Source organism: Oncorhynchus masou, chromosome 3 (genome assembly GCF_036934945.1).
Source record: "Oncorhynchus masou masou isolate Uvic2021 chromosome 3, UVic_Omas_1.1, whole genome shotgun sequence".
NCBI classification, from domain to species: Eukaryota; Metazoa; Chordata; class Actinopteri; order Salmoniformes; family Salmonidae; genus Oncorhynchus; species Oncorhynchus masou.
The window spans coordinates 12,177,057-12,321,235 of NC_088214.1; the positions used below are offsets into that span (position 1 = coordinate 12,177,057).

General features: G+C 45.9%; 3 protein-coding genes across 5 annotated transcripts; 2 read left to right on the forward strand and 1 right to left on the reverse strand.

Annotated features, from left to right (window-relative positions):
• The first annotated feature begins 301 nt into the window (after positions 1 to 301).
• LOC135510440 (WD repeat-containing protein 47-like) lies at positions 302 to 32,039 on the forward strand. Its single transcript, XM_064931359.1, has 19 exons — positions 302 to 474; positions 2,015 to 2,184; positions 3,035 to 3,118; positions 3,339 to 3,423; positions 4,849 to 4,980; positions 7,446 to 7,622; positions 7,797 to 8,299; positions 8,699 to 8,807; positions 16,246 to 16,439; positions 18,760 to 19,029; positions 23,400 to 23,473; positions 24,398 to 24,406; positions 26,403 to 26,550; positions 26,693 to 26,865; positions 27,081 to 27,251; positions 27,397 to 27,528; positions 27,607 to 27,825; positions 31,439 to 31,509; positions 31,719 to 32,039. Exons 2-19 carry the CDS (start codon positions 2,027 to 2,029, stop codon positions 31,788 to 31,790), a joined length of 2,781 nt encoding a protein of 926 aa, XP_064787431.1. The 5' UTR covers positions 302 to 474; positions 2,015 to 2,026; the 3' UTR covers positions 31,791 to 32,039.
• A 1,872-nt stretch (positions 32,040 to 33,911) lies between these two features.
• LOC135510252 (G-protein-signaling modulator 2-like) lies at positions 33,912 to 62,439 on the reverse strand. 3 transcript variants are annotated; one of them, XM_064931066.1, is made up of 12 exons: positions 62,237 to 62,439; positions 50,941 to 51,162; positions 50,257 to 50,392; positions 50,008 to 50,147; positions 49,652 to 49,775; positions 49,121 to 49,236; positions 48,554 to 48,818; positions 36,592 to 36,804; positions 36,242 to 36,421; positions 35,448 to 35,586; positions 35,138 to 35,337; positions 33,912 to 34,993 (listed from the first exon to the last, which is right to left on the reverse strand). In XM_064931066.1, the coding sequence occupies exons 2-12, from the start codon at positions 51,159 to 51,161 to the stop codon at positions 34,835 to 34,837; spliced, it is 1,893 nt and encodes a 630-aa protein (XP_064787138.1). In that variant the 5' UTR covers position 51,162; positions 62,237 to 62,439; the 3' UTR covers positions 33,912 to 34,834. The 3 variants fall into 3 exon arrangements, with proteins under 3 accessions (XP_064787138.1, XP_064787125.1, XP_064787132.1); XM_064931053.1 differs by lacking the exon at positions 62,237 to 62,439 and adding an exon at positions 53,862 to 54,127; XM_064931060.1 differs by lacking the exon at positions 62,237 to 62,439 and adding an exon at positions 52,244 to 53,691.
• Positions 62,440 to 99,123: 36,684 nt separating this feature from the next.
• fndc7a (fibronectin type III domain containing 7a) lies at positions 99,124 to 111,930 on the forward strand. The gene is made up of 13 exons (XM_064931044.1): positions 99,124 to 99,180; positions 99,676 to 99,694; positions 99,869 to 100,126; positions 100,561 to 100,821; positions 103,329 to 103,586; positions 104,006 to 104,257; positions 105,194 to 105,448; positions 105,522 to 105,779; positions 106,355 to 106,615; positions 106,999 to 107,253; positions 107,539 to 107,796; positions 109,954 to 109,983; positions 111,899 to 111,930. The coding sequence occupies exons 1-13, from the start codon at positions 99,124 to 99,126 to the stop codon at positions 111,928 to 111,930; spliced, it is 2,454 nt and encodes an 817-aa protein (XP_064787116.1).
• Positions 111,931 to 144,179: the final 32,249 nt, after the last annotated feature.

Here is a 144,179-nt window from a genome sequence, read left to right on the forward strand (position 1 = left end):
GGTGAAGGCATTGGATTATCCACCCAACATCCTGTCCTCTCTTGGGTTTGGAAGTGACACACACCTGACAAGTAATTATCTCATTGCAAGTGGCATAATTGGACGTTGATTACATTACATTACGTTGATTTATTTGATGATCATGTTCAATGGATGGTAGGGATTTCGATCGTTATCGCAAGGGCTATGCGGGTTTTATTTTGCAAGAGAAGAGACGCTTGGGGCGCCTCTATGAAAATACTGGGGTTTGATTGGTAGACAGACGAAGCGTTGCGCTTGACAACCGAAGGGGCTGGGTAGCAGGCGACTACCAGCAGCAGAAATCGATCCGAGAAGACAACAGAAAGGGAGAGACAAACAACAAAAGAGACTGACGAACAAAACGAAGAAGAATCGCTCGGACAGCTACGATTTTTAACAACAGAAACAAATCTAAGGAGCGTGTCTTTTCAGCCCATGTATTTTTAGACCAAGGTGAGCTTTAAATCGCATTGAAAGCGTGTTTGTTAATGCGTGGGGAGCCTCGCCACCCACCCCGTCTGTGCTGCTAGCGGATGATGCTTGTCTCTCGCTTGGCCTGGCTAGCCATTCTTCTGGTCATGGTCTGAATCTGTCATAGCGGTTTTCGGTGTGCGTTCCTGACAACAGTACTTAACATATACTCATGTTAGGTAGTTAGTTAGTATTTCGGAGAAATGTGTGCTTTTCTTGTCGTTTATTTCATAACATCAGACAAGAACAGGTTGGGGTGAAGCAGCTAGCTAACTAACGTTACTTAGCTAATGTTAGTACCTAGCTAGCTAATTGTATGTGTTGAACCCCACCCATAGCTGCAGTGCCTAGCTACATTGTTAGCTAGTTCTAGATTGTAAATAGATGTTGATTTATTGGAACCCTATATAACGTTATAAGTTTTATAATTAACTAGTTAGCTAGTTCAACCTATTTTTAGGTGATGCGCTGCGCATAGTTTCCTTGCTGCTGCTGCAAGTGTCACCAGCAATGAATCTTTGCATGCAGTTTGGTTGTTCATTTTCTTTTCTGAATGTTTTGTTGATTGCCAGATATCCAACCTTGCTTTTTGTTGATTGCACCTATTCTTATACTAAATGTAAAAGCAGAATGTTGTGACATGTATCAGTATGTTTTAAGCAACCACTAGCTTGGACATATTTGTTAATAACAATGCAGATTGCAGTGCAACACCAAGATAGCAGGACTATTGACCTACTGTAACTATCTAAATCCTTACTCAGCATTCAGACTGCGTTATCCCCTGTGCAACTGTAGCCTAAGCAGTAAATCAATTCAATCGGCGGCAATATAACTTGTTTGCACTTGTAGGGTTGATGGCAATTGTCATAATTTGTGGCTCAAATCCTAATTATCATGACAGTAACCTAAATCAATGGTATTTCTTCTATTTTTATCCCCTGGGGAACCCTTGAACAAAAGTGACATTAAATATGATAGGTTACAGTTCACGTCTGTTAGCCATCCTGGCATGGGGTTTCCAAATGTGGTCAATTTTCCATTAATGCGATCCTAATCCATAATGTGTTACTGTTATTACTACATAATTAATAGCACAGCTGTGATTTGATTAACTCTCTGCTGCAGACTTTTTACTGACGCTGATCTGCTAATCACAGTGGTCAGATTTGGGGCTTGATTCCATTATGTTGAATTGAGGATTTCGTCATGTTGTTGACATTGAGCAGGCTTGGGTTTCCCTTAGCTTGTTTTCTGGGAGGAATGGAAATATATTAAGCTAGACTTCTTGAAAGTCTATTCAAAAGTACACAAGGTCAGTTGTAACAGTTGTTGGCCAAGTGAAAATATCAGGAGCAACAAAGACTGTTGAACACAGTGTGGCAATAAAGAGACATTGCCTTACATTAAGAATGTATTGTTAAGCAGCCGGTTACTAGGCTGCCTTTCTACAATCAACATGAGAGCCTCCATTTATGGTGTGTTTACTTACCCTGAGTTTTGGTGTTGGTGTGTGTGTCAGCCTGTCGTCACCATGACAGCGGAGGAGATCATCAATGTGAAGGAGGTGGAGATCATCAAGGTGATCCTAGACTTCCTCAACTCCAGGAAGCTCCACATTAGCATGCTGGCCCTGGAGAAGGAGAGTGGAGTCATCAACGGACTCTACTCTGACGACATGCTCTTCCTCAGGTACACAAAGGCCTGGGTCATATTCATTAGGCAGCAAACGGCAAAAAAACTAAAACAGAGAGAGACTACTTGGGCTATCCAATAAGGAATGTCCATTTTCGTTTTCTGTTGCAAAATGTTTTGTTACGTGTGCCCTAATGAATATGTCCCTGACATTACTGTTTGGGTCTCACTACGTGGATAGTGTTAGAAATACAAAGGGTTTGGGGCTCTCCCATAGCATATCAGGACACCTCCATAAGCGATTGCTGCAAAAGAACAGTTGACAGATTAATTAGAGTTAATTATAATTATTTGGAAGTGCCATTTTTCAGGCTCATATTAATAGGTCACTGGTTGCTGAACTAAGTGCTGAAACACAATGTTCAGAAAGTGTATTATAAATTCCTTTGTTCATGCAATAATGATCCAGACCACCTCTATGCTAGACTGGATTGGAGTGCCCCTTTTAAATGTCAGCCAACAGTGTACTGTTACACCACTTTGGTGTTCCACTCAGCTGAGTTTGTGAAATGACTGGAGTGGGACTCCATTTCACACAGAGGGCCCCACTACCAGGTGACCATTCACTGCCTGTCTTATCTGCCCCTGTATGACTCTGACCAATCAAGACAATCTGTTTCCGTAGATGGCAAGCAGGGAAGTGAATTGGAGAATCCCTTGTTTACATGTTTGGTTGGTTTTTGTTCTGTGGTTTTGTTTCTGTATTATGAAGTTTACTGAAATGATCAAGCGAGTGTGAATAGCCTCAGAGCACGTAACAGGGACTGCATTAGCTGTCACTAACACAGAGTATTTTACACACGATTTATTGTCTCGCTTTTTTGTTGAATTGTTTATCTCTGTCCAGGCAACTGGTGCTAGATGGGCAGTGGGACGAGGTGCTTCAGTTTATTCAGCCACTGGAGTGCATGGACAAGTTTGACAGGAAAAGGTGAGACTTCATTAATATGACACTAGTTCTGTGGTCAGAAATGAATGTATTTAGTCTGACTGTACCTGACTATTTCTACACTTAGCAATGCGACATTATTGCCTTTTCAAACAACTACACGTTAGCAACCTGACACCCAGGCTTGACTGTACAAGCAGATGCTGGGTTTGAATTACTTTTCAGAGACATGTTCTTGGGCCATAATATTTTGTTGTCGTAGGTTCCGTTACATCGTCCTGAAGCAGAAGTTTCTAGAGGCCCTGTGTGTGAACAACGCTATGTCTGCTGAGGACGAGCCACAGCATGTGAGTCAACAGACAAAGAATAGCCTCTCTCTCTCAATTCATTTGAAAGGGGGCTTTATTGGCATTAAAAACGTGTTTACATTACGAGTGAAATAAACAAAAATGAGAAGACAAACTATTTGAATTTAACATTAAATATTGCACTCAAATGTTTAAAGAAAATATTGACATTTCAAGTGTCATGTCAGCTATGTACAGGGTTTTACATTGACTATATAAAGGGATTTACATCAGCTATGTACAGGGTTTTACATCTGCTATGTACTGGGTTTTACATCTGCTATGTACTGGGTTTTACATCTGCTATGTACAGGGTTTTACATCTGCTATGTACAGGGTTTTACATCTGCTATGTACAGGGTTTTACATCTGCTATGTACAGGGTTTTACATCTGCTATGTACAGGGTTTTACATCAGCTATGTACAGGGTTTTACATCAGCTATGTACAGGGTTTTAGATCAGCTATGTACAGGGTTTTACATCAGCTATGTACAGGGTTTTACATCAGCTATGTACAGGGTTTTACATCAGCTATGTACAGGGTTTTACATCTGCTATGTACAGGGTTTTAGCAATGTGCTGATGGCTGTAGTACGAATAGGGTCTCCGCCTCTCTCTCTCGCCCTCTTCCTTCCTTGCCGGACCTTGTTCTAGTTGTCTGTCTCTGGCATTACATATTCCATCTTCCTGTCTTTGTTTACCTGTCTCCTCGGTCTCCCTCTGAATGAGCAAACAAATGAGCCACAAATCACGAAACAGCCCTCCTTTCTCCATCTGTCACTGCCTCTTTTTGTGTTCCTCGTAAACACACAACCTCTGAGCTTTCTCTACTCATTGTCCTATATCAGAGAATGCAGATCTGAAACCAGCTTGTGTCTCCTGACTGGATTAGTGTGGGCTCCTCCTGTGTTTGTGTACAAGGTTGCGTTCACACAGGCAGCCCAATTCTGATCTTTTGCCCAGCATGAGTTAGTGTGTGTGACACGTGAGTCTGATTTCACAAGTTTCAATGTGTTTGTGTTAGGTCTAGATTTGTTTCTCGTGAAAATCTGTTTTACACATTTATTCGAAGCAGTTCAAAGCAACGCTGCCATTTTTTTCCTTGGACATGATGGCAATCTGGGCCCTTCTACCTTGGCAGTTATAACCTAGGCCTCAGAAACCGATAACATGTAGCTACTCTTCTACAGAATCTACAGACATTCTGGGTTTGGATGTTCAAAACCCTTATGTTTCATCCCCCCCCTTCTCTCTGTCTCTGAGGGAATGTTGAGTCTTGAGGGATGCCACATTGCCTCTAGAAATGAATAAATATGCATAAAAGGCCTTTTTTGTGTGTGTGAACACTTTACACTGCTACATGTGAGGGAAACATGAGTCAATGTGAGGTGGCTCAAAATCTAAACTCTCTCTTCTCTCTCAGTTGGAGTTCACCATGCAGGAGTCGGTGAAGTGTCTTCATGCCCTGGAGGAGTTCTGTCCATCTAAAGATGACTACAGCAAACTATGTCTGCTCCTCACTCTGCCTCGTCTCACCAACCACGCTGAGTTCAAGGCATGACACGTTTTATAGTTATGGCATCTGATCTTATGAATGGTATCTGTTCATTTCAAATAATAATAATGCATATATATATATAATAATAATTTTATTCTAGCACTGTGATTGATGATACTATTTACTTTGAAGAAATGTGGGTAATGGTTTACTTAAGCAGGTATCAAAGGGCAGTATTACATTGTTCTAAGTATGTGTGAGCGCTTATGATATAGCTATAGATTAATAACAAACATACAGTACCAGTCAAAAGTTTGGATACACCTGCTCATTCAAGGGTTTTTCTTTCATTTTTACTATTTTCTACATTGTAGAATAATAGAAGTCATCAAAACTATGAAATATCACATATGGAGTCATGTAGTTACCCAAAAAGTGCTGAACAAATCAAAATATATTTTAGATTCTTCAAAGTAGCCATCCTTTGACTTGATGACAGCTTTGCACACTCTTAGGATTCTCTCAACCAGCTTCATGAGGAATGCTTTTCCAACAGTCTTGAAAGAGTTTCCACATGCTGAGTGTAACAGTATAACTTTAGTCCGTCCCCTCGCCGGGCTCGAACCAGGGACCCTCCTCTGCACACATCGACAACTGACACCCACGAAACATCGTTACCCATCGCTCCGCAAAAGCCGCGGCCCTTGTAGAGCAAGGGGAACCACTACTTCAAAGTCTCAAAGCGAGTGACGTCACCGATTGAACGGCTATTAGCGCGCACCACCGCTTACATGAGCACGTGTTGACTGCTTTTCCTTCACTCTGTGGTCCAACTCATCCCAAACCATCTCAATTGGGTTGAGGTCGGGTGATTGTGGAGGCCAGGTCATCTGATGCAGCACTCTATCACTCTCCTTCTTGGTCAAATAGCCTTTACACAGCCTGAAGGTGTGTTAGGTCATTGTCCTGTTAATAAACAAATGATAGTTCCACTAAGCGCAAACCAGATGGGATGGCGTATCGCTGCAGAATGCTGTGGTAGCCATGCTGGTTAAGTGTGCCTTGAATTCTAAATAAATCACAGACAGTGTCACCAGCAAAGCACCATCACACCACCTCATCCATGCTTCATGATGTGAACCACACATGCGTAGATCATCCGTTCACTTACAGTGTCTCACAAAGACATGGAACCAAAAATCTCAAATTTGTACTCATCAGACCAAAATAAAGATTTCCACCGGTCTAATGTCTATTGCTCGTGTTTCTTGGCCCAAGCAAGTCTCTTCTTACTGGTGTCCTTTTAGTAGAGGTTCCCCTTTGCAGCAATTCGACCATGAAGGCCTGACTCACACAGTTTCCCCTGAACAGTTGATGTTGTGATGTGTCCGTTACTTGAACTCTGAAGCATTTATTTGGGCTGCAATCTGAGGCTGGTAACTCTAATGAACTTATCTTTAGCAGTGGTAACTCTGGGTCTTCCTTTCCTGTGGTGGTCCTCATGAGAGCCAGGTAACTCTAATGAACTTATCTTTAGTAGTGGTAACTCTGTGTCTTCCTTTCCTGTGGTGGTCCTCATGAGAGCCAGGTAACTCTAATGAACTTATCTTTAGTAGTGGTAACTCTGGGTCTTCCTTTCCTGTGGTGGTCCTCATGAGAGCCAGGTAACTCTAATGAACTTATCTTTAGTAGTGGTAACTCTGGGTCTTCCTTTCCTGTGGTGGTCCTCATGAGAGCCAGGTAACTCTAATGAACTTATCTTTAGTAGTGGTAACTCTGGGTCTTCCTTTCCTGTGGTGGTCCTCATGAGAGCCAGGTAACTCTAATGAACTTATCTTTAGCAGTGGTAACTCTGGGTCTTCCTTTCCTGTGGTGGTCCTCATGAGAGCCAGGTAACTCTAATGAACTTTTCTTTAGCAGTGGTAACTCTGTGTCTTCCTTTCCTGTGGTGGTCCTCATGAGAGCCAGTTTCATCATAGCGCTTGATGGTTTTTGCGGCTGCACTTGGATGATTGACTGTCGTTTCTCTTTGCTTATTTTAGCTGTTCTTGACATAATATGGACTTGGTCTTTTACCAAATAGAGCTGTCTTTTGTATACTACCTCTACCTGGTCACAACACAACTGACTGGCTCAGATGCATTAAGAAGGAAAGAAATTCCACAAATTAACTTTTAACAAGGCACACATGTTAATTGAAATGTGTTCCAGGTGACTACATCATGATGGTTATTTCATAGTTTTGATGTCTTCACTATTATACAATGTAGAAAATAGTAAAAAATAAAGTAACCCTTGTATGAGTAGGGGTATCCAATCTTTTGACTGGTACTGTATGTTTAGATTATTTATCCATAACTCAATAGCATGTTTTATTATTCATCTATAGCTAGATCTTGTTTTTTCAATGTGGAAGTTTTCCAACTGTCTCCAAATGTATTGTTATGCGACAACCCTGGTGCCATGGGTGGGGTTTTATCTAAATGACTAAAGTATGAATTGTATAAATGTTTCCCCTCCAGGACTGGAACCCCAGCACGGCACGGGTGCACTGTTTTGAGGAGGCATGCACCATGGTGGCAGAGTTCATCCCTGCAGACAGGAAGCTGAGTGAGGCGGGGTTCACTGCCTCAGGGAACCGCCTCTTCCAGCTCCTCATTAAAGGAGTTCTGTATGAGTGCTGCGTAGAGTTCTGTCAGGTGGGGGGATCCAAGTGTTCTGTTACAAAGCATTGTACAAATGACATGCATTTTAGATCATATATGATATTCATGCTTGGTGAATAGGATGGATGGATGGATGGATTGGTTGATTTAGTTAGTTTAATGATTGATTGATTGACTAACTAATATATTGTGTGCCTCTGTCTCCAGAGCAAGGCGACAGGCGAGGAGATCACGGAGGGCGAGGTGCTCCTAGGGGTGGACATGCTGTGTGGGAACGGCTGTGACGACCTGGACCTGTCCTTACTGTCCTGGATGCAGAACCTGTCCCACAGTGTCTTTTCCTGTGCCTTCGAGCAGAAGTTGCTTCAGATCCATGTGGACCGCCTGGCCAAGCCTGCCAAGGCCAGCTATGCAGACCTCCTCACCCCTCTCATCAGCAAACTATCCCCCTACCCCTCCTCGCCCCTCCGCCGCCCCCAGTCCGCAGACACCTACATGTCCCGGTCTCTGAACCCGGCCCTGGATGGCCTGTCATATGGGCTGTCTGGCCAGGAGAAGAGGGGCCCAGGGGGGGACACGGCAGGGAGGAAGGGGATGTCCCCCATGTCTCATTCCTTCGCTAACTTCCACACGGGGGGTCAGAGTCTGAGCAGGAGTCTGATGCTGGACAGCTATGACTGCCACAGCATCTTTGAGGAGTCTCCTGAGAGGTGCGGAAGATGAGGATACTTTAGATTGATGTTGCACTTTTTCCAAAACATATTTTTGTTATGTAGTACGGGCATGACAAGTCATTATAGTTTTCCTGTAGAAGAATGGCCGAGCATCGTCTAGGGTAGGCTAAGCATTGACATGATTTCACCTGTTGGATTCAGCCTGGAGTAGACGGAGGACTGAGCTCTGTAGTAGGAAGCACTAGAGAGCCTCTACCTTCAACGACTGTTGAAGAAGACGCTCAGTGACGCTCAATCAACACCCACTTATTAAGGAGTAGCAGAGTGACAGTAGTGATTATCTGAGGAGTGTCTGGACATTACAGCAGTCGTTAATGCAGTAACATGCACATTACGTAGTCCGTTAATGTGGTCTCTCTGGGTCTGTCTCTGTAGCTCCAGGACGGACACGCCCGTGGATAAGATGATGAGTTCAGGAACCCTGCGCCCCGACTCCGCCCCTGGAGAGGACGCCCCGTCACCAGGCTCTGCAGAGAGGAACGAGGTAAACACCTGATGAGGAGGATTTACCATGTCTCTTTTGCTAAATATACACGTTGGCCTTTTGAACCGGTTCAGACAAACCCTACAGAGTCATCTTCCCTACTGATGTGTGATGATTGGTGTTGTGGAGAGAGTTACTTTCAAAGATGGTGGCGTCCCTCACTCTAAATATAGGCCTGAGATGAATCTGTCTGAGAGACTCACTGAGTCATTGACCGTCTGTGTCTTACAGAGCCTGGCTTACACCCAAGACCTGTTGCCTGCCCTATTCTCTTTCTCCCTTTCCTCATCCCTCTCTCTCTTTCACTCTGTCTTACAGAGCCTGGCTTACACCCAAGACCTGTCGCCTGCCCTATTCTCTTTCTCCCTTTCCTCATCCCTCTCTCTCTTTCACTCTGTCTTACAGAGCCTGGCTTACACCCAAGACCTGCTGCCTGCCCTATTCTCTTTCACTCTGTCTTACAGAGCCTGGCTTACACCCAAGACCTGTTGCCTGCCCTATTCTCTTTCTCCCTTTCCTCATCCCTCTCTCTCTTTCACTCTGTCTTACAGAGCCTGGCTTACACCCAAGACCTGCCGCCTGCCCTATTCTCTTTCTCCCTTTCCTCATCCCTCTCTCTTTCACTCTGTCTTACAGAACAGTACAGCCCAAAGGACACTAGTTGCCTGACTTCCCTCTAATTATGGCCTAGCCTTAGAGGAGAGCAGACTGTTCTCTGCTCTACCCTGACACAGCTCTCCTGTCTAGCCTATAGCCAGACTGAATGTAAAGCCCTGCTCTGCCCTGCCACAGCTCTCCTGTCTAGCCTATAGCCAGACTGAATGTAAAGCCCTGCTCTGCCCTGAGCCAGCTGTCCTGTCTAGCCTATAGCCAGACTGAATGTAAAGCCCTGCTCTGCCCCTGCACAGCTCTCCTGTCTAGCCTATAGCCAGACTGAATGTAAAGCCCTGTCTGCCCTGACACAGCTCTCCTGTCTAGCCTATAGCCAGACTGAATGTAAAGCCCTGCTCTGCCCTGCCACAGCTGTCCTGTCTAGCCTATAGCCAGACTGAATGTAAAGCCCTGCTCTGCCCTGCCACAGCTGTCCTGTCTAGCCTATAGCCAGACTGAATGTAAAGCCCTGCTCTGCCCTGCCACAGCTGTCCTGTCTAGCCTATAGCCAGACAATGCTGTCCTGTCCTGTCTAGCCTATAGCCAGACTGAATGTAAAGCCCTGCTCTGCCCTGACACAGCTGTCCTGTCTAGCCTATAGCCAGACTGAATGTAAAGCCCTGCTCTGCCCTGACACAGCTGTCCTGTCTAGCCTATAGCCAGACTGAATGTAAAGCCCTGCTCTGCCCTGACACAGCTGTCCTGTCTAGCCTATAGCCAGACTGAATGTAAAGCCCTGCTCTGCCCTGACACAGCTGTCCTGTCTAGCCTATAGCCAGACTGAATGTAAAGCCCTGCTCTGCCCTGCCACAGCTGTCCTGTCTAGCCTATAGCCAGACTGAATGTAAAGCCCTGCTCTGCCCTGCCACAGCTGTCCTGTCTAGCCTATAGCCAGACTGAATGTAAAGCCCTGCTCTGCCCTGCCACAGCTGTCCTGTCTACATAGCCAGACTGAATGTAAAGCCCTGCTCCTGTCCTGTCTAGCCTATAGCCTGAATGTAAAGCCCTGCTCTGCCCTGCCACTGTCCTGTCTAGCCTATAGCCAGACTGAATGTAAAGCCCTGCTCTGCCCTGCCACAGCTGTCCTGTCTAGCCTATAGCCAGACTGAATGTAAAGCCCTGCTCTGCCCTGCCACAGCTGTCCTGTCTAGCCTATAGCCAGACTGTGAGTGTAATCCCTGCTTAGGCTGATAAACAGACCAGTAACAGAGTGGGACATCTGTCTATTACCCTCCGCCTCTCTCTGTCTATTACCCTCCACCTCTCTCTGTCTATTACCCTCCACCTCTCTCTGTCTATTACCCTCCACCTTTCTCTGTCTATTACCCTCCGCCTCTCTCCGTCTATTACCCTCCGCCTCTCTCTGTCTATTACCCCCCACCTCTCTGTCTATTACCCTCCACCTCTCTCTGTCTATTACCCTCCACCTCTCTCTGTCTATTACCCTCCACCTCTCTATTACCCTCCACCTCTCTCTGTCTATTACCCTCCACCTCTCTCTGTCTATTACCCTCCACCTCTCTCTGTCTATTACCCTCCACCTCTCTCTGTCTATTACCCTCCACCTCTCTCTGTCTATTACCCTCCACCTCTCTCTGTCTATTACCCTCCACCTCTGTCTATTACCCTCTATTACCCTCCACCTCTCTCTGTCTATTACCCTCCACCTCTCTCTGTCTATTACCCCACCTCCTGTCTATTACCCTCCACCCCTCTCTGTCTATTACCCTCCACCTCTCTCTGTCTATTACCCTCCACCTCTCTCTGTCTATTACCCTCCACCTCTCTCTGTCTATTACCCTCTCATTACCCCCCACCTCTCTCTGTCTATTACCCCCACCTCTCTCTGTCTATTACCCTCCACCTCCATTACCCTCCACCTCTCTGTCTATTACCCTCCACCTTCTCTCTCCCTCCACCTGTCTATTACCCTCCACCTCTCTCTGTCTATTACCCTCCACCTCTCTCTGTTACCCTCCACCTCTCTCTGTCTATTACCCTCCACCTCTCTCTGTCTATTACCCTCCACCCCTCCACCTCTGTCTATTACCCTCCACCTCTCTCTGTCTATTACCCTCCACCTCTCTCTGTCTATTACCCTCCACCTCTCTCTGTCTATTACCCTCCACCTCTCTGTCTATTACCCTCCACCTCTCTCTGTCTATTACCCTCCATTACCTCTCTCTGTCTATTACCCTCCACCTCTCTCTGTCTATTACCCTCCGCCTCTCTCTGTCTATTACCCTCCACCTCTCTATTACCCTCCGCCTCTCTCTGTCTATTACCCTCCGCCTCTCTATTACCCTCCACCTCTCTCTGTCTATTACCCTCCACCTCTCTCTGTCTATTACCCTCCGCCTCTCTCTGTCTATTACCCTCCGCCTCTCTCTGTCTATTACCCTCCACCTCTGTCTATTACCCACCACTATTACCCTCCACCTCTCTCTGTCTATTACCCTCCACCTCTCTCTGTCTATTACCCTCCACCTCTCTCTGTCTATTACCCTCCACCTCTCTCTGTCTATTACCCTCCACCTCTCTCTGTCTATTACCCTCCACCTCTCTCTGTCTATTACCCTCCACCTCTCTCTGTCTATTACCCTCCACCTCTCTCTGTCTATTACCCTCCACCTCTCTGTCTATTACCCTCCACCCTCTCTCTGTCTATTACCCTCCACCTCTCTGTCTATTACCGCCACCTCTCTGTCTATTACCCTCCACCTCTCTCTGTCTATTACCCTCCACCTCTCTCTGTCTATTACCCCCCGCCTCTCTCTGTCTATTACCCTCCACCTCTCTGTCTATTACCCTCCACCTCTCTCTGTCTATTACCCTCCACCTCTCTCTGTCTATTACCCTCCACCTCTCTCTGTCTATTACCCTCCACCTCTCTCTGTCTATTACCCTCCACCCTCTCTGTCTATTACCCTCCACCTCTCTCTGTCTATTACCCTCCGCCTCTCTCTGTCTATTACCCTCCGCCTCTCTCTGTCTATTACCCTCCGCCTCTCTCTGTCTATTACCCTCCGCCTCTCTGTCTATTACCCTCCGCCTCTCTCTGTCTATTACCCTCCGCCTCTCTCTGTCTATTACCCTCCGCCTCTCTCTGTCTATTACCCTCCTGTCTATTACCCTCCACCTCTCTGTCTATTACCCTCCACCTCTCTCTGTCTATTACCCCCCCCCTCTCTCTGTCTATTACCCTCCGCCTCTCTCTGTCTATTACCCTCCACCTCTCTCTGTCTATTACCCTCCACCTCTCTCTGTCTATTACCCTCCACCTCTCTCTGTCTATTACCCTCCACCTCTCTCTGTCTATTACCCTCCACCTCTCTCTGTCTATTACCCTCCACCTCTCTCTGTCTATTACCCTCCACCTCTCTCTGTCTATTACCCTCCACCTCTCTCTGTCTATTACCCTCCACCTCTCTCTGTCTATTACCCTCCACCTCTCTCTGTCTATTACCCTCCACCTCTTCTGTCTATTACCCTGTCTCTTATTACCCTCCACCTCTCTCTCCACCTCTATTACCCTCCACCTCTCTCTGTCTATTACCCTCCACCTCTCTCTGTCTATTACCCTCCACCTCTCTCTGTCTATTACCCTCCACCTCTCTCTGTCTATTACCCTCCACCTCTCTCTGTCTATTACCCTCCACCTCTCTCTGTCTATTACCCTCCACCTCTCTGTCTATTACCCTCCACCTCTCTCTGTCTATTACTCTCTCTCTGTCTATTACCCTCCACCTCTCTCTGTCTATTACCCTCCACCTCTCTCTGTCTATTACCCTCCACCTCTCTCTGTCTATTACCCTCCACCTCTCTCTGTCTATTACCCTCCACCTCTCTGTCTATTACCCTCCACCTCTCTCTGTCTATTACCCCTCTGTCTATTACCTCCACCTCTCTGTCTATTACCCCCCACCTCTCTCTGTCTATTACACCCCCCACCTCTCTCTGTCTATTACCCCCCACCTCTCTCTGTCTATTACCCTCCACCTCTCTCTGTCTATTACCCTCCACCTCTCTGTCTATTACCCTCCACCCTCTGTCTATTACCCCCACCTCCTCTGTCTATTACCCCCACCTCTCTGTCTATTACCCTCGCCTCTCTCTGTCTATTACCCCCCCACCTCTGTCTATTACCCCCCACCTCTCTCTGTCTATTACCCCCACCTCTCTGTCTATTACCCTCCACCTCTCTGTCTATTACCTCTGTCTATTACCCCCCCCTCTCTCTGTCTATTACCCTCCACCTCTCTGTCTATTACCCTCCACCTCTCTCTGTCTATTACCCCCCTCCACCTCTCTGTCTATTACCCCCCGCCTCTCTCTGTCTATTACCCCCCCCCTCTCTGTCTATTACCCCCACCTCTCTCTGTCTATTACCCTCCACCTCTCTCTGTCTATTACCCCCCACCTCTCTCTGTCTATTACCCCCCCGCCTCTCTGTCTATTACCCCCCCCTCTCTGTCTATTACCCCACCTCTCCTATTACCTCCACCTCTGTCTATTACCCCCCACCTCTCTGTCTATTACCCCACCACCTCTCTCTGTCTATTACCCCCACCTCTGTCTATTACCCCCACCCGCCTCTGTCTATTACCCCCCCCTCTCTCTGTCTATTACCCCCCACCTCTGTCTATTACCCCCACCTGTCTATTACCCTCCACCTCTGTCTATTACCCCCCCGCCTCCTCTGTCTATTACCCCCGCCTCTCTCTGTCTATTACCCCCACCTCTCTCTGTCTATTACCCTCCACCTCTCTGTCTATTACCCTCCACCTCTCTCTGTCTATTACCCTCCACCTCTCTCTGTCTATTACCCCACCTCCTGTCTATTACCCTCCACCTGTCTATTACCCTCCACCTCTCTCTGTCTATTACCCTCCACCTCTCTCTGTCTATTACCCTCCACCTCTCTCTGTCTATTACCCCCACCTCTCTGTCTATTACCCCCACCCTCTCTGTCTATTACCCCCCCGCCTCTCTCTCTGTCTATTACCCCCCCGCCTCTCTGTCTATTACCCTCCACCTCTCTCTGTCTATTACCCTCCACCCTCCTGTCTATTACCCTCCACCTCTCTCTGTCTATTACCCTCCACCCTCTCTCTGTCTATTACCCCCACCTCTCTCTGTCTATTACCCCCACCTCTCTCTGTCTATTACCCCCACCTCTGTCTATTACCCCCCCTCTCTCTGTCTATTACCCCCCACCTCTCTGTCTATTACCCCCCACCTCTCTCTGTCTATTACCCCCCCTCCTCTGTCTCTCTGTCTATTACCCCCCCGCCTCCTCTGTCTATTACCCTCCACCTCTCTCTATTACCTCCACCTTACCCCCACCTCTCTCTGTCTATTACCCCCCACCTCTCTCTGTCTATTACCCCCACCTCCTCTGTCTATTACCCCCCGCCTCTCTCTGTCTATTACCCTCCACCTCTCTATTACCCTCTCTCTGTCTATTACCCCCACCTCTCTGTCTATTACCCCCGCCTCTCTATTACCCCCGCCTCTCTCTGTCTATTACCCCCGCCCTCTCTCTGTCTATTACCCTCCACCTCTCTGTCTATTACCCCCCCTCTCTATTACCCCCGCCTCTCTGTCTATTACCCTCCACCTCTGTCTATTACCCCGCCCCCCCCCGCCTCTCTGTCTATTACCCTCCACCTCTCTCTGTCTATTACCCCCCCCCTCCCCCGCCTCTCTGTCTATTACCCCCCGTCTATTACTCTCTGTCTATTACCCCCCGCCTCTCTCTGTCTATTACCCCCCCTTTCTCTGTCTATTACCCTCCACCTCTCTCTGTCTATTACCCCCCGCCTCTCTCTGTCTATTACCCCCCCTCTGTCTATCTCTCTGTCTATTACCCCCCGCCTCTCTCTGTCTATTACCCCCCGCCCTCCCCCCCCGCCTCTCTGTCTATTACCCCCCCCGCCTCTCTCTGTCTATTACCCTCCACCTCTCTCTGTCTATTACCCCCCCGCCTCTCTCTGTCTATTACCCCCACCTCTCTCTGTCTATTACCCCCCCCTCTCTGTCTATTACCCTCCACCTCTCTCTGTCTATTACCCCCCACCTCTCTCTGTCTATTACCCTCCACCTCTCTCTGTCTATTACCCTCCACCTCTCTCTGTCTATTACCCTCCACCTCTCTCTGTCTATTACCCTCCACCTCTCTCTGTCTATTACCCTCCACCTCTCTCTGTCTATTACCCCCCACCTCTCTCTGTCTATTACCCTCCACCTCTCTCTGTCTATTACCCCCCACCTCTCTGTCTCTGTCTATTACCCTCCACCTCTCTCTGTCTATTACCCCCCACCTCTCTCTGTCTATTACCCCCACCTCTCTCTGTCTATTACCCTCCACCTCTCTCTCTGTCTATTACCCCCCCCCCTCTCTCTGTCTATTACCCCCGCCTCTCTCTGTCTATTACCCTCCACGCTCTCTCTGTCTATTACCCCCCCGCCTCTCTCTGTCTATACCCCCCGCCTCTCTCTGTCTATTACCCTCCACCTCTCTCTGTCTATTACCCCCCCCGCCTCTCTCTGTCTATACCCCCCGCCTCTCTCCCTCCTCCTGGTTGTGCTGCTAGCGTGTTAAGTGAATGCCCATCTGAAAGCAGAGGGTACAGTAGAGGAAGTTCTGACATCCTTTTCCGCTCTCTGAAGGGGTGTGCCGTCACTTCTGGCTTTGAATGTGAATGGCACTATGTAAGAAGTTGGCTGTACTTCCAACAGTTCAGAATTTGGTTTGTTGTTTAATAAATGTGTTTTACCACCTTAGTTGCGTGACTCGACAGAGAAGTTTGAAGAGTTCTACCGCCAGCGTTTGAGGGTCCAGCAGCACCTGGAACAGAAGCAGCAGCAGAGACAACTCTACCAGCAGATGCTGCTGGAGGGAGGGGTACAACACAGTGACCAGCCAGCCCCCGGGACAGACGCCATGCAGCACAGCCTCACGGAGAAGTTCCTCAACAGGTTAGATGTACACACAACACAGGACTTCAGTTTCCTAATAGGTCAGGTATTCATTCACCCACCACAGTTCTGCCTGATAATGTTTTGATGAGTTGATTTCCATTTTGACTCTCCTTGTCTTGGACTGTTCCCTCTGCTACAGACCTCAGATGTTACATTATGTAATGTACTAGTTCTTCCTGCACCTAATGGATGGAAAAAGGGGTTCTCTGTTGTTGAACATTTCGTTTAAATCAAGCACTCCTCACTCTTTGGAAAAGAAAAACAAACTACACCTGTCAGACTTAGATGGTACAGCCTTCCCTGTACAACTCATGGAGAGACACTGACCTTATCTAAACATTCAGGACAGGCTGCGTTCAGCATGATTTAAAACATATGGGAACATTTTGAGTCTATTAGAAGAACAGAAAGGAAAGAACTAAGAAAGGCCCCAAAGAATTCTAATGATGTCATTATGCCCTGCCCTTCTAAATAATACATGGGGAGGGATGGAGGGGAAGGGGGGGGGGGTGGAGGGGAAGGGTTGAAGGGGGAGGGATGGAGGAGAGGGATCAAAAGCTCTTTGTCCAACTGATGCACACCACAGTCTAGAAGGGAGAGTGTGGCCTGACCCTATGATGTCATGTCTAGCAAAGACTATATACAGTATCAGTAGACAGATTCTATTTCCTGTGGCTGATGTCATAGAGCCCCTATCTAGGGTTCTATATCTATGGTAAAAATAAAATATTAATAATGAGAGTCCAGCCTGGAGGATGGTCCCCCGTTGGACTGTTGTATTGTCCTGTTCCACGACATGTTTCCTGCTGCTTAGAGAGTGTTAGTGTTCTTCCACTAACAGGGTCTGAAAGGGGAGGTTGGATTGTGTGTGTGGGGAAGATGGTCTCAGGGGTGTTGTTGCGGGTGGTTGTCTATGGGTAGGTGGTTGTCTATGGGTAGTTGGTTCTCTATGGGTAGGTGGATGTCTATGGGTGGTTGTCTATGGGTAGTTAGTTCTCTATGGGTAGGTGGATGTCTATGGGTGGTTGTCTATGGGTAGTTGGTTCTCTATGGGTAGGTGGATGTCTATGGGTGGATGTCTATGGGCTGCGTATAATGGAACTTACTACGGAGCCCCAGATGGGGCAGGGAGTGCCTGGGAGTTGTGCTGGGGAGAGGTGGGGGGGGGGTTGCTTGTGGCTACAACCACCTGCAACAACACCCCTGAGACCACCTTCCACACACACATACATTAACACTAATGCTCCCCTGTTCTTTATGAAGTATCTTTAATACCCTGAGCACCAGCTGCTCCTGTGGTGCCTAGAACCAACCAAACAATCATTATCTAACTATCCTCTCTGTCTGTGTGTCTGGAGCCAGACTGTCATTATCTAACTATGCTCTCTGTCTGTGTGTCTGGAGCCAGACTGTCATTATCTAACTCTGCTCTCTGTCTGTGTGTCTGGAGCCAGACTGTCATTATCTAACTATCCTCTCTGTCTGTGTGTCTGGAGCCAGACTGTCATTATCTAACTATCCTCTCTGTCTGTGGACTGTCATTATCTAACTATGCTCTCTGTCTGTGTGTCTGGAGCCAGACTGTCATTATCTAACTACGCACTCTGTCTGTGTGTCTGGAGCCAGACTGTCATTATCTAACTATGCTCTCTGTCTGTGTGTCTGGAGCCAGACTGTCATTATCTAACTATGCTCTCTGTCTGTGTGTCTGGAGCCAGACTGTCATTATCTAACTATGCTCTCTGTCTGTGTGTCTGGAGCCAGACTGTCATTATCTAACTATGCTCTCTGTCTGTGTGTCTGGAGCCAGACTGTCATTATCTAACTATGCTCTCTGTCTGTGTGTCTGGAGCCAGACAGATAGATAATGACAAACTATCCTCTCTGTCTGTGTGTCTGGAGCCAGACTGTCATTATCTAACTATGCTCTCTGTCTGTGTGTCTGGAGCCAGACTGTCATTATCTAACTATGCTCTCTGTCTGTGTGTCTGGAGCCAGACTGTCATTATCTAACTATGCTCTCTGTCTGTGTGTCTGGAGCCAGACTGTCATTATCTAACTCTGCTCTCTGTCTGTGTGTCTGGAGCCAGACTGTCATTATCTAACTATGCTCTCTGTCTGTGTGTCTGGAGCCAGACTGTCATTATCTAACTAAGCTCTCTGTCTGTGTGTCTGGAGCCAGACTGTCATTATCTAACTATGCTGACATCAGAGAGTGACATTTACATGAATTACATTAGTAAAGAGACATGACACAAGACCAGCAGAGATTATACCTGTGTGTGTGTGTGTTACCCGGTGTGTTCTGTCTACCCAGGTCTATTCAGAAGCTGGAGGAGTTGAATTTAGGGATGGAGAGTCTAGGGGAGGAGGTCCAGTCTCTGTCCCAGCAGTGTAACGGCACGGGCCCGACCAACGAGAACAACAACAATGGTGACCCTGCAGGCCTGACCCCTGACCCCACTGTGACGCTGACCCCCGAGCAGGGCCGCCCTCAGGGAGGAGGGGTGGTCAGCAGCACCCCACAACGCACCGCAGGGGGACGGGAGGTGCCCCCACCTAATGAATCCCCCGTGGTCTCCCAGAGGTGAGATACGTGTGTGTGTGTGAGGGGCGGTGGAGTGTGTCTGTGGGTGGGGTGTCTATATGGCGAGTGTGTATACATGTGTTTTTCTTTGTGTACATGGCAGGGTTTCTATTAGGAAAATTTGGCACTGGACCCCGTGACCGGCAAGATTTTTATTTGCCAGACATTTGAGAAATTCATATGCATTGGCTGAGTAACGCATTAGAGTCCACCCACTGTAAACTCAATCACATTATTATTATTATTATAATTCATCTGAACAGAATATAAATTGGCCTGTAAAGTTGTAATAAAACAATGTTCTTATACCAACGACAGGTTTTATTGAAAAGCATAACACTGCCTGTTGTATCTTCATCCCTGCTGGAAATCAGAAATGAATATCATGAAGAAAAACAATTCAGCCTAGAAGGACAAGTCGCCTTAACATTAATTAAACACTATATGTACTATTGCATATCATTTGTGAACGACCTGTCCTATAGGCTGTTTGTATGAACATTTTAATTAATAAATAACAAAGCACAGCTGTTTTCAAATAAAATCGAGGTTTCTCTAATTTAATTTAGCCTAGGCATGAGCATTTGAAATAGGCCTAATAAATAACAACTGGGGAGAGGTGTTGGAGGAACACCAGGGTCTGCCCCAGTCCCACTGCCATTCAGCACCACAGCAGGGGAAAGAGGCCTAATAAATAACAACTGGGGAGAGGTGTTGGAGGAACACCAGGGTCTGCCCCAGTCCCACTGCCATTCAGCACCACAGCAGGGGAAAGAGGCCTAATAAATAACAACTGGGGAGAGGTGTTGGAGGAACACCAGGGTCTGCCCCAGTCCCACTGCCATTCAGCACCACAGCAGGGGAAAGAAGCCTAATAAATAACAACTGGGGAGAGGTGTTGGAGGAACACCAGGGTCTGCCCCAGTCCCACTGCCATTCAGCACCACAGCAGGGGAAAGAGGCCTAATAAATAACAACTGGGGAGAGGTGTTGGAGGAACACCAGGGTCTGCCCCAGTCCCACTGCCATTCAGCACCACAGCAGGGGAAAGAGGCCTAATAAATAACAACTGGGGAGAGGTGTTGGAGGAACACCAGGGTCTGCCCCAGTCCCACTGCCATTCAGCACCACAGCAGGGGAAAGAGGCCTAATAAATAACAACTGGGGAGAGGTGTTGGAGGAACACCAGGGGAGAGGTGTTGAGGAACACCAGGTCTGCCCCAGTCCCACTGCCATTCAGCACCACAGCAGGGGAAAGAGGCCTAATAAATAACAACTGGGGAGAGGTGTTGGAGGAACACCAGGGTCTGCCCCAGTCCCACTGCCATTCAGCACCACAGCAGGGGAAAGAGGCCTAATAAATAACAACTGGGGAGAGGTGTTGGAGGAACACCAGGGTCTGCCCCAGTCCCACTGCCATTCAGCACCACAGCAAGGAAAGAGGCCTAATAAATAACAACTGGGGAGAGGTGTTGGAGGAACACCAGGGTCTGCCCCAGTCCCACTGCCATTCAGCACCACAGCAGGGGAAAGAGGCCTAATAAATAACAACTGGGGAGAGGTGTTGGAGGAACACCAGGGTCTGCCCCAGTCCCACTGCCATTCAGCACCACAGCAGGGGAAAGAGGCCTAATAAATAACAACTGGGGAGAGGTGTTGGAGGAACACCAGGGTCTGGGGAGAGGTGTTGGGAACCCAGTCCCACTGCCATTCAGCACCACAGCAGGGGAAAGAGGCCTAATAAATAACAACTGGGGAGAGGTGTTGGAGGAACACCAGGGTCTGCCCCAGTCCCACTGCCATTCAGCACCACAGCAGGGGAAAGAGGCCTAATAAATAACAACTGGGGAGAGGTGTTGGAGGAACACCAGGGTCTGCCCCAGTCCCACTGCCATTCAGCACCACAGCAGGGGAAAGAGGCCTAATAAATAACAACTGGGGAGAGGTGTTGGAGGAACACCAGGGTCTGCCCCAGTCCCACTGCCATTCAGCACCACAGCAGGGGAAAGAGGCCTAATAAATAACAACTGGGGAGAGGTGTTGGAGGAACACCAGGGTCTGCCCCAGTCCCACTGCCATTCAGCACCACAGCAGGGGAAAGAGGCCTAATAAATAACAACTGGGGAGAGGTGTTGGAGGAACACCAGGGTCTGCCCCAGTCCCACTGCCATTCAGCACCACAGCAGGGGAAAGAGGCCTAATAAATAACAACTGGGGAGAGGTGTTGGAGGAACACCAGGGTCTGCCCCAGTCCCACTGCCATTCAGCACCACAGCAGGGGAAAGAGGCCTAATAAATAACAACTGGGGAGAGGTGTTGGAGGAACACCAGGGTCTGCCCCAGTCCCACTGCCATTCAGCACCACAGCAGGGGAAAGAGGCCTAATAAATAACAACTGGGGAGAGGTGTTGGAGGAACACCAGGGTCTGCCCCAGTCCCACTGCCATTCAGCACCACAGCAGGGGAAAGAGGCCTAATAAATAACAACTGGGGAGAGGTGTTGGAGGAACACCAGGGTCTGCCCCAGTCCCACTGCCATTCAGCACCACAGCAGGGGAAAGAGGCCTAATAAATAACAACTGGGGAGAGGTGTTGGAGGAACACCAGGGTCTGCCCCAGTCCCACTGCCATTCAGCACCACAGCAGGGGAAAGAGGCCTAATAAATAACAACTGGGGAGAGGTGTGGAGGAACACCAGGGTCTGCCCCAGTCCCACTGCCATTCAGCACCACAGCAAGGAAAGAGGCCTAATAAATAACAACTGGGGAGAGGTGTTGGAGGAACACCAGGGTCTGCCCCAGTCCCACTGCCATTCAGCACCACAGCAGGGGAAAGAAGCCTAATAAATAACAACTGGGGAGAGGTGTTGGAGGAACACCAGGGTCTGCCCCAGTCCCACTGCCATTCAGCACCACAGCAGGGGAAAGAGGCCTAATAAATAACAACTGGGGAGAGGTGTTGGAGGAACACCAGGGTCTGCCCCAGTCCCACTGCCATTCAGCACCACAGCAGGGGAAAGAGGCCTGGGGAGAGGTGTTGGAGGAACACCAGGGTCTGCCCCAGTCCCACTGCCATTCAGCACCACAGCAAGGAAAGAGGCCTAATAAATAACAACTGGGGAGAGGTGTTGGAGGAACACCAGGGTCTGCCCCAGTCCCACTGCCATTCAGCACCACAGCAGGGGAAAGAGGCCTAATAAATAACAACTGGGGAGAGGTGTTGGAGGAACACCAGGGTCTGCCCCAGTCCCACTGCCACAAAAGGAGGAAGGTATTAAACTAATGTTGGACAATCACATTTCATATGTAAATAAATTAATTAAGGCTGGTTCATTGATGGCATTGTAAAATGAGAATAATGTGAAACGAGGCCCGCGTCATGCATTTATGAAAGCGCTTATTTCCTAAGATCAAATGATATCTCTTTTTACAGTTCTACTGGATGATAGTAAATGATAGTTCAAATTATAATAAACATCTTGGGGTCGTGACTCACGTCATGTGTGATATACGTGGCTTATTGATGACTACTCTGTTTCCTACTATAGACAGTTGGCTGCATAGTGATTGCAACATTTTAACTGATGTGAATAGTTGTCAACGATGTTTAGTTTAAGTGTTACTGAAAACTCAACTGAAATGCACAGTCCTCATCATTACTCTCGTCTATCAATCCATTCCAAGTCGTTATACTATACATGACAGAGGGGTGTCAGCAGGCGTGCTATAGGACAGGCCTGACCAACACAATAATATGCCTCTAACTTAGTTGGGTGTGCGGTGGACCTTGGCCTGCTGCTGTTGGAAAGTCAAACTTGTCCAACTCCTTGGAGCAGCTTGATGCACATCAGCCTCATTACTTTGTCCTCAAGAAGGCGGCCATCTTTACTCTGTTTCTGGAGAAAGAATCCCCTCTCTGCAGGAACACTGGAACTGGGGATAATCTACACCATCAGTCCAGGGACACTTAGCTGAAGTCTCTTATGAGGACCTTGTGTCTTTTAAAGTGAGTAACAAAAGAAACACACGTCTACACTGTCCCAGCAGCTTCAGGATTTCAACATTTTTATTGTTCTCCAATGACAACCACTTTTCTGGTAGGCCAACTGCCTTGTTCAGGGGCAGAACGACAGATCAGGGACTCAATCCAGCGACCTTTCGATTACCTGCCTCCCACTGATTTATTATCCTATGAAGTATATTTGAATTTGGAGCACATCCACCGGTATTGAATGAAAACATTATTTTGCAATGGCCCGGCAACAAGTTCTACACTTATCAGCCAAAGGCAGGCATTTGCCTGCTCACGGAAACCCTGGTACAGGGTATGCACAGAGCAATGTACTCATGCTATATCTGTGTGTGTTCTAGTCCCCAGAAAGTAGCTGGACAGACCTCTGGATTAGATGACTCGCCAGGAGCCCTCACCCGGAGTAAAGAGGTAGGTTCTCTTTCTCTCACATACAGTCTGTCTACACTCCCACTGTAGGCTTGGCAGGACATGAATCTCTCTCTGGGATGGGACAGGGTGGGGTGGGAGAGGAATCCTGTATCCACTATGATGTCATGCACAGTGACCCTGGATTATACCCTGTGAGGAGATTTAATCCATTAGATTCCTGTTAAATCAGCAGTGATAAAGGCTGTTGGCTCTATTTCAGAATCATGAATAGCATAAGGCCTAGAAGATCAACACAGATTATACTGGTAATTACAGTGCCTTCAGAAAGTATTCACACCCCTTGACCTTTTCCACGTTTGGTTGTTACAGCCTGAATTTAAAATGGATTAAATGTAGATTGTTTTGGTTCACTGGTTTACACACAATACCCCAAAAAGTCAGTGGAATTAGATTTTTTTTAGAAATTGATTACAAATGCAAAGCTTAATTGTTTTGAGTCTAAGTATTCAACCCCTTTTATGGCAAGCCTAAATAAATTCAGGAGTAACAATTTGATCAACATGATTTTTAAATGACTACCTCATCGCTGTACCCCACACATATAATTATCTGTAAGGTCCCTCAGTTGAGCAGTGAATTTCAAACACAGATTCAACCACAAAGACCAGGGAGGGTTTCCAATGCTTCACAAGGAAGGGCACCTATTGGTAGATGGGTAAAAAAAAAAAAACAGACATCGAATATCCGTTTGAGGTTACTGTTACGGGAATTTCATAATTCCTATGTGTGTTCATTAACCAATTCAATTTGAAATCACTCTGTTTCTAAAGATTTGTAAGATCCTTAATTTGCATAAAATAGACAAGAGACCAGTCTTATTAAAATTTGATAATAGTATTTATTCTACAACAGTTATACAAAATATGACGTCATTGGTTATAGAATGAATCTCCTCCTCTCGACCAAGACAAAGCAGGTTCAAAAGTTTATTCCAACCCACTAGCGCACACTCCAGACACACACGATATAGCAAGATTATCTTCTGAAGTCTCACCATTCTCTATCAGACAGTTCCAGATAACGGAAAACCTCGGGAGGCTCTCGCTGTCTTATCTAAACACCCCAGAGTTAAAGTTGAGTCGGTTCAAACATAGGTTAATGATCCTTTTTGCTTACTTAAAACACACAACCCATTTCCTCCAACCTAGTCGGAATGGTGTTTATTATGTTTAATTACTCCTTGTTCATGCTACATAATCCCTTATGAATTAACATTATTAAATCAGATATAATAAAACAGGGTAGAGTTTAATTATAGTTCTGTTTAAATGTAGATATTGTTTATTCATAAAATTCAGTTAATTTACAGCCTTATTCTAAAATGGATTAAATAAAACTATTTCCTCAGCATTCTACAAACAATACCCCATAATAACAAAGCGAAAACAGGTTTAGAAATCTTTGCAAATTTATTCAAATCAAAAAACATACCTTATTTACATAAGTATTCAGACGCTTTGCTATGAGACTCAACTGAGCTCAGGTGCATCCTGTTTCCATTGATCATCCTTGATTTTTCTGCAACTTGGAGTCCACCTGTGGTAAATTTAAATTGATTGGACATGATTTAGAAAGGCACCTATCTATATAAGGTCCCACAGTTAACAGTGCATGTCAGTGCAAAAACCAAGTTATGAGGTCGAAGAAATTGTCCGTAGAGCCCCGAGACTGGATTGTGTCCAGGCACAGATCTGGGAAAGGATACCAAAACATTTCTGCAGCATTGAACGTCCCCATCATTCTTAAATGGAAGACGTTTGGAACCACCTGAGCAATCAGGGGAGAAGGGCCTTGGTCTGGAAGGTGACCAAGAACCAGATGGTCACACTGACAGAGCTCTAGAGTTCCTCTGTGGAGATGGGAGAACCTTCCAGAAGGACAACCATCTCTGCAGCTCTCTACCATAAAGGCCTTTATGGTAGAGTGGCCAGATAGAAGCCACTCCTCAGTAAAAGGCACATGACAGCTGCTTGGAGTTTGCCAAAAGGCACCTTAAGACTGACCATGAGAAACAAGATTCTCTGGTCTAATGAAAACCAAGATTGAACTCTTTGGCCTGAATGCCAAGCGTCACGTCTGGAGGAAACCTGGCACCATCCCTACGGTGAAGCATGTTGGTGGCAGCATCATGCTGTGGGGATGTTTTTTTTTCAGCGGCAGGGACTGGGAGACTAGTCAGGAATGAGGAAAAGATGAACGGAGCAAAGTATAGGGATCCTTGATGAAAACCTGCTCCAGAGTGCTCAGGACCTCAGACTGGGGGCAAAGGTTAACCTAACAGGACAACAACCCTATGCAAACAGCCAAGACAACGCAGGAGTGGCTTCGGGACAAGTCTCTGAATGTCCTTGAGTGGCCCAGCCAGAGCCCGGACTTGAATCCGGTCTAACATCTCTGGAGACCTGAAAATAGCTGTGCTGCGACGCTCCCCATCCAACCTGACAAGAGCTTGACAGGAACTGCAGAGAAGAATGGGAGAAACTCCCCAAATACAGGTGTGCCAAGCTTATGGCGTCATAGCCATGAAGACTCAAGGCTGTAATCGTTGCCAAAAGGTGCTTCAAAAAAGTACTGAGTAAAGGGTCTGAATACTTATGTAAATGTTTCAGTATTTCATAATTCATCAAAAATGTCAAGCATTTTTTGCTTTGCCATTATGGGTTAATGTGTGTAGCTTAATGAGGAGGGGGGGGGGACTATTGAATCCATTTTAGAATAAGGTCTGAATGCTTTCTGAAGGCACTGTATCTGTGGGCAGGTCTGTTTGTGTGAGACTGAGACCTAAGAGTTCTTAAGTCTGCTGGCGGGCTACTTTGGCATATTTTCTACTAGCTCGGTACCTGAGGATAGAGGGCTATTTTAAATCTGGTCTCTGATGTTCATTTTGTGTGTTGCAGGGGGACAAGGCCAAGCCCCCCTGTTTGTAGCTGTGAATACCCTGGAAGACACTCAGGCAGTGCGCGCTGTAGCCTTCCACCCCACGGGAGCGCTATACGCCGTGGGCTCCAACTCTAAGACGCTACGCGTGTGTGCCTACCCAAACACACCACTGGACACCAGGTAATACACACACACACAGTGAGGGACAGACACACAGCCTAATCATTCCTGATATGATTTATCTACTGTTCAACTACTTTGAGCTATTCTGCTGTTAAGAGACTACGATTTAGCCCTCTCTCTCTCCCCTCCCCTCCCTCAGTGGGGTTTCTGGTATGACCAAGCAGCCGGAGGTTCGCTTTAAGAGGAATAAGCACCATAAGGGTTCTATCTACTGTGTGGCCTGGAGTCACTGTGGACAGCTGCTAGCCACTGGCTCCAACGACAAATATGTCAAAGTCCTGCCCTTCAGCTCAGAGACCTGCAACGCCACAGGTAAACTCAATACAAGGGTTGGGAGGCTATTCCATCTCACATACACTCTATACACAGATTAGGATCAATTCCATTTAATTCATCCCTGAAATGACTGACTATTGAGTAAAATCCAATGTACAACTGACAATGAAACTTGCAGTTGTCTTATTTTCTCTTCAACTCTTTTAGTTTGTTTTTGTCTTACTCCCACTCTGTTTCTGTCCCTCTCTCAGGTCCAGACCTGGAGTTCAGTATGCACGACGGTACCATCCGAGACCTGGCGTTCATGGAGGGACCAGAAAGTGGAGGGGCCATTCTGATCAGCGCCGGAGCTGGAGACTGTAACATCTACACCACTGACTGTCAGAGAGGACAGGGCTTACACGCTCTCAGTGGACACACAGGTACACACACAATAATTTGCTCCACAGTACTCATTTACACACACTCATGTACTACTTACTTAATCATATCATATTTCCTATATGGAAAATAAAGGCCTCCACGAGAGAGCGACGTGAGACTGATGATCTGTGCCTTCATCCTCAGGTCATATCCTGTCTCTGTATACGTGGGGAGGGTGGATGATAGCGTCAGGCTCTCAGGACAAGACTGTGAGGTTCTGGGACCTGAGAGTACCAAGCTGCGTTAGAGTGGTGGGCACTGCCTTTCATGGATCAGGTGAGTACTGCTACCTCACACACACACGCGCGTGTGTGTTTCTTTGACTCGCTTACATATGTCTCTCTCTCCTCTCAGGCAGTCCTGTTGCCTCGGTAGCGGTGGACCCTAGCGGTCGTCTCCTAGCGACGGGCCAGGAGGACAGCGGCTGTATGCTTTATGACATCAGAGGGGGACGCATGGTGCAGACATACCGGCCCCACTCCAGTGATGTGCGCTCCGTTAGGTTCTCCCCCGGGGCACATTACCTGCTCACTGGTTCCTACGACACCAAGGTCATGATCAGCAACCTGCAAGGTAAGGAAGACATCTAGTGGCTACGGCTGAAATGGATTCTATTTTCTATGCACAGTTCGAAACACACTTTTTCCTCATTCTGGTACGTCACTGCCTTATTCTAAAATGTATTAAATCGGAGGGGGTTTCTATCATCAAGCTACACACAATGACAAAGCAAAAAAAAAAAAAATGGAAATCTCATTTACATAAGTATTCAGACCATTTACTCAGTACTTTGATGAAGCACCTTTGGCAGCGATTACAGCCTCTTCTTTGGTATAACGCTACAAGCTTGACATACCTGTATTTGGGGAGTTTTTCCCCATTCTTCTCAAGCTCTGTCAGGTTGGATGGTGAGTGTTGCTGCACAGCTGGTTTCAGGTCTCTCCAGAGATGTTCGATCGGGTTCAAGTCCGGGCTCTGGCTGGGCCACTCAAGAACATTCAAAGATTTGACCCGAGGCCACTCCTGCATTGTCATGGCTGTGTGCTTAGTGTCGTTGTCCTGTTGGAAGGTGAACCTTCGCCCCAGTCGTAGGTCCTGAGTGCTCTGGAGCAGGTTTTCATCAAGGATCTCTGTATTTTGCTCTGTTCATCTTTCCCTCGATCCTGACTAGTCTCCCAGTCCCTGAAAAACATCCCCCCACATGATGCTGCCACCACCATGCTTCACCGTAAGGATGGTGCCAGGTTTCCTCCAGATGTGATGCTTGGTATTCAGGCCAAAGAGTTCAATCTTGGTTTCATCAGATCAGAGAATCTTGTTTCTCATGGTCTGACAGTCTTTAGGTGCCTTTTGGCAAACTCCAAGCGGGCTGTCATGTGCCTTTTGCAGAGGAGTGGCTTCCGTCTTGCCACTCTACCATAAAGGCCTGATTGGTGGACTGCTGCAGAGGTGGTTGTCTTTCTGGAAGGTTCTACCATCTCCACAGAGGAACTCTACAGTCATGGCTAAAGGTTTTGAGAATGACACAAATATTAATTTTCACAACGTCTGCTGCCTCAGTTTGTATATACTCTAGAATGTTATGAAGAGTGATCAGGTGAATTGCAATTAATTGCAAAGTCCCTCTTTGCCATGCAAATGAACTAAATCACACAAAAAAACATTTCCACTGCATTACAGCCCTGCCACAACAGGACCAGCTGACATGTCAGTGATTCTCTTGTTAACACAGGTGTGAGTGTTGACGAGGACAAGGCTGGAGATCACTCTGTCATGCTGATTGAGTTCGAATAACAGACTGGAAGCTTCAAAAGGAGGGTGGTGCTTGCAATCATTGTTCTTCCTCTGTCAATCATGGTTACCTGCACGGAAACATGTGCGTTATCATTGCTTTGCACAAAAAGGGCTTCACAGGCAAGGATATTGCTGCCAGTAAGATTGCACCTAAATAAACCATTCATCGGATCATCAAGAACTTCCAGGATAGCGGTTCAATTGTTGTGAAGAATGCTTCAAGTCCAGCAAGCGCCAGGACCGTCTCCTAAAGTTGATTCAGCTGCGGGATCGGGGCACCACCAGTACAGAGCTTGCTCAGTAATGGCAGCAGGCAGGTGTGAGTGCATCTGCACGCACAGTGAGGAGAAGTCTTTGAGGATGGCCTGGTGTCTTGAAGTGCAGCAAAGAAGCCACTTCTCTCCAGGAAAAACATCAGGGACAGACAGATATTCTGCAAAAGATACAGGTATTGGACTGCTGAGGACTGGGGTAAAGTCATTTTCTCTGAATCCCCTTTCCAATTGTTTTGGGCATCCGGAAAAAAAGCTTGTCCGGAGAAGACAAGGTGAGCGCTACCATCAGTCCTGTGTCATGCCAACAGTAAAGCATCCTGAGACCATTCATGTGTGGTGTTCCTTCTCAGCCAAGGGACTGGGCTCACTCACAATTTTGCCTAAGAACACAGCCATGAATAAAGAATGGTGCCAACACATCCTCTGAGAGCAACTTCTCCCAACCATCCAGGAACAGTTTGGTGAGGAACATTGCCTTTTCCAGTATGATGGAGCACCTTGCCATAAGGCAAAAGTGATAACTAAGTGGCTCGGGGAACAAAACATTGATATTTTGGGTCCATGGCCAGGAAACTCCCCAGACCTTAATCCCATTGAGAACTTGTGGTCAATCCTCAAGAGGCGGGTGGACAAACAAAACCCCACAAATTCTGACAAACTCCAAGCATTGATTATGCAAGAATGGCTGCCATCAATCAGGATGTGGCCCAGAAGTTAATTGACAACATCCCAGGGTGGATTGCAGAGGTCTTGAAAAAGGGTCAACACTGCAAATATTGACTCTTTGCATCAACTTCATGTAATTGTCAATAAAAGACTGACACTTATGAAATGCTTGTAATTATACTTCAGTATTCCAGAGTAACATCTGACAAAAATATCTAAAGACACTGAAGCAACAAACGTTGTGGAAATTAATGTGTCATTCTCAAAACTTTTGGCCACAACTGTAGAGCTCTGTCAGAGTGACCATTGGGTTCTTGGTCACCTCCCGGAGCAAGGCCCTTCTCCCCCGATTGCTCAGTGTGGCCGGCCGGCCAGCTCTAGGAATAGACTTGGTGTTTCCAAACTTTTTCCATTTAGCAATGATGGTCACTGTGTTCTTGGGGACCAACAATGTACCTTTCCCCAGATCTGTGCCTCGACACAGTCCTGTCGCGCTACCGACAAAACTCTTCGACCTCATGACTTGGTTTTGCTCTGACATTCACTGTCAACTGTTGGACCTTATATAGACAGGTGTGTGCCAGTTGTGCCTTTCCAAATCATGTCCAATCAATTGAATTTACCACCGGTGGACTCTAATCAAGTTGTGTAAACATCATGGATGATCAATGGAAACAGAATTTCTAGTGTCATAACAAATGGTCTTAGGCCACTGCTACTCGATCTATGCATAGTCACATTCACTCTATATGTACATATTACCTCAATTACCTCCACACTGGTGCCCCGCACATTGACTCTAACGGTACCCCCTGTATATAGTCTCGCTATTGTTGTTTTACTGCTGCTCTTTAACTACATTGTTGGTTAGGGGCTTGTAAGTAAGCATTTCACTGTAAGGTCGACTATTGTATTCGGCGCATATGGCTAATAACAATTGATTTGAATACTTATGTAAATAAGGTATTTTTTTATTTTTAATCCATTTCTAAAAAACCTGTTTTCGCTTTGTCATTATAGGGTATTGTGTGTAGATTTGATGAAAACATTTTTTTATCCATTTTGAATTCAGGCTGTAACACCACAAAATGAGGAGTATGAATACTTTCTGAAGGCACCGAAGTGCACTACTTTCAACCAGGGCCCATAGATCTCTGGTTAAAAGCAATGCACTATGTAGGGACTAGGATGGCATTTCAGACCGTCGCTAAATAGTCTGATGGTTGTTGTTCAACTGTTGTGTGTTGGCAGTCTGACAGTGTTGGTCTAATAATAAAGCAAAAAAAAACTAGACGTATTTATTTGGTTTAGCTGCTTTCATTGACTTATGAGGAATCACTATCCAGGATGGAAAGCTAGCCAGTGGCCAGAATGCCTGAGTTCCATCCCTGCTCACAAGCACATGTATTTAGGCTCTTTGTACACACAATAATGTGTTTTTGTCTGTGCAGGTGACTTGACGAAGCCGTTGCCCCTGACTCTGGTAGGGGAGCACGGTGACAAGGTGATTCAGTGCAGGTGGCACACACACGACCTGTCCTTCCTCTCCTCCTCCGCTGACCTGTCCTTGGACCACAACCCCTCTCCTTCCTCCCTGCTCACACAACCCCTAACACACACACGACCTGTCCTTCCTCTCCTCCTCTGCTGACCGTCACACTCTGGACACACAACCCCTAACACACACGACCTGTCCTTCCTCTCCTGACCGTACCGTCACACAACCCCTAACACACACACGACCTGTCCTTCCTCTCCTCCTCTGCTGACCGTACCGTCACACTCTGGACACACAACCCCTAACACACACGACCGGTCCTTCCTCTCCTGACCGTACCGTCACACAACCCCTAACACACACACGACCTGTCCTTCCTCTCCTCCTCTGCTGACCGTACCGTCACACTCTGGACACACAACCCCTAACACACACGTCCGGTCCTTCGACCGTACCGTCACACTCTGGACACACAACCCCTAACACACACGACCGGTCCTTCCTCTCCTGACCGTACCGTCACACTCTGGACACACAACCCCTAACACACACACCTGTCCTTCCTCTCCTCCTCTGCTGACCGTCACACTCTGGACACACAACCCCTACACACACACACACACACACACAACACACACGACCTCCTTCCTCTCCTGTCCTTCCACACACACGACCTCTCCTCCTCTGCTGACCGTACCGTCTGGACACTCTGGACACACACACAACCCCTAACACACACACACACACACACACGACTCACCGTACCACAACCCAACCCCTAGTACACACGCAGTGGACATGAATAACCTATAATACACAACCTGGATGCACCCTACACTCCCTCACCAGTTGCAACCAACAGGACAGTTTAACCCTCTGGAGTGAAGTCAGTGGTTGTATCAAGGTTTGATTTCATGCTCAGCTCCCCTCACATCAACTGCTTCTGGGAACAACTCTCACTCTGGCAACTGCATCCTGTACTTAGTGGTTCAACGAGTGTGTCTGGGGGGGGGGTACAATGGGGGAAGTGCACCAACTGGAGATGTTTTGCTACAGTACATTGTTTCATATGGTGCCTTGAGTTATCTAGTTTTCACAAGAGCTTTATCAATACAGAAATCCACGTGGGTCCTCTCCATTTCGGGGTCAAAGTTATGTGACATCATTCCAGAAACAAAATGTACATTCATTAGTTTGCACAGTCAGTGTGTTTGTTACAACTTGTTACCATGCTGCTATTATTTGAGAAGAAACCAATGTTGTGATCTAAACTGCTGACTGTGTGGTTCATTACATCAGGTGATCAGTGTGGGATATCAACTTTCGAGTTGAATATGTTGCTTCGATCAATTAGCTGTTGTCAATACTACTAGTATACCCCTAATGTGGAACTTTCCAATGTCTAACGCTACTGTGCAAGTTTGCCTATCGCGTCGCTGGCTTTGTAAAAATAAAATACTTTTTTTGGGGGGGGACTTGTACGTTGTCATGTTTAGTGCAAAATGCTATCTTCGGGCAGATATGGTGTTTTGGTGTTTCTTGCATTGGCTAGCTTTCAAATGGAAAAATACAATACTGGTTTTATCAACATGGAAGGGAATTGCAGATCTACTTTTTGGCTTGGCCAGATGCAGCGTACAGTTAAGTTGTAAGCAACAATCACTTGTATAGCTTTACTTAGTTCTGCAATGTTACTGGTTGTTACCTAGATGGCAGTCTTTGACCATATAAAGGGATTCTTATGCACAATGAAATCTTAGAAAAAGCTCTACATTTATGAACCTGTATTGAGGGCCATGTTTAGTTTCTGTATCTTGTGTTTGCACCAGACACTTATCAAGATGCAGGCTTGAGTTTTAGGCTTTGTTCATCAATTTTAAAATAAGGCCAAACTAATAGATGTATTTATTTATAATTTGTTATTGTCTAGTCATGATTTTCTGTTGATATGAAATAAGATGTTGGTTCTTGTATTTAGCTTTTATAAAAACTTGTTTTAAGTGACTAAGAGAAATGAAAGTGTTGGCTGCAGTGGTATGTAAATAAAAGCCTCTGACCCTTGACTGAACTAGTGTGATTTGATGGGATATACTACGCATTGGCATAGGACTGTAGGTAGTACACACTAAAAGGTCTGAAGTTTGAGATGTATCATTCAAGAATAAGATGTAAGCATACTTCCGGCGCCGACAGATGGCCACCTCACATTCCTAGGAATTGTTTGTCAGAAGCACTTCACTACCCTCGCATTAACTTCTGCTAACCATGTGTGTGACAAATAAATAACATTTTATGGTTCAATTACACACCTCGCCTCACGGTTTGGTAGTTGCCTTGTGGAAAGCTGTGCTTTGACACCTCCAGCTAACGCAACTTTGGGTTTGGTGAACCATTAAGACAAAACAATTTCTATACTAAATAAATGTAGCTTTATTCCTCTGTCATAGAAAATATAGGAAGTACAGAAGAGCATCAGGGACTGTACACATCCACAGGTAAATTCATTATTTTATCAATGATTATTAAGCCTGAGAGCATTTTCTTTTTTTAAATCCTTACCTAAATGAGGTATCCCATCCCCCCCCATTCATAACAACTTCTAACAGACAATTAAATACATTTAGACGCAATTAGGGTTAAGTGTCTTGTTCAAGAGCACATCGGCAGATTTTTTTTTTTTTTACCTGGTCGGCTCAGGATTCGAACCAGCGACCTTTAGGTTACTGGCCCAACATTCTACCTGCTGGAAAGAGTGCTGTAACAGTCTAGTCTACGTCAGAAAAATCTGGTGCAAAATCATATCAACCACAAGGGTAGGTGTAACGGCAGTATGCAAGAGCTTAGAAATAAATGGTAGTAAAATTCTATGGGGTACATAATTGTTAACATAAGACGAGTAGGTTCAGGGCATCATGTTTGTCTGTGCAATTTCACAACATGTCCGGTACAGTTCCAGATCGTAGAGTGCAACGTCGAGTATTCCCCATAAGGAAAGATGGTTCCATAGTCTAGAACCCTTCAGTGGGTTTCTTTTAGAGTTCCTGACTGTTCCCTATAGGCACCTACATTAATGCTAGCAGTGCTTTCAACTGGGAAACATGAGACTTCTGAATCCCACCATGGGCAGGATTATCAACAAACATTATTATTGGAAGCAACACACTCTGCTACAGAGAGAAAAGACCATAGACTAACTTTTCAATGTAAAATAGCCCCATCCACTTGAGTACAGCATCAATGTCATGGACAACTACAAAACACCCTTCCTCTTCCACACTGTTCACCTCCAGAGAGACCCACTCTCCTGGGTTTTCACCCCGCCATCAGGGGCCCTCTCCTCGGGCAAGACTCAGTTGGAGCATGGCCGTGCTGCAGAGGGCAGGGTGACCCGCTGCTCGTCCATGCGTTTGGCCTGGGACCTCATGATGAGGCTGAAGAAGTCCTCGTCTGGAACAGTGGGGCCACGTGCCGGGGGAGGGGCGCAGCGCTGGTCATCCAGACGGGAACCCTGAGGGAGGGATATGAGAAAGTGGAACTTACCTATATGAAAAGGATCCCTTTCAATGTAAAACACAGATGTAACTTTTGCGACAATGTGCCCTGACCTACGAAACACCACCTTAATGAAAAGTGGACTCTATTTAATACACACCTGGCACTTGACGAGCATGTTGAAGAAGTCATCGTCAGGCTCAGAGTTATCTGCATTGGCCATCAGGTGGCTGAGGACAGCCTGGCTTCTGTTCTGGTGGACCCTAAGGACGGGCAAACTACCACCAGCACCTCCACCGTCCTCTAACCGGCAACCAGACCCAGAACCCAGGCCTGTTACAGCCGCTGACTCTGACACAGCTGGAGGAGAGAGGGAGGGAGGGATCAAAGGCACATTTTGCCATGGATTTTGTTGGAAACGGATATAAACAGTCATTCAAGGTCATATAACAGTGTGTGTTTACTCTTACATTTCCTCATGGCTCTGGCTGGAGAGTCAGAAGAGCTCTTGTCCTGTATGGAACAGCGCTGGTCGTCCATCCTGTTGCTCTGGAAACGACTCAGCAGGTCAAAGAAGCCCTCGTCCCCGAGCATGTCTGGACTGGCTCTCTGAGTGAGAATTAAATACTTCATTTTGATCCACAATGAAACATGGGTGTAAGCATAATAGCCACACTTTAATAAGCTATAATTAGTAGTAGTAGTGTTATTGGTAGTAGAGTACTAGTAGCATGGTAGAGTAGTGATAGTAGTGTAGTAGTAGCGGATCAGTATAGTAGTAGTCAGAGTATATAGTAGTAGAGTATCAGTAGTAGAAGTAGTCAGTAGAAGTAGTCAGTAGTAGAAGTAGTTAGAAGAGTATCAGTAGTGCATAATACTCTTCTGCTATCAGTAGTAGAGTAGTCAGTAGAGTATAGTAGAGTATCAGTAGTATAGTAGAAGTAGTCAGAGTATAGTAGTAGAGCATAGTAGCAGAAGAGTATCAGTAGTAGAGTAGTAGTCAGTAGAGTGTAGTAGAGTATCAGTAGTAGAAGAGTATCGTAGTAGAACATAGTAGCAGAAGAGTATGAGTAGTAGAAGAGTAGTTGTAGAAGAGTATCAGTAGTAGAGTACAGTACGAATAGTAGAGTATAGTAGTAGAAGTAGTCTGTAGAGTATCAATAGTAAAAGAGTATCAGTAGTAGAGTATAGTAGTAGAAGAGTATCAGAACTAGGAGAATGGTTAATGGCTTTAGGACTAGATACATCATGTTTTTCCTCTAACCTTCTGTGGTCCCTGTGCGGGGGTTTGTGAGGTGTTACTGGTGTCTTGCAGGACTTTACTGGAGCCCCCAGCCTTGTGCTTCTTGCCCCGCAGACGGCTGACAAAGAACAGCTTAGAGGAGCTCTTAGCCAGGGTGGGTTTAGACTGCTTGGTCAGGATGTCACTGTTCCACTTCTGAGCCTGGAGAGAGGAGAGACACACTTTGAGTACACATCAAACACCTCAAATAGAGAATTGACTCTATACATTCAAAACATTTGAAAGATGCAATGTGTAATTTCACTCATTTCAGGCCACTAAGCCTAGGGAATAGAAAGTTACAGATTGCACCTTTAAACCCAGTAACTTACGTTGATCTTGTCTGGGGTGAGTTTCATGAGCTCCAGGTTTTCCATGCTGTGCCGTCTGCCGTTCCTGGGCCTGGCCCCGTGCAGGTTGTAGTCCATGTCCTTGATGGGGTTCTCAGACAGGGTGGAGTCGTTGGTTCTATAGCTCAGCCCCAGGACCATCTGCAAGTCTGACACGTTCATACGGGCTGTGAGTTCTCCACTCCGGTCCCCAGTCTGAAACACACAGCAAATTAGGATCGACCTTGCTGTAATCAGATACTTTTTTTATATGGACAGGGTTTCTACGACCATGAGTTTTAGCTGACCACAAATGTAGGATTCAGTATAAAATTGTGGTCCTACTCACAAGGTGGGTTTCATGATTAGGGCTGTGGCGGTCACACAATTTCATCCGCCGGTGATTGTCAAGCAAATAACTGTCAGTCTCATGGTAACTGACCATAATTAACAAACACATTTAGCATCTCCTTGCTTCCTACATACAAGCCACGGATGCAGACCTTTGGAACATCTACATTTAAAAATAAAATAATATATAGACTTCACAATCAATCCATTATTTATTTTAGACAGGGCTAAAGAAACATGAAATTAAGAAAATGTAGTCTGGTTCAGAAGAGCAGAACAGCATACTCTGAGTTGTCCTTGTGTTAGGCCCTGATCTGGCTATGCCATATGGCTGTGGGCTACACTAGTTCATTTAGCAGACAAGATTTGCTTAGAATTCCGTGCCATTATTTTATAGTATGAAGAATACAATTGAACAAAGCTGAATATAATAGAAAGATAGAAAGAGAAGGGCTGCTAAGGTACACAATAGTAGATGTTGGTAGATGCTCTTTGGTAAAAAGGGTAAATTGTTCATCAAAAAGAAAGGAGGACCCAGGAACTCTTCATATAATTAATTACAATGCCTTTATTGGTATGGCATGTTAGATGGAAACAAAGTTTAAAAACTGCCACGTTTCAGCTGCTTGGCCTTTGTATTATCATTTCTTTGTACTCCCTGACAATGTCCTCTCTTGAACAGCTTTTTCCAATCAGCCCTGATTTGAATAGGGAGTGATTACAAAATGAATTGGACAACACAGAGTAAGCAATACTAAAACATACCTACAGTCTTAATGTGTAATCAAAAAAGTCAACTCAAAGCATCAGAACACCTAAAAAGGTAGTTCTAACCTTAAATATGACTGGGCAAAGTACCAGGAAGAGGAAAGCCATCTATTCCATAGTACACTAGAACACAGCAAACACGGACAACAACAGTCAAAACATAGCTCAGGGCAATAGAGCAAAAATGTACCCTAAAACACCTAGTGGACGATGGAATAGATGGCTCTCATATTCGAGGTTGAACTACCTTTCTAGGGGTTCTGATGCTTCCAACTTGGAGTTGCATTTTTGATAACATATCTACAGTATTTCATACCTCTTCAAATCAGGGACGATTGGAAAAAGCTGCTTAAGAGGACATTGTATTATCATTTCTTTGTACTCTCTGATGCAGGCCATGCAGCGATAATTATATGAAGAGTGGCTGCGTCCTTTCTTTTTTAAATAGAAAGTGTTTTCTCTTTGAGGAAGTGCGCACATGCAGCTAATCTGTGTTGAGCGGTTAACAAAAATTGGTACTCCTATATGATTAATTTAGAGTTATTAATGTAAATGTAGTTCTACAAAATTTGAGTTATACGTTTAGATTTTTAATACATTCTAAGCCTGCATGATGAGACTAGTGATGACTTGAGCTCAGCTTAGTTTTTTTCAGCTTAGTTTTTTGAACCCCGGCGATTTTTTTGTGCACTTCATCAGTCTCTCATTCACAATTTGACAAGCACTTGATAATGCTTTGAATTTCACGGTGGCATCCCCTTTGTGGCTGTAATGCACCCGAAAAAATGCCATGCCTTTTGCGGCCAGTGGCCGTTGTCCCAGAATGCTGCGTTGTGCCCTTCTCCCTGACACAGAACCCAAACCGGCTGCGCGTGTGCGCCATCGTGCATAAATTAATTTTGTCCCCCACACCAAACGCAATCACGACACGCAGGTTCAAATATCAAAACAAACTCTGAACCAATTATATTCATTTAGTGACAGGTCAAAAAGCATTAAACATTTTGGCAATTTAGCTAGTACTTGCTAGCTAATTTGTCCTGGGATATAAACATTGAGTTGTTATTTTACCTGAAATGCAGAAGGTCCTCTACTCTGCCAATTAATTCACACATAAAACGGTCAACCCGAATCGTTTCTAGTCATCTCTTCCTTCCAAGCTTTTTCTCGTCTTAACTTTCATAAATTATGTGCATTGCCGACACTGACATCGTCACCCACGTGGGTATAACCAACGAGGAGATGGCACGTGGGTATCCACTTCTAATAAACCAATGAGATGGGAGAGGCAGGACTTGCGGTGCTATCTGCGTCAGAAATAGAACTGATTTCAATTTTAGCCCTTGGCAACACAGACGCTCGTTGGCACAATAATTGAAAAACATAATTTATTTTTGCAACACTCGTGCACGTGACATGAGCGGTGCGGTCAGCCTGTGAGTGCTGCACATTACAAAGGACCTCTCACTCACATGGCTCTTCATCACGTGATCGGGTATTTCTCACAGGCTACAAGTGAAGACCGACACATCAGGGACGCAACTGTGCACGTCCTTATCCAATTCTGAGGTGCATATTAAAAGATAATTGAGGAACTGTTCACATTTACTTTAAAATCAGCCATCAAGATATGTATGCCTAACAAACAGCAAAAGCACTATGTCAATCTACTATCCCCCTTTATAATCCAAGATGGCGTAGCAGTCAGACGTCTTTGTCCTGTCTTTTTATTCGCATATCTTTTTTAAATATATTCCTAAACCTCTAAATACTCTCCTGCAACCAGCCTCACACAATGCGGCGTGGATCTATATTTTTCTAAAGTATTTCTGTTTAATTTGGATCAGGAATCCCTCAACTGAAGCTAGCCAGATAACTACCTACCAGCTATCAGTCAAGAAACCATTCCTAGCGGTCATCAGCTAACCTTTAGCTCGGCAAGCTCTCCCCAGTTTCGTACAATGTGACTCAAACCAGAGCAAAAAGGACCTATTTTTTTCCCCTCGCCATATCCCCGGATTCCTACCACAAACTGAACATTTTCATCTGGATTTTTGCAACTAGCTAACCGCAATCCCGGGTGACTACTCCTGGCCAGCGTTTCCATCCCGGAGCAAGCACCAATTAGCCTGAAGCTAGCCTGGCTAGGGCTCTTGGGCTACAATATCCGGTCCCCTTCTACTGCCGGTACGGTGCACGGAACCCCGCCGATCCTCTACGACTGGAATACTGACATAATCTGCTCGAAGATTCCAACAGGCCGACATCCGCTGAAGGCCCATTCTGCTAACCATGGCCTGCTAGCTACCTAGAGCTACTTGGAACCCTACTAATCCACGACTGGTCTAGCGACGTTACTTCACGAAGAGGCAAAAACAGACTTACCTCCATCGCGACGTCCCCCCAAGGCCCTTCTGCTTTCTTGATAGCCCCGGTCGACTACCTGCTAGCTTGCCTGCTAACCCGGTCTGCTCACTTGCTTGCCCGGTCTGCTAACTGTCTGAATCGCCATGTCCCCAGCCAGCCCAACCACTCTAGGACTCATATGTTCACTTGGCTACGCATGCCTCTCTCTATCAATATGCCTTGTCCATTAATATAAAGGTTAGTGATTAGTCTTATTTCACTGTAGAGCCTCTAGCCTTGCTCAATATGCCTTAACCAACCATGTTGTTCCACCTCCTACATATGCAATGATATCACCGGGTTTAAACGTCTCTAGAGACAATATCGCTCTCATCATTACTCAATGCCTAGGTTTACCTCCAATGTACTCACATCCTACCTTACCTTCGTCTGTACACTATGCCTTGAATCTATGCTATCGTTCCCAGAAACCTGCTTCTTTAACTCTGTTCCGAACCTGCTAGGTGACCAGTTCGTATAGCCTTTAGCCGTACCCTTATCCTACTCCTCCTCTGGTGATGTAGAGGTTCATCCAGGATCTGCAGTGCCTAGCTCATCTCCCACTCTCCAGGTGCTCTCATTTGTTGACTTCTGTAACTGTAAAAGCCTTGGTTTCATGCATGTTAACATTATAAGCCTACTCCCTAAGTTTGTTTTACTCACTGCTTTAGCACACTCTGCAAACCCGGATGTCTTAGCCGTGTCTGAATCCTGGCTGAGGAAAACCACCAAAAACCCTTAAATCTCCATCCCTAACTAGCATTTTCCGCCAAAATAGAACTGCCAAAGGGGGCGGTGTTGCAATCTACTGCAAAGATAGCCTGCAGAGTCCTGTCTTAATATCCAGGTCTGTACCCAAACAATTCGATATTCAACTTCTAAAAATGCACCTTTCCAGAAACAAGTCTCTCACTGTTGCCGCTTGCTATAGACCACCCTCTACCCCCAGCTGTGCCCTCGACACCATATGTGAACTGATTGCCTGCCCCCCCCCATCTATCTTCTGAGCTCGTGCTACTAGGTGACCTAAACTGGGACATGCATAACACCCCTGCCATCCTACAATCTAAGCTTGATGCCCTCAATCTCACAAAAATGATCAATGAACCTACCAGGTACAACCCCAAATCCGTAAACACGGGCACCCTCATAGATATCATTCTAACTAACTCCCCCTCCAAATACACCTCTGCTGTTTTCAATCAAGATCTCAGCGATCACTGCCTCATTGCCTGCATCCGTAATGGGTCTGCGACCAAACGATCACCCCTCATCACTGTCAAACGCTCTCTAAAACACTTCTGCGAGCAGGCCTTTCTAATCGACCTGGCCGGGGTATCCTGGAATGACAATGACCTCATCCCATCAGTAGAGGATGCCTGGTTATTCTTTAAAAGTACCTTCCTCACCATCTTAAATAAGCATGCCCCGTTCAAAAAATGTAGAAATAGAAATAGTCCTTGGTTCATTCCAGACCAGTCTGCCCTTGACCAGCACAAAAACATCCTGTGGCGTTCTGCATTAGCATCGAATAGCCCCCCGTGATATGCAACTTTTCAGGGAAGTTAGGAACAAATATACACAGGCAGTTAGCTGGCCTTAGCTCTCCTTTTTTAGCTCTCCTTTTTTGCACACAAATGTGCATCCTGTAGCTCCAACTCAAAAAAGTTCTGGGACACTGTAAAGTCCATGGAGAATAAGAGCACCTCCTCCCAGCTGCCACTGCTCTGAGGCTAGGAAACACTTACCACCGATAAACCCACTATAATTGAGAATTTCAATAAGCATTTTTCTTCGCTGGCCATGCTTTCCACCTGGCTACCCCTAACCCAGTCTACTGCCCGGCACCCTCCACAGCAACCCGCCAAAGCCCCCACCATTTCTCCTTCACCCAAATTCAGATAGCTGATGTTCTGAAAGAGCTGAAAAATCTGGAACCCTACAAATCAGCCAGGCTAGACAATCTGGACCCTCTTTCTAAAATGATCTGCCAAAATTGTTGTAACCCCTATTACTAGCCTGTTCAACCTCTTTCATATCGTCTGAGATTCCCAAAGATTGAAAAGCTGCTGCGGTCATCCCCCCTCTTCAAAGGGGGTGACACTCTAGACCCAAACTGCTACAGACCAATATCTATCCTACCCTGTCTAAGGTCTTTGAAAGCCAAGTTAAACAGATTACCAACCATTTCGAATTGCAGCGTACCTTCTCCGCTATGCAATCTGGTTTCAGAGCTGGTCATGTGTGCACCTCAGCCACGCACAAGGTCCTAAATGACATCATAACCGCCATCGAAAAGAGGCATTACTGTGCAGCAGTATTCATCGACCTCGCCAAGGCTTGACTCCGTCAATCACCACATTCTTATTGGCAGACTCGACAGCCTTGGTTTCTCAAATGATTGCCTCGCCTGGTTTACCAACTACTTCTCTGATAGAGTTCAGTGTGTCAAATCGGAGGGCCTGTTGTCCGGACCTCTGGCAGTCTCTATGGGGGTGCCACAGGGTTCAATTCTCGGGCCGACTCTCTTCTCTGTATACATCAATGATGTCGCTCTTGCTGCTGGTGATTCTCTGATCCACCTCTACGCAGACGACACCATTCTGTATACCTCTGGTACTTCTTTGGACAATGTGTTAACTAACCTCCAGACGAGCTTCAATGTAATACAACTCTCCTTCCGTGGCCTCCAACTGCTCTTAAATGCAAGTAAAACTAAATGCATGCTATTCAATCGATCACTGCCCGCACCTGCCTGCCCATCCAGCATCACTACTCTGGACGGCTTTAACTTAGAATACGTGGACAACTACAAATACCTAGGTGTCTGGTTAGACTAAACTCTCCTTCCAGACTCAGATTAAGCATCTCCAATCCAAAATTAAATATAGAATCGGCGTCCTATATCGCAACAAAGCCTCCTTCACTCATGCTGCCAAACATAGCTTCGTAAAACTGACCATCCTCGACTTCGGCGATGTCATCTATAAAATAGCATCCAACACCCTACTCAACAAATTGGATGCAGTCTATCACAGTGCCATCCGTTTTGTCACCAAAGCCCCATACACTACCCACCACTGTGACCTTTACGCTCTCGTTGGTTGGTCGTCGCGTCATACTTGTCACCAACCCACTGGCTCCATGTCATCTACAAGTCTCTGCTAGGTAAAGCCCGCCTTATCTCAGCTCACTGGTCACCATAGCAGCACCCACTCCAGCTGGTATATCTCACTGGTCACCCCCAAAGCCAATTCCTCATTTGGTCGCCTTTCCTTCCAGTTCTCTGCTGCTAATGACTGGAATGAACTGCAAAAATCACTGTTATTGACTATGTTTTGTTTAATCCATGTGTAACTCTGTGTTGTTCTATGTGTCAAATTGATATGCTTTATCTTGGCCAGGTCGCAGTTGCAAATGAAAACTTGTTCTCAACTAGCCTACCTGGCTAAATAAAGGTGAAATAAAAATAAAACACATTTGATTTGATATTTTCAGCAAACTTAACATGTGCAAATATTTGTATGAACATAACATATAACAACTGAGAAATAAACAGGACCAGTTCCACAGACATGTGACGAACAGAAATTGAATAATGTGTCCCTGAACAAAGGGGGGGGGGTCAAAATCAAAAGTAACAGTCAGTATCTGGTGTGGCCACAAGAATCATTAAATGCTGCAGTGCATCTACTCCTCATGGACTGCACCGGATTTGCCAGTTCTTGCTGTGAGATATTACCCCACTCTTCCACCAAATCACCTGCAAGTTCCCAGGCATTTCTGGGGGGAATGGACCTAATCCCTCACCCTCCGAGCCAACAGGTCCTAGACGTGCTCAATCGGATTGAGATCCGGGCTTTTCACTAGCCATGGCAGAACACTGACATTTCTGTCTTGAAGGAAATCGCACACAGAACAAGCAGTATGGCTGGTGGCATTGTCATGCTGGAGGGTCATGTCAGGATGAGCCTGCAGGAAAGGTTACCACATGAGGGAGGAGGATGTCTTCCCTGTAACGCACAGCATTGAGATTGCCTGCAATGACAACAAGCTCAGTCCGATGATGCTGTGACACCGCCCCAGACCATGACGGACCCTCCACCTCCAAACGATCCCGCTCCAGAGTACAGGCTTCTGTGTAACGCTCATTCCTTTGACGATAAACGCAAATCCGACCATCACCCCTGGTGAGACAAAACCACAACTCGTCAGTGAAGATCACTTTTTGCCAGTCCTGTCTGATCTAGCAACAGTAGGTTTGTGCAACTGTGATGTCTGGTGAGGACCTGCCTTACAACAGGCCCTCAGTCCAGCCTCTCTCAGCCTATTGCGGACAGTCTGAGCACTGATGGAGGGATTATGGTTTCCTGGTGTAACTTGGGCAGTTGTTGTGCCATCCTGTACCTGTCCCGCAGGTGTGATGTTCGGATGTATCGATCCTGTGCAGGTGTTGTTACAAGTGGTCTGCCACTGCGAAGACGATCAGCTGTCCGTCCTGTAGCTCGGTCTTAGGCATCTCACAGTACAGACGTCGCAATTGATTGCCCTGGCCACATGTGCAGTCCTCATGCCTCCTTGCAGCATGCCTAGGGCATGTTCACGCAGATGAGCAGGGACCCTGGGCATCTTTCTTTTAGTGTTTTTCAGAGTCAGTAGAAAGGCCTCTTTAGTGTCCTAAGTTTTCATAACCATGACCGTAAGCTGTTAGTGTCTTAATAACCGTTCCACAGGTGCATGTTCATTAATTGTTTATGGTTACTGAACAAGCACAGGAAACAGCGTTTAACCTCTTGATGCTATCCGGGGTGACTATTTCAGGCTTTAGCATGAAAAACGTTCCCGTTTCTAAACAAGATATTTTGTCAAAATAATGCGACTTGCATATAATTGATAGCTTTTCTTAACAACACTGTCATCTCAGATTTTCAAAATATTTTTTGAACCATAGAAATTGACTAATTTGATGTAAGAGTATCCAGGAAATGAGCAGGATTTTGTGTAGGCTGTGTTTTCAACATTTCTCCTTATATGGCCAGATAACCAAATAAATAAAATCATTTACCTTTGAAGAGCATTGTGATGTTTTCATATCATTGGAAGATTGACCAGCCACATTTACCAAATGCGCAGTGTGTCCTGCGCGTCTGAAATGGTGGTAAAAGTCAGCTGCATTGCGTATTTTTCCATGGAATTTAGAGAAAATGCAGTCACCTACAACGTGAAACTTTTTCCGGATTAACAATGAAGATGTGAAAAAACACCTTGTTTGATTCAATCAACGTTTTTTCCATGTTTTCATTGATATTATGGAGTTAATTCGGAAAAAGTTTCTGACCCATGGAAAAATACTGGCAGGTGACTGAATTTCGGTTCGTTTCGGTAGCCAGATGCGATGTACAAAACGGACACGTTTCTCCTAAATGTGGTCTTTCAGGAAAATCTTCCATTTGGTATGTAACTGAGAGTCTCAATGCTGCAAACACCTTGGGGAAACTCTTCAAAGGTAAATGATTTTATTTATTATCTGGTTTTTGTAAAAGATCATGAAAGACAGAGCTCAAAATGCTTGTCATTTCCTGGATGCCAAGTCATCTTGGTTTTGCACAAATTAGTCAATTTCTATTGTTCAAAAAGATAATTTGAAAATCTGAGATGACAGTGTTGTTTTCGAACAGTAGCTAAGCTTGAGAGCAGAGCATTATTTTGACAAAATATCTTGTTTTCAAAATCGGGAACGTTTTATTCCAAAAAGCCTGAAATTTAGCGATCCCGGATCCGGGATGGGGAAGTGTAAGAGGTTAAACCCTTTACAATGAAGAACTATGAAGTGATTTAGATTTTTACAAATTATCTTTGAAAGTCAGGGTCCTGAAAAAGGGACGTTTCTTTTTTTGTTGAGTTTATATGTGACATTTTGTTTTGATTTAGAATAGACCATTATCATGTACCTGTCTCAAAACAGGAACAGTGGGAGAAAATACATGTCATCTATGCACTTAAATAGTTCATTTTCATGCCAGCCAGGTAGGCTCCTGTTGTAAAGAGAAGCAATGTGCTTAAATTCTTGCGTCGAGCAATCCCGGATCCGGGATTCTATTTATAGCCTCAAGCTCATTAGCATAATGCAACGTTAAACTATTCATGAAAATCGCAAATGAAATAAATATATTTGCTCTCAAGCTTAGACACTGTCATCTCAGATTTTCAAAATATGCTTTTGAACCATAGCAAAACAAGCATTTGTGTAAGAGTATTGATAGCTATTTAGCGTAGCATTTAGCGGGCAACATTTGCACAAAAACCAGAAAAGGATTCAAATAAAATCATTTACCTTTGAAGAACTTCGGATGTTTTCAATGAGGAGACTCAGTTACATAGCAAATGTTCAGTTTTTCCTGAAAGATTCTTTGTGTAGGAGAAATCGCTCCGTTTTGTACATCACGTTCGGGTACCAAAAAAACCACGAAAATTTTGTCATCAAAACGGTGAACTGTTTTCCAAATTAACTCCATAATATCGACTGAAACACGGCAAACGCTGTTTGGAATCAATCCTCAATGTGTTTTTCACATATCTCTTCATTGATATATCGTTCATGGTAGTCTCCTTTCTCCGGTGAATCGCTTGGAAAAAGGACGTGCAGTTGAAGATGATGCACCAATTTCGACGGAGGACACCGGGCGGACACCTGGCAAATGTAGTCTCTTATGGTCAATCTTCCAATGATATGCCTACAAATACGTCACAATGCTGCAGACACCTTGGGGAAACGATAGATAGGGCAGGCTCATTCCTTGCGCATTGACAGCCATATAAGGAGACAATGAAGAACAGAGCCTCAAAAATCATGCTCATTTCCTGGTTGAAGTTTCATCTTGGTTTTGCCTGTAGCATCTGTTCTGGGGCACTCACAGACAATATCTTTGCAGTTCTGGAAACGTCAGAGTGTTTTCTTTCCAAAGCTATCAATTATATGCATAGTCGAGCATCTTTTTGTGACAAAATATCTTGTTTAAAACGGGCACGTCTTTTTATCCAACAATGAAATAGCGCCCCCATAGCATCAAAAGGTTAACCTCTTGAAACTCTGGGGGCAGTAATTCATTTTTGGATGCAAAACGTTCCCGTTTTAAAAAATATATTTTGTCGCGAAAATATGCTCGACTATGCATATAATTGACAGCTTTGGAAAGAAAACACTCTGACGTTTCCAAAACTGCAAAGATATTGTCTGTGAGTGCCCCAGAACTAATGCTACAGGCGAAACCAAGATGCAATTTCATACAGGAAGTGAGCCAGATTTGAGGCGCTGTGTTCCAATGTCTCCTTATATGGCTGTGAATGCGCAAGGAATGAGCCTGCACTTTGTCATTTCCCCAAGGTGTTTGCAGCATTGTGACGTATTTGTAGGCATATCATTGGAAAATTGACCATAAAAGACTACATTTACCAGGTGTCTGCTCGGTGTCCTCCATCGAAACTATTGCGTAATCTCCAGGTGCGTGCATTTTTCCATTTTGAAGAGAGGAGAAACCAAACTGCAAAGAACCTTGAGGATTGATTCTAAAGAACGTTTTCCATGTTTCTGTCGATATTATGGAGTTAATTTGGAAAAAAGTTTGTGTTGTAATGACTGAATTTTCTGGGGGGTTTCTTAGCCAAACGTGATGAACAAAACGGAGCGCGATTTCTCCTACACAAACTGTGACAGAGTCTCCTCATTGAAAGCATCCAAAGTTCTAAAAGATAAATTATTTTATTTGAATGCTTTTCTTGTTTTTGTGAAAATGTTGCCTGCTGAATGCTAGGCTTAATGCTATGCTAGCTATCAATACTCTTACACAAATACTTGTGTAGCTATGGTTGAAAAGCATTTTTTGAAAATCTGAGATGACAGTGTTGTTAACAAAAGGCTAAGCTTGTGAGCCAATATTTATTTATTTCATTTGCGATTTTCATGAATAGTTGACGTTGTGTTATGGTAATGAGCTTGAGGCTATAATTACGCTCCCGGATACGGGATTGCTCGTCGCAACAGGTTAATATTAGGAAAGTTGAGAAGTAAATAGTAGGTCTAGCCTATAGAAAGTTGATGGGATCCTCCTCTTCTTAGTGGAGGCCATTACTCTGTTTTCTTGCCAATTGCATAGCCTATAGAAATGTTTCGCAACCTGAGCCCATGGACTCTCAATTTAGTGTTTTATTTGATTTTTGAAAACATTTGCATTGATGTCAGAGTGATTAGAGGGACAATAGAGTGCTGAGTACCAGGCAGTTAGCAAGTTTGGTAGGCTACTAATGACCATCAGCAGCATCAGAGCTTGGAGAAGCCTAATGACCTTGACTAAACGATCACGTGGACTTTGAATGCCGGTGTGGTGGTCATACGGTCACCGCAAAAGCCCTACTCATGATACTTTATGATTATGTAGTCTACCTCTTTGGAGATCTCCAGGTGTTTCTCAGCAAAGTGCATGGCCTGGTCATGGTTCCCCAGGGCTGTGTGAGCGTTCCCTAAACTCCAGCACGCCCGGCCCTCACCGATCCTGTCGTTGAGGTCCTGTGCGATGATGAGGTGTTTGAGGTGGTAGTCTATAGCCCTATCGTAGTCCTGGAGCAATGTGTAGGTGTTTCCCAGACTGTAACAGGCCTGAGCCTCTACAGCCCGGTCCTTCAGCAGTCTGGCCAGCTGCAGAGTCCTCCTGACAACCACAACAGATCACTGGCTCTCATTCATAGTGACACACACCCCAAAAGCTACTCTGTTCCTGAAATTAAGTTTAGTATATGAATGCACACATGCAGACACACACACACAAACTAATCTGTTTCCTGTCTCTCTTGACATTGTGTCCTTTGAGGCATGGCTGCTGCCATCTCTCTCCTGAAACCCTACTGCGTTCTAACAGTGTTACACCCTCCAGACTGAGAAAACAACACTTCTTTCAAGGGGAGTGAACTTCATTAAGAGAAGATAAATGGCTGGGCTGGGCGTTTGGCTCACTTGTAATGCTCAGCTGCCACTTCAAATTCCCCCAGAAAGATATAGGCGTTCCCCAGGTTGCAGTAGGCCCTTCTCTCTGCCGAGCGGTCGCCAAACTCCTTGGCAATCTGGAGGCGCTGGGAAAGAAATGGACGAACACACAGACACATTACAACACTTTGGTCTCGGTACAGCCAGCGACTAGTCTTCCATTGTGTCATATGTTTACCTCCAGTCTTTCTGGATTGAAATGAGCCATACAGGACATAATGAACTGCAGAGCACCATTGAAAACAGAAATATATCTGACAAAAGACTAATGGCTGGACTTAATCAAAACTGCCTTAGAAATCTAGAGTTCCTTTGTGTACAAACTACTGCTCATCTTCCAGTGAAAAGAGTCTGACTGGTATTTCTACTACAGTATGTAAAACCACACGATTCTGTTTGGCCATAGGGTAAAAGTGTGTGTTTTATATGCTACAGCAGTACAGCTTTGATTGAATCCAGCACTTAATAATAGGTTATAAACTTTGATCAGATTTTAATTACCTGTTCATGTGAGGCCACTGCATTCTGGAAGTCTCCTAATAGGTAGTGTGTGTTGCCAAGGTTACCATATGTTCGGCCCTGGGCGGCACAATCTCCAAGCTCCTTCACTATGGATAAGTTTGCTCTGACAATACAGAAAAATAGTTGAAAATAAAACATTGTTTAAAATACAGTACCATTCAAAAGTTGACACACCAACTCATTCAAGGGTTTTTCTTTATTTTGACTATTTTCTACATCGTAAAATAGTGATAGCATACCTGTCAATTGAAATGTGTGTATAATATATATGACAATATGCCCTTTATTTCTACTCCACAGTACTAGACGTAAGGCACATGAACACACTAACTCACTCATAGTATTCCGCTGCTTTCCTAAGTGCAGTCATGACCTCCTCAGGGAACTCTCCAGGCTCCGCTCCGCTCCAACAGATGGTCTTGCCTTTGGCATGATACACGTTCCCAAAGTTATATAGCGCCCTCGCCTGCCCCACCTAACGAAGTGACAGAAGAATAGAGGCAATGTCAATTCCAAAACCATTTAAAAAAAAGTAAAACGCTGAATTTAAACACCGGGAAAAAACACAAATGAGTTCATTTCACCTTGTCGTGCAGGTCCACGGCGATGTCTAAGTGCCTCTGACAGCAGACCAAAGCCTCATCAAACCTACCCAACACCTTTAGCGTGTTGCCTAGGTTACCACTGGCTTTCGCTTCTCCTTGCTGGTCCCTGATGGTCCTGAGAATGGGATTGTAAAATGTCATCATGGGAAGGAAAAGCTCATCTACTTTAAATTGCAAAATGCTTACTTCCAAACAGCGGAATTATGTGGCGAGGTCATGCTGATAAGAGGGAACAATGGCCTGGTCCTACTCCGAGAAGCTTTATTAATACGGCCCTGGTGATAGGGGGTATTCTTTCCTGCCTGGTGATAGGGGGTATTCTTTCCTGCCTGGTGATAGGGGGTATTCTTTCCTGCCTGGTGATAGGGCTGCCTGGTGATAGGGGCCTGGTGATTCTTTCCTGGTGATAGGGCGTATTCTTTCCTGCCTGGTGATAGGGCGTATTCTTTCCTGCCTGGTGATAGGGCGTATTCTTTCCTGCCTGGTGATAGGGCGTATTCTTTCCTGCCTGGTGATAGGGCGTATTCTTTCCTGCCTGGTGATAGGGGGTATTCTTTCCTGCCTGGTGATAGGGGTATTCTTTCCTGCTTGGTGATAGGGGTATTCTTTCCTGCCTGGTGATAGGGGGTATTCTTTCCTGCCTGGTGATAGGGGTGTTCCTACCTGGTCAAGGTGAGGTCATGATGGTGGAACTCCAAGGCCTTGCCGTAATCATGCAGGTGGAAGTAGGCGTTGCCCAGCTGGCTATAGATGGCACTCAGCACCTGCAGGTCCTCAGTTCCAACCTGGATGGCCGCCTCGAAGAAGGATACCCCTGCGCTGTAGTCGTCCACCTTACAGAGCCGCTCCCCCTCCAGGGCCAGCTCCAGACAAGACGCCTCCATCCTACAGGGGGCAGCAGAAACGGTTTAGGTAGAAGATAGGATTAGAGGTCCACGGAGCTGGTGGAGTTCAGTAGGCACAGATGGGAGAAAATATTGTCTGGTCCAAAACCCAAGTTTATTGAGCCCAAACGTCCCAAAGTGGCCACAGTTCAAATGAACCAGAAACCAAAGCCCCCCATTAGCCTAAGTGTTCAAGTTCTAGAAGCAGAAAAAAAAAAAAAAATACGACATGCATCCCTCTCACTCTCCATCAGACTGGAGTTTGTTTGGCTACTTCCTCCTTAGTCCGCAGGACAATAGCCTTGGTTTATCAGGGTTTGTCTGTTATGGTTAGGGCTGACTTCCTCTCTACGTGGTCCCTATAGTACAATATGCAGCAATATGGCAGACAGCACCACTGAGGACTGGGCTATTCAGTGGGCTCAATGTTTACAGAACATTCAGACAGAAGTGTATTGTCTACAGGCATGGTTCTCTGCTGTGTAGAATAGGGATTGAGCAAGACATTGGATCTGCAACGCTCAGGGTGCTGTAACATTCTGGGTGTTTCGGTCACTTTAACCCCAGACAGGGTCAGAGAGGAGCATCCACAGAGGCAGGTGGATTAACAGATTAGGAGCAGATTAGTGATATTCATGCAGCCTGGCTTCAATTGTTACACAGTCTCTTTACCATATTGTGTGTTCTACTGCAAAAGCGCCCATCACTTTGTTAGAAGAGACGAACTGTATTCATGCATGTTTTTTACTTCCAGTTTTCACTCTTGTATCAGGTGCTCCCCACCCACCCAGTGTTCCTTTTAGAAAGCTCTCACAGAATACTGACTGACATTACACCTGACCTACTAAACACATTTTATGCATTATGAAACTTTAAAGGGTTATAACATTGATACTGAAGGGAAAACATCTATAGTTTTGTTTACTGTATTTAAATCAAGTGTTTTACTGTCTACAGACTGAACAATGTTACAATGAGCCGGTGTCAGTCTTGCAGATAAAATGACAAATGATTGTACTGTACAGTGACAGATACTGGATTTAACTTCATTTGGTTATTTGAACCACACACTACAACCATACCTGGGTTTCTTTCTCCTACAACAGCACATGGTACATCTGAGTGGCATCTAATGAGGCGTCCACTGGGTTTAAAGATGGCGTCCACTGGGTTTAAAGATGATTCCTGTCCAACGGTCGAGAGCTAAACACATTCCGGACCAGGGCCGAGGTAGGACCAGGGCCGAGGTAGGACCAGGGCCGAGGTAGGACCAGGGCTGAGGTACGCTCTTCAATATCTCACTGAGATTATTTTACCAAAACATTGAGAAGATCTCCTTCCATTCCCACAAGTCACCAACGACCATATGTTTTGCATACCACACACTATGGTTGCAATAAAGTAGGCTAACCCCAAGGATAAAAGGGGAAAATATACTGTCAGCGTTACTACATGAGGTAATCTACTTGTCTCTCTCTGGCCTTGTCACCTGGCTGGATTTACTGCAGTGGGTCCTACAGTGATTATACAGGCCCTGTGTACAAAGCTGCTGGGCAGCATCAGAGAGCTTTGTTAAAAGTCTCTGTCTGAGATTCAGCTGGCTATATAGCGATCATTTGCTTGAATTGATGCGATAACCATAAATAGAACAATACGTTTATAACAAATATTTCCTTTAAAACTGCTACTTCTGGTTTTATGGTTGTAGCCATCAATTGTCCCATTAACTATCACCCATATTAGCAACCATATTTCATTTCACATTTCTCTAGTATAGGCTCCTTATCATAATGAACAATATCAGCAAAATGCCTGCGATAAGTGCTCAGTACGGTCGTTAGCAATCATTTTCAGATTATCGTGCCAGCTCTACTAGGAGGTTTAAGTTATTGAATTAAAACGTACAGGGTTTGACTAGGAGCTAGGCCTACCTTCAACACTAACATTGAAGCGTTTGAGAACATATGCCATAATTGTCACCTCCGCGTTAATGCTCAAATGCATTTTAAATGGTTGACCAGGAAAATGCCTATAAATCCGAAGCGGAGATGAACATGGTTGAACATACAACCATGGTGCCTTCTACCACTCCTTTCAAAAGAAGTTGAATCATCTCATTTGGAAATTTGAAATACAGAGCAAATAATCAATGTTTCAGAGGCTTGTTAAATATTGATTGAGAAGCCTGGCAGTTTTTGCCCCCCAGGTCACACCTGCCGGTGCTCTTTACTTTGGGCCAGGTGCTGGGTGACACCTATGAAAGTCAGTGACCTGCCAGCCTGCCATAAACATGGGAACAGGAACCACTCAACTAGTCAGTCTACAGTCCAACCATCCCTCAACTCCACTTACATGGAACTTCCTCTCACAACTCCACTTAAAATGGAAGAAGAGGGAAATGTAGCCTACCAATTGACACCTGAAAGCTCAGGAAAATCTGATCTCATCCCATGCAGACTTTTGAGACATCAGGATGAAATCTAGACTACATGGTCTACTGTGTCAAATCCTACAATGATCATTGTTGTTAAATTGTTCCAATTCTCTCTTCTTTAAAAAAAAAAAAAACTCTTCACTACTATGAAGGGGAGTTTAAAGCACCCAATCTAGGCCATATATGAAACAAAATATGTTGACCAACGATTGAGACAATGACAGTATAAAGCTGGGGGGGGGGGGTATGAGGAGGGTTTTGCCTACCTGTATCGGACACGATAGGACTGGTCCTCATCTTGAATGCTAACCAAAGAGTCAACGGAATCCATTTGAGAGCATAAGTGGGACGATCCCAGTTAATCCGAAAAATTGTGATAATGAAAAAAAAAAACATCTGATGGACCTAGGAGAAGTGGTCTGAACCGTCACAAGAGTTGTTGGAAAATCCTAATATTTCCATTTTTTGGTAAGGTTGTTTGTCCTTCAAATATTAGTCTGTCTAGAGACATTACCACAGCCCCAGACAGATCCGCAGATCCCCGTCAGTCCAGGAGGCTGCATTTCTCCTAGTGTTTGAGTTTGGCTTGCCTTGTCAGTGCCACCACAGCTCTCCTCAGCAGTCTTCTGTGAAGAGAACACAAGATGCTGTGTGTGAAGCTTCATTCTGGCCACGCGACAACACCCACTAAACAGCGTGCACACGCAGCGCAGGACAGGAGTGGATATGTTCACCACTCACCACACGCAAGCTGTCAATCAATGACTCAATCATCAGTGCTCAGGGTCTACCTAAGTGGGAGGATACAGCTAGCCTAGGCAAGCAGACAAACAGGAGAGGATCTTTCCCAATCACCACAGATACATGTAATATACTGTATGTAAATTATTGCTAGGCTAAAGAGAACATGTTTCCACCACAGAAATTATAATTGCAAATTGATTAAACGTGTATTACTTAGCAAGAAGTAGGTAAAGTAGCCTGGCTGACAAAAGAAGTTTGAAAAAAGACCTGCACAGTTACGACTGTGTGGAAAATCCATTGTTAGTACAGTGATAAGAAAGCCTAGTAGTCGTAGATAAGGAACGCCACCAGTGCAAGACGAAACGCTGCCTCCTTCCCACATGATAAAGTAGGCCGCCTCTTTCCAGATGCACCTTTTAGTAGTGAGGAGTAGGCCTAATTAACAGGTCACCTTTTAGTAGTGAGGAGTAGGCCTAATTAACAGGTCACCTTTTAGTAGTGAGGAGTAGGCCTAATTAACAGGTCACCTTTTACCAGTGCAAGTGAGCCTCCTTCCCACATGATAAAGTAGGCCTAATTAACAGGTCACCTTTTAGTAGTGAGGAGTAGGCCTAATTAACAGGTCACCTTTTAGTAGTGAGGAGTAGGCCTAATTAACAGGTCACCTTTTAGTAGTGAGGAGTAGGCCTAATTAACAGGTCACCTTTTAGTAGTGAGGAGTAGGCCTAATTAACAGGTCACCTTTTAGTAGTGAGGAGTAGGCCTAATTAACAGGTCACCTTTTAGTAGTGAGGAGTAGGCCTAATTAACATGTCACCTTTTAGTAGTGAGGAGTAGGCCTAATTAACAGGTCACCTTTTAGTAGTGGGGAGTAGGCCTAATTAACAGGTCACCTTTTAGTAGTGGGGAGTAGGCCTAATTAACAGGTCACCTTTTAGTAGTGGGGAGTAGGCCTAATTAACAGGTCACCTTTTAGTAGTGGGGAGTAGGCCTAATTAACAGGTCACCTTTTAGTAGTGGGGAGTAGGCCTAATTAACAGGTCACCTTTTAGTAGTGGGGTAGGCCTAGGTAGTGGGGAGTAGGCCTAATTAACAGGTCACCTTTTAGTAGTGGGGAGTAGGCCTAATTAACAGGTCACCTTTTAGTAGTGAGGAGTAGGCCTAATTAACAGGTCACCTTTTAGTAGTGAGGCCTAGGTCACCTTTTAGTAGTGGGGAGTAGGCCTAATTAACAGGTCACCTTTTAGTAGTGAGGAGTAGGCCTAATTAACAGGTCACCTTTTAGTAGTGGGAGAGTAGGCACTAGTATGGGAGTAGGCCTAATTAACAGGTCACCTTTTAGTAGTGAGGAGTAGGCCTAATTAACAGGTCACCTTTTAGTAGTGGGGAGTAGGCCTAATTAACAGGTCACCTTTTAGTAGTGGGGTAGTAGGCCACCTAATTAACAGGTCACCTTTTAGTAGTGGGGAGTAGGCCTAATTAACAGGTCACCTTTTAGTAGTGAGGAGTAGGCCTAATTAACAGGTCACCTTTTAGTAGTGAGGAGTAGGCCTAATTAACAGGTCACCTTTTAGTAGTGGGGTCACCTTTTAGTAGTGGGGAGGGCCTAATTAACAGGTCACCTTTTAGTAGTGGGGAGTAGGCCTAATTAACAGGTCACCTTTTAGTAGTGAGGAGTAGGCCTAATTAACAGGTCACCTTTTAGTAGTGAGGAGTAGGCCTAATTAACAGGTCACCTTTTAGTAGTGAGGAGTAGGCCTAATTAACAGGTCACCTTTTAGTAGTGGGGAGTAGGCCTAATTAACAGGTCACCTTTTAGTAGGCCTGGGTAGTGAGTAGGCCTAATTAACAGGTCACCTTTTAGTAGTGAGGAGTAGGCCTAATTAACAGGTCACCTTTTAGTAGTGAGGAGTAGGCCTAATTAACAGGTCACCTTTTAGTAGTGGGGAGTAGGCCTAATTAACAGGTCACCTTTTAGTAGTGAGGAGTAGGCCTAATTAACAGGTTATTCCTGAAACCAAATTAGACTATCAGCTAAGTGTCAAGAGCACAATTATTACAAATATAAAAAACAGTAAGCGGTATTCAAATGTATGCTGCAGGTGCATATTGATATTCATTGTTGGATAATAGAAAGAGGCATATTCTGATAGTAGATAGTATCGCAACAGCCTGTAACTAAATGACATTCACAAAGATTATTCAAAGACTTGTTGTTGTGAATCATCACTTTTCTAATCCAGGAGTAATCTACTTTCAACCTGGGGATGGTTCACCACAGACCTCTTTGTCGAGCTGCTTGTTACGTTGTGAATACAGCATGATACCATACCCTTTGTTGGTATAATTGATCTCTTTCAGGCAGAGAGTACACCTGGCATAGCCCTTTTTATCCACTGTATTGAAAGTGAGAAAGAGGTTTTTCCCTTCTGCACATTTGGTATACTCCTTGTCCTAAGGGTAAAATAATGACCCGCCTTCACTAAACCCCTAAAATAAAGCAGCTTAATTTTAAACCCAAAATCTATTTTGCATTTAGAAACAACCTGTCAGTCATCAAACTTTGAATATCTTGGTTTTCCCTCTTCACAATGCAGAAAGACTGCATTTAAATCAGTGGACACTAGTTATTACAACACACCTGTCAATTGTTTTCCTTACTAAAGTAGAGGATTTTTATTTCTAAAAGGTACTGCATAGGTGTAAAAAAAAAAAAATGTTTTGCAAGAGCACTTGTATAGCCTAAGAAAGTAGCAGAAATGTGCAGAGTAGTTTTGAATGCATTTTATTGAAGGGAAACAATAACCATTTTTTGGCAACATAGTGATATATTCTTATAGACTGTACAATGAGGAATTCTACTACAAAATACTAGTCTTCTCCCATTTTTTAACCATAGCCCCCACCCACAAGGTGTGTAAACATATAAGAAACTAAACCAAAATGTGAAATACATAAATCAATCAACTCTAATTAGTATGCAAGTGTGTGTGCATGGACTTTGCAGATGTATTTCTCACATGTGCAGCACATAGTATTTGTTTTCCAGTCCTTCTTTGGGAGGCAGAATTGGCATCTCCTCTCGTCTGCCCCAGCTGCAGCCTCAGATGGCTCAGGGCAAGATTCCGCCCCCTGAACAGCTTTCACAAGCGCTGCAAAGGCGCTCCCTTCTTTGAATATGTGGGGTTACAAGTGCCTTTCCCAGCTGCCCCAGGAACACCCTCCTCTTGTTCTGCTTATCGGGCATCCAGGTAGGGTTGATCTTGTTCCATACCACGAAGGCATTGTATAAGGACACTTCAATTATGTTATGGAAGATGACCAGGGGCCAGTCATCATGCAGCTGTAAGTTCCAATCACCTTCTCCAGGTTGACCATGCCTCCTTTGTTGTGGCTGTAGTCCAGGATGATGGCTGGCTTCCTGTCCTCACGATCACTGATCTCAGCCGTTTTGTGCAGTATGCTCAGGAGGACCACATTCTTGTTCCTCTTTGGGAGGTAAGAAACTAGAGTGGTGGTGGGGGTGAAGGCAAACTTTGATGAGAAGGCCTCCCCCTTGTTGCGAAGAGTGCAGGGGGGAGCTCAGGCTTGTTCTTTCTAACTGTGCCAACCATGGCACATGGTTCAGGAGCTGCTGGCTGAGTTAAATCAGTAGAACACAATCTCAATTTCTCATTATAACTGCGGGTCAAAAATGTATTTGTAAGCTGGTGGTGTACAGCTTTCATGGAAATATGAACAAATGCGATGTTTCACTTTTTCAAAATGCTGAGGTCACTCTAGGAAGTCATTAAATTTCAAGTTGAAAAAATATAATTTAGGCGGTTCTCTGCTGTTAAACATTGTGGCGGGTCATTTTTTACCCTTAAGACAAGAAGGGTTAAGCCAGCTCCAGCTACACTTGAGCCCTGAATCCACTTGTTTAACAAGCAACGCCACATTTTGAAAATTAACCACATACTGTTGAGGGAAAACATTACTTCACAGATACTGTAGTTAGTTTAACATTTCACACAGATTGCCAGGATCCAGTAAGCAACTAACGTGTTATAACGGCAAGGAGTCGTATACCAGTTAATACTATAGCGAATGGTTAGGTTACTAACGTTAGCTCATCTGATGTTGTAACGTTAGCTAGCTAACATTAGCTGTCTGACCTTATTAGCCAGCTAATTTTCACACTATAAACTCAATTATTTGATCAGTTAAATTGGATATTTTTGCACAACATTTCTCTGGCTAGCTAATAGAGAATTCGACACCCAACTACTGTAGCAAGATACTTAACTATGCTAACAATACTTGTTCCACCACACTTTCTCCCTCACCTCAAACTTTCCAAATGCCAGTTGTTTTTTGGTTACAGCTCATGAAGTACACTTCATCAACTTCTCACCCTCATCGCCGTGGTCAGGCTTCTCACCTACCTCTTCGTTATTGTCCAGGGGATGCGCTGCTGTAGCTAGTAAATTTCCATTCCACTCTCCGCTCTTTCAGCACATGCTGATGCTGAAACTAGCACATTGGTGTCTCTTCTCTCTTCAGGCGCGTGCTGCATTCTGTTATGCGACCGATTGGCTGAGCCTTGGATACAGCCAGTATTGCTCCAAACACACATCACTCATTCGCATACAGCCAGTAGTGATCCAAAGTCCCCCCCACCCTCACTTCTCACAGGTCACCCATTTTGGATTCAAAATGGCAAATTTCACCGAAAGTAGACTAGTTTCATTAGAGGTCGACCGGTTAATTAGGACCGATATCAAGTTTAATAACAATCTGTATTTTTGGACGTCGATTACATTGCAATCCACGAGGAGACTGCGTGGCAGGCTGAACACCTGTTACGTGAGTGCAGCAAGGAGCCAAGGTAAGTTGCTAGCTAGCATTAAACTTATCTCATTAAAAAAACAATCTTAACTACACATGGTTGATGATATTACTAGTTTAACTAGCTTGTACTGCGTTGCATATAATCAATGCGGTGCCTGTTAATTTATCATCAAATTACAGCCTACTTCGCCAAACGGGTGATGATTTATCAAAAGCGCAGTTGCGCCAGGGTATATGCAGCAGTTTGGGCCACCTGGCTCGTTACAAACTGTGTGAAGACCATTTCTTCCTAACAAAGACCATAATTCATTTTCCAGAATTTTACATAATTATGACATAACATTGAAGGTTGTGCAATGTAACAGCATTATTTAGACTTAAGGGTTGCCATCCGTTCGATAAAATATGTAACGGTTCTGTATTTCAGTGAAAGAATAAACATTTAGTTTTTGAAATGATCGTTTCCAGGATTTGACCATATAAATAGACAAAGGCTCGTATTTGTGTGTTTATTATATTATAATTAAGTCTATGATTTGATATTTGATAGAGCTGTCTGACTGAGCGGTGGTCGGCAGCAGCAGGCTCGTAAGCATTCATTCAAACAGCACTTTACTGAGTTTGCCAGCAGCTCTTCGCAATGCTTGAAGCACAGTGCTGTTTATGACTTGAAGCCTATCAACTCCCGAGATTAGACTGGCAATACTACAGTGCCTATAAGAACATCCAATAGTCAAAGGTATATGAAATACAAATGGTATAGGGAGAAATAATCCTATAATAACTACAACCTAAATCTTCTTAACTGGGAATATTGAAGACTCATGTTAAAAGGAACCACCAGCTTTCATATGTTCTCATGTTCTGAGCAAGGAACTTAAACATTAGCTTTCTTACGTAGCATATATTGCACTTCTACATTCTTCTCCAACACTTTGTTTTTGCATTATTTAAACCAAATTGAATATGTTTCATTATTTATTTGAGGCTAAATTGATTTGATTGATGTATTATATTACGTTAAAATAAGTATTCATTCAGTACTGTTGTAATTGTCATTATAAATAAATAAACACAAATAAATAAAAAATAAAGAAATTGTCCAATTAATCGGTATTGGCGTTAAAATCATAATCAGTCAACCTCTAGAGGAAACCAGTACAAAAGTTTCTATATCCACAGTAAAAACAAGTCCTATATCGACATAACCTGAAAGGCCGCTCAGCAAGGAAGAAGCCACTGCCTCAAAACTTCCATAAAAAAGCCAGACTATGGTTTGCAACTGCCCACAGGGACAAAGATTGTACTTATTGTCCTCTGGTCTGATGAAACAAAAATAGAACTATTTGGCCATAATGACTATCGCCATGTTTGGAGGAAAAAGGGGGAGGCTTGCAAGCCAAAGAACACCATCCCAACCGTGAAGCACAGGGGTGGCAGCATCATGTTGTGGGTGTGCTTTGCTGCCGGAGAGACTGGTGCACTTCACAAAATAGATAGCACCATGAGGAAGTAAAATGATGTGGTTATATTGAAGCAACATCTCAAGACATCAGTCAGGAAGCTTGGTTACAAATGAGTCTTCCAAATGGACAATGACCCCAAGCATATTTCCAAAGTTGTGGCAAAATGGCTTAAGGACAACAAAGTCAAGGTATTGGAGTAGCCATCACAAAGCCCTGACCTCAATCCTATAGAATATTTGTGGGCAGAACTGAAAAAGCGTGTGCGAGCAAGGAGGCCTAGAGACCTGACTCAGTTACACCAGCTCGGTCAAGATGAATTGGCCACAATTGACGCAACTTATTGTGGGAAGCTTGTGGATGGCTACCTGGAACGTTTGACCCAAGTTACACAATTTAAAGGCAATGCTACAGAATTCTAATTGAGTGTATGCAAACTTCTGACCCACTGGGAATGTGATGAAAGAAATAAAAGCTGAAATCATTCTCTACTATTATTCTGACATTTCACATTCTTAAAATAAAGTGGTGATCCTAACTGACCTAGACAGGGAATTTTTACTAGGATTAAATGTCAGGAATTGTGAAAAACTGAGTTAAATGTATTTGGCCAAGGTGTATGTAAACTGCCGACTTCAACTGTATGTGTCTGAGCCGGTGACAAAGCTGTCTGTGTGCGACTATGACGTAGTGGTTAATAGGACAAGTGATGTACGACTACAGTGCAGCTGTGGCAACAAAAACAGTCATTTGAAAGAATAGCTTGACAGGAGGCTGGCTCCCACATCTCACACACAACTGTTATCATGAGCTCATCTTTAATGTACTCACAGGGTGGTCTACTCACTCTGTTTCCACAGCCTCTCATTAACCAGTCCACATCCTCTCATTAATCAAGCAAACCCGGAAACACCAAAGGATAATAATGCATGAGAGCAGTAATGCAGCCAGCAAATCACCATCAAAACAGAGGGGACAGATCTAGAAAGAGGCACCCCTCACCTGAAATTATTCAGTGTGGGGATTGGCTAGCTCGCGGGGATTGGGACTCTGAGAAGTCCGGAAAAAAATTAATAGATTACTATCAATAGTTGAATGTCCTTCTAGAGGTCTTTCACATTTTGTTGCCTAGTTCTCTTATTCATTTCCCAGAAGAGATTAAGTCATACCATGATTTCCCAGAAAAATACACTGGAACTTGTTTAAGGCTAGGGAAAAAAGACAATTTAACACAGCAATTTTACAGTAGCAAGCCAACTAAGTTAGTAAACAACTGTAGATATTGTGCACACAGGAGACATAGCTATAGGCCAAAAACATACTGTATTTGATTAGCAAATTATATTTATTGTGACGAATATAGCTAAGGCGTTCCCCAAATAGTGAACTGAGAGATTTGATCAGCCAATCAACTGAGAAAAATAACTAAGTAGCCAACAAGCCAGTTCTAACAAACGTGCAAGCTACAACCACAACCATATAGCTATTTATTTAGCTTATAGCTAGAGGGCTACGCTATGGGTACACAAACAGAGAGCCTTTGCAACCTGTAACCGTAGCTAACATTAGCTCAAATGGCTAACGTTAGCTAGTCCACTTACGTTAGGCGGTCCAGTTCGAACAATGCGTTTTACTCCCCGTTTCGATACTTCGACTCGGACGGTAAATACAATTTCACTTTTATTCTCCAACTTTATAATACAACTTTATATTTATTGCCATATGTGCTTATAAATTCGCCAATTCGCTAACATTACTAGCAATAAACTTTTGTGAAACTTCGATGAGTCGACTCTGTTTTGTTAGTCCAGTAGCCAATCAGCGGAACAGGTTCAAAGATAGCCACGCCCATTATAGCCGTCTGTGGACCAATGACATTTCAATAATGAATTTTAACTGCAGGATGAGAGAGTAAATCACGTTATCCTCATGCAGTTTCAAGGTGTCAAATGTGTCAGCAAAATATGCAATAATCAGAAGAATAAAACAAAGTCATTCTCGACTATAATGACATTTACTAATGCAAACATCTCAGTTTGGGGGGTTGAGAAACTGTAAATAAACGGACTGCCTGAAAAAGTAGGAGCCTGTCTAGTTGCACTTCTACTGTTGCAGAACGTTAGGCACTAGCTAGCTGTTAACAAAATGTAGATAGCTGCTAGCAAACTGACAGGCTAAGTTAGTATTGTTTGCATAAATTGAGAAGTTGGCCAAAACACACAAGTGCTTTCAAAAGCTCGGCGTTTGTCAGCAGCAGGGAAGGAAGAGAGTGAAGTTGGCTCGCTGCTCCCCCATACTTTTTTCGGGAGTTTACTGAAGCGATCAAACTCCTCCTCTCGCACATCATGTTCAGACGTGATACAATGTACATTATTGATGAAGCCACATACATTCGACTGCCTTAGATCTTGAAATAATGTGATAGACGTAACTGGTGGGTTATGTCAGAACTTGAAGATCCCATGAGAAACAATGCTGTGTAGCATATAACACATTATAAATAGATGAGATTAGGGCCAGGTCAGGTGAGTTTCATTGGGTTCAACAGGTATACGCCAGCAGGTCTTGTGGTTGATTGTTTTGAGAGGTTGCACAGACTTCTCAGCAAGATAGAGATTTTTTTTATTTTATATAACCTTTATTTTATAAATTTAGTTGTCCAAATAGAATTGCACTTATACCGACTGCATACAGCTTAGTCTGCCATGCTTTTGAACTTCTAACACTGGATTGTCAAATACTCATTATGCTGAAGAGCAAGTTGATCAAGTCTCTCACCACTCATACACACATCACTCATACACACACCCACATACTGTAGGCGATGCTACACACACACTCACACACACACACACACACACACACACACACACACACACACACACACAGCGCTTGACTTGGACTGAAATAGGTGCCGGTGCTCTTTTTGTGTGACGGTACTGTTTATATTCAGGTGCAGGAACTACTGACTGCAATAGTTTAAGCCAATATTCTGTAAGAGGTGCAGGAACTCAAGTAGTAGAACCTGTTAGGTGCCGGTACTCAGCTCCGGTGAGCTCCTGCCCCTGTCAAGCACTGCTCACACACAAACCTACCATTATACTCACATTACTCACGCCCACACATCGCAAAAATTACTGCATTGTTAGTTAGGGCTTGTAGGTAAGCATAAAAGCAAATAAAATTAGATTTGAGGTCCACTACCTGCTCCCTGACTTCTCCAAGGTGAAAATCTCAAAGAGTACCAGCAGTCCAGTGAGACCCATCAGCCAGTCACCCATCTTCTCCAGGCCTGAGTCCTCACTGGGTAGGTCCTCTGCTTTGGAGGTGATCAATAGGGTGATGGAAGACTCTATTCAGCCCTCAGAGAGTCTCAACAATAGAGTGATGGAGGACTCTATTCAGCCCTCATAGAGGCTCCACAACAGAGTAAATGAGGACTCTATTTAGCCCTCATAGATGCTCTACGTGTTCAGAGACCAGGACAAACAGACAGAGACCATCCCAGGACTGGTGCATCATTTACAGGTGGGTTCAGAGGGCCAGTTTAGTCTGCCATGTAAACCACTCTACAAATGAGTCACACATCTCTCTCATATCTCTCTTTGAGGCTAAATATGATAAACTGCTGACTATGCAGAAAACTTAATTGATCAGATGAGACTCTACAATGGTCTCGTCTTTGCTCTGTTAAATAGACTTAAATGACCTTCATAGTATTATCACTTTTTAAACAATCAAAAAAAGTCTCAATGGAAATGTTGTACAACTTGTAACCATTTCTTTCAACAGACACAAGCGCTATCTAATCTTACCCTGTAGTTTGACTGTGGTGACCAAGAAGACCTCCCCAACACCTTATCTCCATCAGGCAAGATGCTGTCTCTGACATCTGATATTATGACTCGTCCTCGCTCTATAACAAATTACCTGGCCAAGAGCCACCTGTTTCCTTAGTGACAAATGGGGTCAGATGACATATGATTCTGGTTACACGCACAGTCACAATCTAAGAGTGAGGGTTCACCCCTAAAAAAAATTCAAGGACAAAGTATTGAGAGAAAAAGATGACAAATGTATTACACAACCAGCTTACATGAGATGATGCAACTTGAGGAATGAAATGAGTAATTTCTCATTATATTATATTTTTTCACATTAAATCATCATCAATTACAAATAAGATACTTTCCATTTTCAATTATGTAGGATTTAGGCCATAACATAAACTGGATCTGCACCGTCTCAGCTTTTGTGTTTGCAGGACAATTCACTGAGGAGCCAAACCAACAAAACCACTCTAAACAGCCCAACACTTCTCAAACCCACTCTGACCAACCGAGTCTGAGTGAAGGGGAAAGGATGGCTAGGGAGTTGATGGATATTGTCAGTCGGTTTATGCAGAAGGTAACCTGTAAAGCAAACTAAAGCTTTATAGTGGTGCATTACCACACTTAATTTAAATTATACAGAATTGTACAGGTGGATGAATTCAAAATGTGTTGAACACCATGTCAATTACTATTGAAGAGCAACAAATGGGTCATTGATTTTAATTTACTTAAAAAGTATATTTCTGTTCAGGACTGTGTTCTAAAGTTTATAAATTGCCTGGCTGGGCTGATGAGACAGTGGATTGCACAGTCGGATGGAACAGAGTAAATAGGCATTTTAACATCAGCGGCTGGAATAGACAACGCCTCGAATGCAGTTTTAACCAATCAGCATTCAAGATTAGACCCACCCATTGTATAATAACAGTTGATTCTCATATCCTTGATTCTGTAAGCAGAGTATATTGTTGTGTCATAATGCTATATCAAACCATGGCCATTGTCCTGTGTCCAGGTTTTTAAAAGTATGATGGATCCCCAGGACCAGCTGGAGAGGAGGTGCATCTGTATGAAAGAGCACAGAGCTCTGGAGATGCAGAACTACATGGGCCATGCCAGGAACACAGGCCAGTTCGACCCGAGAGTTTAGAGGTCAACTGATGTACAGTGTCTTATTGTGTGTGAGAAGGTTGAGTTATACAGTACATGTCTGCCTGACTCACACTAGGGCCAACCAGAACCGTACAGTGCTGGCTCAGCTGTGTTATTTTAACATAGATATTTCCGGCGCTTTTCCAACAAAAATGGTAGATGTGTAACCAGGTCAGTACAGTCCAGAGCCTCCAGCGAGGGTTCCCAGTCCAGAGCCTCTGGCGACGATCTACGGTCCGGAGGTCCCGGCGACAATCCCACTTCGGTCAACGAAGTGGGGGGAGCCTCAAGGGGAGCGGGGTCGGCGTCCCTCACCGGAGCCTCCACCGAGAGTAGATGCCCACCCGGACCCTCCCCTATATGTTCAGGTTTGCGGCCGGAGTCCGCACCTTTGGGGGGAGGGGGGGACTGTCACGCCCTGACCTTAGAGATCCTTATTATTCTCTATGTTTGGTTAGGTCAAGGTGTGACTCGGTGGGAAAATCTGTTTTCTATTTCTTTGTGGTTTTGGCTGAGTATGGTTCACAATCAGAGGCAGCTGTCTATCGTTGTCTCTGATTGGGGATCATATATAAGTTGTCATTTTCATTTTGGATTTTGTGGGATCTTGTTTTCCGTATAGTTTATTTTGCCTTACAGAACTGTGCGCTTTCGTTTTTTGTCGTTGTTATTTTGCTTTTGGTGTCATCAATAAAAAGAACGATGTACGCTTATCACGCTGCACCTTGGTCTAGTCATTCCACAAACGATTAGAGTAGGGAGGTAAGGCAATAAATAGGCCATAGAGTCGAAAATAATTATGATTTAGCATTAACACTGGAGTGATAGATGTGCAGATGATGATGTGCAAGGAGATAGACAGGGGTGCAAAAGAGCAAGAGGATAAATAACAATATGGGGATGAGGTAGTTGGGTGTGCTATTTACAGATTGGCTGTGTACAGGTACAGTAATCGGTAAGCTGCTCTGACAGCTGATGCTTAAAGTTAGAGAGGGAGATATAAGATTATAAGATATAGTGATTTTTGCAGTTCGTTCCAGTCATTGTCAGCAGAGAACTGGAAGGAAAGGCAGCCAAAGTAAGTGCTGGCTTTGGGGATGACCAGTGAAATATACCTGCTGCTATGGGTGGGTGTTACGATGGTGACCAGTGAGCTGAGATAAGGCGGGGCTTTACCGAACAAAGACTTATAGATGACCTGGAGCCAGTGGGTTTGGTGACAAATATGTAGTGAGGGCCAGCCAATGAGAGCATACAGGTCGCAGTGATGCATATTATGCATATTATCGGTTATTTTGCGTGTGGAGGGAGATATATTCAGGATAGAGATGCACCTAGAGGACATTAAAGGGCTGATTGACAGGAACGTGTGTGAGCAGCAGCTCTCCCCTCCCCACTCATCATCCCCCACACCCCTGTCACTTTGTGGGGAGCCCAGTCCCCCTCCCCAATCATCCTTCACACCCTTGTCACTGTGTGGGGAGCCCAGTCCCCCTCCCCAATCATCCTTCACACCCCTGTCACTGTGTGGGGAGCCCAGTCCCCCTCTCCAATCATCCTTCACACCCTTGTCACTGTGTGGGGAGCCCAGTCCTCCGGGTCTGCTCACCTCCTCACCACCCCTGTCACTGTGTGGGGAGCCCAGTCCCCCTCCCCAATCATCCTCCACACCCCTGTCACTGTGTGGGGAGCCCAGTCCTCCGGGTCTGCTCACCCCCTCACCACCCCTGTCACTGTCTGGGGAGCCCAGTCCTCCGGGTCTGCTCACCCCCTCACCACCCCTGTCACTGTGTGGGTAGCCCAGTCCTCTGGGTCTGCTCACCCCCTCACCTCCCCTGTCACTGTGTGGGGAGCCCAGTCCTCCGGGTCTGCTCACCCCCTTTCACTGTGTGGGGAGCCCAGTCCTCCGTTGCTCTACCACCCCTGTCACTGTGTGGGGAGCCCAGTCCTCCGGGTCTGCTCACCCCCTCACCACCCCTGTCACTGTGTGGGGAGCCCAGTCCTCCGGGTCTGCTCACCCCCTCACCACCCCTGCATGAGGTAACTGTGAGCGGGCCAAGTATTTTGTCTGTTGCTCTAAAGCGGAAAGGTGGAATAAACAAGTCCGGAGCAGGTTTTGACCGAGAACAAAGTTCTCTATGGAGGTATTTTCTCTTCCATAACATAAATCACGGGTGTGTCACCATCTTAACTATACGTTGGTGGAGAGCTAATTTCTGGTGGTGGTGAGAATCCGTGTTTGCCATTCCCAAGAGATGGTCCTTTCCTTTCTTCTATCGCCTGTCAGGTAAGTCCTCCGTTTGGAGAATCAACACGTCTCTTTTCCACCGAGCTCTCCCCACTACTGGTTCTCCCGTATCTTATGTAGGAGGAAGAGAATATGTGATTAGTGCCACCAGGTGTGCTTAGCTGCCTCGGATCCTCTGCACTCACACGCCGGGCTGGGCTTCTCACCGTGGGCACAGCCTGCCCCCTGGTGGTCCTTTCACATAATGTAACACACTCATTTACTCATAGCATAGCTGTTCATTCTTTGTTTTGCCATGTATTTGCTTACTCACTCTTTCACTCATTCACTCTCTCACTCAAATATCTTACTGTTTACTGCATGTACGTACAAGCTTTTTACAGAGTAGTTACATAGATTATTGCTCTCTTATTTACACTGGTATAAGCCTCTGTAATGTTAAGTGTGATCAGGGAAACCTAAAGGGACCAATTACACCATCTGTGTTTCCTTTATTGTACATGCATCAACACCAGTGAATGCTGGTGACCCTGAAACATTGAGGAGGATGGGAGACCCACGGTACAGATACGGAACGCACGGAGACCACAAAGTGTGTTTCAAAAACCATGAAAGACTAATTATTTTAACCTAAAGCATTTAATAAAGACATTTAAAGTACAACATTATGGGGAATGGGAATGAGAGGGCTACTTACAGTGTTGGAAAGGGATCACAGCAGTGATTGAATGAGGGTATGAGGCATGAGTTGAGGTGTTCAGAGGCTTGACCAGTGTAGGACAGGATTTGACTGGGAAGAGAAAAAACAATAACACAAGACACTACACAGACAAAAGAGCTAAGAATGAGATGGTCTAAGCAAGGAGTAAAATATTTGATGTGTAATAATGTGATTGTTTATGTGATTGAGTCTACATAACGTAATGAGGGAAAATTGATAGGGGTACTCACAGTGTTTGGAAGGGGAACATTCAATGTGCCAGTGGATGAGCGGGCACATGAGACGTGGCTTCAGTTCATGTCAAGAGGAGGTTGACAACGGTAGTGGAGTGGTCATCACCTCTTAATCAGGGAGCAGGAGGGGACTTAGCTGTAAATACAAATAGCAGATACATTACAGCTGCGCCATCGTAGGTTTGGACAACGAGTTTCTCTATGAAGTTAAACTCAGACATTTCAAAATTCATAAAGTCAAACACAGACTGCACATCTCGCCCACTTGACACATCAAAGTAGCCCAAGAAATGTTCCTGAATAAAGCTCTAATCATCCACATACCTGACGATAACTGACAACTGCAAGCAGACTGGTGCCACCATAGGTCCCAGAGTGGTCAGACTGGTGCCACCATAAGTCCCAGAGTGGTCAGACTGGTGCCACCATAGGTCCCAGAGTGGTCAGACTGGTGCCACCATAGGTCCCAGAGTGGTCAGACTGGTGCCACCATAGGTCCCAGAGTGGTCAGACTGGTGCCACCATAGGTCCCAGAGGGGTCAGACTGGTGCCACCATAGGTCCCAGAGCGGTCAGACTGGTGCCACCATAGGTCCCAGAGTGGTCAGACTGGTGCCACCATAGGTCCCAAAGTGGTCAGACTGGTGCCACCATAGGTCCCAGAGTGGTCAGACTGGTGCTACCATTACATAGGTCCCAGAGTGGTCAGACTGGTGCCACCATAGGTCCCAGAGTGGTCAGACTGGTGCCACCATAGGTCCCAGAGTGGTCAGACTGGTGCCACCATAGGTCCCAGAGTGGTCAGACTGGTGCCACCATAGGTCCCAGAGTGGTCAGACTGGTGCCACCATAGGTCCCAGAGTGGTCAGACTGGTGCCACCATAGGTCCCAGATTGGTCAGACTGGTGCCACCATAGGTCCCAGAGTGGTCAGACTGGTGCCACCATAGGTCCCAGAGCGGTCAGACTGGTGCCACCATAGGTCCCAGAGCGGTCAGACTGGTTCCACCATAGGTCCCAGAGTGGTCAGACTGGTGCCACCATAGGTCCCAGAGTGGTCAGACTGGTGCCACCATAGGTCCCAGAGCGGTCAGACTGGTGCCACCATAGGTCCCAGAGGGGTCAGACTGGTGCCACCATAGGTCCCAGAGCGGTCAGACTGGTGCCACCATAGGTCCCAGAGTGGTCAGACTGGTGCCACCATAGGTCCCAGAGCGGTCAGACTGGTGCCACCATAGGTCCCAGAGCGGTCAGACTGGTGCCACCATAGGTCCCAGAGTGGTCAGACTGGTGCCACCATAGGTCCCAGAGCGGTCAGACTGGTGCCACCATAGGTCTCAGAGCGATGGGGCAATTTTTACCACCTGGGGCCTGGAGTTTTTCCTTATATGTTAACCTAACTAGGAAAACTCTGGACCCTATATGATGGTTTAGACCAGAGCTGTGATCTTACTCCTGCTGACTAGACATCCCCAACACAGAGGAAGAGGAGGAGGAGGAAGAGGACAGGAGCTCGGGTCTATTTGAGGGGACAGTTCATGATATGGTTCTAGAGTATTTGGCTTGCCAGTACCCGATATCTTGAGATAGACTGTGGATGCCTGACAAGTTAGTGTTTTGGTATTTCAGTGTACTGGATTAGCTACGTAAACAAGTTAACCAACTCCCTATTCACCTCAACACTTCCCTCTTTTGTCTATAATGTAGCAAGTGTGCATAATGAACAGGCCACCTAACTAACCCCCCACTCTTTAGTAAAAGTGACACAGATGTGGTTATATGGAGTGGTTATTTCATCAGTACAATAGTAAGACAGGATGCACTGTCTCTATCTAAGTCATATTGCACAACTGACATGCTATATATATATAAAAGGTGTACGATTTGGTAAAGTGTTTCCAAAGGAACATCTAAAACGTGGATTTAGACAATGTCTTCATCCTGGTATTGTGCTGTTATTACTGTAGCCTGCAGCAGAGCCCCCCCGAACCCAGACAGTGAGTGGGATCTGGGAGGTAGTGTGAGTTTGGCTTGTCTCTGTTGTCAAGACCCAGTCCCAGAGCATCACAGACCCTCACCACATCCCAGGTTGGTGTCAATACATTGACTAACTCCCAAACTGGCACAGACGCTGTTCTATTGATAATACAGCTGACAACATCCTGGGTGTTGAAGTGACGCTGATGTTGGGTTTATTCTGGGATGTAGAGGACAGTAAGTCCAGAGACAGACAGTGGGTTTGGGAGCTCTGACTTGAGTCGCCCAGTCACAGGACAATCCCAACCAAAACGCCATACAGAAAGGTACAGTTCCCTACATACCTGGAGGGAGGCAAGCTATTTGAGTGGACATTTCAGTAATTTATTAATAATTCAAATGTATGAAATGTATGTTGTTGTTTTTATCACCTATCCTCAGGCTCCAGTTCCAGTCTGATGGGGCCTCCAGTCCTGTGGGAATGAGTGACAGCGAAGGCTCCTGCTCCAACCTGCAGACAATGGTCCATCTGACTGGGGATATTGGAGAGAGGAGGCCCAGCCTACAGACTACTATCCATCTGACTGGGGATATTGGAGAGAGGAGGCCCAGTCTACAGACTACTATCCATCTGACTGGGGATATTGGAGAGAGGAGGCCCAGCCTGCAGACTACTATCCATCTGACTGGGGATATTGGAGAGAGGAGGCCCAGTCTACAGACTACTATCCATCTGACTGGGGATATTGGAGAGAGGGAGGCCCAGCCTACAGACTACTATCCATCTGACTGGGGATATTGGAGAGAGGAGGCCCAGCCTACAGACTACTATCCATCTGACTGGGGATATTGGAGAGAGGAGGCCCAGCCTACAGACTACTATCCATCTGACTGGGGATATTGGAGAGAGGAGGCCCAGCCTACAGACTACTATCCATCTGACTGGGGATATTGGAGAGAGGAGGCCCAGCCTGCAAACTACTATCCATCTGACTGGGGATATTGGAGAGAGGAGGCCCAGCCTACAGACTACTATCCATCTGACTGGGGATATTGGAGAGAGGAGGCCCAGTCTACAGACTACTATCCATCTGACTGGGGATATTGGAGAGAGGAGGCCCAGCCTACAGACTACTATCCATCTGACTGGGGATATTGGAGAGAGGAGGCCCAGTCTATAGACTACTATCCATCTGACTGGGGATATTGGAGAGAGGAGGCCCAGTCTACAGACTACTATCCATCTGACTGGGGATATTGGAGAGAGGAGGCCCAGTCTACAGACTACTATCCATCTGACTGGGGATATTGGAGAGAGGAGGCCCAGTCTACAGACTACTATCCATCTGACTGGGGATATTGGAGAGAGGAGGCCCAGTCTACAGACTACTATCCATCTGACTGGGGATATTGGAGAGAGGAGGCCCAGTCTACAAACTACTATCCATCTGACTGGGGATATTGGAGAGAGGAGGCCCAGTCTACAGACTACTATCCATCTGACTGGGGATATTGGAGAGAGGAGGCCCAGTCTACATACTACTATCCATCTGACTGGGGATATTGGAGAGAGGAGGCCCAGACTACAGACTACTATCCATCTGACTGGGGATATTGGAGAGAGGAGGCCCAGCCTACAGACTACTATCCATCTGACTGGGGATATTGGAGAGGGAGGCCCAGCCTACAGACTACTATCCATCTGACTGGGGATATTGGAGAGAGGAGGCCCAGCCTACAGACTACTATCCATCTGACTGGGGATATTGGAGAGAGGAGGCCCAGCCTACAGACTACTATCCATCTGACTGGGGATATTGGAGAGAGGAGGCCCAGCCTACAGACTACTATCCATCTGACTGGGGATATTGGAGAGAGGAGGCCCAGCCTACAGACTACTATCCATCTGACTGGGGATATTGGAGAGAGGAGGCCCAGCCTACAGACTACTATCCATCTGACTGGGGATATTGGAGAGAGGAGGCCCAGCCTACAGACTACTATCCATCTGACTGGGGATATTGGAGAGAGGAGGCCCAGCCTGCAGACTACTATCCATCTGACTGGGGATATTGGAGAGAGGAGGCCCAGCCTACAGACTACTATCCATCTGACTGGGGATATTGGAGAGAGGGAGGCCCAGCCTACAGACTACTATCCATCTGACTGGGGATATTGGAGAGAGGAGGCCCAGCCTACAGACTACTATCCATCTGACTGGGGATATTGGAGAGAGGAGGCCCAGTCTACAGACTACTATCCATCTGACTGGGGATATTGGAGAGAGGAGGCCCAGCCTGCAGACAATGGTCCATCTGACTGGGGATATTGGAGAGAGGAGGCCCAGTCTACAGACTACTATCCATCTGACTGGGGATATTGGAGAGAGGAGGCCCAGTCTACAGACTACTATCCATCTGACTGGGGATATTGGAGAGAGGAGGCCCAGTCTACAGACTACTATCCATCTGACTGGGGATATTGGAGAGAGGAGGCCCAGTCTACAAACTACTATCCATCTGACTGGGGATATTGGAGAGAGGAGGCCCAGTCTACAGACTACTATCCATCTGACTGGGGATATTGGAGAGAGGAGGCCCAGTCTACATACTACTATCCATCTGACTGGGGATATTGGAGAGAGGAGGCCCAGCCTACAGACTACTATCCATCTGACTGGGGATATTGGAGAGAGGAGGCCCAGCCTGCAGACTACTATCCATCTGACTGGGGATATTGGAGAGAGGAGGCCCAGCCTACAGACTACTATCCATCTGACTGGGGATATTGGAGAGAGGAGGCCCAGCCTACAGACTACTATCCATCTGTCTGGGGATATTGGAGAGAGGAGGCCCAGTCTACAGACTACTATCCATCTGACTGGGGATATTGGAGAGAGGAGGCCCAGCCTACAGACTACTATCCATCTGACTGGGGATATTGGAGAGAGGAGGCCCAGCCTACAGACTACTATCCATCTGACTGGGGATATTGGAGAGAGGCCCAGGCCCAGCCTGCAGACAATGGTCCATCTGACTGGGGATATTGGAGAGAGGAGGCCCAGTCTACAGACTACTATCCATCTGACTGGGGATATTGGAGAGAGGAGGCCCAGTCTACAGACTACTATCCATCTGACTGGGGATATTGGAGAGAGGAGGCCCAGTCTACAGACTACTATCCATCTGACTGGGGATATTGGAGAGAGGAGGCCCAGTCTACAAACTACTATCCATCTGACTGGGGATATTGGAGAGAGGAGGCCCAGTCTACAGACTACTATCCATCTGACTGGGGATATTGGAGAGAGGAGGCCAAGTCTACATACTACTATCCATCTGACTGGGGATATTGGAGAGAGGAGGCCCAGCCTACAGACTACTATCCATCTGACTGGGGATATTGGAGAGAGGAGGCCCAGCCTACAGACTACTATCCATCTGACTGGGGATATTGGAGAGAGGAGGCCCAGCCTACAGACTACTATCCATCTGACTGGGGATATTGGAGAGAGGAGGCCCAGCCTACAGACTACTATCCATCTGACTGGGGATATTGGAGAGAGGAGGCCCAGCCTACAGACTACTATCCATCTGACTGGGGATATTGGAGAGAGGAGGCCCAGTCTACAGACTACTATCCATCTGACTGGGGATATTGGAGAGAGGAGGCCCAGCCTACAGACTACTATCCATCTGACTGGGGATATTGGAGAGAGAAGGCCCAGCCTACAGACTACTATCCATCTGACTGGGGATATTGGAGAGAGGAGGCCCAGCCTACAGACTACTATCCATCTGACTGGGGATATTGGAGAGAGGAGGCCCAGCCTACAGACTACTATCCATCTGACTGGGGATATTGGAGAGAGGAGGCCCAGCCTACAGACTACTATCCATCTGACTGGGGATATTGGAGAGAGGAGCCCAGTCTACAGACTACTATCCATCTGACTGGGGATATTGGAGAGAGGAGGCCCAGCCTACAGACTACTATCCATCTGACTGGGGATATTGGAGAGAGGAGGCCCAGCCTACAGACTACTATCCATCTGACTGGGGATATTGGAGAGAGGAGGCCCAGCCTACAGACTACTATCCATCTGTCTGGGGATATTGGAGAGGAGGCCCAGCCTGCAGACTACTATCCATCTGACTGGGGATATTGGAGAGAGGCCCAGGAGACTGGGGATATTGGAGAGAGGGGAGGCCTGCAGACTACTATCCATCTGACTGGGGATATTGGAGAGAGGAGGCCCAGCCTACAGACTACTATCCATCTGACTGGGGATATTGGAGAGGAGGCCCAGCCTACAGACTACTATCCATCTGACTGGGGATATTGGAGAGAGGAGGCCCAGCCTACAGACTACTATCCATCTGACTGGGGATATTGGAGAGAGGAGGCCCAGCCTACAGACTACTATCCATCTGACTGGGGATATTGGAGAGAGGAGGCCTACAGACTACTATCCATCTGACTGGGGATATTGGAGAGAGGAGGCCCAGCCTGTCTATCCATCTGACTGGGAGCCTACAGACTACTATCCATCTGACTGGGGATATTGGAGAGAGGAGGCCCAGCCTACAGACTACTATCCATCTGACTGGGGATATTGGAGAGAGGAGGCCCAGCCTACAGACTACTATCCATCTGACTGGGGATATTGGAGAGAGGAGGCCCAGCCTACAGACTACTATCCATCTGACTGGGGATATTGGAGAGAGGAGGCCCAGCCTACAGACTACTATCCATCTGACTGGGGATATTGGAGAGAGGAGGCCCAGCCTGCAGACTACTATCCATCTGACTGGGGATATTGGAGAGAGGAGGCCCAGCCTACAGACTACTATCCATCTGACTGGGGATATTGGAGAGAGGAGGCCCAGCCTACAGACTACTATCCATCTGACTGGGGATATTGGAGAGAGGAGGCCCAGCCTACAGACTACTATCCATCTGACTGGGGATATTGGAGAGAGGAGGCCCAGTCTACAGACTACTATCCATCTGACTGGGGATATTGGAGAGAGGAGGCCCAGCCTGCAGACAATGGTCCATCTGACTGGGGATATTGGAGAGAGGAGGCCCAGTCTACAGACTACTATCCATCTGACTGGGGATATTGGAGAGAGGAGGCCCAGTCTACAGACTACTATCCATCTGACTGGGGATATTGGAGAGAGGAGGCCCAGACTCCCAGCCTACAGACTACTATCCATCTGACTGGGGATATTGGAGAGAGGAGGCCCAGTCTACAAACTACTATCCATCTGACTGGGGATATTGGAGAGAGGAGGCCCAGTCTACAGACTACTATCCATCTGACTGGGGATATTGGAGAGAGGAGGCCCAGTCTACATACTACTATCCATCTGACTGGGGATATTGGAGAGAGGAGGCCCAGCCTACAGACTACTATCCATCTGACTGGGGATATTGGAGAGAGGAGGCCCAGCCTGCAGACTACTATCCATCTGACTGGGGATATTGGAGAGAGGAGGCCCAGCCTACAGACTACTATCCATCTGACTGGGGATATTGGAGAGAGGAGGCCCAGCCTACAGACTACTATCCATCTGTCTGGGGATATTGGAGAGAGGAGGCCCAGTCTACAGACTACTATCCATCTGACTGGGGATATTGGAGAGAGGAGGCCCAGCCTACAGACTACTATCCATCTGACTGGGGATATTGGAGAGAGGAGGCCCAGCCTACAGACTACTATCCATCTGACTGGGGATATTGGAGAGAGGAGGCCCAGCCTGCAGACAATGGTCCATCTGACTGGGGATATTGGAGAGAGGAGGCCCAGTCTACAGACTACTATCCATCTGACTGGGGATATTGGAGAGAGGAGGCCCAGTCTACAGACTACTATCCATCTGACTGGGGATATTGGAGAGAGAGGCCCAGTCTACAGACTACTATCCATCTGACTGGGGATATTGGAGAGAGGAGGCCCAGTCTACAAACTACTATCCATCTGACTGGGGATATTGGAGAGAGGAGGCCCAGTCTACAGACTACTATCCATCTGACTGGGGATATTGGAGAGAGGAGGCCAAGTCTACATACTACTATCCATCTGACTGGGATATTGGAGAGAGGAGGCCCAGCCTACAGACTACTATCCATCTGACTGGGGATATTGGAGAGAGGAGGCCCAGCCTACAGACTACTATCCATCTGACTGGGGATATTGGAGAGAGGAGGCCCAGCCTACAGACTACTATCCATCTGACTGGGGATATTGGAGAGAGGAGGCCCAGCCTACAGACTACTATCCATCTGACTGGGGATATTGGAGAGAGGAGGCCCAGCCTACAGACTACTATCCATCTGACTGGGGATATTGGAGAGAGGGAGGCCCAGTCTACAGACTACTATCCATCTGACTGGGGATATTGGAGAGGGAGGCCCAGCCTACAGACTACTATCCATCTGACTGGGGATATTGGAGAGAGGAGGCCCAGCCTACAGACTACTATCCATCTGACTGGGGATATTGGAGAGGAGGCCCAGCCTACAGACTACTATCCATCTGACTGGGGATATTGGAGAGGAGGCCCAGCCTACAGACTACTATCCATCTGACTGGGGATATTGGAGAGAGGAGGCCCAGCCTACAGACTACTATCCATCTGACTGGGGATATTGGAGAGAGGAGGCCCAGTCTACAGACTACTATCCATCTGACTGGGGATATTGGAGAGAGGAGGCCCAGCCTACAGACTACTATCCATCTGACTGGGGATATTGGAGAGAGGAGGCCCAGCCTACAGACTACTATCCATCTGACTGGGGATATTGGAGAGAGGAGGCCCAGCCTACAGACTACTATCCATCTGTCTGGGGATATTGGAGAGAGGAGGCCCAGCCTGCAGACTACTATCCATCTGACTGGGGATATTGGAGAGAGGAGGCCCAGCCTACAGACTACTATCCATCTGACTGGGGATATTGGAGAGAGGAGGCCCAGCCTACAGACTACTATCCATCTGTCTGGGGATATTGGAGAGAGGAGGCCCAGTCTACAGACTACTATCCATCTGACTGGGGATATTGGAGAGAGGAGGCCCAGCCTACAGACTACTATCCATCTGACTGGGGATATTGGAGAGAGGAGGCCCAGCCTACAGACTACTATCCATCTGACTGGGGATATTGGAGAGAGGAGGCCCAGCCTGCAGACAATGGTCCATCTGACTGGGGATATTGGAGAGAGGAGGCCCAGTCTACAGACTACTATCCATCTGACTGGGGATATTGGAGAGAGGAGACCCAGTCTACAGACTACTATCCATCTGACTGGGGATATTGGAGAGAGGAGGCCCAGCCTGCAGACTACTATCCATCTGACTGGGGATATTGGAGAGAGGAGGCCCAGCCTGCAGACTACTATCCATCTGACTGGGGATATTGGAGAGAGGAGGCCCAGCCTGCAGATGCCTCCTCAGTTGTACAGGACTGCAGTGGACTACTGACTGACCAGACCTAGTCAGAGTGTTCCTGTTAAACGTCATGGTGAGTGGTGAAGATTCACACAGCTTCTGCTGTGGTCCTAGTGGAAGTGTTGATGTTTTCCCTGTAGAGGCAGTACATCTGGGCAAAGGTTCGTCTAAAAACACTGAGTATTCAACTCAAGAGTAAACTTGACCTTATGAAAATGATAACCAGGACTGGCTCCCAGGTAATAAGGCTTAACATCATTGTGACCAAAACCCTAATGTTTTTGAGTTGACTAACCTCACTCTCGTGATGTCTCTCCAGTGAGGCGATGCAGGCCATACAGTCGGAGGTGTCCCAACTGAGGAGAGGAACCTGGAAGAGGGTCTGGTCCAGCTGCTCCACCTCTCCCAGAGGATGAACTACCTTACCTCCAGATACAGACAGAACAGACAGGACAGAAGGCTTAAAACCAAGCTGTTGATGCCTTCTAGTGCCACTGTGTAATTTAGTTTTAGTTTGGTTAGCATGTAATTGAGATATTGCTTATATTAGCATGTAATGTTAGTCATTGTAAATGTAATCTCGGTTAAGCCAGAACTAAAGTCTTACGTTTTTGGTCAGATGCTCAATTAAGTTATTGGTCCATACATGTTAAGATAAGAGATAAAGAGATGCTAGAATGAGGAGTGGAACCAGAGTGAGGAGCTTGACCCTCTCTCTTTGTAAGTTATGGGCGGAGTCGGACCTCTTTGAGAACATGCTGCCATTCCACAGTACACCACTAGGTGGAGAGGGAGCAGCAAGCTCTACTCCTACGGACAGACCAGGAAAACCCAGAGCAAAAAAACACTGCAATACAGGTTGGTGGTCCTAGTATTGACTTTCTGCTAATGGGTGTAAAATACAGGGAACAGTTGGAAAAACAACAGTGATTCTCACATTATATGTTTAACAAAATATTAAATTAGTTGAGTCAGATTTTGGTCATTCAGTTTGCAGAAAGTTATCTTCGGTGGTCCTGAAGGTAGTTGTGCTTGTTTCTCTATTCATTTTACAATCCGAGAAATGTTCTCTGGAGACCTCCGATCTCACCCACCCAGTCCTCCAGCATTGCAGCACTCATACAAGAACCCAAGCTACAGATCTCCATGTAAGGACCAGCAACCAATCCACCTCTGCCCATATGACACTGTCATGACTGGGCCTCATCATGACTACTTTATTAATTTCATTATCACTTCACAATTTAAAGATGCACTATGCAGAAATCAAAGACCAAGGAGAAGAACAGCTGAGATGCATCCCACCCAGTGTTGTCTACTCCGACACTATGTTCTCTCACTCACTCACTCACTCACTCACAGTGTGAGAGCAGCAGGTGCTGTCTGTCTCCCACCACAGAAGGAGCTCTACCCAGTCAGACTCACCTCTACTGCCCAGCAATGTGTTTTCCAGCGGACACTTCCCCCAGCTCTCAACCCCCCCCCAGGACCGAGGCAGAGCAAGCAGGCACAGGGCCAACAAGGTGAGGCTGCCACATGGAGATAGAACATTCTTTCAACATCAATGGGTACCAGTCATGTTACCTGGTATTTACTGAGGAATTCTGAGGTAAAAATGGGTTAAATGCGGAAGTCACATTTCAGTTGAATACATTCAGTTGGACAACTGACTAGGTATCCCCTTTCCCACTTAACCCGCACTGTAATAGTCATGTCAAAGTATTATGCAAAGAAAAGGAATCCTAAAGGAATCAAACAACTATTTGTTGGTTCATGTCATGTGACCATCATTACATCATCAATTTACAATTAGAAAAACTTCTGAATGTCTTTTAGTGATGAAAACATGCTTTCCAGATGTTGAAGTTTTTAGAAGATTGTTGTATTAGAGAAATTTGACTGAATCTGATCATTTTATTTTAAATTAAATTATTTACAAACAGTTATTTTGCAAATGTCAAATGTTTTAAAAGATAACATTTTGGTGTCGCAAAATTGCCCCCATATTCAGAGGCCGGTGTGTGTTAAGATGAACATAAGAGGGACGGTTCACACAGGAGTCTATTCTACTGTAACTTTGCAACCATTTGCTTGGTAACAACAGCTACCTCAGTACTATTATTACTACCAGTATCATTCAGCCACCTCAACCTATTGCCTCTATGGCCGCAGGACATCCCTATCACACTATTCCAGTACTACCCAGCCAACTGTCCATCCACCATTCCCCTACACAAAGGGACAGAGATTATGTTGATAAAAACTAGGCCAGATTTAGAATATTACATTACAGAAAAAAAGCCCCTTCACTTCTGAGAATGTGTATCGACTTTGGTCCCCCTTAACTATAATTTGTTCACCTGACACCCTCCCGCCCATTGTTTTCACCCTGTGGATATCGCAGACAAAACCGACACTTATTGAGTTTTCCTATCAGACGTCTTTGTGTTCCCCTTGCTCTGTCCCAGCCCGGTGCCAAGTTGTGTGTTTTGTTGTAGAATATTCTGTTTCCCTGTTGTTCTCTTCTGGGTGTCTGAGGAGAAGTGTCCGGGAAACATGCCTAACCGTCCCGTCCAATTTTCTTTTAGATATAGGTGATTTCCCTAGACCTACAGACATCAACACACAGCCCTTCTCTTAGATATGATCTTAAACAACACAAAACAGTTCAAATCAAATCAAATTTATTTGTCACATACACATGGTTAGCAGATGTTAATGCGAGTTTAGCGAAATGCTTGTGCTTCTAGTTCCGACAATGCAGTAATAACCAAGTTCATTTTCCTGGGGGCTTGGGATTCTTTCATGCCCTGTGGTCGTGGATTCCTGTAAAAGACCTAACTTACCGCAATATCACATTTTCCTCTCTGAAGACACTGAAACCATTTCATTATATCTCTCATTAGTAGGTCAAACCAGAGGTGGCCAGATCAGCTCCAGGTCGGTCACTAATCCATAAAACGTCACTTTCACAGCTATCACACTGATACTGTCCATGTGTCCTCCCAGAGGTGTGAAACTGCCCTGTGACCTTGAGGTGTCTGTCAACACCTTGATTATGCCAGTTGGTTGTCTTCCAGCTGAGTTACCTATCTACCATTCTGCTCCCTCGAAGGGCTGTGTACTGAAGCCTGATCTGGTGTGTTCTCTGGGGGGGGGGGACCATGGTCCACCATGACATCCACATAAAAGGAGACTAGTGCAAGCGGAAGTCTAAGTGCTGTGCCCCCACAGTGTTAAATCGGATCCCTACACAATCAAACACAAATGTAAGGACATATTGTGCCGCCACACTCAAACCTGATCTAAGAGGACAGACCACCAACTTTTTCAGTCGCCTGCCACTGGCCAGTGCTTGGTGTTTGTGTATGTCTTGTCATAGCAGTAGTACTAACACAGAAAAACACACTTTACACATTTTCTTTTTGAAACAACACGGGAACTGACAATCACACCTGACAATAATCCTCCAAATTGCATGTGAATGAACTCCCATGGTTGAGTGGTCCAACCCCTGTCTACCTCGGGTAAGTCCTTTAGGACTTTCTTCTAGATAATGTCAGGACCCGGTTTTGAACCTGGGTCTCCGGAGTGAGAAACAGTCACTTAACCAACTGAGCCACGAATAGTCAGCAGAACCCAGAAGATGAGGCAGACACAGCAGTACTTAAGACGGTGAATTTAATAAAGAAAAAAATCCTAAAATACAAAAAATGGCAAATCCAAAAGGTGGTAGGAAAAACACAAAAAGACCTCAAAAGAAACTCACCAAAAAATAAACAAAAACAAAAAACAGAATACCACAAGAACTTCACCCGGAATCGACAAGAGCACACAGAACACTAGGGCAGGGTGCTAACATACAAACACAGAGCACAGAACTGAGGGAAACAAAGGGTTTAAATACAATCAGGGGAAACGAGACACAGGTGCAAACAATAATGGGGATCAAGGGAAAAACACAGGGACAAAAAGCACAATGGGGACATCTACTGACAAAAACCCGGAACAACCTAGCCAAATCCTGACAGAATCCCCCCTAGGAACGGCTCCTGACGTTCCTACCAGCTCTCTCAGGGTGGAGGACCCTGAACTGACGAATGAGGTCAGGGTCCAGGATGTCTTTGGCAGGAACCCAGGAGCGCTCCTCAGGACCGTAGCCTTCCCAGTCCACCAGATACTGCCAGGACCGCTGCACCCGGCGGGAATCCAGTATCCGGTGGACGGTATAAGCCCGGCTGGCCTCCAATGACACGAGGCGCAGGGGGGGAGGTCTGTCTGCCGGGACAAGGGGAGAAAAAACAACAGGTTTTAACAATGACACATGAAATGTGGGATTAATCTTAAGGGATCTGGGTAAGTGTAGGCGATAAGAAACTGGGTTAACTCTCCTGGCAACCTTGAAGGGACCGATGTATTTTTGGGACAGCTTGCGAGACTCCACCCGTAGAGGTAAGTCTCTTGTGGAAAGCCAGACTCTCTGGCCGGGCGCAGGTAGGCCCGGGACGGCGACGTCTGTTGGCTTGTTGTTGATACCTCTGTGAGGAACGCATCAGATTAAGACGGGTCTTCCTCCACATAAGCCGACAGCGTCTGACGAACCTCAAGGCTGAAGGCACTCTGACTTCTGCCTCCTGGTCCGGGAACAATGGAGGAGCATAGCCAAACTGACACTCGTGCGGGGACATACCAGTGGAGGAGGAGCGCAAGGTGTTGTGCGCGTATTCGGCCCAAACAATAAAGGATGACCATGTGGACGGGTTGTCACGAGTCATACATCGGAGGGTGGTTTCCAGCTCTTGATTCATCCTCTCTGTTTGGCCGTTGGACTCCGGATGGTACCCTGAAGATAGACTGGCAGAAGCCCCCATAAGTTGGCAGAAGGCCTTCCAAAACCTTGAGGCGAACTGGGGACCTCTGTCAGAAACCACATCTTGAGGAATGCCGAAGACTCGGAACACATGATTAATTACCAACTCAGCCGTTTCCTTGGCAGAAGGTAACTTAGTCAGAGGGACGAACCTGGCCGCCTTTGAAAACCTGTCGATTATGACTAGGATAGTAGTATTGCCATGGGATGGAGGAAGTCCAGTAATAAAGTCCAATGAGATATGGGACCAGGGTCTGTGGGGAACAGGTAAAGGGTGAAGGAGTCCTTGAGGGCGGAGGTGAGAAGATTTGCCCTGGCAGCACACGGGGCAGGCATTGACGAAAGTGGCAACGTCTTCTCTTATGGTAGGCCACCAGAACTTACGCTGGATGAACTCCAAGGTGCGACCTACGCCCGGATGACAGGTGAGGCGAGAGGAGTGCCCCCACAGAAGGACCTGAGTCCTCACTGCCTTGGGGACAAACAACCGATTGGCAGGACCTCCTTTAGGGTCCGGTTCGCTAGCTTGAGCACGTCTCACAGTATCCTCAACTTGCCACGAGATCGGAGCCACAATCTTAGCAGCAGGAAGGACAGGCATGTCCGTGTCATCTCGAATGGCAGGAGCGTAGACTCGGGACAGGGCATCCGGTTTGAGATTCTTCGACCCGGGCCGATAGGTGAGGATAAACTGGAATCGATTGAAGAAAAGAGACCATCTAGCTTGTCTAGAGTTCAACCGCTTCGCCTGCTGGATATACTCCAGATTTTTGTGGTCCGTAAGCACTTGAAACGGGTGAGAAGCCCCCTCGAGCCAGTGTCTCCATTCCTTCAATGCCATCTTAACCGCTAGGAGTTCACGATCCCCACATCGTAGTTCCTCTCAGTCGGGGTAAGCCGGTGTGAGAAGAAAGCGCACGGATGAAGCTTCTTGTCTTCACCCCTCTGAGACAGGACAGCTCCAACACCAACCTCTGATGCGTCTACCTCCACCACAAATGGTTCATCCGTAGTCGGTAGTATCAGGATGGGAGCATAGAGGACGCGCTGCTTGAGTCCTTGGAAGGCCGTCTCAGCTTCTCTTCCCCACACAAACCTTGCATTGCCACCTTTGGTTAAAGCTGAGAGAGGAGCTGCCACCAAACTGAAGTTCTTGATGAACTTGCGGTAAAAGTTTGTGAAGCCCAGGAAACGCTGAACATCCTTAACGGATTTGGGGTGGGCCAATCCGCTACCGCCCCTACCTTCCTAGGGTCCATTTGGACTCGACCGGGTTCCACTACAAATCCCAGGAATTGTACTCGGGATGAATGGAATTCACATTTTTCCGGCTTAACGTACAGATGGCTGTCCAGGAGGCGTTTGAGTACTTGTCTGACATGCTTAGTGTGTTCTTGAAGGGAGCTCGAAAAGATGAGGATGTCATCCAAGTAAACGAACACAAATATGTTAAGCATATCCCTAAGCACATCGTTTATGAGCGCTTGGAACACCGCTGGGGGCGTTGGTCAGGCCGAAGGGCATCACCAAGTATTCATAGTGACCAGTAGGCGTGTTGAAAGCGGTCTTCCACTCGTCACCAGGTCTGATCCGCACAAGATGGTATGCGTTCCGCAGGTCAAGCTTAGTGAAAACAACTGCTTCCTGGAGCAGCTCGAAGGCTGTGGCCATAAGGGGTAGCGGGTAACGGTTATGGACGGTTATGTCATTGAGTCCCCGGTAGTCGATGCAAGGACGTAATCCACCATCTTTCTTGGCCACAAAGAAAAACCCTGCTCCCGCCGGGGAGGTTGATGGACGCATGAGGCCTGCTTCCAGAGAGTCCTTGATGTAGGTATCCATAGCAGCTCGTTCGGGTGGAGATAGGGAAAGATCCGACCCCTGGGGGGCAAGTGCCCGGAAACAGGTCGATGGGGCAATCGTAAGATCTATGGGGTGGTAGCATGGTGGCCCTCTGTTTGCTAAACACCAGTTTGAGGTCATGGTAACACTCGGGAACTCGGGTCAGGTCGATGGATTCTAAAGACTCGGGAGTAGAACTCGGGAATTCTGGAAAATACAAGTAGCTTGGCACGTAGGACCCCACTGCTTGATAGTGCCCACAGACCAGTCGATGTGAGGGTTATGGCTGTGAAGCCAGGGGTATCCAAGGACGAGAGGGAACTCGGAACAGGAGATCAAATGAAAGTTCATCAATTCCTGGTGTTGTGAAACTGAAAGTCTCAAGGAGGTAGTGACATGAGTGACAAGTCCAGATCCCAAGGGCTTCCATCCAATGTAGTAACCCTCATGGGGTCACTTAGAGGTTCGGAGGAACGCCATTCTCCTTCGCCCAGACACCATCCATGAAGTTACCTGCGGCTCCAGAGTCTACCAAGGCTTGAAGGTGAAGCTTGTGGTTGTCCCAGGAGAGGGTGACTGGAATGAGCAGACGGGAGTTGGACGGATGGGAGGAGGTTATGTTTCCCGTTACAGTTCCCCCGGTCTGTACGGGACAGAGCGTTTCCCTGGAGCCCGGGACACGTGGAACGGAAATGGCCCGGTTTGCCGCAATATAGACAGCGTCGCTCCCTCATCCGGCGGTCTCTCTCAGCCTGGGAGATGCGTCCAATCTGCATGGGTTCCGGTGGAGCCAGCGATGATAAAGGTGGGGACTCGGAGCTGGGACTGATAGGGGCTAGAGGTCTACGGTTGAGTTCTCTCTCTCTCAGACGCTGGTCAATGCGTGAGGCCAACTTGATCAGGGACTCGAGATTGTCCGGTGGTTCCCGAGTGGCCAGTTCATCTTGGATAGTGTCGGAAAGGCCTTTCAGAAAGCACACCGTGAGCGCCTCGTTGTTCCAGCCACTCGCTGCTGCCACCGTGCGGAACTGGATGGCATAGTCCGTCACGCTGCGCCAACCTTGATGGAGAGTCAGGAGCTGTTTGGCTGAGTCAGAACCACTGCTTGGGCCTTGAAACACTCGTTTGAATTCCTCAGCAAAGGCAGATTAGCTGGCACAGCAGGAACTATGGGCATCCCACACAGCAGTAGCCCAGGCCAGGGCTTTTTCCGACAGCAGGGTAATGATATATGCGATCTTAGACCGGTCGGTGGGAAACGACGAAGGTTGCAGCTCAAAGGAGAGAGAACATTGAGTGAGAAAGCCTTTACAAGCACTTGGATCACCTGAGAACCGTTGGGGAGGTGGAAGACGAGGTTCAGCCAGGGGGTTAACTGCCATGGGTACGTGAACCTGAGGTACTGGGACGGGAACCGTTGCCGGGGTAAGTCGATCAGATATCTGCTTTATGGAAGTCAGCATCTCCGACAGAAGATGAGAATGTCTAGCCATTAAGGCCTCTTGCTGAACCAGGGCGGCTTCGTGGCGTTGGACAGTCTCCTGGTGGTGGGACAGCGTGGCAAAAAGGTCCTGGGAACTGGCTGCCTCTGGGTTCATTTTTGGCTCTGTGTTTCTGTCAGAACCCAGAAGATGAGGCAGACACAGCAGTACTTAAGACGGTGAATTTAATAAAGAAAAAAATCCTAAAATACAAAAAATGGCAAATCCAAAAGGTGGTAGGAAAAACACAAAAAGACCTCAAAAGAAACTCACCAAAAAATAAACAAAAACAAAAAACAGAATACCACAAGAACTTCACCCGGAATCGACAAGAGCACACAGAACACTAGGGCAGGGTGCTAACATACAAACACAGAGCACAGAACTGAGGGAAACAAAGGGTTTAAATACAATCAGGGGAAACGAGACACAGGTGCAAACAATAATGGGGATCAAGGGAAAAACACAGGGACAAAAAGCACAATGGGGACATCTACTGACAAAAACCCGGAACAACCCTGGCCAAATCCTGACAGATAAGCCCTTTTGTTGAAATCTCATTGGGAAAAGGGAGATATATATATCACTTATAGTAGCCGTGACAACAGTACAATGGGCCTGGAGATAGGCTACTAGGCTAAGGGCATTGGGCCAGTAACCACAAGTTGTTGGTTTGAATCCCCAAGCCGACTAGGTGAGAAATGTGTCGATATACCCTTGAGCAAGGCACTTAACTCTAATTGCTCCTGTAAGTCACTCTGGATAAGAACGTCTGTGTAACGATTGTCGTCAGGAGAAGGAGAAGAGGACCAAGGTGCAGCGTGGTAAGTATTCATAATACTTTTAATAAATACAATTACTTGAACAAAAAAACAACACGACAAACAAACAGTTCTGCAAGGTGCAATACACACAAAACAGAAAACAACTACCCACAACCCATAGTGGGAAAACAGGCTGCCTAAGTATGGTTCTCAATCAGAGACAACGATTGACAGCTGCCTCTGATTGGGAACCATACCAGGCCAAACACATAGAAATCTAACACACAGAACAAAACATAGAATGCCCACCCCAACTCACGCCCTGACCAAACTAAAACAGAGACATAAAAAAGGAAACACTGGTTCTGACAATAGAAAAAGCACTCACTATGAATAGAGGACAATAGTATTAGTTTAATGTTTTAGGAAGGACATTTTCTGGCCTGTATCCCCTATTTATCAAACTACCAATATGACCTCAAGTGTCCGTCACCAAGCCTAGGGATTCATCTGACATTTATAAGTAGAGGTACAACCAGGGAAAGAAAACATGTAAATGAAGCATCACATATCAGTTGCCATGGACAGGGGAGCAGGTCTCTCCTAAATGGACCATTCTAATCTTGATGGGATCACCTACAAGGCTGTAATAAATCATAACAATAGAAATCAGAAACTCAGATCAGATCTAAGTTTCAGATCTATCTCTGTAAAGTTTCTCTCTTTGTTCTTGGTTCACAGCCTTATCCATGCTTGATCCTTTTTTCCCCCATTTACTCAAACACACCCACACCTGTTCATGCTTAGAATTAGTAGTGACTCATCAATGGTTCATATTTGCATCTTCTGTTAGCTAAGGGATTCTTGGAGAAACCTTTAATGGTTCGACGTAGCAACGGGTTCCTGGGGGATCCCTGGAGGGGAGGCGTGACTTAGAATTTTAGTTAGGTGTTTGGCCACCCGTTAGAGTAAATTTCAATCCTGTTCATCTGTTCTGTTGTGTCATCACATGTTAAGGTTGAACAATGACAGTTTGGTAGCTTTAATGAGGCTAACAGAGGTGTATGAGTTCCTCAAGAGCCTATGCAAATCCCAAAGTTGGAATAGTTACCACTTTATTACAATACGTAATCAGCAATGCTAATATTAATAATATTATAATCAAAAACATAATATGTAAAGATATTCAAGGATGGTTGGCCAAAAATAACTATCTGAAAAGCCACGCTTCCAATAAGCCACGCCTCTAATCTGATTGTCTGTCACCTCTACAATAAAGGATAAGGAATGTTCAAAATTGAAACCCTCCCATGACAATAAAGTTCAGGTTTGAACCTTTACATAGGGGTTCCTCAAATAGACCCTTTTCAGAAGCGTTCCTCGAGGAACCTTTTTAAACTAGAATGTTTCCACTGGTGTGGCAACCCAAAAGCTCCAGACACCTTTACTTCTAGAGTGTAGGATCTGACTTAGAGAACCACGCATGACAGAGACATAGTCACTGGGTTACAGGGAGTATTCAGTTCAAGCTCTACCATTGAATTACATGTAAAAGAAAGACATCTCACATGTAAATAGGTGTCTGTCAGTACCAAACAATTAACCTTCACTGTATGACATGGAACACCTGCTAGTATTCAAGTTTCTTCACATCTTAACTGATAACCTTGCTGCATATGAGGTTAATAATTTCCTTCATTACCAGACCAGTCTTTGTCATCAGTCTTTGGCGCTTTGTATTCGATTTTAATAAATAGGATACTTTCGGACACACAGTACTGCTGTGGACTGTGGTGAGTAACAAAGTGAGCCTACTGGGTTAGATAATGGGTGATACTGAGGCCTGTGACCAGTAACAAGATGGAGCCAGAGAGGATGGCTGCCGTTTCATGGGCTCTTAATTAACCAACAGTGCTATTTTGTTTGTTTGTTCACATTGTTTGAAACATATTTTGTACATAATGTTGCTGCAAACGTCTCTTATGACCAAAAAGAGCTTCTAGAAATCAGAACAGCAATTACTAACCTTGAACTGGACGAAGAATTTCTCTTTAATGAGTCAGACGAGAGGGATTTACTCCAGACACCCAAACAGGCCCACATCCCCGTCATTTGCAGGAGAAAAAGACACAAGAGGTGCCTTGTGAGTATCCGCCGACGATTGGCTAATCTTCCCTTGCCATCCGTACTACTAGCCAACATACAATCGCTGGATAATAAATTGGACGAACTCCTACCAATGGGACATTAAATACTATAATATATTATCTTATCAAATTTATTTCAAATCAAATCTATTTATTTAGCCCTTCGTAGATCAGATGATATCTCAAAGTGCTGTACAGAAACCCAGCCTAAAACCCCAAACAGCAAGCAATGCAGGTGTTGAAGCACGTTGGCTAGGAAAAACTCCCTAGAAAGGCCAAAACCCAGGAAGAAACCTAGAGAGGAACCAGGCTATGAGGGTGGCTAGTCCTCTTCTGGCTGTGCCGAGTGGAGATTAAAACAGAACATGGCCAAGATGTTCAAATGTTCATAAATGAACAGCATGGTCAAATAATAGATCTGGGACAGGTAGCACGTCCGGTGAACAGGTCAGGATTCCATAGCCACAGGCAGAACAGTTGAAACTGGAGCAGCAGCACGGCCAGGTGGACTGAGGACAGCAAGGAGTCATCATGCCAGGTAGTCCTGAGGTATGGTCCAAGGGCTCAGGTCCTCCGAGAAAGTGAAAGAAAGAGAGAAAGAGAGAATTAGAGAGAGCATACTTAAATTCACACAGGACACCGGATAAGACAGGAGAAGTACTCCAGATATAACAAACTGACCCTAGCCCCCCGACACAAACTACTGCAACATAAATACTGGAGGCTGAGACAGGAGGGGTCAGGAGACACTGTGGCCACATCCAATGATACCCCTGGACAGGACTGAACAGGAAGGATATAACCACACCCACTTTTCCAAAGCACAGCTCCCACACCACTAGAGGGATATCTTCAAACACCAACTTACCATCCTGATGAACAGGAAGGATATAACCACACCCACTTTTCCAAAGCACAGCTCCCACACCACTAGAGGGATATCTTCAAACACCAACTTACCATCCTGAGACAAGGCCGAGTATAGCCCACAAAGATCTCCGCCACGGCACAACACAAGGGGGGATGCCAACCCAGACAGGAAGATCACATCAGTGACTCAACCCACTCAAGTGACGCACCCCTCCTAGGGACGGCATGAAAGAGCACCAGTAAACCAGTGACTCAGCCCCTGTAATAGGATTAGAGGCAGAGAATCCCAGTGGAGAGAGGGGAACCGACCAGGCAGAGACAGCAAGGGTGGTTCGTTGCTCCAGAGCCTTTCTGTTCACCTTCACACTCCTGGGCCAGGCTACACTCGATCATATGACCCACTGAAGAGATGAGTCTTCAGTAAAGACTTAAAGGTTGAGACCGAGTTTGCGTCTCTCACATGGGTAGGCAGACCATTCCATAAAAATTGAGCTCTATAGGAGAAAGCCCTGCCTCCAGCTGTTTGCTTAGAAATTCTAGGGATAATTAGGAGGCCTGCGTCTTGTGACCGTAGCGTACGTGTAGGTATGTACAACAGGACCAAATCAGAGAGATAGGTAGGGACAAGCCCATGTAATGCTTTGTAGGTTCGTCAAAAGAGAGATCAGGGTCCAGAGTAACGCCGAGGTCCTTCACAGTTTTATTTGAGACGACTGTACAACCATCAAGATTAATTGTCAGATTCAACAGAAGACCTCTTTGTTTCTTGGGACCTAGAACAAGCATCTCTGTTTTGTCCGAGTTTAAAAGTAGAAAGTTTGCAGCCATCCACTTCCTTATGTCTGAAACACAGGCTTCCAGCGAGGGCAATTTTGGGGCTTCACCATGTTTCATTGAAATGTACAGCTTTGTGCCATCCGCATAGCAGTGAAAGTTAACATTATGTTTTCGAATGACACCCCCAAGAGGTAAAATATATAGTGAAAACAATAGTGGTCCTAAAACGGAACCTTGAGGAACACCGAAATGTACAGTTGATTTGTCAGAGGACAAGCCATTCACAGAGACAAACTGATATCTGACAGATAAGATCTAAACCTAAACCTTAAGATCTTATGTTTCACCGAGTCGTGGCTGAACGATGACATGAATAACATACAGCTGGCAGATTATACACTGTATCGTCAGGATAGAACAGCAGCCTCTGGTAAGACAAGGGGTAGCGGTCTATGTATATTTGTAAACAACAGCATGTACACGGTATCTAAGGAAGTTGCGAGGTTTTGCTCGCTTGAGGTAGAGTATCTCATGATAAGCTGTAGACCACACTATCTACATAGAGAGTTTCTGTATTTTTAATAGCCGTCTATATACTGCTGCTAGCACTAAGACCGCACTCAATGAGCTATGTACCACCATAAGCAAACAGGAAAAAATTAATTCAGAGGGGGCACACCTAGTGGCCTGGGACTTTAATACAGGGTAACTTAAATCAGTTTTACCTCATTTCTATCATCATGTTAAATTTGTAACCAGAGGGAAAAAACTCTTGACCACCTTTACTCTACACACAGACGTGTACAAAGCTTTCCCTCGCTCTCCATTTGGAAAATCTGACCATAATTCTATCCTCCTGATTCCTGCTTACAAGCAAAAATGAAAGCAGGAAGCACCAGAGATCGGTCAATAAAAAAGTGGTCAGATGAAGCAGATGCTAAACTACAGGATTGTTTTACTTGCACAGACTGGAATATGTTCCAGGATTTTTCCGATGGCATTGAGGAGTACACCACATCAGTCACTAGTTTCATCAATAAGTGCATCGATGACGTCGTCCCCACAGTGACTGTATTTACATACCCCAACCAGAAGCCATGGATTACAGGCATCCTCCTGCCACTTTCAAGGAGCAGGACTCTAACCCGGAAGCTTATAAAAAAAACTGCTACGCCCTCCGATGAACCATCAAACAGGCAAAGCATCAATACAAGACAAAGATCTAATCGTACTACACTGGCTCCGACGCTCGTTGGATGTGGCAGGGCTTGCAAACTATTACAGACTATAAAGGGAAGCACAGCCGAGAGCTCCCCAGTGACACAAGCCTACTAGATGAGAGAAATTACTTCTATGCTCACTTCGAGGCAAATAACACTGAAACATGCACGAGAGCACCAGCTGTTCTGGGCGACAATGTGATCACGCTATCCGCAGCCGATGTGAGTAAGACCTTAAACAGATCAACATTCACAAGGCCGCAGGGCCAGACGGATTACCAGGACATGTACTCCATGCATAAGCTGACCAACTGGCAAGTGTCTTCACTGACATTTTCAACCTGTCCCTGACTGAGTCTGTAATACCAACATGTTTCAAGTAGACCACCATAGTCCCAGTGCCCAAGAACACTAAGGTAACCTGCCTAAATGACTACCGACACGTAGCACTCACGTCTGTAGCCATGAAGTGCTTTGAAAGGCTGGTCATGGCTCACATCAACACCATTGTTCATCAAACCCTAGACAAACTCCAATTTGCATACCGCCCCAACAGTTCCACAGATGATGCAGTCTCTATTGCACTCCACACTGCCCTTTCGCACCTGGACAAAAGTAACACCAACATGAGAATGCTATTCATTGACTACAGCTCAGCGTTCAACACCCTAGTGACCTCAAATCGCCCCCAGGTGGTAAGGGTAGGTAACAACACATTCGCCACGCTGATCCTCAACACAGGGGCCCCTCATGGGTGCATGCTCAGTCCCCTACTGTACTCCTTGTTTACTCATGACTGCACGGCCAGGTACAACTTCAACACCATCATTAAGTTTGCCATTGACACAACAGTGGTAGGCCTGATCACCAACAACAACGAGACAGCATATAGGGAGGTGGTCAGAGACCTGGCAGTGTGGTGCCAGGACAACAACCTCTCCCTCAACGTGATCAAGATGATTGTGGACAACAGGAAAAGGACTGAGCATGCACCCATTCTCATCAACGCGGCTGTAGTTAAGCAGGTTGAGAGATTCAAGTTCCTTGGTGTCCACATCACCAACAAACTAACATGGTCCAAGCACACCAAGACAGTCATGAAGAGGGCACGACAAAACCTATTCCCCCATCAGGAGACTGAAAATATTTGGCATGGGTACTCTGATCCTCAAAAGGTTCTACAGCTGTACCATCGAGAGCATCCTGACTGGTTGTATCACTGCCTGGTATGGCAACTGCTCGGCCTCCGACCGCGAGGCACTACAGAGGGTAGTGCGTGCGGCCCAGTACATCGTGGGGCCAAGCTTCCTGCCATCCAGGACCTTTATACCAGCCTGTGTCAGAGGAAGGTCCTAAAAATTGTCAAAGACTCCAGCCACCCTTATCATAGACTGTTCTCTCTGCTACCTTTTGTTCCAAGAAAAAAACACCTTTTACCCCCAAGCCATAAGACTACTGAACATCTAATCAAATGGCTACACAGACTACTTGCATTGCTCCTCCTCTCTTTTACGCTGCTGCTACTCTCTGTTATCTGTACATAAGTCACCTTAATAATTCTACCTACATGTATATATTACCTTGACTAACCGGTGCCCCTGCACATTGACTCTGTACCGGTACCCCCTGTATATAGTCTCGCTATTGTTATTTTACTGCTACTCTTCAATTATTAGTTACGTTTATTTTTTAGGTATTTTTCTTAAATCTGCATTGTTGGTCAAGGGCTTGTAAGCAAGCATTTCACTGTTGTTGTTAGGTATGTGTTACTGGCTGTAAGGGAGTCAGGCGCAGGAGAGCAGAAGTTGGGGAGACAAAGGAGCCTTTTATTTCAGGAAACAAAACTCACGGCACTAAGAACACTAAACACAATATGGGTTGACATAACCCAGCGCAAACCAGTCTAGCGTGTACATACACGAAACAACAAACAATTCCACACAAAGACATGGGGGGGGAACAGAGGGTTAAATACACAAAAATGAATGAGGGAAATGAAAACCAGGTGTGCAGTTGCATTCGGCGCATGTGACAAATTTGATTTGATATCAAATCAAGTGGCATATAGTTATTTAGCCTAATTAAATGTTTGTGTTGTTCCCAAGACATTCCTAGCCTGGTTCCAGATCTGTTTGTGTTCTTGCCAGCTCCACATATGTGGCACCCAGGCTAACACCCTGACCACATACTGTACATTAACAACATGTATTGTCATGATTATTTATATAGATTGGGTCCTACTTTGATAGATTGACGGGAAAGTGACAAATAGATCTGTCAAATGAGCTATCAGTTCCATTTCATTCAAGAGACATAAAATATCAACGCTTTAGGGGAAAACCCTCTGGCCAGTGGCTGTCCATCCATGAGAGGTGCCTTCCACAAAACTCTCAATACAGAGAGAAATAGGTCATGAAACATTGTATCGGACAAGTGAACAGAAAGTCATGTCTTAAGGCTATATTTTTGTGTCTTGCACAATAATAACATAGTGCTATAGGTGACTCGTACAAAATAATGTCTGATTTTCTCCCTTAGGATTTAGGTTTCTCTCGGTTTCAAAGGGTATGAAGGCCTACATTTGAGTGATAATTATAGGAATTCCTAAAATTCCTGTCAAACGATTTGAAGAACTGTGTATCTTGAAGTAAACAACTGAGTTGCTGTCCTCCACCCATCTGGTGAAACAAATAAATCATAGCTCCTATAATGGCCTGGTATATGGTAAACTAAAGCCTGGTGTCTTGCTTTTATTGTAGTTATGTTGAGCTATTAGCTGCTTGTAGGCTAGATTGGGCTATAGCAAGCATACCATTCTCATGACAGGTAATACTCACAGGAGATGTAGAATAGCACGTAGCAACGCAGTATAACTGACACAAATCTCCGGTTTATTGTACACCCTTGGTTGTTACATCTGCTCCTGCCAAGCCTTCTACTTCTCATCCTGTGTCTCCTTAACCTGCCATCACTCTCCCAGTGCTCTCTACCTCTCTCTCTCTCTGTGTGTATGTGATTGTGTGAGTGGAGACTGGTGTGCTGGAGGCAGAGCAGATCCCCACCAGCTGCAACCTGTTCCATAATCAAGACCTCTACAAATAGTCAGCCCTGCCACTTCCACGCTGCCAGTTCGTAGCCTCTGCACAGTCGGTCTGCGGTTCAAGCGGTTTGTTCCTGCATAGAGCTTGTAATGCTGTTCTACCTGTTTTTCCCTTAGCCTGATGTTGCTTTTCTCTCCTCTACAGTTCCGTCCACTCTAACTTTGGTCCCTTTCTCCAGTCCCACGTCTGTCCTGGACCCCCCCACTCTACTGCTTCCTTGGATTCCTCTCCCGACCTGCTTACCCAGACCCAACATCCCTCACTCCAGCCTCAGCCTCAGCACCTCAAATCAAATCAAATTTTATTTGTCACATACACATGGTTAGCAGATGTTAATGCGAGTGCAGCGAAATGCTTGTGCTTCTAACTAACAATTCCAAAACTAATTTCTTATACACAGTGTAAGGGGATAAAGAATATGCACATAAAGATATGAATGAGTGATGGTACAGAGCAGCATAGGCAAGATACAGTAGATGGTATCGAGTACAGTATATACATATGAGATGAGTATGTAAACAAAGTGGCTAGTGATACATGTATTACATAAGGATGCAGTAGATATAGAGTACAGTATATATGTATACATATGAGATGAATAATATAGGGTATGTAAACATTATATTAGGTAGCATTGTTTAAAGTGACTAGTGATATATTTTACATTATTTCCCATAAATTCCCATTATTAAAGTGGCTGGAGTTGAGTCAGTGTGTTGGCAGCAGCCACTCAATGTTAGTGGTTACTGTTTAACAGTCTGATGGCCTTGAGATAGAAGCTGCTTTTCAGTCTCTCGGTCCCAGCTTTGATGCACCTGTACTGACCTCGCCTTCTGGATGATAGCGGGGTGAACAGGCAGTGGCTCGGGTGGGTGTTGTCCTTTATGATCTTTATGGCCTTCCTGTAACATCGGGTGGTGTAGGTGTCCTGGAGGGCAGGTAGTTTGCCCCCGGTGATGCGTTGTGCAGACCTCACTACCCTCTGGAGAGCCTTACGGTTGTGGGCGGAGCAGTTGCCGTACCAGGCGGTGATACAGCCCGCCAGGATGCTCTCGATTGTGCATCTGTAGAAGTTTGTGAGTGCTTTTGGTGACAAGCCGAATTTCTTCAGCCTCCTGAGGTTGAAGAGGCATTGCTGTGCCTTCTTCACGATGCTGTCTGTGTGAGTGGACCAATTCAGTTTGTCTGTGATGTGTATGCCGAGGAACTTAAAACTTACTACCCTCTCCACTACTGTCCCATCGTTGTGGATAGGGGGGTGTTCCCTCTGCTGTTTCCTGAAGTCCACAATCATCTCCTTAGTTTTGTTGACGTTGAGTGTGAGGTTATTGTCCTGACACCACACTCCGAGGACCCTCACCTCCTCCCGGTAGGCCGTCTCGTCGTTGTTGGTAATCAAGCCTATCACAGTTGTGTCGTCCGCAAACTTGATGATTGAGTTGGAGGCATGCGTGGCCGCGCAGTCGTGGGTGAACAGGGAGTACAGGAGAGGGCTCAGAACGCACCCTTGTGGGGCCCCAGTGTTGAGGATCAGCGGGTTGGAGATGTTGTTGCATATCCTTCACGCGAATGCTGCCATCAATCCACGATTTCTGGTTAGGGAATGTTTTAATCGTTGCTATGGGAACGACATCTTCAACGCACAATCTAATGAACTTGCACACCGAATCAGCGTATTCGTCAATGTTGTTGTCTGACGCAATACAAAACATGTCCCAGTCCACGTGATGGAAGCAGTCTTGGAGTGTGGAATCAGCTTGGTCAGACCAGCGTTGGACAGACCTCAGCATGGGAGCTTCTTGTTTTAGTTTCTGTCTGTAGGCAGGGATCAGCAAAATGGAGTCGTGGTCAGCTTTTCCGAAAGGAGGGCGGGCAGGGCCTTATATGCGTCGCGGAAGTTAGAATAACAATGATCCAAGGTTTTGCCAGCCCTGGTAGCGCAATCGATATGCTGATACAATTTAGGGAGTCTTGTTTTCAGATTAGCCTTGTTAAAATCCCCAGCTACAATGAATGCAGCCTCAGGATGTATGGATTCCAGTTTGCAAAGAGTCAAATAAAGTTTGTTCAGAGCCATCGATGTGTCTGCTTGGAGGGGAATATATACGGCTGTGATTATAATCAAAGAGAATTCTCTTGGTAGATAATGCGGTCTACATTTGATTGTGAGGAATTCTAAATCAGGTGAACAGAAGGATTTGAGTTCCTGTATGTTTCTGTGATCACACCACGTCTCGTTAGCCATAAGGCATACGCCCCCGCCCCTCTTCTTACCAGAAAGGTGTTTGTTTCTGTCGGCGCGATGCGTGGAGAAACCCGCTGGCTGCACCGCCTCCGATAGCGTCTCTCCAGTGAGCCATGTTTCCGTGAAGCAAAGAACGTTACAGTCTCTGATGTCCCTCTGGAATGCTACCCTTGCTCGGATTTCATCATCCTTGTTGTCAAGAGACTGGACATTGGCGAGAAGAATGCTAGCGAGTGGTGCACAATGTGCCCGTCTCCGGAGTCTGACCAGAAGACCGCCTCGTTTCCCTCTTTTACGAAGTCATTGTTTTGGGTCACCGGCTGGGATCCATTCCGTTGTCCTGGTTGAAAGGCAGAACACAGGATCCGCTTCGCGAAAGTCATATTCTTGGTCGTACTGATGGTGAGTTGACGATGATCTTATATTCAGTAGTTCTTCTCGACTGTATGTAATGAAACCTAAGATGACCTGGGGTACTAATGTAAGAAATAACATGTAAAAAAACAAAAAACTGCATAGTTTTCTAGGAATGCGAAGCGAGGCGGCCATCTCTGTCGGCGCCGGAAGTTAGTTGGCTCCCTGCAACCCGCCCAAGCTTTCCCTGGCCTGCACCCCTTCTTCCCCCTGTTGTCAATAAATATCATGGTTACCTTATCCCTGTCTCCTCATCTGAGTCTGCACTTGGGTTCACCTGCTCTGCCCCGCATAACATTGGTTGTAAACTCTTAGAAAAACAAGGTGCTATTTAGAACCTAAAAGGTTCTTCTGCGGTCTCCATAGGAAAACCCTTAGAAGAACCCCTTTTGGTTCCAGGAAGAACCCCTTTTGGTTCCAGGAAGAAGCCATTTTGGTTCCAGGTAGAACCCCTTTTGGTTCCACGTAGAACCCTTTTGGGTTCCCACGTAGAACACTTTTTGGGGTTTCATGTAGAACCCTTTCCACAGAGTTCTATATGGAACCTAAAAGGGATTTACCTCGACCAAAAAGGTGTTCTGCCTGGAACCAAAAAGGGTTCTCCTATGGGGACAGCTAAAGAACCCTTTTGGAATCATTTTTATGAGAGTTTACAGTCAGGTGTTGTAGCTCCAGCACAACAGGACGTTATCCACTGTAATACAGAGCCATGCAAGCATCATTTTGCCATTATACAACTGGATATTTAACTCACCAACATACAGCATGCAGTACACAGAGAGCACACATGAACACACCTGGCCTATGAATGTAACACTATAGCTAAGCCATTATACATACATTACCTCAACTGCTATTGTTGACTAATGACAGTAGTTTTTTAATGGGGCACGGTGTAACAGTGCACCTGTGTACATCCAGTACTACACCTGAGTAGGCCATCTTTCCTCCTCCTTCTCTGATAGGCCTGCTGGCACCCTGGCAGGAGGAGGGCTCAATCTTTGGCATTTGCTGAAAACATTCCCCCTAAAAAACTTAAAACGTCAAAGTTCAGCCCCTGACACTACCCTGCGGTCATAATCAGAAATAGCATTAGCCTACTATACATCTTTAGCCTCAAGGCAGAGGCTCTCCAGGAAGAATGGGAGCAACAGATTTTAAAGTGTTACAGCTCTTGCTTTTAATCAGTTTATCTGAGGTAAGAACAGATCTTTATTAATTAGACCTACAAATAATGTGTTGCTTAAACAATCTTAGTGTTGATTATTGCAGTTGTATATGATAGTGTTATTCTGCTGTGTCATTGTAACCATCTGAAAACATGCACTTTGTATGATTCTAGAAATGCATAGAGACAGAGGGAGACATTTGGGAAATACAGGCTCTTCTGAGTAACACTGCTTTCAACGAATGTATGCACAACCTTGGCTCAATGGACAAATTCATTCATTGAGGAAAAAAAGCCCTGAGCTCACTGACCAGTTCTGAAATCTGTGTTGAGTGAAGAAAAAATGTGCTGCCTCTCGGCCTGTCATGCAGAGATAATATTATACAGGCCAGGGGTATAATGTTCCTTTTAGGGATAAAATATGAAATACCACCGCTACCGTTGAAATGGTTTCCGTTAGCGTTTTTTCAAAAACAGCTTTTTGGATTATCCAACTAACTATAGATGTTTATGTTTGGTTTTCAGATATGTGGAGCGCAAAAAGGTATTCAAACAACTCTTTGTTAACATTTTAAAACCAACTTTTCCACATAATTGTTTGAGAGACGCACACATTAACATTCTCTTTTATTTCACTGTTATTACGCCATTGTAAAGTACATGCAAATAATAAGCCTAAAATGTATTTAACGATTTCTGTTCTTTCACAACGTTGCAGACATAACGTTATCCGTGTTCCAAGTGTCCACAAAAAGTATGACGGTGCGATGGAGTCGTTACTCTGGGGCCAGCTCCTACAAAATCACCGCCACACCAAAGAACTCTCCTCAACCGTCCGCATTCGCCCAGTTCAGCGGGAACTCCGTCATGGGCTCTGTTAACTCTCTCTCCGCCAACACGATGTACACCATGCGGGTCGAGGCCATTGGCAAAGCGGGCAACGTCCTGAGCAGTGCAGAGGTGGACGGGAGCTCATGTATGTATGCATGCATAATGGCCATGTGTGTGCGTAATGGACATATTAGGAATGATGTATAACGCATTGTAGGCCTTCTATTCTCTCAATGCTTTGAATAAGGTATTTGAATAAGAACATGATGATGATACTTATGATGATAATTATGATAATTATGATGATAATTATGATAATTATGACGATGATTATGATTATGATAATACTGATAATTATGATGACAATTATGATGATGATAATTTTGATATTTATGATGATGATGATAATTATGACGATGATGATGATGATAATTATGATGATTTTTTATGAAATTGATAATTATGATGTTCATGATGATGCTGATAATTATGATGATAATGATAATTAGGATGATTAGGATGATGATATCTGTATCCTGTGTGTGATGATGCTCTGTTCTGCTCTGCTCTGACCACCAGCCCCCGAGGTACCTACCATTAAGCAGGCCTACTCCAAGCAGAGCGACAGCATCACTGTGGAGTTCAGTGAGGTAATGGGGGCGAGCGGCTACATCCTGCGAGCTGAGTCTGAGGTGGGAGACTTCTTATCAGAGACCGCGGTGACCAGCACCCCCGGCACCGTGCTGCAGCTGCAGCCATACACAGACTACACCCTCAGTGTCATGTCTGTCAACAGCGCGGGACGCAGCCAGCCCTCAGCACCCGTCCAGATCAGAACGGGTAGATGGTTTAGATACATACACCTGTCTAGGTTTATACACCTGTTCACATACACCTGTTTAGATACATACACCTGTCTAGTTTTATACACCTGTTCACATACACCTGTTTAGATACATACACCTGTCCAGGTTTATACACCTGTTCACATACACCTGTCCAGGTTTATACACCTGTCCAGGTTTATACACCTGTTCACATACACCTGTTTAGATACATACACCTGTCCAGGTTTATACACCTGTTCACATACACCTGTTTAGATACATACACCTGTCCAGGTTTATACACCTGTTCACATACACCTGTTTAGATACATACACCTGTCCAGGTTTATACACCTGTTCACATACACCTGTTTAGATACATACACCTGTCCAGGTTTATACACCTGTTCACATACACCTGTTTAGATACATACACCTGTCCAGGTTTATACACCTGTTCACATACACCTGTTTAGATACATACACCTGTCCAGGTTTATACACCTGTTCACATACACCTGTTTAGATACATACACCTGTCTAGGTTTATACACCTGTTCACATACACCTGTCCAGGTTTATACACCTGTCTAGGTTTATACACCTGTTCACATACACCTGTTTAGATACATACACCTGTCCAGGTTTATACACCTGTTCACATACACCTGTTTAGATACATACACCTGTCCAGGTTTATACACCTGTTCACATACACCTGTTGAGATACATACACCTGTCCAGGTTTATACACCTGTTCACATACACCTGTTGAGATACATACACCTGTCCAGGTTTATACACCTGTTCACATACACCTGTTTAGATACATACACCTGTCCAGGGTTTATACACCTGTTCACATACACCTGTTTAGGTTTATACACCTGTCCAGGTTTATACACCTGTTCACATACACCTGTTGAGATACATACACCTGTCCAGGTTTATACACCTGTTCACATACACCTGTTTAGATACATACACCTGTCCAGGTTTATACACCTGTTCACATACACCTGTTTAGATACATACACCTGTCCAGGTTTATACACCTGTTCACATACACCTGTCCAGGTTTATACACCTGTCCAGGTTTATACACCTGTTCACATACACCTGTTGAGATACATACACCTGTCCAGGTTTATACACCTGTTCACATACACCTGTTTAGATACATACACCTGTCCAGGTTTATACACCTGTTCACATACACCTGTTTAGATACATACACCTGTCCAGGTTTATACACCTGTTCACATACACCTGTTTAGATACATACACCTGTCCAGGTTTATACACCTGTTCACATACACCTGTTGAGATACATACACCTGTTTAGATACATACACCTGTCCAGGTTTATACACCTGTTCACATACACCTGTTTAGATACATACACCTGTCCAGGTTTATACACCTGTTCACATACACCTGTTTAGATACATACACCTGTCTAGGTTTATAAAAATAGCCTTAAGTTTGTTAAAATAATTAGAAAGTAAAAGGACAATTAGTGTCTATCTGATCCAAGCCAAAAGAAGAATTGATCACAGACAATAAGTCTCCCTCAACTTTCACTCACTCTTCAACTGATATTAAAAGTTGTTTACTTAATATCGTAATGACTGTTTCATGACTGAAACGCTACCTCTCCATAGTGTTTGAGAGACAAAGGGCTGCTATCTCCATAATGGAGTGCAGTTTCACAGCTCTATTGTCATAGTGGGTGCCTTGTGCGGAAACTGTATCTCCCCATTTAAGCCTTAAAACATATCAGAATATGAAAAGGGAAACCATGAGAACTAGGTTCTCCTCTCCCCAAGGAGAATTGGACGTATCATAAGGACAGGAAAATTGATTCTATTTCACTAGCAAACAAAAAAGATGACTCTGTTTGGCCAGGTTTGGACTATTTCAATCTATTCTCTCTTCTTTTATCTTTACCCAGAACAGGTTTGTTTCCTTCCTGGATAGTATCATATCTCTCTCTCTCTCTCTCTCTCTCTCTCTCTCTCTCTCTCTCACTCTCTCTCTCCTCTCTCTCTCTCTCCCGCACTCTCTCTCTTCTTTCTCTCTCGTTCTCTTTCCTCTCTCTCTCTCTCTCTCTCTCTATCGCACTCTCTCATTCTTTCTCTCTCGCTCTCTTTCCTTTCCTCTCTCTCTCTCTCTCTCTCTCTCTCTCTCTCATTCTTTCTCTCTCTCTCTCTCTCTCTCTATCGCACTCTCTCATTCTTTCTCTCTCTCTCTCTTCCTCTCTCTCTCTCTCTCTCCCTCTCATTCTTTCTCTCTCTCTCTCTCTCTCTCTCTCTCTCTCTCTCTCTCTATCACACTCTATCATTCTTTCTCTCTCTCTCTTTCCTTTCTCTCTCTCTCTCTCTCTCACTCTCTCATTCTCTCTCTCTCTCTCTCTCTCTCTCTCTCTCTCTCTCTCTCTCTCTCTCTCTCTCTCTCTCTCTCATTTCATCACATATATTAGTTTATTAATCTACCTTTTTTCTCCCTTTCCCTCTTCAGTGGTGGTGGCCCCACAGCTAAACTCCACCTCTCCCAGAAATGACACCATCCTGGTGACCTGGTCCCCGGTCAACCATGCGGTCCTCTATACCCTCTGCATCATCAAGGAGGGCTCCAACTCTCGCCTCAAACTCAACACCAGTGACCCATTCATGACCTTTGATGACCTGGAGCCCGGTACCATCTACTGCGTCAAGGGCACGGCCTGGGACCTGGACGGTCGCCCCGGAGACGACCTCACTGTGTGTCAGATCACCCGTAAGCATGTTAACTGGGTGTTTGGTTAATAATATTAGCTTGTATTAAAACCTCTCAGTAGAAAGAGAGACTTGGCAAGATGCCAGAAAGGGAAAAGTTATTTATGCTTTGTATCTAGAGACAGAATACTGAACAATAGACACAATGTAACACATAATCAGCATATAACATCAGTCTTTGAAATGTTCAAAGCCTGGAAGAGTCACTTGGTGGGAGGTGTCTGCTATGGTGCTGGTATCATTTTCCGTCATAGTCTGTCCGCTAGATGTTGGCACAGTTCATTAGAACCCAGGTATGACTTTATATGCCATCTAGATGTATGAGTGTGTCTATGTGAGTATGTTAATCTCATGTTCATATCAGTACATTTATTTTTTTGTGTCGTTCTTTGAATAACTGTATCTCTGTCCCCCCACTAGGTCCTCTCAGCCCTGGGACCATCCAGGTTCTCTTGACTCAGACCAGGTCTGGGGGTTTGGCAGTCTACTGGCAGATGGTGCATGGGGCAGACGTCTACTTGGCAAAGACTTCTACTGGTCAGAACTGCTCTGCCTCAGGGAGGTTCTGTATGATCAGCCCACTGAGCTGCGGGCAGAACCACAGTGTGACTGTTACAGCCGAGAACAGCGCTGGAACCAGCAACCCCTCTGACCCAGAGGAATTCATCACATGTATGTATACCCCCTGACCCTTGACACCTTACCTCTGGCTCTGACCCCTAACCCCAAAATCAAATAAATAAATCAAATAAAAATGTATTGGTCGAGTATACAGATTTGCAGATGTTATCGCTGGTGCAGCGAAATGCTTGTGTTGCTAGCTCCAACCGTGCAGTAAAACATAGCAATAATACACACATAATACAGAATTAAAAAAAAAACATAGTTATATAGGATGAGCCATGACTACAGTAGAATACAGTATATGCATATAAAGTGAGTAAAACAGTATGTAAACATTATTAAAGTGACCAGTGTTCAATGACTCTATGTACATAGGGCAGCAGTCTCTAAGGCGAAGGGTAGAGTACCGGGTGGTAACCGGCAAGTAACAGTGACTAAGGTTTAGGACAAGTGTCAGGGTACAGGGCGGAGGCTGGCTAGTGGTGACTGTTCAACAGTCTGATGGCCTGGAGATAGAAGCTGTTTCTCAGTCTCTCTGTCCCAGCTTTGATGCACCTGTACTGTCTTCGGCATGGCTCGGGTGGCTGACGTCCTCCAGGATCCTCCTGTGACACAAGGTTCTGTAGATGTCCGGGAGGGCAGTAGTTGCAACACTACACTGTAGCCATACTGATATGAATCTTTCCGGTGTTATTACAAAGGTCAATGTAAGCTGACCTCCCCAATATTATTACTATGATATAAGGTAATGTAATGTTATCCTAATCTCTCTTGTCTCTCTCGGGCACACATATGTAATAATAGTGTATTTATATGTACTTGCAATACTTCCAGTGTTATTACTATGGTATAAGGTAATGTAATCTCTTGACTCTCTCTGTCACACAGATGTAAAATAGTGTATTTTATTACTATGGTATAAGGTCTATAATGTAGAGTCCTGCCTGGAGTTATATATATATCGCTCTTGTGTCTCTCTGTCAGTCCCATGCCCTCTGGAGCAAGTCTGGGTAGATGAGCACCAGGCGGGCAGCTGCTGGGTGTCGTGGACTAAGATGCCCTTGGTGGAGTACTACATCGCTTTTGTCAAGAGAGACGACGGGTCTGAGGAGCGCTGTAACACCACTGACACCACCTGTCACTTCTACTGCATGTGTGGCTACACCTACCTCATCACCATGTTCACCTACAACCAGGCTGGCTCCAGTCCACCGGGAGACGTGTTCAACTATACCACCAGTAGGAGTTATTATACTGTCACACACACACACAGCTTTGTCAAGTCACTCATCTCTCTCCTCTTCCTCCCTAGTTCCCTGTTGCCCAGAGGACGTTACCATAGCACTGGTGTCGACGGAGACCCTGGAGATCATGTGGTCGTTGGTGCGGGGGGCGGAGCTATACAAGACGACGGCGGCGGAGATTGATGATGTCATCCACTGTCAGGACACGGCGCCTGTGTGTGCTCTGTCCAACCTACGCTGTAACACACAGTACAGTGTGGTGGTGACACCATGCAGTGAAATACGAGGCTGCAACCGCACCTGCACACCTCACACACACGAGACAGGTAAAACACACATCGATACAATAGGTAACAAACAGTGCAATGGTGTATTCACTTTACATTACACAGAAAACATTTTATTTTAAGAATGAGATCAGCTCTTCCTCAACTTTACTGTCTTTGTTCTACATGGGATCTCACTTTACCATTACAAGACCAGTGGAGGCTGCTGAGGGGAGGACGGCTCATAATAATGGCTGGAACGTTGTGGAAATGAATATGTGTGTCATTCTCAAAACTTTTGGCCATGACTGTACATCTGCATTGCTTGCTGTTTGGGTGTTTAGACTGGGTTTCTATATAGTACTTTGTGACATTGGCTGATGTAAAAAGGGCATTTGATAAATACATTTGATTGATTGATTGATCAAACACATGGAAACCATGTATTTGATACCATTCCACTAATTTTGCTCCAGCCATTACCACGAGCCTGCCCTCCCCAATGAAGGTACCACCAACCTGCTGTGTACAAGACAAGGATAAGAATAAGCTTTAACCAAACAACACATTAACCAACTTACCAATCAACAAATGAATCAATTAACCAGTCCATTAACCCCTCATCTCTCCTCTAGCTCCCTGTTCTCCAGAGATCCTGAGTGTATCTCAGACCAACTCATCCTCGAGTGTCAGTGTCTTGTACACGGCCCCCAACACCCCCAACACTACCTACACCGTCACAGCCGTGGGCCTCACTGACACACACACCTGTCAATCACTCTCCACCTCTTGCCAGCTCACACAGCTGCCCTGCGGAGCCACCTATGATGTCACAGCGTATGCCAGGACAGCAGTGGGGCCAAGCCTGTCCAGCTATAGCGTGCCCCTGGAAACAGGTGCGGGAAACCCTGTATGACAGAGTGTATGTGGTTGTTGGCAAATCTAAAACGATATCCTATTTGTGCAGTATGGGAATAGGGTGTCATTTGAACCATAGATGTACAGACCATAGATATACATACCATAGATATATAGACCATAGATGTACAGACCATAGATATACATACCATAGATATATAGACCATAGATATACAGACCATAGATATACATACCGTAGATATATAAACCATAGATATACAGACCATAGATTATACAGACCGTAGATATACAGACATTACAGATAACTCTCTGGCAGTCTCATTTGACACTGTATTCCCTATGCAGTGCACTAGTTTTAGCCAGATATCTAAGAATCTGTTCTGTTCTGTTCCCTCGCCAGGTCCCTGCTGCCCCCACACCCTGACAGTAGACCAGGTGACCCAGGCCATGACCAACGTCACCTGGTCCCCCGCTACAGGGGCGCGCTCCTATGTCACGGCGCTGACATCATCTCGGGGACACGCCAAGTGCCACACCATGGACACACACTGCCTGATGGGATGCATCACCTGTGGGACCAACTATAGCGTGAGCCTGGAGGCCATCAGCAGGACAGGCCACAAGGCAGAATGCAGATATCATGGGTTCTCATCCAGTGAGTATGCATAGGCCACACACACACAGACAGACAGACAGACAGACAGACAGACAGACAGACAGACAGACAGACAGACAGACTCACACATAGCTAGTCAAAGGTAGATATACTGCAAACACACCCACACACACATACATGCATGAACGCACAGAATATTCTTGCACACTCAACAAACTGCTAAATAATCACAAACAAACACCAATATTTCCCCCCAGTTTGCATTCTTTCCATTCAAGACCACGTCATATAAATCTTCAATCTTTACTCCTCTCTCGCTCCCAGGCGCCTGTTGTCCATCGAGTGTCAAGCTCTACCGGATGGCCAACAAATCTCTGAGGGTGTACTGGCACTCCTCGGGCCCCCAGAACCACACGGTGGACCTGATTGGGACAGGCACCAACCACACCTGCATCCCCCCACCTCTCAGCAGCTCCTGTGACGTGGCTGAGGTCATGTGTGGGGACGTCTACACCATGGTGGTGGCACCTGTCAATCAGGATGGGAGCAAAGTCACATTCTGTCCCGGCAGGATCTACTCTGGTGAGTGTGTGTAGTTACTTATTTAGTTAGTTAGTTGGTTAGTTTAGTAGTTCATAGCTAGTTAGTATGTAGTTAGTTAGTAGTTTGTTAGTAGTTAGTAGTTAGTTAGCGGTAGTATTTGTTAGTTAGTAGTTAGTTATTAGTCAAGTTGAAGATGGAAGATTACATACAGTTAGGTTGGAGACATTAAAACTAGTTTTCAACCATTCCACAAATTTCTTATTAACAAACTATAGTTTTGGAAATATTTTGTGCATGACACAAGTCATTTTTCCAACAATTGTTTACAGACAGATCATAATTCCAGTGGGTCAGAAGTTTACATACACTTAGTTGACTGCCTATAAACAGCTTGGAAAATTCCAGAAAATGATGTCATGGCTTTAGAAGCTTCTGATAGGCTAACTGACATCATTTGAGTGATTTGGAGTTGTACCTGTGGATGTATTTCAAGGCCTAAGTGCATCTTTGCATGACATCATGGGAAACAATTGTAGACCTCCACACGTCTGGTTTGTCCTTGGGAGCAATTTCTGAAGGTACCACGTTCATCTGTAAAAACAATAGTGCGCAAGTATAAACACCATGGGACCACACAGCTGTCATACCACTTAGTAAGGAGACGCGTTCTGTCTCCTAGAGATGAACATACTTTGGTGAGAAAAGTGCAAATCAATCCCAGAACAACAGCAAAGGACCTTGTGAAGATGCTGGAGGAAACAGGTACAAAAGTATCTATATACACAGTAAAATGAGCTCTATATCAACATAACCTGAAAGGTCGCTCAGCTTAGGAAGAAGCCACTGCTCCAAAACCGCCATAAAAAAGCCAGACTACGGTTTGCAACTACACATGGGGACAAAGATGTCCTCTGGTCTGATGAAACAAAACAGAACTGTTTGGCCATAATGACCATCGTTATGTTTGGAGGAAAAAGGTGGAGGATTACAAGCCAAAGAACACCATCCCAACCGTGAAGCACGGGGGTGGAAGCATCATGTTGTAGGGGTGCTTTGCTACAAGAGGGACTGGTGCACTTCACAAAATAGATGGCATCATGAGGAAGTAAAATGATGTGGATATATTTAAGCAATATCTAAAGACATCAGTCAGGAAGCTTGGTTGCAAATGAGTCTTCCAAATGGACAATGGCCCCAAGCATACTTCCAAAGTTGTGGCAAAATGGCTTAAGGACAACAAAGTCAAGGTATTGGAGCGGCCATCACAACGTCCTGACCTCAATCCCATAGAGAATTTGTGGGCAGAACTGAAAAAGCATGTATTTTTTTTTTGTTTATCTTTATTTAACTCGGCAAGTCAGTTAAGAACAAATTCTTATTTTCAATGATGGCCTAGGAACAGTGGGTTAACTGCCTTGTTCAGGGGCAGAATGACAGATGTTTACCTTGTCAGCTTGGGGATTTGAACTTGCAACCTTTCAGTTACTAGTCCAACACTCTAAACACTAGGCTACTTGCCGCCACAAAAAGTCTGTGCGAGCAAGGAGTCCTACAAACCTGACTCAGTTACACCAGCTCTGTCAGGAGGAATGGGCCAAAATTCACCCAACTTATTGTGGGAAGCTTGTGGAAGGCTACCCGAAATGTTTGTCCCAAGTTAAACAATTTAAAGGCAATGCTACCAAATACTAATTGAGTATATGTAAACTTCTGATCCACTGGGAATGTGATGATAGAAATAAAAGCTGAAATACATCGTTCTCTCTACTATTATTTGGACATTTCACATTCTTAAAATAAAGTGGTGATCCTAACTGTCCTAAAACAGGGAATTTTTACTCTGATTAAATTTCAGAAATTGTGAAAAACAGAGTTTAAATGTATTTGGCTAAATGTATGTAAACTTCCAACTTCAACTGTAGTTCGTTAGCTAGTAGATAGATAGTTATTTAGTTAGTTTGACGTTCATAGCTAGTTAGTAGTTAGTCATTAGTTAGTTTGTTAATTAGTTTGTCAGTTAGTTAGTAGTTGGTTAGTTGATAAGTTGTTCGTTAGGAGGTTAGTTGTTTTGTTGGTTAGTTTGTTACTAGTTAGTTGGTTTGTTAGGCAGATAAATATATTCTGTGGTAGATAGGTCAAACTGGGAATGTCTACAGTTGGTTTGTATCTAATGGCATTGTTCTCATTATCTTACAGTGTCCTGCTCCGGAAGCAACGTAGGAATGGGTAAGTGTCTGGTGTACGATAGTAAACGTCACCAGGCAACTTTACTGACCATGTAGGAATGGGTAAGTGTCTGGCGTACGATAGTAAACTTCACCAGGCAACTTTACTGACCATGTAGGAATGGGTAAGTGTCTGGCGTACGTTAGTAAACTTCACCAGGCAACTTTACTGACCATGTAGGAATGGGTAAGTGTCTGGCGTGTAAACTTCACCAGGCAACTTTACTGACCATGTAGGAATGGGTAAGTGTCTGGCGTACGATAGTAAACGTCACCAGGCAACTTTACTGACCATGTAGGAATGGGTAAGTGTCTGGTGTACGATAGTAAACGTCACCAGGCAACTTTACTGACCATGTAGGAATGGGTAAGTGTCTGGTGTACGATAGTAAACGTCACCAGGCAAATTTACTGACCATGTAGGAATGGGTAAGTGTCTGGCCTCCGATAGTAAACGTCACCAGGCAACTTTACTGACCATGTAGGAATGGGTAAGTGTCTGGCGTACGATAGTAAACGTCACCAGGCAACTTTACTGACCATGTAGGAATGGGTAAGTGTCTGGCGTACGATAGTAAACTTCACCAGGCAACTTTACTGACCATGTAGGAATGGGTAAGTGTCTGGCGTACGATAGTAAACTTCACCAGGCAACTTTACTGACCATGTAGGAATGGGTAAGTGTCTGGCGTACAATAGTAAACGTCACCAGGCAACTTTACTGACAATGTATAACCTACCCAATACACTCTAAAAAGAAACAGCTCCTGGAAGATATTTTATGGGTACTTCAAATTGAAACTGTGGGGAACCTCTTCAAAGAACCCCCTTTAATGGTTCCTCGAATAATCTTTTGGGGTTCATTTGTTCCATTATTATTAATCCTTGTTTATTATGATTTGTGGCAAAGCAGAATTCAAAAATCTAAATATGAGGTCAACTCCCAGCAGAGCTCCAAGTTCAATCAATATATCCTCTGGCGTGTTGATGTGTTGATATCCTTCATATCCATAGCAAGAAGGTTTTGCAGTGTAGGGAGGGTGAAGTCTGTGAATACAAAAATAATAATTATACAGATGATTAAGAAAACGTGCACATGACAGCTTTCATTCCTTGGTTTTTGTGGTAAATGTGAATGAAAAAAATCTTCACTTTTGACAACAGTTTTCGTACAGTTTTCATACCTTGTCCATAATACCTTGTCCATAATGTAGAGACCTCTGGGATCTTCATCAGCTCAGTGAGGACCAAGATGGCTGCTGTGATTGAATCCTATAAGGTTTTAGAGAACCCATTAATAATAATTAGATGATAGCCTACAGTACATGTGATCTGCATGTCATTATGTGACAAACCAATACCAATTGTACATACCTTTGTGTGCCTCATCGGCAGAATACCTGCAGACACACACAAATAAGTGGGTAGTTAAAACCCTCAACATTTTCTTACCACTTTTTTGATTGACATCCACTGAATTGTGTCCATTTTCTCTTTTGTAAATCATTTTTTAAAGGGAGAAAGTGCCCAACAACACAGCCATTTGCACAAATATGAAAAGATAGACGGTATCATCATAAAATAATACCTATTTAGATCAAACAAGGGAGAAAGCTCACGTTAAATTGAGGAGAGCTTAAACATGATCAGTTAAATGCTTGCACCAGCTGTTTTTCAAATTCAAATCCACATTTTTCAGTTGGGCAGTTAGGTTCCTGCAAGAACCCACAAGAACTAAGGAGGTTTCTCGATGAACCCTAAATCCTATGGGTTTCTTCAAAGTACTATTTGGGGGCATTTTTCAGTGTCCAGAACCCTAAGGTTCTTCAAAGAACTTTGAGGATCTTAGAAGAACCCTTGTTGAACCTCCTAGTTTTTATGCTGAACACCATTATTTCTCTTTCTCTTCTTTCTAGTGATCTATCGGGGAAAGAGACGTGTCGATTAGAGGTGAGTTTAAAGTGTGTATAGCAAAATCATCACCATTGCTGTAAAAAAAACCTATGAACTGATCATAAACTCTGTGTAAACTTTTGAAATGTTCATTGTGTCAGACTTCATACATCGTCATCTACTACATAAAATGATGAAAGATCCAGAAGAAAGGTGCTTAGTCAAAACCTGTCGTTTGTGTTACCGCATGTCATAAAGAGTATCATGTAACTTCCGAAGGATCCATAAATTGCATCAGTCTGAATGAGGTTGTCAACAACAATAAAGGCTGAAGATAGTAGAGCGGTTAGAGCATTGGGCCAGAAACCAAACGATTGCTAGTTCAAATCCCTGAGGTGAAAAATATGTTAATGTTACCTTGAGCAAGGCACTTAACCCGAATTGCTCCAGGGTTGCTAATGATAATAGTGAGCTGTGACCCAACTGTCTGAGGGATGGTTGGGACAAGCTGAAGAAATCACAGTAATTAATTTGCATTTTATTGCATGACATAAGTATTTGATACATCAGAAAAGCAGAACTTAATATTTGGTACAGAAACCTTTGTTTGCAATTACAGAGATCATATGTTTCCTGTAGTTCTTGACCAGGTTTGCACACACTGCAGCAGGGATTTTGGCCCACTCCTCCATACAGACCTTCTCCAGATCCTTCAGGTTTCGGGGCTGTCGCTGGGCAATACGGACTTTCAGCTCCCTCCAAAGATTTTCTATTAGGTTCAGGTCTGAAGACTGGCTAGGCCACTCCAGGACCTTGAGATGCCTCTTACGGAGCCACTCCTTAGTTGCCCTGGCTGTGTGTTTCGGGTCGTTGTCATGCTGGAAGACCCAGCCACGACCCATCTTCAATGCTCTTACTGAGGAAGGAGGTTGTTGGCCAAGATCTCGCGATACATGGCCCCATCCATCCTCCCCTCAATACGGTGCAGTCATCCTGTTCCCTTTGCAGAAAATCATCCCAAAGAATGTTTCCACCTCCATACTTCACAGTTTGGATGGTGTTCTTGGGGTTGTACTCATCCTTCTTCTTCCTCCAAACACGGCGAGTGGAGTTTAGACCAAAAAGCTCTATTTTTGTCTCATCAGACCACATGACCTTCTCCCATTCCTCCTCTGGATCATCCAGATGGTCATTGGCAAACTTCAGACGGGCCTGGACATGCGCAGGCTTGAGCAGGGGGACCTTGCGTGCGCTGCAGGATTTTAATCCATGACGGCGTAGTGTGTTACTAATGGTTTTCTTTGAGACTGTGGTCCCAGCTCTCTTCAGGTCATTGACCAGGTCCTGCCGTGTAGTTCTGGGCTGATCCTTCACCTTCCTCATGATCATTGATGCCACAACGAGGTGAGATCTTGCATGGAGCCCCAGACTGAGGGTGATTGACCGTCATCTTGAACTTCTTCCATTTTCTAATAATTGCACCAACAGTTTTGTTGCCTTCTCACCAAGCTGCTTGCCTATTGTCCTGTAGCCCATCCCAGCCTTGTGCAGGTCTACAATTTTATTCCTGATGTCCTTACACAGCTTTCTGGTCTTGGCCATTATGGAGATGTTGGAGTCTGTTTTATTGAGTGTGTGGACAGGTGTCTTTTATACAGGTAACGAGTTCAAACAGGTGCAGTTAATACAGGTAATGAGTGGAGAACAAGAGGGCTTCTTAAAGAAAAGCTAACAGGTCTGTGAGAGCCGGAATTCTTACTGGTTGGTAGGTGATCAAATTCTTATGTCATGCAATAAATTGCAAATTAATTACTTAAAAAGCATACAATGTGATTTCCTGGATTTTTGTTTTAGATTCCTTCTCTCACAGTTGAAGTGTACCTATGATAAAAATTACAGACCTCTACATGCTTTGTAAGTAGGAAAACCTGCAAAATCGGCAGTGTATCAAAAACTTGTTCTCCCCACTGTATATAAAAAAATATTGAACCTTTATTTAACTAGGCAAGTCAGTTAAGAACAAATTCTTATTTACAATGACAGCCTACCCCGGCCAAACCCGGATGACACTGGGCAATGGGACTCCCAATCATGGCTAGATGTGATACAGCCTGGATTCAAACCAAGGACTGTAGTGACACCTCTTGCACTGAGTGGCAGGGCCTTAGACCGCTGTGCCACTCAGTAGCCTCAGTAGCTTTGGGAGTCAGAAACATGTATTCTAGTGTCAAAATTGACTACAAAGTGTAAATAGGATCATTCTGGTCATAAAGTCTGTATTCTAAAACTGATTTTTGTGAGATTTGTTTAACTGAAGATGTCACAACTTACATGAGGGTTCGGTTTTGATTTCAATCCTGCCAACACTGCCTGGCACAATCTAATCAAGGCTGGCAGTAATCAAATCATCCATCTGTTTAGACAGTGGTTATGAAAAACCTAGAAGAAGAACTGGGAAACAGAAAGAAACCTTGACAGCAGAGTGACTAACATTCCATACAGACAAGAGGCTTGAACAACAGCAGCATATAGACAGCTAACACATTAACACAGGTTCTACTGTTATACATCTGTGCCTCTGCTCTGTCCCTCTGCTCTGTCCCTCTGCTCTGTCCCTCTGCTCTGTCCCTCTGCTCTGTCCCTCTTCTCTGTCTCTCTTCTCTGTCCTTCTGCTCTGTCCTTCTGCTCTGTCCCTCTGCTCTGTCCCTCATCTGTCTCTCTGCTCTGTCCCTCATCTGTCCTTCTTCTCTGTCCTTCTGCTCTGTCCTTCTGCTCTGTCCCTCTGCTCTGTCCCTCATTTGTCCCTCTGCTCTGTCTCTGCTCTGTCCCTCATCTGTCCCTCTTCTCTGTCCTTCTGCTCTGTCCTTCTGCTCTGTCCCTCATCTGTCCCTCTTCTCTGTCCCTCTGCTCTGTCCCTCATCTGTCTCTGTCTGTCCTTCTGCTCTGTCCTTCTGCTCTGTCCCTCATCTGTCCTTCTGCTCTGTCCTTCTGCTCTGTCCCTCTGCTCTGTCCCTCATCTGTCCCTCATCTGTCCCTCTGCTCTGTCCTTCTGCTCTGTCCCTCTGCTCTGTCCCTCATCTGTCCCTCTGCTCTGCGTCTTGTATTACAGGTAATCTCCTGGAAAGGCACAACATGTAATCTACTTATATCAACTTCTGTCCCGTCTGTCAAGAAATCAGCTGAAATGTCATTGTTTTTATTCAGTCCCCCACCTTTGATTCTATCTTCATCTTTCTATGCTGTTTGGGTCCAACATGTGTCCTTATGACAAACCATCATTAAGTTCATTATCTAAGGTGTGTTATCTTCAGTTTATAACTCAATAAGACTTGATGCAGGTTGATATGACTATAAAGAGACATGCAAGCTTGTGAATTATACATTATAATCTCTGCAATCAAAAGGACACATTAAATGTGTTAACTTACAAATGCTTGCTATTGACGTTCCGTTATCTGTATCCACTGTGTCTTTTCTCCTACATATATCGTGTTTTACCATCAGCCTGAAACTGTGATTTTTGATCCTAGTGTTTAGCAGAGAGAAATCATTACAATGTGTGTCCTTTGTGTAAGTCTACCTTCACGACCCAAGAGAAACAAGAGAAACGGTGTGCCACATCATTCATTTGTCTGTGAGCTGTACTGTACATGTCTTTTTATACATGAAATAACATAAGTATCCCTAAGTAGGAAGCCTCCATAGGGTTGTTGTTAAGCATGTTATGTAACAGTGGTCATACAGCTGTTTGTTGGTCACTGTGAAAGAGGAGCATAGAGAACATACTAGAATACCACTGGAGTTCAGGCTGCTGCTGAGGGGAGAGCGGCTCATAATAATGTCTGGAACGGAGCCGATGGAATGGCATCAAAACCTGGAAACCATGTGTTATATGATACCATTCCACCTACGCCTCTCCAGCCATTACCACGAGCCCATTCTCCATACGACCAACCTCCTGTGCACTGGAGTCATACATGTCATATGGATGAAACGTCAGGTCATATTGCAGGACAGAGAATGTTCCCATTGCATTCATTGTGTTCAAACAATAAAACACGCTATTGCATTACCACACTGTGTGGCGTCAATCAATGAACCTCTTGGAGTAATTCACACTTATCTCTGAAAGATTCATAATAAAGATATTATGTACAGTACCAGTCAAACGTTTTGACACACCTACTCATTCAAGGGTTTTTCTTTATTTTTACTATTTTCTACATTGTAGAATAATAGTGAAGACATCAAAACTATGAAATAACACATATAGAAGCATGTAGTAACCAAAAAGTGTTAAACAAATCAAAATATATATTATATTTTACATTCTTCGAAGTAGCCACCCTTTGTCTTGATGACAGCTTTGCACACTTTTGGCATTCTCTCAACCAGCTTCATTCCGGGTGACTACCTCATGAAGCTGGTTATGAGAATGCCAAGAGTGTGTAAAGTTGTAATCAAAGCATAGGGTGGCTACTTTGAAGAATCTCATATACACCAAAAGCGGCAACCCAGGGACCCCCTCCCACCCAAAGCGGCAACCCAGGGACCCCCTCCCACCCAAAGCGGCAACCCAGGGACCCCCTCCCACCCAAAGCAACCCAGGGACCCCCTCCCACCCAAAGCGGCAACCCAGGGACCCCCTCCCACCCAAAGCTGCGACCCAGGGACCCCTCCCACCCAAAGTGGCAACCAAGGGACCCCTCCCACCAAAAGCGGCAACCAAGGGACCCCCTCCCACCCAAAGCGGCGACCCAGGGACCCCTCCCATCCAAATCAGCGACCCAGGGACCTCCTCCCACCCAAAGCGGCGACCCAGGGACCCCCTCCCACCCAAAGCGGCAACCCAGGGACCCCTCCCATCCAAAGCGGCGACCCAGGGACCTCATCCCACCCAAAGCGGCGACCCAGTGACCTCATCCCACCCAAAGCGGCGACCCAGGGACCTCATCCCACCCAAAGCGGCGACTCAGGGACCTCATCCCACCCAAAGCAGCGACCCAGGGACCTATTCCCACTCAAAGCAGCGACCAAGGGACCTTTTCCCACTCAAAGCAGCGACCAAGGGACCTATTCCCACTCAAAGCAGCGACCAAGGGACCTCTTTCCACTCAAAGCAGCGACCCAGGGACCTCTTTCCAATCAAAGCGCGACCCAGGGACCTCTTTCCACTCAAAGCAGCGACCCAGGGACCTCCATCATACTTTAGCAAAAAAAATACATGTTTTACATGTCTGGTCTTATCATCAGGTGAATGAAAAGGGCAAGAGATGTAATCAACATATAAAATATATTTTGATTTGTTTAACAGCTTTTTGGTTACTACATGAATTCATGTGTTATTTCATAGTTTTGATGTCTTTACTATTATTCGACAATGTAGATAATAATTAAATATAAAGAAAAAACGTTGAATGAGTTGGTGTCCAAACGTTTGACTGGTACTGTATATATATTTTTTGGGGGGGAGGACACACTGCATTACCTCTGCCGTGGACCCCCTGCATTACCTCTGCCACGGGCACCCTGCATTGCCTCTGCCGTGGACCCCCTGCATTACCTCTGCCGAGGACACCCTGCATTACCTCTGCCACGGACACCCTGCATTACCTCTGCCGAGGACACCCTGCATTACCTCTGCCACAGACACCCTGCATTACCTCTGCCACGGACACCCTGCATTACCTCTGCCACAGACACCCTGCATTACCTCTGCCACAGACACCCTGCATTACCTCTGCCACAGACACCATGCATTACCTCTGCCACGGACACCCTGCATTACCTCTGCCACGGACACCATGCATTACCTCTGCCGAGGACCCCGGTTGAATACCCCTGGCCTATAGTGCTTCCAAAGAACATACAGAACAGTCTGTTACTGGTCTGAATAGAAGTAAATCAACAGTACACAGTCACAATCCTGCTTCACCAAAACAATGAAACCACTGCCATTCACACCATTTCTAATAAGTAAAGAAACGGGGGGGAAACAGGTAAGAAAACATGTGTAGGTATAGGAGTCAGGAGTCAGTGTGCCTGAAGTGGACCCGATCAGCTACCTGACTGACACCCTCTCCATGAAGAGGTCATTGGCATAGCACTGGGTCAGCTGCAATACCTCATCTAGATAGGAGACAAACACAAACATCTAGGGAGGGGTGGAGAGAGAGGTGTGGACCCGATCAGCTACCTGACTGACACCCCCTCCATGAAGAGGTCATTGGCATAGCACTGGGTCAGCTGCAATACCTCATCTAGATAGGAGCCAAACACAAACATCCAGGGAGGGGTGGAGAGAGAGGTGTGGACCCGATCAGCTACCTGACTGACACCCTCTCCATGAAGAGGTCATTGGCATAGCACTGGGTCAGCTGCAATACCTCATCTAGATAGGAGACAAACACAAACATCTAGGGAGGGGTGGAGAGAGAGGTGTGGACCCGATCAGCTACCTGACTGACACCCTCTCCATGAAGAGGTCATTGGCATAGCACTGGGTCAGCTGCAATACCTCATCTAGATAGGAGACAAACACAAACATCCAGGGAGGGGTGGAGAGCGAGGTGTGGACCCAATCAGCTACCTGACTGACACCCCCTCCATGAAGAGGTCATTGGCATAGCACTGGGTCAGCTGCAATACCTCATCTAGATAGGAGACAAACACAAACATCCAGGGAGGGGTGGAGAGAGAGGTGTGGACCCGATCAGCTACCTGACTGACACCCCCTCCATGAAGAGGTCATTGGCATAGCACTGGGTCAGCTGCAATACCTCATCTAGATAGGAGACAAACACAAAAATCCAGGGAGGGGTGGAGAGAGAGGTGTGGACCCAATCAGCTACCTGACTGACACCCCCTCCATGAAGAGGTCATTGGCATAGCACTGGGTCAGCTGCAATACCTCATCTAGATAGGAGACAAACACAAACATCCAGGGAGGGGTGGAGAGAGAGGTGTGGACCCGATCAGCTACCTGACTGACACCCCCTCCATGAAGAGGTCATTGGCATAGCACTGGGTCAGCTGCAATACCTCATCTAGATAGGAGACAAACACAAACATCCAGGGAGGGGTGGAGAGAGAGGTGTGGACACGATCAGCTACCTGACTGACACCCCCTCCATGAAGAGGTCATTGGCATAGCACTGGGTCAGCTGCAATACCTCATCTAGATAGGAGACAAACACAAACATCCAGGGAGGGGTGGAGAAAGAAATTAAGAAAGAAAGAAAGAAAGAAAGAAAGAAAGAAAGAAAGAAAGAAAGAAAGAAAGAAAGAAAGAGAGATAGAGAGAGAGGTGTGGACCCATTGTTAGCCGCTGCTTGGCCTTTACAAAAAGCTACATTCAACAGGCTATCACATTCACCTACATAACACCCATACCGGAATACAGTCCATCCTCATCTGGAAATATAATAATGCCTGTAGATATTGTTTATCCGTTAGTAATTAATATAGGTGACATTTAACTGTTAATGTTGTTGTTGTGGAGTTTTAAGGCCTCATTCAAGCAAATTAAATTGTTATGTATTCCATACATATACAGTCAACATTCCATAGGCTTTTCTCCAGAATGATTCCGCAAGTCAAGTTCCTTCAAAGATAAGAATCTCAGCTGTATCCTCTCTGTATACAGGGATCTCACTGGGATGAAGTTGAAACAACTTGTGTAATCTCAGTGGGATCACCAGTGAGAGACCTGGCCTGCAAATGTTGCTATTTGGTTGTGAAAATAATAATGTGATGTTGGTCTGAGTTCTGGTTATTTCCTTGAGTTCCTTCATCTGTCTGTCATGGATGTGGTTTGATTCCAAGTGTAATCTAGAGGCGAAATAAACACACACCTATTTAGGCGAGGTGCTGGCTAGCGTAGTGGAACACTTAAAAACATAAAGGAGAGCCGCCCACTTTAGGATCTCAGATGCAAATGTTTAATGTCCAACGTTTCGACAGACAATGTGTTTTCGGACCTCCCCTTGATCTGATTCTCATGGGGCAGAAACCTCAGAGATCAATTGGTAAACTCTGATTTACCACCCCAAGATATCCCTGCACAACGTCTAATTTGCGCCCCTACAAGTGTAATGGCTGTGCTCATTGCAATGGCACTCATAAATGTAGATCCTTCAAACACCCTCAAACAGGGAAACAGATACCAGTCCAAGGTGTTATTACGTGCTCCACTAAGACAGTTATTTATCTTGTAACTTGTCCTTGTGGTAATGATGTGGGTAAAACAAAGCGCATATTAAAAGTAGGTATCTCAGAGCATCGTAGCACCGTTTGGTGCAGAAACTCTACTTACCCAGTTGAGGCCCACTTTTTGGAAGCAAACCACTCGATTTAGTCTCTGCGTTATATTGGCATCAAACATGTCACCCTCCCTAGAAGAGGGGTGACCTCGACAATTTATTGTTAAAACGAGAGGCTGCCTGGATCTTTCATTTAAAGACCCTTACGTAGACTGAACTGAAGCCATTCTTGTGATTAATTGTGATTTTGCTATTCATTGTGTTTCAAGTGTTCAAGTGTTTGTAGGCCTATGTAGCCACATTGTATCTATGATCGTATATCCATTTATGTTTTTGTATGCTATTTTAATATATGAGAATTAACCAATGATATCAGGCCACACCCGGCCATGATTACAGACACCTGTGTGTCTTTTAACACTATATAAATGCAGTGTTTGTCATTATACTCTGATGAAGACAGCTTGTCTGTCGAAACGTTGGACATAAACTTTTTGCATCTGAGATCCTAGAGTGTGTGGCTCTCCTTTAGTTTTTTGATTCCAAGTGTCCCACTAAGAGTACAAGAGAACATGAGGCCTATTTGGGTTTGGTGGGAATGGTGCTGGACTGAGGTAGATGGACTGAGGAAAATGGACTGGGACAGATGTGGGACAGATAACTGGGACATGTAACCTGGGACAGATACATCGGGACAGATGCACAGGGACAGATGGACCAAGGTTGATGGACTAAGGGCGACAGAGATGGACAGTGGGAGGGGAAGAGAGGAACAGAGGGCCTAACAGTGAGGGGTAGGTCCGGTACAGAGGAGTGACGGAAGGAGAGGGATCTGAGTATTGCATCTCTGTATCTCTCTGTATCTCTCTGTTCACATCACTTTTCCCTTAATCATAGATCAACACAATTTCCACTCATTGTGTAAGGTTTGAGTTTCAGGCTCTGAATCAAGGTGGCATATTTGTTTTCACACGCAGCTCTTATCTCAAACTCTAGAATCTCAACCACAATGGACACATAATAGATGCTTAATCCCTCATTGTCTTCTGACAAAGACAGTCAGTCAAGGTTAGATGAGATGCGCAAATATGGAGAAAGAGTCATTTTAAATCCCATCATTCAGCCCCTCCCATAATCACACACGGAACACCACACAACTTGCTGTGTCTCTAGTTCACCATGAAAGACCCAAGTCAAAATCCCAGATTCTGTATCTGGCCTTTCTTTCTCCCCATAGAGATAGACATGAATGTGATGCTTAATATCTTAATACAGGTTTATTCTCATCTATTCTGAACTAGGCCTTTCACTTAGAATAAGAATATTTCTGTTGGGTTTCTAGGTGCCAAAGTCTTTGTAACTCACAGTACGTGATCCCTGGTGAGGTCTAATCCTACAACAAGAGGAAGATGTAACCCGCTGTCTGACATTATGATGCGAAGGAAGAGATGGGAGAGTATTCTGACTTCTTCCCATTGACTCTGTAAAGCAAACACAATGGACTAACAAACAATACCTGTACACAAGGTGCAATAGGATACTTTACTTGTGGCTGCTAGGTCCATTTGAAATTCAATCAGTAGTTACACAGCTCTAAACATGTGCGTATAAAATGTCTAGGAAACACATTTCTATTGTCACCAAACCAGGATGTACATTTAGGAATTCATTTACTTGACCACTGAATTTCAAGTAAGTGAAAGCCAATATCACGTTATTTCATGCCAATGGGTTTCAAACAGGAAGACAATATCATTTAAAAAACATCCTTATAGACATTCTCAGACACATAACTTCCTACAAAACACTTTATATTCAAATTAGGAGTACATTTGGCTGAAATTAGGAGTAAATTAAGCAGAAATTAGGAATAAATATCACATACAGTACCAGTCAAACGTTTGGACACACCTACTATTTCAAAGTTTTTTCTTTATTTTTACTATTTTCTACATTGTAGAATAATAGTGAAGACATCAAAACTATGAAATAACACATATGGAATTATGTAGTAACCCAAAAAGTGTTAAACAAATCAAAATAAATGTTATATTTGAGATTCTTCAAAGTAGCCACCCTTTGCCTTGATGACAGCTTTGCATACTCTTGGCATTCTCTCAACCGGATTCACCTGGAATGCTTTTCCAACAGTCGTGAAGGAGTTCCCACATACGCTGAGCACTTGTTAGCTGCTTTTCCTTCACTCTGCGGTCCAACTCATCCCAAACCATCTCAATTGGGTTGAGGTCAGGTGATTGTGGAGGCCAGGTCATCTGATGCAGCACTCCATCACTCTCCTTCTTGGTCAAACAGCCTTTACACAGCCTGGAGGTGTGTTGGGTCATTGTCCTGTTGAAAAACAAGTGATAGTCCCACTAAGCACAGACCAGATGGGATGGCGTATCACAGCAGAATGCTGTGTTAGCCATTCTGGTTAAGTGTGGCTTGAATTCTAAATAACTGACAGTGTCACCAGCAAAGCACCCCCACACCATCACACCACCTCCTCCATGCTTCATGGAGGGAACCACACATGCGGAGATGTCCATCTGATGTCCATTGCTCATGTTTCTTGGCCCAAGCAAGTCTCTTCTTATTATTGGTGTCCTTTAGTAGTGGTTTCTTTGAAGCAATTCAACCATTATGGCCTGATTCACGCAGTCTCCTCTGAACAGTTAATGTTGAGATGTGTCTGTTACTTGAATTCTGTGAATTTATTTGGGCTGAAATATGTGGTGCAGTTTACTCTAATAAACTTATCCTCTGCAGCAGAGATAATTCTGGGTCTTCCTTTCCTGTGTCGGTGCTCATGAGAGACAGTTTCATCACTGCGCTTGATGGTTTTCGCAACTGCACTTGAAGAATTGAGATTGAGATTTTGCGGATTGACTGACCTTCATGTCTTAAAGTAATGATGGACTGTCATTTCTCTTTGCTTATTTGAGCTGTTCTTGACATTATATGGACTTGGTCTTTTACCAAATAGGGCTGTCTTCTGTATAATACCTCTACCTTGTCACAACACAACTGATTGTCTCAAATGCATTAAGAAGGAAAGAAATTCCACAAATGAATTTTTAACAAGTCACACCTGTTAATTGAAACGCATTCCAGGTGACCTCATGACCTAATTTCAGGTGACCTCCTGAAGCTGGTTGAGAGAATGCCAAAAGTGTGCAAAGCTGTCATCAAGGCGAAGGGTGGCTACATTAAAGAATCTCAAATATAAAATATGTTTTGATTTGTTTAGCACTTTTTTGCTTACTGCATGATTCCTTATATGTTCTTTTTACATTTTGATGTCTTCACTATTATTCTACAATGTAAAAATGGTCGAAATAAGGAAACACTCTGGAATGAGTAGGTGTGTCCAAACTTTTGACTGGTACTGTAATCATACCTTGCAGGAAACAGCATTTATTGAAAACTATTTTTTGAGAACAAAGATCAGGTGTAGGGTGTGTGCACATCGCCTGGCAACCCCCTCACACACTTTCTCTTCTTCCCATCATGATACCTGTACACTGACCTAAGCCCACAGGCAGAGCAGAGAGAGTACTGTCCTTATTGGGGGCTCTCTGATTGGATCCCACAGAGCTGATCTACCCGTGCCCTGCCGCTAAAGATTCCAGATGAGCTCCTGTATCCAAGCTCCCATGTACCCATGGATGTAGCTTATTGAAACACGAACAGTCATCATGGAAAAGCTTGGAACTTTCTATTTACCTATCATCTTATTGTCATTGACTCAGGTAAGTGTTAATTCTAATGCAATCTTTTGTATTTTGTTTTTCATTTGTGGATGATGGAGGTAGATGCTGTGATTTGTCTTGTACATTTTTTTTTTTAATTTATAACTTTTTGTCCTTATTGCTTTTTCAGATACAGCATGCATTTGCAGGTGAGTTAGCTGGGCTTATATTGGAAGTATTTGAAGAGTTTATTTCCAAAACACTATATCCACAACTTGTCCACATTTGTGTTTCTTCCATCAGGGTTAGGGTACTTCTATGTGTGTGTAAAATATCACTGTTCTCACATTTTTTATTCATAGATTTTAGATGTGTATTCAAATGTTTTTTATTTTGCAAAACGCTATATATCCGTTGTTTAGCTGGAATGGAATGGACATATCTTGTATAACATATAAATTCAACCCATCATATAAATCTAGCCTCTTGCTATAGTGTTTGGTTAGAGTTAGGTCTCATCCTAAAAGGCCTCCTATTCCCTATATAGTGCACTACTTTTCACCAGAGCCCAGATCTCATATAACTGTATTGATAATCGGTTATATATATTTTAATATTGGCGTCACAAAAGTATGTACAGTTGTTTATAACATTTTTTATTATTTGTCACATTTGATACATCTACATTTGTAACCAAATGTGTCTATCTGAAATAAAAACATCTCGTAAAACAAAAACAAATGCACACACCCCATACCATGATTAGATGTGGAAAAAACACACCAATCTCTTTCAGACATTCTTTCAACAAAAAAAGCGAATTCGCCAACATTTCTGAAAATGGATATATAACGTTTTGGAATGAAACACTTCATTTTATTGTGCTAGAAGGTTTATTTATTTGTTATATTTTTTGGTGGTTCACAACTTAATATACAGTATTTTATAAAGAAGATATTGTGCTACACTGATATTACAGGTTAAACATGTAACGTGGCAATGCACCAACGCCAACCCTTAGAAATGTCTATAGATGTGGAACAAAACAATGTATTAATTCAATACAATAACAATTTATTTTGTCTCTCAAATATAGATTTTAATCATATTTTGTAGTGTATTCTAATAATGACCAGTCATTGTGAATTGATAAAAGAGAACTAACTAGTTATTGAATACTGTAGTTATTTGGAAACTACTCAGAATACATGTTAAAATGTCATCATCATTATCAACATTTCAGCTGTGTTTTCTATGCTCCCAGATACACAACTCCTAACCTTTATTTGTAGCACAGGGCCTAACTATAGAACTCATTCAAAATTGATCAAATATTATTGTCCAATGTCTTCGTTTTATACTGCTACGTCATGTTATCCTTCATAACTGACAACGTTTGTGTTCTCTATTCAGCTTGCAGTATCACGTCAGTAACATCTCCTTCCGCATCGACACTGAACGTCAAATGGAACAGTTACCCTGGAGCCACAAATTATTTTCTGGATTTGCGGGTTGTGAACTCAATAAGCATTGCGCCAGTTGTGGTGACACTGCCTGTGTCAAGTACGGAAAGGCTGATCCAAGGATTGCGGCCAGGGAGTGTTTACCAAGTCCAATTGAAAGTCTTTCATTTTTACTATGTGATGTGCACTAACACGCAAATTGCGACAACAGGTAACTCTCCTACCTGTAATATGACCAGTAGTTAATTAGTCCATGTTTACCTATTTTCATTGATTTCTTTGAGTGTTAGATCATCAACAGTGTCCTTATCTTGTTTCTAGTTCCCGCCACATCCCAGATCACCTATTCCAAGGCGATATCGAGTACCTCGATCAGATTCGGATGGTCCGGCGTCCCTGGGGCTGACAAGTATTTGTTGGTTGTGGACGGGTTCAGTAACGGAGACAGATACAACCACAGTTTCACTAATCTGACTGGACAGGTGGATGGGCTCAAACCTGCCAAGTCTTATACCTGCTATGTCTACTCTTCCAACCAAGCGGGACTGGGGACCAGCAGCATGACCAAGACAATCACTACATGTAAGTCTGACAAATAGAATCATACAGGCTATATGATAAAGTATGTAAAACAGTGTAGAACGGCTCATAATAATGTCCACAATGGTGCAAATGGAACGGCACCAAACGCCAGGAAACCATGGAAACCATGTTGTTTGATGTATTTGATACCATTCCACTGATGCCACTCTCGTCATTACCATGAGCCCGTTCACCCCGATTAATGTGCCACCAGCCTTCTTTGATATACAGTAACAGGACAAACTCAAGTTGCGCATGTCTGTAGCAAGGGCCCTGAGTTTTTCCTAGTCACATCAAGTGCTCAGGAAAGACTCAGATGATCCCTAGTAACAGTGGTGGCTGTAGAACTGTCCCTACTAATCACACCATTATCTCCTTCCATACAGTGGTACAACCTAGTAACAGTGGTGGCTGTAGAACTGTCCCTACTAATCACGCCATTATCTCTTTCCCTACAGTGGTACAACCTAGTAACAGTGGTGTCTGTAGTACTGTCCCTACTAATCACACCATTATCTCTTTCCCTACAGTGGTACAACCCCCAGCTGGTGTTGCCGTAGTACTGTCCCTACTAATCACACCATTATCTCTTTCCCTACAGTGGTACAACACCCAGCTGGTGTTGCCGTAGTACTGTCCCTACTAATCACACCATTATCTCTTTCCCTACAGTGGTACAACCCCCAACTGGTGTTGCCATAGTAGCGACAGGAAGGAGCACAGCCCGTGTAACTTGGCATTCGGTCAACAAAGTTCTGTTGTATCAGGTCAGCGTTACAGACAACAACAAACCGAGTGTGCCTGTACTGAAGAACACCACCACTACTTACATGGACGTCAGTAATCTACAACCCTGCTCCACATACATTGTAGGAGTGTCATCAGTCAACAACTTCCTGGAGCCTGGAGAACCCACTAATGTCTCACACAGCACGTCCAGTGAGTACTGTAGGAAGAGAGAAAACGGTGAGAGAGTGGATACAATGAAATTACAGACAGAGAGAGAGAGAGAGAGAGAAAGAGAGGGGATAAAATGAAATTACAGTCAGAGAGAGAGAGGAAACGAGATGAAATGATGGGCAGAGAGAGAGAAGATGCATGCATGCACACATGTACTGTAGGCTACACATGTACAGACAGACAGACAGACACCGACAGACAGACAGACACCGACAGACAGGCAGGCAGGTAGGCAGACAGACAGACAGACAGACAGACAGACAGACAGACAGACAGACAGACAGACAGACAGACAGACAGACAGACAGACAGACAGGGCATAATCTGTATCTGTCCTTGCTTTCAGCCATCAACAGGGTCATGTCCATCTCAATGAACTACAGCTGTTCTAGTGGGGTGGTGGCAGTGACTTGGGGACAGGTGTTGGGAGCCAACTCCTACAGGTGACTACTGTCTCTTATTTACCTGGATTGTGCTGTTCTATGTGATTGCTACATCTTCCTCAGTTGAATGCCTTTTTCTTAGGACCAAGAGTTATTTCTGATCCCTTATCCAGGGACTGGTGTTTCTCCCAGTCAGGTCACATGGTCCGGGTAAAACTCCTGTGTCCCCTCTTATTGAAGGTGGCTCTGAATAACACACATATGTTATGTACATCTGCTAAATGACTCAATGACCAGACTGTGAATGTGTTGTCAAGGGCGGAGGCTGTAGATGTGAAAGGGACGGCCCTGTCTTGCACCTCTGCCTCAAACACCTGTCAGATCACCATGTTGAACTGTGGAGAGAGATACCTGATCCAGGTCACTGCCATCTCATTCGACTGCCAGAGCACCTCCAACACATCCACATACTTTGAGACAGGTGAAGGACATGTGGATGTACAGCATACCTCTACTATCTTGCTATCCCCTCCTCTCTGTCTACATATTTTTCTTCTATTTGATCTGTTATCTGTTCCAGTTCCCCTCACGTTCATACTCACACACACACTCATACGTGCACACTCACACTCACGCACACACACACCCCCTCAACCCCCTCCACACACACATACAGTACACATTCTACCAGACACACTTAATCTGTCTCCAACAACTGATCCCTCTGAGTCAATCCTGGAACTCCACGGGGTCGTGCGCGCTGGGACCACCAGATACTCTCTCCTGAACCTTCCCATAATATCTGCTGTTTGTTACCCATCCTAATCACTGGTACACACCCAGCAGATATATAGTTCTGAAGAGGTCTATGGACTAGACGAGTCTCTATTGAGTAGAGGAGGGTTGTATGAAAGGTCAGACAGTGATAGTGTCTGTCATACCAGGAAGTGAAAAAGTTTTACGCACACCTAGACATGTGTGAGGTATAGAGTGAAAACTCACAAAGGAATACGTTACCTACTGTACCTGTGTTGATAAGGAGAGACAAAGACAAAGTGATTCATTTTAAGTTTCAATATTATCCTCCGTTATTGTTCTGGTTGACTTGAAGGACATTAGAGTTGAACCTTCATCCAACTGGCTCTACTTCATATGATGTTATATATCTCACAGTTCCACATTCACTGTCCAATTTACAGCAAGTTCACTTGTTTGTTTCCCTTCCAGACAGTGTACAAAATGTATTTTTTAGGGCACTTTATACTTCCCCCTACTTCTCAGTCCTATTTTCAGTCGACTCCCCTTTACCATGTGCCCTAACCCCTAACCCCTTACCCCCCTGTCCCACCCTAACCCCTAACCCCTTCTACTCTGTACCCCTGTCCCACCCTAACCCCCTAACCCCTAACCCCTTACTCCCCTAACCTCTTACTCTGTACCCCTGTCCCACCCTAACCCCTAACCCCTTCCCACTCCCCTGTACCCCTGTCCCACCCTAACCCCTAACCCCTTACTCTGTACCCCTGTCCCACCTAACCCCTAACCCCCGTTACTCTGTACCCCTGCTCCACCCTAACCCCTAACCCCTACTCTATACCCCTGTCCCACCCTAACCCCTTAACCCCTAACCCCTTACTCTATACCCCTGTCCCCTGTCCCACCCTAACCCCTAACCCCTTACTCTGTACCCCTGTCCCCCTTACTCTGTACCCCTAACCCCTAACCCCTTACTCTGTACCCCTGTCCCACCTAACCCCTAACCCCTTACTCTATGTACCCCTGTCCCACCCTAACCCCTAACCCCTTACTCTATACCCCTGTCCCACCCTAACCCCTAACCCCTTACTCTATACCCCTGTCCCACCCTAACCCCTAACCCCTTACTCTGTACCCCTGTCCCACCCTAACCCCTAACCCCTAACCCCTTACTCTGTACCCCTGTCCCACCCTAACCCCTAACCCCTTACTCTATACCCCTGTCCCACCCTAACCCCTAACCCCTAACCTCTTACTCTGTACCCCTGTCCCACCCTAACCCCTAACCTCTTACTCTGTACCCCTGTCCCACCCTAACCCCTAACCTCTTACTCTTTACCCCTTTCCCACCCTAACCCCTTACTCTGCAGCCCTGTCCCACCCTAACCCCTATTATGAACCTTTGTACCACCCTAACCCTTAACCCCCTCTCTCTCTCCCCCACCAGTGCCCTGCGTTCCCTCCCAGCTGGCGACGTACCGTGAGTGTTCCAGTAATGCGATCATCTTCTCCTGGGCTCCCACCAATAACACCAACTACTACGTAGCTACGTCTCTGGCTTCAGACGGACAGCTGGTGGTGTGTCGCACCGAGGGCACAGAGTGCTTTTTCACCAACACGGTCTGCGGACACACCTACCAGTTCACCGTTTACGCTGTCAGTAGTTGCAACAGCAAAACCAGTCCCCCGAAGCATGTCCGGACCTGTGAGTGAAGGGAAGGGGTGCAGGGAAGGTGTGGTGGGGGTAGGGGGAGGGGCAGAAAGAGACAGTTCTCTACCTAGTGGCTACCTGTGGTAATGCAAGGTAACGTGTGTGTCTGCGTGTGTACTTGTATTATACATGTCTGTGCGTGTACAACATGAGTGAATTCTCTACCCCCCCCCCCCCAGCCCCGTGTATCCCCCAGAACATAAAGACGTATGCAGAGTGTCGGTCTGATGTGTTGATCACCACCTGGGACAAGACAGCAGGGGCTCTGTCCTACACAGTGGAGGCTCAGGGTAACAACGGAGACAGCTACAACTGCAGCTCCTTCACCAACAGCTGTGCTATGCCTGGTGTGGCCTGTGGAGAGAGTCTGAGTGTGTGGATCACTGCCTCAAATGATGACTGTACCACAGAGAAGGAGCTGGGAGCGGCAGCTAAGACTGGTGAGTACTGGAGGATGGGCGTAATGTTATGTTATAGTGTAGGAAGAGGATAGAAGAGACTGACGAGTCTGGTGGTGATTTGGATCTGCGGCTAGTTGAGCCACTTATAGGGAGGACTGAGGCTTCAATATCATAGTTGAGAAATAATGGCATCATATACATTACATTACATTACATTACATCGTTACTTCAAACCTCTCTCCTCCTCGCTTCCCCAGTCCCTTGTACCCCTACCAGCGTGTCAGCCTCTGTGGAATGCAGCCCCAACTCTGCCCTTATGAACTGGACGGTGAGCAAGGGCGCAGTGTTCTACATCGCCATGGTACAGCACGCAGACGGCACAGTGCGATCCTGCCACTCCATGGGCCCTAACTGTCTCATACAGGGCTTAAACTGCGGCAAAACCTACACCGCCAGCGTCATAGCAACCGACACGAAGTGCAACAGCTCCCAGAGCCAACTGGTCACTGTAGAAACTGGTAAGTGATGGAGGGGTGGGGGGGGGTGGGGGGCTAGGCTCTCAGGTGGGCACTACTTCAGAGGACTACAGTATGTGGCTTTATACACAAGTAGTGTTTGAGTCATCAAGTTCAGGTTAAGATTATTTGTCATATGCAACAGAATAGCTAGGGGCACAGTCCAACACTCAGACATAATTTACAGACAAAGCATTTGTGTTCAGTGATTCTGCCAGATCAGGGGCAGTAGGGATGACCAGAGATGTTTTCTTTATAAGTGTGAATTTGAACATTTTCTGGTCAAACTGTAAGAAGAACTTTTGGGTGTTTGGGAAAATGTATGGAGTAAAAAGTACATCATTGTCTTTATAAATATGGTGAAATAAAAGTAAACGTTGTCAAAAATACAAATAATTCTCCTTTTCTCTGTCTCTCCCTTCTCTCTGTCTTTCTCTTTCTCCATCACCCTCCCTCTCTCTCTTTCTCTCTCCCTACAGGTGCCTGTCCCCCCACCAATGTCACAACGTCTCTGCAGTGTGATGGCAACATGGGCACTGTCTCCTGGACGGCCGTTGCCAGGGCGGACATGTACCTAGCAACAGCCACAGGTGACGACGGACACACCCACACCTGTAGCTCCAACTCCACCGACTGTTCCTTCACCGACCTGCACTGCTCCGAGACCTACGCTGTCACCGTGGTTACCATGGACAGGGGCTGCTATAGCGACCCCAGCCCTGACGTTGAACTCAGAACAGGTGAGAAGAGACAGAGTCTGTCTGTCTGATCTGTCTGTGATGAATATCTTGTAGATCTAGAACTCGATTACATCCTTCATAATCTCTCATGGACAGACCCACGTAACATAGAAAGATGTCGCAGCATCTCTCAACAGACTGTGGGAGGAGACGATTCACCAGGGACTTTCTTTCGCTGTGTAGATTTTTTCCGCCACTGATCTTTTGGACAAATCATGACTTCGCAAGTGTTCACATCTTTCTAATTTCAGAAGGGGAGGGGACATTTTGCCCATCCATTTAGTGGGGTGGAGACTTTGATAGTCTGGTTTGTATCTTTTCTCAGACATCTGTCCCCTGAACCTGATGGAGGATCTGACGGCATTAACGCAATAATTAAGTTCTGGGGGTCCGAGATTCCATTCTTCATTACATTCCCACTTTGACTTGAGTTAGCAACTGTATACTCTCGTACTTCTGTTGTCTCTGGGCTGCTCAGCACTGTGTCCACCCATCGACCTGGAGGGCATGGTGTCCTGTTCCACCAACATCCTGTCCCTGACCTGGGATGCCAGCCCAGTGTACGGGGCCAATTACACCTTACACTCCCAGAAGATAGGGGGTGCTAACAACACCACTTCATATCCCACAATTTGTATTACATTTTTATTGACGGATAACCAGGAGCACAGTCCAACACTCAGATATTATTTACATACAAAGCATTTGTGTTCAGTAATTCTTCCAGATCAGGGGCAGTAGGGATGACCAGAGATGTTTTCTTTATAAGTCTAGTGGTTAGAGCGTTGGACTAGTAACCGGAAGGTTGCAAGTTCAAATCCCCGAGCTGACAAGGTACAAAAATGTCGTTCTGCCCCTGAACAGGCAGTTAACCCACTGTTCCCAGGCCGTCATTGAAAATAAGAATGTGTTCTTAACTGACTTTCCTGGTTAAATAAAGGTAAAAAAAAAGTGTGAATTTGAACATTTTCTGGTCAAACTGTAAGAAGAACTTTTGGGTGTTTGGGAAAATGTATGGAGTAAAAAGTACATCATTGTCTTTGTAAATATGGTGAAATAAAAGTAAACGTTGACAAATATACAAATAATACTCTCTCCTTTTCTCTGTCTCTCCCTCCTCTCTGTCTCTCTCTTTCTCCATCACCCTCCCTCTCTCTCTTTCTCTCTCCCTACAGGTGCCTGTCCCCCCACCAATGTCACAACGTCTCTGCAGTGTGATGGCAACATGGGCACTGTCTCCTGGACGACCGTTGCCAGGGCGGACATGTACCTAGCAAACGCCACAAGTGACGACGGACACACCCACACCTGCAGCTCCAACTCCACCAACTGTTCCTTCACCGACCTGAACTGCGCCGAGACCTACGCTGTCACCGTGGTTACCCTGGACAGGGGCTGCTATAGCGACCCCAGCCCTGACGTTGAACTCAGAACAGGTGAGAAGAGACAGAGTCTGTCTGTCTGATCTGTCTGTGATGAATATCTTGTAGATCTAGAACTCGATTACATCCTTCATAATCTCTCATGGACAGACCCACGTAACATAGAAAGATATCGCAGCATCTCTCAACAGACTGTGGGAGGAGACGATTCACCAGGGACTTTGTTTCACTGTGTAGATTTTTTCCGCCACTGATCATTTGGACAAATCATGATTTCGCAAGTGTTCACATCTTTCTAATTTCAGAAGGGGAGGGGACATTCAGCCCATCCATTTAGTGGGGTGGAGACTTTGATAGTCTGGTTTGTATCTTTTCTCAGACATCTGTCCCCTGAACCTGATGGAGGATCTGACGGCATTAACGCAATAATTAAGTTCTGGGGGTCCGAGATTCCATTCTTCATTACATTCCCACTTGTTGGACTTGAGTTAGCAACTCTATACGCTATTACTTCTGTTGTCTCTGGGCGGCTCAGCACTGTGTCCACCCATCGACCTGGAGGGCATGGTGTCCTGTTCCACCAACATCCTGTCCCTGACCTGGGATGCCAGCCTAGTGTACGGGGCCAATTACACCTTACACTCCCAGAAGATAGGGGGTGCTAACAACACCACTTCATATCCCACAATTTGTATTCTGTTTTTTTTTTATTGACGGATAACCAGGAGCACAGTCCAACACTCAGACATAATTTACATACAAAGCATTTGTGTTCAGTGATTCTGCCAGATCAGGGGCAGTAGGGATGACCAGAGATGTTTTCTTTATAAGTGTGAATTTGAACATTTTCCTGTCAACATGTAAGAAGAACCTTTGGGTGTTTGGGAAAATGTATGGAGTAAAAAGCACATCACTGTCTTTAGAAATGTGGTGAAGTACAAGTAAATGTTGACAAAAATACAAATAATACTCTCTCCTTTTCTCTGTCTCTCCCTTCTCTCTGTCGCTCTCTTTCTCCATCACCCTCCCTCTCTCTCTTTCTCTCTCCCTACAGGTGCCTGTCCCCCCACCAATGTCACAACGTCTCTGCAGTGTGATGGCAACATGGGCAATGTCTCCTGGACGGCCGTTGCCAGGGCGGACATGTACCTAGCAACCGCCACAGGTGACGACGGACACACCCACACCTGCAGCTCCAACTCCACCGACTGTTCCTTCACCGACCTGCACTGCGCTGAGACCTACGCTGTCACCGTGGTTACCATGGACAGGGGCTGCTATAGCGACCCCAGCCCTGACGTTGAACTCAGAACAGGTGAGAAGAGACAGAGTCTGTCTGTCTGATCTGTCTGTGATGAATATCTTGTAGATCTAGAACTTGATTACATCTTTCATAATCTCTCATGGACAGACACACGTAACATAGAAAGATATCGCAGCATCTCTCAACAGACTGTGGGATTGTAACGGTTCTCGTCTGTCGAAGGAGAAGCAGACCAAAATGCAGCGTGGTATTTTTGAGACATGTTTAATGACGAATGAAAAACAAACTTTACAAAAACAACAAACGGAATGAAAACCTATACAGCCTATCTGGTGACAACAAACACAGAGACAGGAACAATCACCCACGAAATACTCAAAGAATATGGCTGCCTAAATATGGTTCCCAATCAGAGACAACGATAAACACCTGCCTCTGATTGAGAACCACTCCAGACAGCCATAAACTATGCTAGATACCCCCACTAAGCCACACACCCAACACCTAACAACACCCCAAGACAAAACACACCACAATAAACCCATGTCACACCCCGGCCTGACCAAATAAATAAAGACAAACACAATATACTATGATCAGGGCGTGACAGAACCCCCCTAAGGTGCGGACTCCCAGAAGCACACCAAAAACAATAGGGGAGTGTCCGGGTGGGCGTCTGTCCATGGTGGCGGCTCTGGCGCAGGACGTGGACCCCACTCTATCAATGTCTTAGTCCCTCCTCCTCGCGTCCTTGGATAATCCACCCTCGCCGCCTACCTTGGCCTAGTAGTCCTCACCCAGAACCCCACTGGACTGAGGGGCAGCTCGGGACTGAGGGGAAGCTCTGGACTGAGGGGAAGCTCTGGACTGAGGGGAACACTCGGACTGAGGGGAAGCTCAGTACTGATGGGAAGCTCAGAACTGAGAGGAAGCCCAGCACTGAGAAGAGGAAGCCCAGCACTGAGAGGAAGCTCAGGCAGGTAGTTGGATCCGGCAGATCCTGGATGACTGGCGGATCTGGAAGAGTCTGGCTGACTGGCGGATCTGGAAGAGTCTGGTTGACTGGCGGATCTGGAAGAGTCTGGCTGACTGGCGGATCTAGAAGAGTCTGGCTGACTGGCAGATCTGGAAGAGTCTGGCTGACTGGCGGATCTGGAAGACTGGCTGCTCTGGCTGATCCTGCAGACTGGCAGCTCTGGCTGCTCCATGCTGACTGCGGCTCTGGCTGCTCCATGCTGACTGGCGGCTCTGGCTGCTCCATGCAGACTGGCAGCTCTGGCGGCTTCTTGCAGACTGGCAGCTCTGGCGGCTTCTTGCAGACTGGCAGCTCTGGCTGCTCCATGCCGACTGGCAGCTCTGGCAGCTCCTTGCAGCCTGGCAGCTCCTTGCAGACTGGCAGCTCCTTGCAGACTGGCAGCTCCTTGCAGACTGGCAGCTCCTTGCAGACTGGCAGCTCTGGCTGCTCCATGCAGACTGACAGCTCTGGCTGCTCCATGCAGACTGGCAGCTCTGGCTGTTCCATGCAGACTGACAGCTCTGGCTGCTCCATGCAGACTGACAGCTCTGGCTGCTCCATGCAGACTGGCAGCTCTGGCTGCTCCATGCAGACTGGCAGCTCTGGCTGCTCTAAACAGCAGGAGACTCCGGCAGCGCTGTAGAGGCGGAAGGCTCTGGCACTAAACAGGCAGGAGACTCCGGCAGCGCAGGAGAGGAGGAAGGCTCCGGCAGCGCTGGAGATGCGAGGCGCACTGTAGGCCTGATGCGTGGTTCTGGCATTGGTGGTACTGGGTCGAGGACACGCACAGGAAGCCTGGTGCGGGGAGCTGCCACCGGAGGGCTGGTGTGTGGAGGTGGTACTGGGTAGACCGGACCGTGCAGGCGCACTGGAGCTCTTGAGCACCGAGCCTGCCCAACCTTACCTGGTTGAATACTCCCGGTCGCTCTGCCAGTGTGGCGAGGTGGAATAGCCCGCACTGGGCTATGTAGGCGAACCGGGGACACCGTGCGCAAGGCTGGTGCCATGTAAGCCGGCCCAAGGAGACGCACTGGGGACCAGATGCGTAGAGCCGGCTTCATGGCATTTGGCTCGACGCTCAATCTAGCCCGGCCGATACGCGGAGCTGGAATATACCGCACACCCGCACTGGAGACACCGTGTGCACCACAGCATAACACAGTGCCTGCCCGGTCTCTCTAGCTCCCCGGTAACCACAGGAAGTTGGCGTAGGTCTCCTACCTAGCGTCGCCATACTCCCTGTGAGCCTCTCCCCCAAGAAATATTTGGGGCTGACTCTCAGGCTTCCATCCGCGTCGCCGTGCTGCCTCCTCATACCAGCGCCTCTCCGCTTTTCCGCCTCCAGTTCTTCTTTGGGGCGGCGATATTCTCCAGGCTGATCCCAAGGTCCTTCTCCGTACAATTCGTCCTCCCATGTCCATTCCTCTCTTTGTTGCTCCTGCTGTTGCTGTTGCCACGAAGCTTGGTCCCGTTGTGGTGGGTGATTCTGTAACGGTTCTCGTCTGTCGAAGGAGAAGCGGACCAAAATGCAGCGTGGTATTTTTGAGACATGTTTAATGACGAAGGAAAAACGAACGATACAAAATCAAAAAACGGAATGAAAACCTATACAGCCTATCTGGTGACAACAAACACAGAGACAGGAACAATCACCCACAAAATACTCAAAGAATATGGCTGCCTAAATATGGTTCCCAATCAGAGACAATGATAAACACCTGCCTCTGATTGAGAACCACTCCAGAAAGCCATAAACTATGCTAGATACCCCCACTAAGCCACACACCCAACACCTAACAACACACCAAGACAAAACACACCACAATAAACCCATGTCACACCTCGGCCTGACCAAATAAATAAAGACAAACACAATATAATACGACCAGGACGTGACAGGGAGGAGACGATTAACCAGGGACTTTGTTTCGCTGTGTAGATTTTTTCCGCCACTGATCATTTGGACAAATCACGATTTCGCAAGTGTTCACATCTTTCTAATTTCAGAAGGGGAGGGGACATTTAGAACATCCATTTAGTGGGGTGGAGACGTTGATAGTCTGGTTTGTATCTTTTCTCAGACATCTGTCTCCTGAACCTGATGGAGGATCTGAGGCATTAACGCAATAATTAAGTTCTGGGGGTCCGAGATTCCATTCTTCATTACATTCCCACTTGTTGGACTTGAGCGAGCAACTGTATACTCTACTACTTCTGTTGTCTCTGGGCTGCTCAGCACTGTGTCCACCCATCGACCTGGAGGGCAATGTGTCCTGTTCCACCAACATCCTGTCCCTGACCTGGGATGCCAGCCCAGTGTACGGGGCCAATTACACCTTACACTCCCAGAAGATAGGGGGTGCTAACAACACCACTTCATATCCCACAATTTGTATTCTGTTTTTTTTTTATTGACGGATAACCAGGAGCACAGTCCAACACTCAGACATAATTTACATACAAAGCATTTGTGTTCAGTGATTCTTCCAGATCAGGGGCAGTAGGGATGACCAGAGATGTTTTCTTTATAAGTGTGAATTTGAACATTTTCCTGTCAACATGTAAGAAGAACTTTTGGGTGTTTGGGAAAATGTATGGAGTAAAAAGTACATCACTGTCTTTAGAAATGAGGTGAAGTACAAGTAAATGTTGACAAAAATACAAATAATACTCTCTCCTTTTCTCTGTCTCTCCCTTCTCTCTGTCGCTCTCTTTCTCCATCACCCTCCCTCTCTCTCTTTCTCTCTCCCTACAGGTGCCTGTCCCCCCACCAATGTCACAACGTCTCTGCAGTGTGATGGCAACATGGGCACTGTCTCCTGGACGGCCGTTGCCAGGGCGGACATGTACCTAGCAACCGCCACAAGTGACGATGGACACACCCACACCTGCAGCTCCAACTCCACCGACTGTTCCTTCACCGACCTGCACTGCGCTGAGACCTACGCTGTCACCGTGGTTACCATGGACAGGGGCTGCTATAGCGACCCCAGCCCTGACGTTGAACTCAGAACAGGTGAGAAGAGACAGAGTCTGTCTGTCTGATCTGTCTGTGATTAATATCTTGTAGATCTAGAACTCGATTACATCCTTCATAATCTCTCATGGACAGACACACGTAACATAGAAAGATATCGCAGCATCTCTCAACAGACTGTGGGATTGTAACGGTTCTCGTCTGTCGTTTCGGAGAAGCAGACCAAAATGCAGCGTGGTATTTTTGAGACATGTTTAATGACGAATGAAAAACAAACTTTACAAAAACAACAAACGGAATGAAAACCTATACAGCCTATCTGGTGACAACAAACACAGAGACAGGAACAATCACCCACGAAATACTCAAAGAATTTGGCTGCCTAAATTTTTGTTCCCAATCAGAGACAAGTAAACACCTGCCTCTGATTGAGAACCACTACATACAAAGCATTTGTGTTCAGTGATTCCCACTGCCAGATCAGGGATAGTAGGGATGACCAGAGATGTTATCTTTAAAAGTGTAACAACACCCCAAGACAAAACACACCACAAAAACCCATGTCACACCCCGGACCAAATAAATAAAGACAAACACAATATACTATGATCATGGGCGTGACAGAACCCCCCCCTAAGGTGCGGACTCCCAGAAGCAACCAAAAACAATAAGTGTCCGGGTGGGCGTCTGTCCATGGTGGCGGCTCTGGCGCAGGACGTGGACCCCACTCTATCAATGTCTTAGTCCCTCCCTCGCGTCCTTGGATAATCCACTCCCGCCTACCTTGGCCTAGTAGTCCTCACCCAGAACCCCACTGGACTGAGGGGCAGTGTGACTGGGGGAAGCTCTGGACTGAGGGGAAGCTCTGGACGAGGGGAACCTCGGGACTGAGGGGAAGCTCAGTACTGATGGGAAGCTCAGAACTGAGAGGAAGCCCAGCACTGAGAGGAAGCCCAGCACTGAGAGGAAGCTCAGGCAGGTAGTTGGATCCCGACCTGCACTGATCCGGACCTGACTGTCACCGTGGATCCATGGACAGGGGCTGGCTATAGCGATCCCAGCCCTGACGGATCGTCTGAACTCAGAACAGGGCTGACTGAAGATCTGGAAGAGTCTGTCTGACTGTGATGAATATCTTGAAGAGTCTGGCTGACTGGCATCCTGGCATAATGACAGCTCTGGCTGACCCATGCTGACTGAAAGATCTGGCTGCTCTCATGCAGACTGTGGGCTCTGGCTGCTCCATGCAGACTGGCGCTCTGGCGATTTCTTGCAGACTGGCAGCTCTGGCAAATCATGATTTCGCAGACTGGCAGCTCTGGCTAATTTCAGACTGGCAGCTCTGGCACATTGCAGCCTGGCATCCATTTAGTGGGGTGCAGACTGGCAGCTCCTTGCAGACTGGCAGCTTTTCCTTGCAGACTGGCAGCTCCCCTGAACCTGATGGAGACTGGCAGCTCCTTGCAGACTGGCAGCTCTGGGGGTCCATGCAGACTGGCAGCTCTGGCTGCTCCATGCAGACTGACAGCTCTGGCTGCTCCATGCAGACTGGCAGCTCTGGCTGTTCCATGCAGACTGACAAATGCTTGGCTTCTAGTTCCGCCCAGCACAATGGCAGTAATAACCATGCAAGCTGGCAGCTCTGGCTGCACTAAACAGGCAGGAGACACGCTGTGTAAGGGGATAAAGAATAGCAGCGCAGGAGAAGAGGAAGGCCCGGCAGCGCTGGAGATGCGAGGCGCACTGTAGGCCTGATGCGTGGTTCTGGCATTGGTGGTACTGGTATCGAGGACACGCACAGGAAGCCTGGTGAGGGAGCTGCCAACAAAGGGCTGGTGTAAAGTGGCTAGGTGGTACTGGGTAGACCGGACCGTGCAGGCGCACTGGAGCTCTTGAGCACCGAGCCTGCCCAACCATACCTGGATGAATACTCCCGTAGGCTCTGCCAGTGTGGCGAGGTGGAATAGCCCGCACTGGGCTATGTGATATACCGGGGACACCGTTTCGCATCTGGTGCCATGTTAAAGTGGCCCAAGGAGACGACTGGGGACCAGATGCGTAGAGCAGCCACTCATGGCATTTGGCTGTTTAACAGCTGATGGCCTTGAGATAGAAGCTGTTTTTCAGTCTCTCGGTCCCAGCTTTGATGCACCGGCCTGGCCACCTGCGGACTGACCTCGCACTGGAGACACCGTGGTGAACAGCATAACACAGTGCCTGCCCGGTCTCTTTAGGCTCCCTGTAACCACAGGAAGTGGTGTAGGTCTCCTCCTGGAGGGCGCCATACTCCCTGTGAGCCTCTCCCCCAAGAAATATTTGGGGCTGACTCTCAGGCTTCCATCCGCGTCGCCGTGCTGCCTCCTCATACCAGCGCCTCTCCGCTTTTCCGCCTCCAGTTCTTCTTTGGGGCGGCGATATTCTCCAGGCTGATCCCAAGGTCCTTCTCCGTGACAATTCGTCCTCCCATGTCCATTCCTCTCTTTGTTGCTCCTGCTGTTGCTGCCTGCCACGAAGCTTGGTCCCGTTGTGGTGGGTGATTCTGTAACGGTTCTCTGTCGATGTGATGAAGAGGACCAAAATGCAGCGTGGTATTTTTGAGACATGTTTAATGACGAATGAAATAGGAACGATACAAAATCAACAAACGGAATCCAAATCATCAGCCTTATTTTGTGACATTGAGTGTGAGGTTATTTTCCTGAACAACTCAGACAGGAACAATCACCCACCTACTCAAAGAATATGGCTGCCTAAATATGGTTCCCAATCATAGACAATGATAAACACCTGCCTCTGATTGAGAACCACTCCAGAAAGCCATAAACTATGCTAGATACCCCCACTAAGCCACACACCCAACACCTAACAACACCCCAAGACAAAACACACCACAATAAACCCATGTCACACCTCGGCCTGACCAAATAAATAAAGACAAACACAATATACTACGACCAGGACGTGACAGGGATGAGACGTATTAACCAGGGACTTTGTTTCGCTGTGTAGATTTTTTCCCCACTGATCATTTGGACAAATCACGATTTGGAGTGTTCACATCTTTGAATTTCAGAAGGGTAGGGACATTTAGAACAACCATTTAGTGGGGTGGAGACTTTGATAGTCTGGTTTGTATCTTTTCTCAGACATCTGTCCCCTGAACCTGATGGAGGATCTGACGGCATTAACGCAATAATTAAGTTCTGGGGGTCCGAGATTCCATTCTTCATTACATTCCCACTTGTTGGACTTGAGCGAGCAACTGTATACTCTACTACTTCTGTTGTCTCTGGGCTGCTCAGCACTGTGTCCACCCATCGACCTGGAGGGCATGGTGTCCTGTTCCACCAACATCCTGTCCCTGACCTGGGATGCCAGCCCAGTGTACGGGGCCAATTACATCTTACACTCCCAGAAGATAGGGGGTGCTAACAACACCACTTCATATCCCACAATTTGTATTCTGTTTTTTTTTTATTGACGGATAACCAGGAGCACAGTCCAACACTCAGACATAATTTACATACAAAGCATTTGTGTTCAGTGATTCTGCCAGATCAGGGGCAGTAGGGATGACCAGAGATGTTTTCTTTATAAGTGTGAATTTGAACATTTTCCTGTCAACATGTAAGAAGAACTTTTGGGTGTTTGGGAAAATGTATGGAGTAAAAAGTACATCACTGTCTTTAGAAATGAGGTGAAGTACAAGTAAATGTTGACAAAAATACAAATAATACTCTCTCCTTTTCTCTGTCTCTCCCTTCTCTCTGTCGCTCTCTTTCTCCATCACCCTCCCTCTCTCTCTTTCTCTCTCCCTACAGGTGCCTGTCCCCCCACCAATGTCACAACGTCTCTGCAGTGTGATGGCAACATGGGCAATGTCTCCTGGACGGCCGTTGCCAGGGCGGACATGTACCTAGCAACCGCCACAGGTGACGACGGACACACCCACACCTGCAGCTCCAACGCCACCTACTGTTCCTTCACCGACCTGCACTGCGCTGAGACCTACGCTGTCACCGTGGTTACCATGGACAGGGGCTGCTATAGCGACCCCAGCCCTGACGTTGAACTCAGAACAGGTGAGAAGAGACAGAGTCTGTCTGTCTGATCTGTCTGTGATGAATATCTTGTAGATCTAGAACTTGATTACATCTTTCATAATCTCTCATGGACAGACACACGTAACATAGAAAGATATCGCAGCATCTCTCAACAGACTGTGGGATTGTAACGGTTCTCGTCTGTCGAAGGAGAAGCAGACCAAAATGCAGCGTGGTATTTTTGAGACATGTTTAATGACGAATGAAAAACAAACTTTACAAAAACAACAAACGGAATGAAAACCTATACAGCCTATCTGGTGACAACAAACACAGAGACAGGAACAATCACCCACAAAATACTCAAAGAATATGGCTGCCTAAATATGGTTCCCAATCAGAGACAACGATAAACACCTGCCTCTGATTGAGAACCACTCCAGACAGCCATAAACTATGCTAGATACCCCCACTAAGCCACACACCCAACACCTAACAACACCCCAAGACAAAACACACCACAATAAACCCATGTCACACCCCGGCCTGACCAAATAAATAAAGACAAACACAATATACTATGATCAGGGCGTGACAGAACCCCCCCCCCCTAAGGTGCGGACTCCCAGAAGCACACCAAAAACAATAGGGGAGTGTCCGGGTGGGCGTCTGTCCATGGTGGCGGCTCTGGCGCAGGACGTGGACCCCACTCTATCAATGTCTTAGTCCCTCCTCCTCGCGTCCTTGGATAATCCACCCTCGCCGCCTACCTTGGCCTAGTAGTCCTCACCCAGAACCCCACTGGACTGAGGGGCAGCTCGGGACTGAGGGGAAGCTCTGGACTGAGGGGAAGCTCTGGACTGAGGGGAAGCTCGGGACTGAGGGGAAGCTCAGTACTGATGGGAAGCTCAGAACTGAGAGGAAGCCCAGCACTGAGAGGAAGCCCAGCACTGAGAGGAAGCTCAGGCAGGTAGTTGGATCCGGCAGATCCTGGATGACTGGCGGATCTGGAAGAGTCTGGCTGACTGGCGGATCTGGAAGAGTCTGGTTGACTGGCGGATCTGGAAGAGTCTGGCTGACTGGCGGATCTAGAAGAGTCTGGCTGACTGGCAGATCTGGAAGAGTCTGGCTGACTGGCGGATCTGGAAGAGTCTGGCTGACTGGCGGATCCTGGCAGACTGACAGCTCTGGCTGCTCCATGCTGACTGCTGCTCTGGCTGCTCCATGCTGACTGGCGGCTCTGGCTGCTCCATGCAGACTGGCAGCTCTGGCGGCTTCTTGCAGACTGGCAGCTCTGGCGGCTTCTTGCAGACTGGCAGCTCTGGCTGCTCCATGCCGACTGGCAGCTCTGGCAGCTCCTTGCAGCCTGGCAGCTCCTTGCAGACTGGCAGCTCCTTGCAGACTGGCAGCTCCTTGCAGACTGGCAGCTCCTTGCAGACTGGCAGCTCCTTGCAGACTGGCAGCTCTGGCTGCTCCATGCAGACTGACAGCTCTGGCTGCTCCATGCAGACTGGCAGCTCTGGCTGTTCCATGCAGACTGACAGCTCTGGCTGCTCCATGCAGACTGACAGCTCTGGCTGCTCCATGCAGACTGGCAGCTCTGGCTGCTCCATGCAGGCTGGCAGCTCTGGCTGCACTAAACAGGCAGGAGACTCCGGCAGCGCTGTAGAGGCGGAAGGCTCTGGCAGCGCTAAACAGGCGGGAAACTCCAGCAGCGCAGGAGAGGAGGAAGGCTCCGGCAGCGCTGGAGATGCGAGGCGCACTGTAGGCCTGATGCGTGGTTCTGGCATTGGTGGTACTGGGTCGAGGACACGCACAGGAAGCCTGGTGCGGGGAGCTGCCACCGGAGGGCTGGTGTGTGGAGGTGGTACTGGGTAGACCGGACCGTGCAGGCGCACTGGAGCTCTTGAGCACCGAGCCTGCCCAACCTTACCTGGTTGAATACTCCCGGTCGCTCTGCCAGTGTGGCGAGGTGGAATAGCCCGCACTGGGCTATGTAGGCGAACCGGGGACACCGTGCGCAAGGCTGGTGCCATGTAAGCCGGCCCAAGGAGACGCACTGGGGACCAGATGCGTAGAGCCGGCTTCATGGCATTTGGCTCGACGCTCAATCTAGCCCGGCCGATACGCGGAGCTGGAATATACCGCACACCCGCACT

Excerpts from the sequence above, each read along its gene's own strand:
- fndc7a (XM_064931044.1), top strand. The coding sequence starts at position 99,124 with ATGGGAGCAACAGATTTTAAAGTGTTACAGCTCTTGCTTTTAATCAGT. Across the intron at positions 106,616-106,998 it reads TAGCGTGCCCCTGGAAACAG|GTCCCTGCTGCCCCCACACC; the intron begins GTGCGGGAAACC and ends TTCCCTCGCCAG. Across the intron at positions 109,984-111,898 it reads CGGAAGCAACGTAGGAATGG|TGATCTATCGGGGAAAGAGA; the intron begins GTAAGTGTCTGG and ends TCTTCTTTCTAG.
- LOC135510440 (XM_064931359.1), top strand. The coding sequence starts at position 2,027 with ATGACAGCGGAGGAGATCATCAATGTGAAGGAGGTGGAGATCATCAAG. Across the intron at positions 2,185-3,034 it reads GACGACATGCTCTTCCTCAG|GCAACTGGTGCTAGATGGGC; the intron begins GTACACAAAGGC and ends ATCTCTGTCCAG. Across the intron at positions 27,529-27,606 it reads CACTGCCTTTCATGGATCAG|GCAGTCCTGTTGCCTCGGTA; the intron begins GTGAGTACTGCT and ends CTCTCCTCTCAG.
- LOC135510252 (XM_064931053.1), bottom strand. The coding sequence starts at position 53,926 with ATGGATTCCGTTGACTCTTTGGTTAGCATTCAAGATGAGGACCAGTCC. Across the intron at positions 50,148-50,256 it reads CCGTGGACCTGCACGACAAG|GTGGGGCAGGCGAGGGCGCT; the intron begins GTGAAATGAACT and ends TCACTTCGTTAG. Across the intron at positions 49,776-50,007 it reads AAAGCAGCGGAATACTATGA|AGCAAACTTATCCATAGTGA; the intron begins GTGAGTTAGTGT and ends CTGTATTGTCAG.